The 119812-nt window shown below is 41.5% G+C and overlaps 3 protein-coding genes and 2 long non-coding RNA genes across 6 annotated transcripts; 3 read left to right on the top strand and 2 right to left on the bottom strand.

Annotated features, from left to right (window-relative positions):
• The first annotated feature begins 4170 nt into the window (after positions 1-4170).
• On the top strand, positions 4171-33147 carry LOC5574530 (DDB1- and CUL4-associated factor 7). The gene is made up of 4 exons (XM_001655133.2): positions 4171-4517; positions 10025-10097; positions 10248-10568; positions 32097-33147. Exons 3-4 carry the CDS (start codon positions 10378-10380, stop codon positions 32938-32940), a joined length of 1035 nt encoding a protein of 344 aa, XP_001655183.2. The 5' UTR covers positions 4171-4517; positions 10025-10097; positions 10248-10377; the 3' UTR covers positions 32941-33147.
• Positions 33148-49200: 16053 nt separating this feature from the next.
• LOC5574529 (aminoacylase-1B) lies at positions 49201-89764 on the top strand. 2 transcript variants are annotated; one of them, XM_001655132.2, is made up of 4 exons: positions 49201-49495; positions 50048-50536; positions 50599-50786; positions 89287-89764. In XM_001655132.2, the coding sequence occupies exons 1-4, from the start codon at positions 49378-49380 to the stop codon at positions 89719-89721; spliced, it is 1230 nt and encodes a 409-aa protein (XP_001655182.1). In that variant the 5' UTR covers positions 49201-49377; the 3' UTR covers positions 89722-89764. The 2 variants fall into 2 exon arrangements, with proteins under 2 accessions (XP_001655182.1, XP_001655181.1); XM_001655131.2 differs by lacking the exon at positions 89287-89764 and adding an exon at positions 61816-62290 and having other exon boundaries at positions 49242-49495.
• LOC110674722 lies at positions 70879-71945 on the bottom strand. The gene is made up of 2 exons (XR_002499127.1): positions 71401-71945; positions 70879-71024 (listed from the first exon to the last, which is right to left on the bottom strand). It is a non-coding gene; the product is annotated as an uncharacterized LOC110674722 (long non-coding RNA).
• LOC5574528 lies at positions 89751-93782 on the bottom strand. The gene is made up of 2 exons (XM_001655130.2): positions 93388-93782; positions 89751-90125 (listed from the first exon to the last, which is right to left on the bottom strand). Exons 1-2 carry the CDS (start codon positions 93586-93588, stop codon positions 89772-89774), a joined length of 555 nt encoding a protein of 184 aa, XP_001655180.1. The 5' UTR covers positions 93589-93782; the 3' UTR covers positions 89751-89771.
• A 135-nt stretch (positions 93783-93917) lies between these two features.
• Positions 93918-94494, top strand: LOC110674723. Its single transcript, XR_002499128.1, has 2 exons — positions 93918-94171; positions 94235-94494. It is a non-coding gene; the product is annotated as an uncharacterized LOC110674723 (long non-coding RNA).
• The last annotated feature ends 25318 nt before the right edge of the window (positions 94495-119812 follow it).

Genomic DNA, 119812 nt, shown 5'->3' on the forward strand with positions numbered 1-119812 from the left:
AAATCATGGGGATGCAGTATGTGTGGATTACTGTAATCCTCTGAACACTCGACGACGATTATGTCTCCGAAGATCCTTATACGTTTTACCCATTTCTCCGTCTTTGGAAGTGAACCCGAAGCCAACGCGAAAGTTTTATGAATTTCTTGTTTGACAAATAACAAAGAACTCAGAAATTTCAATGGTTGCTGGGACGAAAATTTCAGTTCACTGTGATTTTTATAGCAACCCACTTTGATCAGGTGTTCCAGTCATTGCGCCGAAATGTGCCACAGCTGCGCGAGGCACAGTGCGTAGAGTGACCACCCCCTTGCGACAGCGCCACGTAACAGGAGCATAACGACATACTTTGAAATGACCAGTACAAGCTTTACACACGCTGACGAGAAAAGATGAACGTCTGTTCTCTGTGGTAATATCATCAGTGTTGTCGTTTCGTATAATGGACTATGGACCTGTTCACAAATTTTATCTCGCTGAAGGGGGTGGGTGGGTGTCCTTAAAACGTGACAGCGCATACAAGATTCGTAGAACATTCATTAAAAAAGCCTTACAAGGGGGTGCGTGGGTGTTAAAAATGGCCTATAACGGCGTTATGAAATTTGGGAATGAAGCCTAGAGTTCATTTGCATATTTTATAACGCCAAAAATGGTCATTTTTGGCACCCACCCATCCAGGCCATAATACAATAAATTATCTGAATACCTACATGAAGGCGCTCTCATTCTTTCCAAAAACGTTTCAAAATATTTCGAGCACATGGTGGTTCTGTGTCTTCGGTTTTGACAGATGCACTTTGCCGAAATTCAGTAAAAATATTTGTTTGCTGATTGTTTTGGTAAAATGAATTACCGAGTCTCAGTCATTTATGAAAACTACCGATTTTCGTCAATTTGTATCTGTCAATATCGCCCTGATATCGCTCATCTGTCAAAATTGAACGAGATTTCAGTAAAAATATGTTTTACCGGCTGAATTCGTCATTTAAGTTTACCGAAATTAAATTCTACGATTAAGTGTGTTTAGCGTTGTGAAATTTGTGAATGGGCCCTGATTGAATAAAAACAAAAATTCACCAAACTTTCTATGACCCAAATGGATCACTGCATAAAAATCTTCTTTTCTCTTTCATTCTTACATAAAACTTGTAAACAACAAGGCCAGTAAACGTCAAAATCTCATACAAAATCAAAACAGTGCGGAGCCTTAATGGGTGATATGAATAAAAAACTTTGAACTACTACTAGCATCTACTGAAAAACAAAATCCACAAAGTTTACTACACTTTTGGTATGAATAAAAAACTTTTCGAACATGTAGTACCGTGCACCCCCGCTAATTTAAACGGTACCTCATGCAAACCATCGGGGTTCATTTTTAATTTGAACATCTGGTCACCCTAGAAACGTGTTTCTGGTTATCTTTTTCACTGTTTTGTTTTGATTCTGCTTTCCGTTCCACAGCGTTCCATCTCACTTCATTCCGTTCCATGAGCTAAATGACGATTGAACCATTTTTAATTTGAACGATGTGCAAATTAGCGGGGTACAGATTAAAAAGTGTTCAGATTAAATGTGGTCGAACCAACGGGGGTACCCGGTACTTACTACTTTCGAACATGAGCAGTGACTGAAGCTGCACGTTAAGAAATTTCCATTCAGAGTGCAGAGTGATTCTGCACGTAAAGAACAATCTATTCAGAGTGACGCCTAAAATCAATACAATCATGCATATGAAGAAAATGCATGGAATATAATCGATTACGCGACTATTTGCACAAATCATGAAGGTGCTGTTATTTGACAAAATTTGTAGTGTAATTTTGCGATTAGTCTGGTATTCTCTTTATGTCTATGATTTTATGATGATGGTACATCAAAGAATTTTCTGGGTGGTTTTCGGCCTTCGCCAACGCCAGTGATTGATGATGTTTTAAATACTAGCTTAACATCTGTGAAGAGATCTTGAGATTACAGCTATCAAATTTGGAACCACATATTTTCTAGCACCAGTACTGAGATTCTGGTGAAATTGAGGTAGAATTTTGATGCTCCCCGTGTGTTTTCTTAACAGCATGTTGAATAGGGTCCTAAAGCCCTGTCCAAATTTTAGTGCCAAACGCTTAAGTTTAGGCCAATAACACATGTTTACTCAATTTTCTAATGTTTTCCGTTGGTTTGAGTCCAAAAAACATTTTTTTAGATTTTGTCACACTCCTTGGCTTAAACTCAAATTTTGGGTGTATTTTGTTTTCCGTGTCCCTTCCGAAATGTCAGATAGGAACAACCCCAGTGGTAAAACTAAAACCCCTGTGGTGTTTTTGTCAACTAAGCGAACGTCAAACATGATCTTAAGTGTCAAGGTTCATTTATGGACCCAATTTTTAAATTAAAGTTTAAACAAGATATAGCCGTTATTTGAGCGGGAAATATTGCTAAAGTAGTTGCAGTAAAATGCTCTTTCGTGTTATTGAATAAAAACAAGATTTCATTAAAAATTTTAGGACCCAATTCCGGAAGTTCTAAGTGTTTCTGCGATATTCTCGTTATTTTGGTGGGGTTTCTGATAGTATCCTTGGAATGTCTAGAACTTAGAATGTCGAGATTTTTATGGGAATTGTAGTGATTCCATTGGTAGTCGTTAGAATTCAATGAGGATCTCCCCTAAAACACCAGGGTTCCCTTTGAAATTATCAAAATTCTTGTCGATTTTACAAAAAATCCCATTGAAATCTATAAAATATTTACCGACATTCAAAAGGTTTATATTAAAGCTTTGCTTTGAAATTCCAACGGAACTGGAGATCAACGGAATCTTAAAGGTTTTTACAATAATTACGAAGATTGATTTTCAGAATTACAAATATTCACACAATAATTCGCAGGAATCCCACCGCAATCTCATATATTCTTACAGAAATACCGTCTCAAAGATACCCACAAAATTCCAAGAGATTAATATTCGGAATCCCATTCCCACCCCAATTCTAGAGTTTTCACCAGATTCCTAATATTTTCGCAATATTCCTAGAATGGTATTTAAACTTCCAGAATTATCATAAAAAATCCGACATCCCTATCGGAATCCCAAATTTCCTACAGGAATTCTGAGATGTCAGAGTTTACAAGTAAAATTCCAAATTACATTATAATTATCTGAATTCCTACCGACATCCTAAAATTCCTAGAAAATAACATAATTATTGTAATGCCAGAATTCACACGGATATTACAAATTGCTACTGCCGGTAATCTTACCGGAATCTCAGCATTGGCGGGGCGAATGTTTTCGTAATCTCAGAATTCCTAAGCAAAACTCAAAATACCTTCCGAAATATCAAAACTCATATCGTTTTCCCATGATTTTTACTCAAAAGTAAATTATTCCATTCAATTCCGCAATCTCAAAGCATGTATAGCAACCTCTGAAGCTAACTACCAGTAGCTTTGTAGTAAATGCTACCTTTATTCATAGCAATGCGTTGTTTGTAGTATGTTCGAAATGTGTAGAAAGGAAAATGACACAAACATGTTCCACTCGTGTTCCACATATAGCGTTTACTACCGAGAATGTAGTAAACTCAACTTTACTCCTGACTTTACTACATTTTATTCATACGGCCCAATGGGCGTTGGCGAAGACCGAAAACCACTCAGAAAATTCTTTGATGTACCATCATCATAAAATCATAGACATAAAGAGAATACCAGACTAATCGCAAAATTACACTACAAATCTTGTCAAATTACAGCACCTTCATGATTTTGTGCAAATTGTCGCGTAATCGATTAGATTCCATACATTTCCGCCATATGCATGATTGTATTAATTTTAAGCGTCACTCTGAATAGATTGTTCTTTACGTGCAGAATCACTCTGCACCCTGAATGGAAATTTCTTAACGTGCAGCTTCAGTCACTGCTCATGTTCGAATGTAGTAAGTACTACATGTTCGAAAAGTTTTTTATTCATACCAAAAGTGTAGTAAACTTTGTGGATTTTGTTTTTCAGTAGATGCTACATGTAGTAAAGTTCAACGTTTTTTATTCATACCACCCAATATCTAGTGGTTCAGCCCCCTACACAAGTAACAAATTCACCTACCTACTTTGTAAAACGACTTTGATCTAATTTTTCGCCCGCCCTGTTCGAATTCGCCCTCCTCATTTCTTCTCGTGTCCTTTGTTTTCTTTTCGCGAGTGTGTTTGACTGACGGTCGTGTCGTCGCGTCGCTGAAAAGGATTTTCTAGTTTCCGAATGTGATATTTTTTTCTCGCCGCAAGAAAATCCTTGAACAAAACAACGGGAATGTTTTGCGTGTATTCTTGGAAGAACTAATGCGGTGGACGTGATACCAGACAATATTGAATATCGGAAAGAATAATGCGTACGGGCCTATCGAAAATTTGTGACCCCAGACGAACTGAAGAAGTACTCTAGGCAGGAAGAAAAAAATCTGCGTGGAAAATTTGACTTACCCGAAAATTGGACCAGCTTTGGAGGCAACAAACCGGAGGTAAGTTGCACTGATACGTCTAGCGCTCGATCGAGACGGTTTTCAGTATGTGCGTCACTGCACGCCGTGAATTCGTGACACAATAAAGAAGCTGCTGACAACGAGCCGGGAAAACTGCACGATTGGAAGACGAAACGCAGAAGATTTCCGTCACTGACCAATGAGACGTCGTGACACTTTTTCTACGCTTTTTCTTTCTTCGTGCAGCGGTCAGATCACACTTACAGGGCTGGTAGCAGGTCTCTTTTTAGGGACTTGATCTCTATTTAGATGCTAGTCTCTAAGAAGTCTGTTTAAATGGAAGATATCTTAAAGTGCCTTTATTATTAACAAAAATGGTATCTATAGTCTTTGTTTTCCTCTTGCTTCTTCCTCTCCTTATTCTTGGCATTACGTCCTACCTGGGACAAAGCCTGCTTCTCAGCGAGTGTTCAATGAGCACTTCCACAGTTATTAACTGAGAGCTTTCTTTGCCAAAGTTGCCATTTTTGCATTCGTATATCGTGTGACAGATACGACGATACTCTATGTCCATGGAACTCAAGAAAAATTCCATTGCGAAAAGATCCTGGACCGATCGGGAATCGAATCCAGACACCGCTAGCACGGCTTTGCTTAGTAGTCGCGGACTCTAACCACTCGGCTTGGGAAGCCCCTCTTGCTCTTTTCAGTGAATAATGGTGTATAGTAAGGGCTCCGGCGAAATCTTCAGAGACTCTTATTAGGATCATTCTCCCGGAATTTCTTTATAGACTATTCAAGGAAAAGCAAACTCTGCTAGTAATTTCTCTAAAGATTTCTATTTTAATTCCTTCATGAGCTCCTTCAGGTATAATCTCCAGGAAATCATCAGTTCTCACAAAAAAAATCTTCAATGATTCGTGCCAGGGTGTCGATTCCTAATCGATTTCTAAAAGGGATCTTGAAGATAAAGCACTCGTTCTGATTTCCCTGTGTTCAATTTGTCCGTCTGTTCCATCGCCAAGATCCTTTCCAGTTGCTGTTAGTCGTCTGAAGTCCGATCAATTCTGTTGTTGTGGTGATTTATTAGTGTTGTGAAACTGGCAACACTGAACTGAGAGCACCTGAGAGCGTATATATGAGTTTTGTATGAAAAGAAGAAAATCAGTTCTCGCGGAACATTACTAAAGGACCTATGTACAAATGAGAGATTCTCTCCTCTCTCGTTCTATTTCGATTATAACAGTGGAATACTAAAGATTAATATGACTCAGTTATTAATGAAAGAGAAAGTAAACAAAGAGAGCCTCTCAATGTTAGATAGGTCCTTTAGTAATGTTCCGCGAGAGTTGGAAGTTGGAGAGTTTGAAAATCATTCTTTCCGAATTATTGAGGGTCCGCAAGTTCGACATCGTAGCGCTGCAGGAGGTTTGCTGGAAAGGGTCGACGGTACATACGTATAGGGATGGTTATACCATCTACCAGAGCTGCGACAACAGACATGAGCTGGGCACAGCTTGTATCGTGATGGACGAAATGCAGAGGCGCGTGATTGGGTGGTGGCCAATCGACAACAGAAAGTGCAAGTTGAGGATCAAAGGCCGTTTGTTCAATATCAGCACAATCAACGTGCACAGCCCTCACCTAGCAAGTGACGATGACGATAAGGACGCTTTCTACGCGCAGCTGGAACGTGAATACGACGGCTGCCCAAGCCATGATGTCAAAATCGTTATCGGAGATCTCAACGCCCAGGTTGGCCAGGAGGAGGAATTTAGACCGACTATAGGGAAGTTCAGCGCTCACCAGCTTACGAACGAAAACGGCCTTAGACTGATTGATTTCGCCGCCTCCAGAAACATGGCCATACGTAGTACCTACTTCCAGCACAACCTCCCGTATCGGTACACCTGGAGATCACCCCAACAAACTGAATCGCAAATCGACCACGTTTTGATTGATGAAAGACACTTCTCGGCCATTATCGACGTCAGAACCAAGGGTGGAATTGGCGGCTCTTTATTGCTACCCCAACGTGTAGCTGGTTCTAAAATGTAAACAACCATACAAAATTACGACCAAACAATGGTGGAGGCGTAATCAATTTTGTCGAAAACATCTATTTTGTAAATTCAGCGGAATTTTCTGATTTAATTGCTAACAGTGCACTGTAGTAGCACGTAGCAAATAATTGCTTGCAAACAATATTCTTCAAGCGCATTTATTACCTGAAATCTTGTGAATAATATTTTTTACTATTCCGCGTTAAGCCTTAAAACTGGTTCTGGACTTAGGTTAGCGGCTTTTCAATTTTACTCCCATTTGACAGCCGCCCTCCACCCTTGGTCAGAACTTATCGCGGCGCAAACATCGATTCGGACCACAACCTAGTGACGGTTAAAGTGCGCCAACGACTCTCCGTTGTGAACAACATTCGGTACCGACGCCCGCCACGGTACAATCTGGAACGACTCAAGCTACCCGAAGTCGCAACTGATTACGCGCAAAGCCTTGAAGCAGCGTTGCCTGAAGAGGGAGAGCTCACCGAAGCCCCTCTTGAGGACTGCTGGAGTAGTCGCAAAGCAGCCATAAACAACGCAGCGGAAGGTACCATTGGGTTCGTGGAAGCATATCGACGGAACGGTTGGTTCGACGAGGAGTGTCAGACGGTTTTGGACGAGAAGAATGCAGCGCGGGTGATGATGCTGCAGCAAGGCACCCGTCAAAACGTGGAACGATACAAACAGAAGCGAAGACAGTAAACCCATCTATTCCGGGATAAAAAGCGCCGCCTGGAAGAGTTGGAGTGCGAAGAGATGGAGCAGCTGTATCGTTCTCAAGAAACACGAAAGTTCTACAAGAAGCTAAATGCATCCCGCAAAGGCTTTGTGCCGCGAGCCGAAATGTGCCGGGATAAGGATGGAGGTATCTTGACGGACGAACGTGAGGTGATTGAAAGGTGGAAGCAGCACTACGATGAACACCTAAATGGCGCAGAGGAGGAAGATCAAGACAGCAGGAGGAATGGCTTCATAAGTACGGCAGATGAGGGAGACGTGCTAACTCCCACAATAGGTGAAGTTAAGGATGCTATCAAACAGCTCAAGAACAACAAAACAGCTGGAAAGGATGGTATTGGAGCGGAACTTATTAAAATGGGCCCGGACAGGTTGGCCACTTGTCTGCACCGATTGATAGCCAGGATCTGGGATACAGAACAGCTACCGGAGGAGTGGAAGGAAGGAATAATATACCCAATATATAAAAAGGGTGATAAGTTAGAATATGAGAACTATCGAGCGATCACCATTCTTAATGCAGCCTATAAAGTGCTTTCCCAGATCATCTTCCGTCGTCTATCGCCACTGGCAAGCAGATTTGTGGGAAGTTATCAATCCGGTTTTGTGGATGGGCGATCGACGACAGACCAAATCTTTATGTTGCGGCAGATCCTCCAAAAGTGTCGCGAATATCAAGTCCCTACGCACCACCTATTCATCGATTTCAAAGCGGCCTATGATACCATCGACCGCGAAGAGCTATGGAAGATTATGGACGAGAATGGTTTTCCCGGGAAACTGACTAGACTGATCAAAGCAACGATGGATAGTGTACAGTGTTGTGTGAAGATATGGGGTGCATTATCGGACCCGTTTGAAACACGCAAAGGACTTCGACAAGGCGATGGTCTTTCCTGCCTCCTGTTCAATATTGTGCTAGAAGGTGTTATGAAACGGGCGGGCTTCAACATGCGGGGCACGATCTTCAATAAATCCAGCCAGTTCATTTGTTTCGCTGACGACGTGGACATTGTCGGAAGAACGTTCCAGGTGGTTGCTGAACAGTATACCAAGCTGAAACGTGAAGCAGATCGGGTTTGGATTGAAGGTAAATACGTCGAAGACGAAATATCTGCTGGCTGGAGGAACCGAGCGCGATAGAGCTCGCATAGGCAGACGCGTGACGATCGACGGGGATGAGTTCGAGGTGGTGGACGAATTTGTCTACCTCGGATCATTGATAACGTTGGATAACAACTGCAGCAGAGAAGTTCAAAGACGTATCATTGCCGGAAGTCGTGCTTACTATGGACTCCACAAGACCTTGCGGTCTGGTAAACTTCACTTCCGTAGTATGTGTACCATGTACAAGACGCTAATAAGACCGGTAGTCCTCTACGGGCATGAGACGTGGACAATGCTCGAAGAGGACCTGCAAGCGCTAGGAGTTTTTGAACGACGTGTGCTTAGGACGATCTTTGGCGGAGTATGTGAGAACGGCGTATGGAGGAGAAGAATGAACCACGAGCTACGGTGAACCCAGTATCACGAAAGTCGCCAAAGCTGGAAGGGTACGATGGGCGGGACATGTTGTGAGAATGCCGGACAACAATCCCGCAAAAAATGGTGTTCAACTCAAATCCGGCCGGTACAAGACGAAGGGGAGCGCAACGAGCTAGGTGGTTTGACCAAGTGGAGCAGGATCTTGGAAGTGTGGGGCGATCGAGGAATTGGAGGTTAGCAGCCATGGACCGAGTTAGTTGGCGTAACATTGTGGCGCAGGTGATGTCTTGAAGGACGTAGAGCCAGCAAAAGTAAGTAAGTCTAAGTTATCAACCTAAAACAAACTGTTGGTGTTTAAATATGTACTTCGACCTATAATGACAAACTGTTTCCCAGTATGGGGAAAGTTTGCCAAATCGCATCGGAACGCCTACAAGTGAAGCAGAATAAGTTATTTAAAATGGTTCTTATTTTGGACCCCTTCTTCTCGACACAAGAACTGCATCGTCTATCCAAAAGGAAATCCATCGACGAAATTCATCGAACGAGCAACAAGGGCCTCCATGATCTCATGTCAGATGTCAGCGAACCCACTCAAAGAAGCTCTAGCAACTTAACCACTGTGATGATTAAACTCAAATTAATTTCATGGTTTTCAAGAATTGCTCAAAAACTTTTGAACAGATATTAACTTTTATTATCGGCTTTACATGAAAGCATATATCGTGTAGTATGGTACAAGTTACTTGCATTTAAACGATAGTTTTTGAAAATTTTCCATGCATTCCTCAACATTTTCCTTAGGTGGCTCATTTTGTCCCGAGCACCCCTAGTCGAGTCAAATACATAGGTAGATAACGATAGGTGTGCGATCTTTTGAAACTATCTAGGTAAATTTATCTATAGGTACTTAGCTCATGTTAGTATTTAAAGTAGTCAATTTCTTCGGTGGATGCGAGTGAATGCAGGCTCAAGTAAGAATTCAATTGAATTCGATTCAAATTTAAAATTGCACACACATTGTAGATTGGTTCATATCTATAATTATTGGGAACGTATTTTCAAATCTTTATTTTTGGACTAATTGATATACTATTTTGAGAAGTCAATATTATTTTGCCGTCAGTCCGCTACCAGCCCTGCGTCACTGTGTCGTGACACTTTTTCTACGTTTCCTTTCTTCGTGAGGCGGTCAGCTCATCACACTATCGGACGACCAGAAGAAAACATCTTTCAATTTCGTTTCGTTGTTTTGTTTTCTAGGCTGCACACATTTCTCGGCGAGGCGCACCGCGAGAAAGCAGGACAGGAACTCCCGGATATAAATAGTTCGTGGGTGAGTATGATTTAATTGGCTTCGATGCGAGTTTCCGAATCGATTTCAGTCATTCGTTCGGTAGACAACAGTTCGAACAGCATCCAAATCACATAATCTGGTCAGAAATCGAACGATGGATAATTTGAGAAAAATCATTCACCTTTCCAGGAGTCAGCCGGATATCCCGGCGAGTCAGCAGACATCGAGTGCCGTCCGTCACATCGACGATAACAGCACCAGACTCAGGCGCCATCGGTCTCCGGGTGGTGGTATCGTTGGCTTCAGGGACACACGCAGGATGTCCGGAACGACGGGAAAGCGCAAGGAGATCTACAAGTACCTGGCGCCATGGCCACTGTACTCGATGAACTGGTCGGTCCGGCCGGACAAGCGCTTCCGATTGGCTCTGGGCAGCTTCGTCGAGGAGTACAACAACAAAGTGCAGATCATCAGTCTCGATGAGGATACGAGCGAGTTCAGCGCGAAAAGGTTAGTGCATTTTCTTTTAGAGTACGGCGCATCTAGATGCGAACAGTGAAATGATGTCGCATTACATGATTCTATCATTGTTTGATGTAGGCATCGGTAGTCGGTAATCTAATTGATTCTAGGCCCAATTCGCTAATAGTTTCAATCCATGCCTATCGGTTTTTGGGATGTAGCCAAATGTGGACATTTCCTCACGTATGCTTTTTGCAATAGCTCCTCAAGCATAGTGTCGATAATCGCATGTCGGTTCGATCTCTGCTGGACTTACTATTCGCGTGGGATGATTTAAGACTATTGCCTAATATTTTTATAGAACATCTTCTTTGATGAGCAAACATTTAATATGAATAGAAGATCTTGTTTAACATTCAACTGACATTGTACATTTATTAGGAATCACCCAAGTTCATGTTTTGTTTCACATAAACTGAAATAGTTGTTGGATAGATAGGTAATTATCAAGGCGGCTACAGCTCCTCCTAAGGTGATACATTATGCTCACTTCGTCTTCGAAAATAGCCCCTATTCGTTTTGCTGGTCTGCTCGATAGGTAGACGGTTTGACAGTTCGATAGGTAGATTTCTAGCGTAACATTTGAAAAGGGCCTATCTGCAAAACGTAAACATTGAGAAATTCTCAATTGAAGATTCCGTACCATATTTATAATTCCTATTTTAAACACATTCGCATTTTTACTAGTTTCATACCTGTGTTCGACACCCATTAAAGTCTGTTGCGTAGCCCATTATGTTTCTAATCTCAAATAACACAACAACTCGTAAAAATTGTTGAATTCAAACATCATCGGCAGATAGGCCCTTTTATGAATCTTCAAACCAGTTAGGCCCTTTCAGTTAGGCCCTTTGATTGAACATGGTTTCAGTTAGGCCCTTTTATAATTTGCTAATTTTATTGATTTTTGAATTGGTTTGCATAAATCTTGAACAAAATTTAGCGATTATGTGAAAAAAACACTATAAAATAGCTAAATATTGGAAATTTTCGGTTGAAGATTCAGTACCATATTGATTATTCCTATTTCAAACCCATTCGCTTTTTACTAGTTTCATACTTGGGGAAGATCCAAAAATCGTTTTTCGGGATTTCTAGAACCCTTCTACCCCCTCTGTCACGCTTTTTCCAATACCCAATCCATGCACTGTCACATTTTAGTACATCCCCCCATTGGAGGAGGCCCCAATTGATGGACGTCATTTTCGGATAACCCCTTGTGTTCGACACTTATAATGGTCTATTACGTGGCTCACAACGATTTGAATTTCAAATAGCACAATAACTTGTAAAAATAGTTCAATTCAAACATCATCCGCAGATAGGCCCTTTTACGAATTTTCAAACCAGTTAGGCCCTTTTTGAATTTGCTAATTTTATTGATTATTGAAGTGATTTGCATAATTCTTCGACAACATTTAATGATTATGTGAGAAAACAACACAATATCATACAAGCTATATATTGGAAACTATTCTATACAAAATCAGCAACATTGATTATTGATATTTCAAACCCATTAACTTTTTTTTACTAGTTTTATACTTGTGTTAGACACTCATTATGGTTTATTACGTGGCCCAGAACGTTAGTAATCTCAAATAGCATAACGACTCGTGAAAATGGTGGCATTCAAATATCATCAGCAGTTAGGCCCTTTAATGAATCTTCAAACCAGTTAGGCCCTTTCAGTTAGGCCCTTCGATTCGACATGGTTTCAGTTAGGCCCTTTTATTAAACATAGTTCCAGTTAGGCCCTTTTGAAATTTGTTGATTTTATTGCGTATTGAAGTGAATTTCATAGTTCTTAAATAAAATAAAGCGAGAGAAAAACAATGTAATAGCTAAATGTTGGATATTCTCGGTTGAAGGTTCAGTACCTTATTGATTATATCTATTTCAAACCCATTCACTTTTTTACTTGTTTTATACTTGAGAGCCTTCCTTAGCCGAGCAGTTTAGGTCCGCGGCTACAAAGCAAAGCCATTCTGAAGGTATCTGAGTTCCATTCCCGGTCGGTCCAGGTTTTTTCGTAATGGAAATTTCTTTTACTTTCCTGAATATAGAGTACCTTCGTACTTGTCACACGATATACGAATGCGAAAATGGCAATTTGTCAAAGAAAGCTCTCAGTTTATAACTGTGGAAGTACTCATTGAACACAAAGCTTAGAAGCAGGCTCTGTCCCAGTGAGGACGTAATGCTAAGAAGAAGCATAAGAAGAATTCTTGCAGGGCTGTTAAAAGAAACAAACGAATTTGTTTTTGTGAAAATCGCGACTTTTGGAACTCGATCCACAACTAGAGGCAACAAATAAAAACTATTCAAAATTTGTAATGTATAATTGATTTTTTTTTCAGGATAAAAAAACAGTTTTTCAACTAACTTCGCATTAAGATTATGATAAAACTAGTAAAAAAGAGAATGGTTGAAATAGGAAATAGGAATCAATATAGTACTGAATCTTCAATAAAGAATTTTTATCAATCAATGTTGATTTTCTCACATATCTAATCGATTGATTTTGTTCTAAAACTTTGAAAATCACTTCGATAATCAATAAAATTAACAAATTTTAAAAGGGCCTAACTGGAACTAAGTTTAATAAAAGGGCCTAACTGGAGGGGCCTAACTGAAACCATGTTCAATTAAAGGGCCTAACTGGTTTGCAGACTCGTAAAAGGGCCTATCTGCCGATGATGTTTGAATTAAACCATTTTCACGAATTGTTCTGTTATTTAAGATTTAAGACGTTATGGGCCACCTAGTAGACTATTATGAGTGTCGAACACAAGTATAAAACTAGTAAATAGGAGAAAGGGTTTGAATTATGAATAATCAATATAGTACTGAATCTTCAATAAAGGATTTTCAATATTCAATGTTGATTTTCTCACATAATCGATTGATTTTGTTCCAAAACCTCGAAAATCTATTCAATAATCAATAAAATTAACAAATTTTAAAAGGGCCTAACTGGAACTATGATAAATAAAAGGGCCTAACTGGAGGGGCCTAATTGAAACCTTGTTCAATTAAAGGGCCTAATTGAAAGGGCCTAACTGGTTTGAAGACTCGTAAAAGGGCCTATCTGCCGATGATGTTTGAAATAAACATTTTTTACTTTTTTTATGTTATGTTAGATTTAAAACGTTACGTGGCCCAGTAATAGACTATGAGTGTCGAACAAAAGTTTAAAACTATTAGATAGCAATGAGTTTAAAATAGTAACAATCAATATGTTACAGAATCTTCAATCGAGCATTTCTGAATTTTTACGTTATGCTGATAGACCCTTTTCAAATATTTCACTAGGTTCCATTATGTGAGAAAAACACTATACAATGGCTAAATATTGAAAAATATGGAGGAAAATTAAAAATGCACGGAAGGGCCAATCTGATTTTGATGGAAATTTTCAGTTAGGCCCTTTTATGACCAGTTAGGCCCTCTTAGTTTTATCATTTTCAGATAGGCCCTTTTAAATTTGAATAAAATTACCATTAATAATGCATTTTGCATGCCCGTAAGAGTATGTAGGAGTAATTTACGTAAAAAATGATGCGAATAATGAATAATCAAGTTTGTTTACATTTTGCAGTTAGGCCCTTTTCAAATGTTACGCTAGTATTTCGTTCGCACTATTGGCAGCACGGTTAGTTTCAGTTTGAGCGTTATCCAGGCCAGGCAGTAATGTTTGTAAACTGTAAGTAAAATCCACACATCTTGGTAATTACCGTGAAGGCCCCATACTCTGCGCACTTAAGGATTTTTAAATTTCAAACAGCTGTAATTAATTGAAAACAAAACACAATCCTCTGAAATTTTAGGAGCAAATACTTATTGATTTCATGTATAAGGAAAAAATATAAAAGCTTCACTAAGTAATGATTTTTATTGCAAATTTTTAATTTTTCTCAAGGGTGTCCGTGTTCCTAACTCTGCGCACTCATTTTTGCAATGCTCCTTATTCTGCGCATTCAGGTTCCTAACTCTGCGCACTCGATACATTATTTATAACAGTTGAAGTATTTTGCTAAAAGCATTACTAGCATTCAAATTCTGAATTAATCTTAATTTTCTTGCTTTATACGGCTTTACGTCCCCAGTGGAGCGTGGAATGTCTCTAACATAGAAGTTTATTAAGTGAAGTGAATTTTATCTTTAATTCAATCCATGATAATTACTGTTACTGAATGCCATTAAGTGGAACTCTCAAAATAATCGAAATCATCATATGATTTCCAAAACATGTAATTAACTTAGTTTTCTAAAATCCAAAGCAACATACAAAAAGGGTACAAACTACATCTTTTTTGCATTCTTTCTTGGCGTGTAAAGGAAAATTAGCTTTGACTGTTTATGAATTTTCACTAGAAAATATAAAAACCAAATTTTCTTTTATTCGGTTCGGGTCCGAGTTTGAATAAAATTAATAAGAACCTGGTTCTGATTTGTTATATGTGAAACCCGAACATTCCTACTAAATACGAAGAATAGTTTAAGCGAAAGGGTATATCCATGCTTAATGTATTTTTCATCACTCAATCGACAAGTATCGCCGCCCTGTATAAGCATGACGTTATTAATGAACGATTCATATTTCAGATCAATAACAGTACTTTATTGGCGTTTCTATATAGCAAATACGATTAAACCTCGATGTTCCATTACACGATATTGACTCATGAAACTATACAAAAAATCAAAATTATTCTATTGCATGGTTAGGGAGCATTCAAAAATTACGTCCATCGTTCAGGGAAGGAGGAGTCTACGAAAATGTGACAATGCATCCATTAGGTACTGTTAAAATCGCGACAGGGAATTGAGGGGACGGAGTGTAGAAATCCTTAAAATATGTTGGACGTCATTTTTTAATCTTCCCTTACTATGATGATCCCCTTAAACAATTTACCAAAACATTTCCATTCCATATCTCGATGGTGTCGACAAGTCGATGGTTCCCTTCAATATCGACCTCTGGAGGGTTGATTGTATGTTGAAAATAACGTTTTATAGCTGCTGCGCATAGTAAGGGACATAGTTGAAAAATGGTTCCTTACTATGCGCACTTAAGAAGAATAAGAAAATGAAGAGAAAATAAGGTGCACTTTACCAGTGATAATTGCTCGATAAATAAACCAGTGCCTACATACTAAAAATCTGAAATATATTCTCTTTAACTTGATTCAAATGACTTAAGTGATGAGGTACTCCCTTAGCATTTTTGCTAACGGGCAGTCAATTTGGACGTTTTTCAATATTTTTAAAGCTATTTTATTTTTTATTAAAGTAATAAACGAAAATTTGTCAAGAAAATTCTTCACGTACTTTTTTATTACTATTGTATCAATATATGGATAACAAATTTTAAACAAAAATTTAAATGATTTACCAGATTTTGGTGGATTTTGGTAAAAGTGCGCAGAGTTAGGAGCTGCGCAGAGTTAGGGGCCCTCACGGTATGTTTGCAATTATTAGCGGATTTCCTATAAGATCATTGTCAGATTCTGGATCAGATCTTCGAAGTAGGATTGCTTGGAGATGCTTGTCCACATCATTGACAAATTATTTGCGAGGTCATAGACAAATCGCTTAGGAGAGGCCATTGACTCTCTCTTGCTCATTCGTTATAAACAAAAAAGGCCGAGCCTTGGGCCAATGCCTGGATGAAAATCGAAATTGGACCATTTAACATCATTTAACCCTCTCTTTCCCATGGTAACTTCAGAGCTCCATTGGTTTTCGACATTTTTGGCAGTTTTCTTTATTCTGTGTTTATTATTATTATAGTAAATTGTCACTCAACGAGCAAGGAATCACACACGCAGAGGAAAATATTGTAAAGGCTAAACGATTCCCTATAGAGTCTTCAAATTTTAACGGCTTACCAGCAACTTTTGTCAATGCAATAAATTTGCTTATTTATTTTAGTAGTAGTTGTTTTGAAACAAAAATAAAACAAAACAAAATAATTCTGTAACATTCTAAAGAATGAATCATTTTCCTTTTTTCTCATTGTCAAATTAACATAATATAGCTTATTAGTTCAGAGACGTATAAAGTATCTTGATCCGTTTTCAGAGACCAAGTGGTATTATGACAAACGACTTTATGCTATTTGGGGTAACCTCGGTTATTCGGCAACACAAAAACGATATTCATCACTACTCTGTGCAACTTTTTTTTCTGAACTTTTCAATCAACGTCTTCCTTTCAATCGGCTTCCGAAGTAGACACATTAATATTGTAATATTTGGTAACCTTTGGAAGTTCCATGATTTCTATAAGCTTTAAACGTTTTAAGTAAAGTGTTTCCTGAGTTATCAGCACGTTCTGTTTCACTATGCTAATTGCGAACCTAGTTTACTAATAGCTACACGGTGCCCCGACAGACCGTTATTATGAAATAAACAATTGTCTATCCAATCCGAGCACAGGGTTCGATTCCTGAGGTCAATCTGTACTTCTGGACCAATTTATAAAAAAAAACCCCAGGGATTAATTTCAAGAAATTTCGATTTGAAGTTTTTAACTACAAATTTGAATATAATCCGTATTAAAATTTTGCAATAACACTGAAAAAAACCTACAAAAACGCTCAAAAAGTTGGCCAAACTGTTATCGTTGTTATAATAAGACATATTTATAACTGACTTGACTTACCAGAGTGGCTTAAGTGTGTTTTTACATGGCTTAATCTGCTTAATGGCTTACATCTAAGAAATATATTTAATATACAATCGATATTACGTTCGATAAACGTGAAACATTCAATGCTGGATATTATTAATTAACAGCTTATTTTTAGATTTTCACACTAAGTGGCCAGCCCACCAAAGACTGCCGTATTTATTTTGCTTAACAAAATCTGCTTCTCTGTACATCTGGTACTACCCTTGATGTTTAGGTCTAGTTTTGCACCGAGTAATGCCCTCAGCACTTCACGTGAAAAATATCCTTAATTCTACATTCTACATCCCACATTCTTAGCCACAACAGGATTATAACTAGACGGGAAACATGATTGTCATATGTCACAGGTGTTCGAAGATTAACAAAGTCTTCAACAACTTCAAACAAATCCCCAATAAGTACTACTTAAGTATCAACAATACTAGGACTTCCACTCTATATACCTGCAACTATTTACTTCTTTTTTTTATTTTTTTTCGGGATTCATTGTCAATCTGTTTATGGATTTCTAGGTCGCGTTCGACTTAGTAACGAAAATCTAGCTGTTGCAGGTAATATCAAAGACTCTAAGATAAGACTTAAAGCTGATTAAGTTAACAAATATAATCACTTTCCCATGGTAAAACCACGTGTTGTGGCTGCGAATATCTTCTTTTACGGATTACTTAACCAGCTTGGGGACCTGCAACTTGCATAGGAAAACGACATTTCTACACGGTTGCTTGATATAGGCTTATCCGATTTCATACATCCTGAAGAAGCTCAACTTAGTAGCAGTTGATCTACATTAAGAAAGCTTACATCGTAGTAGCAGTTGATTTGTTCTGACAACCTATATAAGCTTAGTTCAATTGTAAAATGCTCATTCCTCAATAAACCTTCCTAGAAGCTAGACATAACTTTAGGTTATGGGCCCAGTCTCACTTTAACCCCTGAAGACCGAAGATAGGAAAATTGTTAGAATCTGAAGCCCTCTTGGAAATCGGAATCGTTATTTAGAAGCAGCCGTTTACTTTGTGAAGAATCTGGGAACGATGGCAAGCAGCGCGAAGAAAGCTGGCATTGTGCAGTTCGCTGGTGATGGGTTCGATACTTGGAAGTTCCGGGTCGAGACCCAGCTTTCGGCCCATGGAGTACGGGATGTACTCGATGAAGATGCCCCGGCAGAAACGGCTACTGAAGCGATCAAGAAGGCGTTCAAAGAGAAGGACGAAAAAGCAAAGGCCTTATTGGTGGCATTCATAGCGGACAGCCACCTGGAATACGTACGGGACAAAGCCACGGCCAAAGCCATGTGGATGTCTTTAGAGTCGACGTTTGCGAAGAAGGTATTTGCGGCCCAAACATACATCCGGAGGTCGCTTGCCATGCTGCGGATGGAAGAAGGATGTGCCCTGAAGGACCACTTCCGGGACTTCGACGAATTGGTGAGGCAGTTGGAAGATGCCGGCGCAAATCTGACGGAGTTGGACCAGGTGAGCCAACTGTTTATCTCGTTGCCAGCCTCGTACGACGTCGTCACCACGGCAATTGAAAATTTGGAAGAAAAACAGCTCACCCTGGCAACAGTGAAAAGTCGTTTGTTGGCTGAAGAACAGAAGGGAAACGGTCGTGATACATGCAGCGGGCTATCAAATCGATCCGACGGAACGGTACTGGCAGCAAGGACCGAGAAGCAAAAGAAAGGCATCCGTGAAGGTAAACCGAAATTTGCTGGAAAGTGCTACGGTTGCGGAGCCTTTGGCCACAAGCGGTCAACGTGTCCGAAATCTAGAGACCAACGGGTACGAGCGCAAGCTGCAGAAATTCCCAGGGATCGTGAAGTCGCGTTGATTGGTTCCGTACCGACTGTAAGTTCAAGTGCAAAGAGCAAGATAGTGTGGATTCTTGATTCGGGTGCCAGCCGGCACATGGCCAAAGATCCTGGAGTGTTCTATGGAATGGAGACACTTGCTGAACCTGTCACGATTGAGAGTGCGATGGACAATGGCAGTATGAAGGGCGCACAGCAAGGAACCATCAAAGGTATCGTATCGACACGAAGCGGCCAGGTTCGTTTGGCCATAAGCAAGGTTTTGTTCGTTCCAAATTTGAAATTCAACCTGATCTCGTTGGGAGCGCTGATGAACGTTGGAGTTGATGTCGAATTTATGAAGGATCGTGCCATCCTGACCAAAGACGGGGAGATCATCGGTGAGGCCACCAAGCAAGGTAATCTCTTTTATTTGACCATGGATGTGGAAATCGTTGGCACTGCCTTGACAACCGATGATGGAGTCAGCAAGCAGGATTTGTGGCACAAGCGCTACGGACATTTAAGCTATCGAAATCTATTGGAGCTCCAAAAAGCGGAAATGGTGACTGGAATGGGTAAGTTGAAAACGGAGGAAGCCTTCTGTGAAACTTGCGCCGAAGCAAAACTGATGCGGCTACCATTCAATGGATCAAGACCTCCTACCAGCAGGCCGCTGGAGAGAGTTCACACGGACGTTTGTGGAAAAATTACACCGGCTACATTTGATGGTTACCAATACTTCGTGACGTTCCTGGACGATTACACTCATTTTGCAGTGGTATACCTTATGAAGCGAAAGGACCAGGTGTTTGAATATTTCAAGATCTATCAAGCAATGGCAACCGCTAAATTCGGTACCCAGATAGCAGCCTTGAGATGTGACCTAGGACGTGAATACTTTAGCAGCTCCTAGTTGGCTTATTATGAGCAACATGGCATCCAGGTGGAGTCAACGGTAGGTTATACACCACAGCACAATGGGGTCGCTGAACGTTTCAATCGGACCATTTCTGAGAAGATGCGAACGTTGCTGCTTGAGTCTGGGGCTCCAAAGTACCTTTGGGGTGAAGCACTGTATGACGCAGTATACGTCACGAACCGAAGCCCAACGGAAGCACTGGAAGTTGAGAAAACACCAGCTGAGATGTGGCATGGCGAAAAACCGAACGTTGAGAAGTTGCGAGTCTTTGGTAGCTTGGCGTTTTCGTGGATACCAAAGCAAAAGCGAAGCAAGCTCGATCCAACCGGTAAGCGATGCGTGTTTCTTGGATATGCACCATGCGGCTATCGATTGTGGGATCCGAAGGCCAGAAAGCAATTTGTGGCACGTGATATAAGATGTAACGAAGTCGAGTTTCCGTTCAAGATTACACCAGCGGCGCAAATGAGTGGGTGTTTGACAGAACAGTCGATCCCACTTGTAGTTCCGGAATTCACTGAGTCAGAGGGGGACGGTGTGGAGGTACCGGAAATCGATCCTGCCAACGAAGTCGAAGTTGCTCCGGACAATATTACGATTGCTGACCCGCAAGATGACGAGTCGGAGCAAGAGGGGGAAGAAGCCGAAGGCGTGGTGTTAGAACCGTTGGCACTTCCACCACAAGCGGTAGGTAAGAGTTCCTCCCAGGACGGGACAACTCCGAGGACCAGTGGTCGGGAGTGCAAGAGACCAGGTTGGTTCCGAGATTTTATGTCTTCTTATAGTGCAAATACTGCTGTAAATATTTCCACTCAGATTCCTATGTGCTACGACGACATCGAAGGCCATCCAGAAGCAACACGGTGGTATGTATCAGGCTGTAAATGACGAGCTTCGTGCGTTGAACCACAACCAAACCTGGACATTGGTGAAGCGACCGGCGACTGTCGTTCTAGTTCCATGCAAGTGGGTGTTCGCTGTGAAGACCGACGCTGATGGCAAACCTGTTCGCTACAAGGCTCGCTTGGTAGCCAAAGGGTTTATGCAAAGGAAGCACATCGACTACGAAGAAACATTCGCACCCGTCGCCAAGTTAACTACAATCCGGACCATTCTGGCGGTGGCAAACACTCGGGACCTCGAAATACATCAGATGGATGTTCGTACAGCGTTCTTAAATGGGAAGGTAATCGAAACGGTATACATGGAGGTACCTGAAGGCGTAAAATCTAAACCGGACGAGATATGCTTGCTAGAACGTTCACTCTATGGCTTGAAGCAATCGCCAAGGTGTTGGAACAACCGTTTCAACAATTTTCTCCAGGATCAAGGCTTCGTTCGGTCAAATCATGATTATTGCCTCTAAGTGCGTCAACAGTATCATAGTATATGTAGATGACTTGTTGATCGTGGCGAAGACCAGAGCGACGGTGGAAGAAATCAAACGAATACTCAAGAGCGAATTCGAGATGGCTGACATGGGTCCACTTCATCACTTTTTAGGGATCAAGGTGGAGAGAGACCGCGCAAGAGGCGTCATGAAGCTTTCCCAAACCGGACTTATTGACAAGATGCTGCAACGATTCGAGATGCAAGATTGCAAAGCGTGAAAAACACCTGCTGAAGTGCGACTACAGCTGACACGAGCAAATGGAGATTGCCAATACCCGTACAGAGAGCTGATTGGAAGCTTGATGTACATTATGATGGGGAAACGACCAGACCTGTGCTATTTCGTTGGCTATTTATCAAGATTCCAAGATGAAGCTGGACCTGATCATTGGCAACAAGCGAAGCGAGTACTTCGGTACTTACAAGGGACAAAGCATCATCAACTGGTTTACAAGAGAAATCCACATAAATCACCGACAGAGGGATTCGTTGATGCTGACTATGCAGGAGATGAATCAGATAGAAAGTGCGTCTCTGGTTATCTACTAAAAGTATTTGGCTGTACCGTGGCTTGGTCTTCAAAGAAACAAGGAACCGTTGCGATGTCATCAACAGAGGCCGAATACGTAGCGATGAGTAGCTGCATCAGCGAGGTAATTTGGATGACCGGTCTAATGACTGATCTGTCTGAAGCCTAGAATCTGGGGCCTGTTCCGGTATTTGAAGACAACCAGGGTGCCATTGCCATGGCCAAAAAAGGAGGAAACCAAACGGGTGAAACACGTCGACGTTAAATTCCACTTCATTCGGGATGCTGTGGCTGACGGACGAATTCAACTGGTATACATCCAATCCAAACATCAAGAGGCGGATATTTTAACAAAATCGCTAGCTGCACCACTATTTCAAGAGCTGCGGCAGAAGATTGGACTATACGTAATCAACTGAGAGGGGGTGAAGAAGCTCAACTTAGCAGCAGTTGATCTACATTAAGAAAGCTTACATCGTAGTAGCAGTTGATTTGTTCTGACAACCTATATAAGCTTAGTTCAATTGTAAAATGTTCATTCCTCAATAAACCTTCCTAGAAGCTAGACATAACTTTATATTCATTCTTTCGATAACAACTTCGCCAAAACACCTCGCGATCGTTTATCGTACAACACTGAAAAGTGTTTCGAATACTAAATCAGTTTTCAATAATAATGAAAAGAACAACGATGAATGCAAGCATGAATAAATGAAACATCATTGTCAATTTGCTCTGTATAGAACGCTCATGATTTCGTTACGCTAAAAATTGTTATACAAAATGATTGAAGTTCAATGAGCTCAGCATACACAAAACTTCAGGTTATTTTTAGTTCGTCATCCAAATTTCAACCAATTCGGCCTACCAGAAGCTGAGATACAGATCTCCAAGTTTGGGAATTTTGTATGGAAAATAGCATTTGATTACTAACTTTTGTCACCGACTGTAAATTGTAAAAAGTTGTTACTGTTGATGATATTGCCAATGAGCAACTGTTATTTTGGCTACACTATACTTTTATATATATAGAGGAAGCTGGTCCAATTCGGACCATGTTCTAATTAGGACCATCAAGCATTTCTCAATACTGGAGCTACTGTAAAGATCGTGTTTACCGTTTTTCTACCCACCGTCTGGCTAGGATCTAACACAATACATTTGACGTTTTTCAGTTAATTCGTTTGGTTTTTATATTAGTTTGTTGTATTGAAGTGCTGTAGTTTGCTATCCGTTAGCATAATTTCCAAGCTTCTGTTATTGACAATAAATCTCCAATCTTTCTGTGTTATTTTATAATCGAATCCCCTAGCCTAAGCTTTCATCTGACCATATGGTTTTGATATGTTTATGCACTGTTTGTGCTCAACTAGTTTGAAAATCTCAAAATATGTATTGGTCCAATCCGGACCTTTTGATGTGGTTCAATACGGACCTCTTGATTTTCAACGAGCAGTCAGTCTATTTCATAAGTTCCAACCCATGAAAGTCTTTTCTATTTGCAAGAAAATCACAGAAGTTGTAATATGATGGTGCCTTTGTTTCTGTTGCGGTCAAGAAACAGTCATCGAAAAAAATTTAAGAAATTCGGTAGACCTATAAAAAAATGTATCAATAAACTAGGTACTTGACAAGCATCTATATTAATACCACAGCCTATTTTAGATACAGCTTTCCAAATTTGTTTGACAATACGATACTAAAAAAAGTTTATGAGTGCTTAGAACAAAACAATCAACTTTCCCTTACCCGATATAATGTGTTTTGAACATGAAAATATGAAGTTTGGCTTCATTTTTTAATCTTTTTAATATAGCGTACTTTGACCCAAAAATGTATGTCGATATATCTCCAACTTGATTTCCCGAAACTCGATGCTTTTTTTCCAGTTTCCCGAACAAGTTCACCTTTTTAACCCCATATTTTCGTGCCAAGATTCAATATTTTGAAATTTTACTAATTCCAATGTTTGTCAAAATAACAAAGGCTCCAAAATTTAAAAAAAATATTTGTTCTTTATCTCGATATTTCCCATACACGATGGTTAGTTTAATATCGAGTTAGGGAATGTTCACTGTACTAAATATTGAACCAGGCTTCACACATGTTATTTTTTTTATTAAAATTCAAATTTTACTTGAGCTAGTTCTGACTCGAACTTAATTGAAATTTTTCACGCATTGAGTTATTTTGTTATGATTGCGTTTATTGAAGAAGTTCAACACGAACTTTGGTATCAAACAAATCGGAGTTATATTTATAACTATCATAGCAAAAAGTGCTCGCGCTAAATCAGGCTTTCAAGAAATAATAAAACTTTTCATGCCGCCCATTGTGCTGAAAAGATATGGTTAAAAAACTGTTACTAGGTCCGAATTGGACCATGTTCCACTACTATATTTCGAAAAATTTTATGATTTTTTTCCTCACTTACCTCCTTACCTTAATTCATTTGCTTTTGCAAACGTTTGCAGAAAAAAAAACGAAGATTAGGAATTGGAATATTTTCAATTGGGATTGTTAATTGCACAAAAGAGGCATATTGTTGGTAGATATTAGCTTGGTAGTTTTTACAACAATCCCCTGTCGAAGTGAATCAAAAGTGCCAAGAATAAAAAACCGTCCACTTAGCACAATTGAGGGGGTTAGAAGCAAAGGTAAGTGACAAAATCTTATACCGCTGCAAAGCTTGAAAACAGTAAATATGTTTAGTATATTCAACTCAAAAATTGACCAAAATGTCAGTCCTTTACGTTTGGATCCCTCAATTTAAAACCGGGAGACCTTTGAAAATTATACTGGGAAAAAAGCTGAGTCAGGGGATTCTTCACGTTAGATCACTTTTTAAAAAGCACAAACTTTAAATACAAAAGTGTCTATTGATATAAGTAACCTTACTTGTACACCTAACTAGCAAGAACAAGAGACCGAGCCACGCTGCTGGCTCGCTTTTATTAATAATTAGTGCACACCTTGCACATTCCTATGCCTAACACCTGATTGGTGCACCGCGTGGCGTGATACCGCCGCGTTGCGCGCCAATCGTTCCTATTGGCTAATCCACCTACCAGAGTTTCCTGACTACTCCCCGTCTACTTGAAAGCCGCCCTCGGCTTTCGCGATCTTCGGCAGCTACGGTCCTCCGTTGCTCCGGGCGTTCGTCGTTGTGCAGGGTCTTCATTGTTGCGGGATTAACCTCGGTTTTCTAGGCTCAGGAATGGTACTAAGTTCCTCTCTCGATTCTTATGGCACCATCTCTTTCTTGTTGACGTCACTAATGCGTAGGATAATACCTCGGAATAGCCAAATGAAAAAGACTCCAATGCATATGATCATCGTAGTAGAGATTGACCCGAAAGAAAGCCATTTGAAGATGTTGAGCCTTAACTGAATGCTTTCCGTGGTAAGGTTCAACTTCCTAAGGGTTTCTCGATGCTCCAGGTGAAATGTCTGTAAATACTCTAGGGGTATACGGTCTATAATTTTGGTAGCATTTACCTTTAGTCCGGTCGTTGGTAAGAATGATTTGGTTGGTATGATGGTGTCCAGGTTGACGTACTCCTCTCCGTCTATGTATACTGAGCAATTTGACATTTGGATTAGAAAGGATCCAACTAAACTTCTCGGTTCATCCAAACAGTTTGATGATATGGTGGTGTTTCCGTTGTTGATGATGACATTGACTTCATCAATTCTCTTGATGTGGTTTTTGCTGTATGCCTTTTCTATGGGACAATCGGCTGAGCTTCCACTAGTTAATTTCGTAAGGCATTCATCTGTCGGTTTGAGGTCGGAGTTGGAACAAATGTAAAGGTTTTTCAACTTTGGACATGGTGATTGAACTGTGTATGATTTGATGCCTTTAAGGAGATAATTTGACTGGATGTGGATTTTCGAACCATTATTGATGATGGGCTCTATGTAGTATAACTCGTAGTTGATGGCTTTTATCTTGGGAATCTTAAGAACGTAGATGATTTGTAGAGCATTGTGTAGGATATAAGCGCCTGCGATGTCGAGAATATCATTGGGTGAGTCTAAGCCAAGGTCCGAGATAAAATTCCTGGCTAGCTGCAGCTCCTGTGCGGTGATGAGACGGCTGCTGGGGATATTTGCCCTAGCCAATGCAATGGCCTCTTCTATTGTTTCTAAGTGTTTTGTTAATTCATCTATGTTGAAAAGCAAGTTGACTGAACTCATCCGATCAATAATTTCGTTAGAGACATTTGAAATGAACATTGATAAAGATGTAGACATATTTTGAAATCTATTCTCAAAGTACCGGTTAATTTTTGACTTGTTCGTTATTCTGGTCTATCAATAAATTTGTGGTTCTATTAATGATTCTCAAGTCTTCCGCGTCAGGGCTACCGGAGATGTATTTCCAAGCTGAACCTAAGGTTTCCCATCTCTTTCTACGTCTCGACGTAACTGGCCTTAGTTTGGTGTAAGTTTCGGTTAGTTTATTTAATTTTAGATTAATCAATGGCCCTAATATATCATCTTTCCAAACCCTATTTTCGACTACTAGTTTAATCTGCTCGATCGCTTCCTCTATGCCCTCTAGGTTTATTCTGTGTAGAATCCTAAGGCTACTGCTGCTGATTCTAGCGTCACCCATCATTACTACTGCAAGGGGGTTCTGCCCAAGGTCGTGGACATGTAAGAATTTTGAAGCCACCGTCGCCAAAAAACATAGTCTGAAAGTAAAATAGTTGGGTGTTAGAGAAGTTTGATGTCAGTCTTGTGTGTCTTTATGTTATGTCCGTCGGTGACAGTCTTGTCCGTCTGTTTTGTTACGTCTATCAGTCTGTATCGGTTGCCAGAAGGGTGTGGCTTAGCCTTTCCTTTGACCAATACTTGTTTTTCACTTAAAATTTTGTATTTGTTTTCATCTGCTTTTGTTTTGTCGTTCTCTTTTGTGGCCATTGCCTTGATATTGTCCCGAGCGGTTTGAATATTCCTTTGCCTCGCGAGATTAATTTCTGCAGGGATCAAGGATGAACTAAATCCTGTTGCCTGGTCACAAGTAATCATTTTCGGCAATCCGAAGATTTTGAAATACTCGATAAGTGCTTCTGTTAGCTCTTCAGTGCTTTCGCTGGAGATTTGATATAATTGCGCAAATTTGGAGAAGGAATCTACGACGGTTAGAAATTTCTGAGTCTCTTTAACGTATACGTCAATAAAGACGTTTCCAAAAGGCTCGTCGTATATTCTTCTCGAAATTGGAATTTTGAATGGTCTTCTTTCGTACTTTGCGAATTTGCACTCTTCGCAATTTTTTACGAAGGTTTTGACTTTACCTAACATACCAGGAAAGTAAGCAGATTTTCTCACTTCCTCGTACGTTAGTTTGTAATTCCTATGGTTGAAATTATGCGATTTGCGTATAAAATCCTGTTGGTCCGTGGCTGAAATGAGATCAGGTAATAGAATGTTAGAATAATGTATCTTTAAATTTTTATTAAAATCTGTTTCGATGATTTCCTTACAAATCTTAATTATCTCTAACGGTCCAAAAATGCCGTTACTTGCGGCTGGATCTAAATATTTTTTGATTATAGCCGCCAATTCATCTCTTGAATAATTTGACTTGTGAAAGATATGCCTTCTTTGGCCGGGGAAGACCTTCCACATCACATGCGGGCTTTTCCGGTCATTGCTATCTAATCGAATAATCAATTGGTTTTGAAACTTATTGATTATTTCAGGACCATAGATAGCGTCATTTGGGTAGCATTCGCTGAAGAGTTCCTGTAAGTTTAACTCGACTGGTGGGATTCGCGATAATCCATCAGCTACCACATTTTGCTTACCCTTCTTGTAAACGATTTTGAAATCATACTGCTTCAAGTAAAGCCTCTGTCGAGTGACTCGTCCAGTGGCATCGGTAAGCTTGAGCTCTTTGGTCAGAGGCTCATGATCAGTGTAAATCGTAAAAGGTTTGCCATAGAGGTATGGTCGAAATCTTTTAGCAGCAAAATAGATAGCTAGCAGTTCTTTGGCTGTTGCGGAGTAATTCTCCTCTGCCTTGGACAGCGTGCGTGAAAGGTATGCTATCGGCCTCTCCTTTCCGTATTCTAATTGCGACAGTACTGCTCCAATGGCAATGTTGGAGGCGTCTGTCGTAAGAATGAATGGCTTATTGAAGTCCGGATAAGCTAGCAACAAATCTGTAGACATGATTTGCTTTAGCTTTTTGAAGGAATGTTCAAAGTCTTTGGTGTCATAGTTTATGACTTTGCTTTTACCTCTCAACTGGCTGGTGAGTGGTTTGGCAATGTTAGCATATCCCGGTATGAAGCGGCGATAATAGCTAACGGTTCCAAGGAAAGACTTAAGTTGTTTTGGGGTTTTTGGTAGTGGCCAATTTAGAATAGCCTCTATCTTATTGGGGTTTGGTTTCACCCCTTCTGTGGTAACAACGTGACCGAGGAACTCGACCTCCTTGCGGAGAAATTCCGACTTGTCGCATTGCACCTTGAGGTTTGCATCGCGTAATGTCTCTAGGACTTTCGCGATGTCCTTAACATGCTCCTTCAGAGAGGATGAGAATATTATGATGTCGTCCATATAGACAAAACATCTTATTCCCAGGTGTTTCCGAAGGACAGAGTCCATAAGCCTCTGGAATGTTGCAGGGGCATTCTTTAGGCCAAATGGCATTCGAACGAATTCGAATTTGCCGTGGTCTATATTAAATGCAGTTTTTGGGATGTCTTTAGGATCTATTTCGATCTGGTGAAATCCACTGGCCAGATCTAATACTGTGAAATATTGGGCCTTTCCGAGCCGGTCTAGTATTTCACTGATTTCTGGGATAGGGTATCGATCTGCAGGAGTTTTCTCATTTAACTTCCTGTAGTCTACTACTATCCGGTATTTCTTTTTTCCGGAGTTATCCATCTTTTTGGGTACCACCCAGATGGGTGATGTCCAAGGAGACGACGACTCTCTAATTATACCCGAATCAAGCATCTTTCGAACTTGATCGGATACTTCATCCCTTAGATGATAAGGGTATTTATAGGTTTTTTGGTGCACTGGCTTATCATCGCTAGTTTCAATTCGATGCTTAACCTCGTGCGTGAACGTCAGTTTTTGGCCTTCACTAAAGAAAACGTCCTTGAAAGGTTTGAGCGTTTTTACTAGCTCACGTTTTTCTTCCTCGTTCATGTGACTTGCCTTGAAGTTAATTTTGCAACAAGTTTCATTCTGATTCAAAAGAAACTTTTCGTTTGCAAATGGTTTCATATTGGCTTTCACACCTGGTTTAACAGTGGATAAGTGGACAGAAGCTTGGTGTCCCTTGGCGGAATATAAGCCAGGTTTCAGCGAAATGCTTGGGGTGAGGTTTATTTCGTCCTCGATTAGAAATGTGCCATCTGCCGTAGTGCAAATGGTTACCATCTGATCGGTCTGTTCATGAAAGTTCATCGAAGAGGGATAGTATCGTGCGAGTTGATACTTTTTATCACCTACTACAAGCTGGTGGTTTTTGGAGTCAATCAAGGCTTTCATCGATGCTATGTTTTCATACCCGATTAGGCCGTCGAAAAAATGATGAAATTTGAAGACATGATAGGGGAGCTTTGTGCTGAATGCCTCCGAAAAGAGGTTAGCGTGAACTACCTTGTCAATAAGGAATTTCCCATTTTTATTTGAAACAATTGAAGGAGACTTCGCTTTGGAAGATTTTTTAACTTGTTCGGGGTTAATATATGATTTATTAGCCCCAGTGTCGATTAAAAAGTTGAGGTACCCTTTTGTGGTAGGAAACCTCAGGTATGGTATAAAGTTTAAATCGGTCGTTCCTTGTTCTTGACCTTCTGAAAATTTAGCTCATCGCATTCTGCGTCACTGTCCAATGTATCGTATTCTTCCTTCTGTTCCTCTTCTTCAGGTTCACTTATGATATCATTCTCCTCCGTGTGATTAGTTTCGGCCCTCGGCTTACTGTAGAACGGTTTTTTATGTTTATGAAAGGTGTTGGGTTGCGAAGCGCTAGCTTGTGGGGGACGAGAATCGTTTGCCTGTGCATTCTGTGATTTGTATGGAGTAAATTTGCTTGAATACGTTTGCTTCTGAATGGGTTTCCTAGTTTCGGCGTTTTGATTGATAACGACGGATTGATAAGCGTCGTCAAGGGATTTTGGTTTAGAATTGCGGATAATTGAAGCTAATGGTTCACTGATCCCATCTAAAAATTTGGTCACTGTAAGGATCTCCAGCAGTTCGGTTGTGCTTAATGGGTGGAGCTGTAGGTTTGACTTCAGCTTCGTATTTAATTCTTTTATCTCATTAAAATACTTGCTGTTGCTTCTATCACCCTTGCGTATATGAAACAATTGGTTAAGATTTGTTACGAAATCTCTTTGATCGCCAAAATTGTCCCGAAGAATTTGTTTCAACTCTTGTTTTGTGTCTGGATTGCCGTTTGCACAAACAACTGTACGGGCTTCCCCTCTTAATTTATTTTTTATAGCCCTTAAGTAGTGGGTGTTTATAGAATCTGGAGCACCGTTCTCTCCTTTAATTTTGAACTCTTCGAAAAGTTCATCTACTTCCTGGAGCCAGGCATTTAATTCCTTTTTATTGCCTGTGTAGTCGGACAATTGTTTAATTGGGTCGGGAATATGGTAAGCATTTCCCGTCCCTTGAACGAGGGCTTGAAGCTGTGCGATCTGATCCCTCAACTGCTCAAGTTCACTGCTGTTGTCACGATCGCGTGGCATTTTTACGGATAGAAAGTAAGGCTGGTATAGGCGGGAATTATTACTTACGATAAAATCCGTAGCATCTATTCCGGTTCTGTGAGCGGCTTAAATGTTGTCGTCCATCCGGTCGATGTCGCTGCGGTGCTCGAAGGATGGTTCCTCGTGCTGATGCGGAGCGTGATGCGATTCCTCTGGAGCTGTTACACTAAGCACTTTAACAACACTCACTTTATAAATATCCCACTTCTGACACCAGTCAGGGGATTCTTCACGTTAGATCACTTTTTAAAAAGCACAAACTTTAAATACAAAAGTGTCTATTGATATAAGTAACCTTACTTGTACACCTAACTAGCAAGAACAAGAGACCGAGCCACGCTGCTGGCTCGCTTTTATTAATAATTAGTGCACACCTTGCACATTCCTATGCCTAACACCTGATTGGTGCACCGCGTGGCGTGATACCGCCGCGTTGCGCGCCAATCGTTCCTATTGGCTAATCCACCTACCAGAGTTTCCTGACTCTGGAATTTCAAAAGTGATATTTGGTGACCACCCTGATTATCCTAATGCTTATGATGTCAAAAGTAACTCTTTTGAAATCTTCGAAATTGTCTTCAGTGATTTGACAGACAAAACAAATTCAAATGCATTTTTACAAATTTCGCCAAACCAAAACTATTTTTTTAAACTTGTTAACAGCGTTATATGATAACCTGAATTAAAAACCTAATAATATGGATGATGTCTCCTATTTTTGCTCAATGAACTAACTCAAGTCCACAGCGGTACAACTTCAAATACCTACGAGGATACTCCCTGGGAAGTCAATAAAAGTTTTCAAACCGAAAAGATTCTCGACCGGCGGGAAGAGTCCTTGCAGATTTCTCGAGGAAAGGTTCATTTTTTTTTCGATGCTTCTTCCATAGATTTCTCCAGTGACGGGGTTGGTAGTAACTAATCGTTATCGTTTCTGCATCCCAACAGAAGGTCGTGGGTTCAATCCCAGACCCGTCCCTTTCTCATATTGTCAACATTCCTTTTAATAGCTATCGTTCTATATATTTCTCTGCGTCCTGCTTAATAATGACATCAAACATCGTCAATTCTATCTATCGCTCGAATTGAATGAAAATCGACTCAACCGCTTACCACAGTGGGATCCTTACGGTCGAATCATCCATCACTAACAAAGCAACTCCTACTTCCAAGGTAGCTGTGGAAAATGCAGGAGTTTCTCCGGTGTTCCTGATGTTCCATCAGTTGATCGTTTGATCGCTTCTTCCAGAAATTCCTTTAATGATATTACCAATACTAGTTAGAATTCTGGTGTATAAGACGGGAGGGGGTAAGTCCAGGTTATTCAATGAACCACATAATGAATGTTTAGTATCAACATGTAACGCTACAATGACCCAGCATGAACTGATAATAATCCTTGTTCCTTTTGTTTCTTCCACAGCACATTCGATCACCCATATCCCACAACGAAAATCATGTGGATTCCGGACTCGAAAGGAGTCTTCCCGGACCTGTTGGCCACCAGTGGGGACTACCTGCGCGTTTGGCGTGCCGGAGAGCCGGACACTCGGTTGGAGTGTGTCCTGAACAACAACAAAAACAGCGACTTTTGCGCTCCGTTGACATCGTTCGACTGGAACGAGGTCGATCCCAATTTGGTAGGAACGTCTTCCATCGATACTACATGCACAATTTGGGGTTTGGAAACGGGTCAACCGCTGGGTCGAATCAACCTGGTATCGGGACACGTAAAAACTCAGCTGATCGCTCACGACAAGGAGGTATACGACATAGCATTTTCGAGGGCTGGCGGCGGTCGGGACATGTTCGCCTCGGTCGGTGCCGATGGAAGTGTGCGAATGTTCGACCTGCGTCACCTGGAACACTCGACAATCATCTACGAAGATCCGGCCCACACGCCACTGTTGCGGTTGGCTTGGAACAAACAGGATCCGAACTATCTGGCCACGGTGGCGATGGATTCGTGCGAAGTGATCATCCTGGATGTCCGGGTACCGTGCACTCCGGTGGCCAGGCTGAGTAATCACCGGGCGTGTGTGAATGGCATCGCTTGGGCTCCGCACAGCTCGTGTCACATTTGCACGGCTGGCGATGATCACCAGGCGCTGATCTGGGACATCCAGCAGATGCCGCGACCGATCGAGGATCCCATCCTCGCGTACACGGCAGCCGAGGGCGAGGTCAATCAGATTCAGTGGGGGGCAACGCAACCGGATTGGATTGCCATTTGCTACAAAACGGCTTGCGAGATTTTGAGGGTTTAAGAAAGTGTGGGGGAATGGGTTGGTACTGTTTATCGCTCTTTGGGTTTTATGTTAGCATTCTTTTCTTTTTCTATGCAGTTTGGCCTAATCGTTGGACGTTGGGGCTGTTCCATTTAAATCTATGATGATTTGTTTTAGATTGATAGGTTTGAAAGTACCGAAAAATTACATGATTAAAGTTCTGCTAGATGCTGATCTTAATTTTGATGTTACTTTGAATTAAGTTTTCATTTGGTTGAGATACTACAATATTTTTTTTTTGTTCATGAAGGGTAGAAGCAACGGTTTTGGTCAGCCTAAGAGAAAATACTTGAAAAGCCCTATACTGCCCATATTCTGTTAGACAACCCCATATCATTTCCGTGACAACTGTGGAAATGCAGAGGTGTATTCGGTCTCTAGTAGCAATGGTTGTCTAATTAACATTCCTTCCCTTCCCCGATGACTGGATGGACGTGGCCGGCGCCTTAATTGACTTAACACTCTCTTTTCCATGGTAGCTCAAGAGCTCAATTGATTTGCGACAATTGGGATTAAAATCTTCTTCTACTTCTCTTTTTCAGGCGTTACGTTCCCAATCAACCTGCTTCTCAGCTTAGTGTTCTTACGAGCACTTCCACAGTTATTCAATGAGAGCTTTCGTTGTAATTTATTTTTGGAAAGTCTGACAGGTACGAAGATACTCTACCCCCTGAGAAGTCGGACCCGAAAAGGTCCTTTACCGAATACGAATTCACGACCCTCAGCTTTGTCTTGCTGAATAGACGGATTTCACGCCAACTCGACAAAGGGATTGGCAGCACCTTTTCAGAATTCAATGAAACTTTCTGGGTGTGAAGACTATGTGAAACTAAGATACTTTGCATACTTTGTTTTTTCAAAATCGATCTAGTCTAACATTTGGAAAGGGTCAAAGTTTTTTTTTACTTTTTTTATAAACCCGTATAACTCGAAAGCGGTAAGACCTACAAAAAAGTGTTGTATGGGGGACTGTCGCGAAATTTCCTGAAATTTCAGAAAAAAATATTGAAAAAATAAAAACACATTTTCTACACTGAAAAAAATAATATTCAAAACATTAAAGTCGAATTAAAAAAAACGGCCATTTCAGATTTTGATCATCCTTAAGCAAAAAGTTTCGTAATTAAATTTACTAAAAGTCGTCCATACATTGCAAATTGGGCATATTTTAGAGAAAAAAGTTTTTCTAACATCGAAATTTTTAAGTCCCAAAGTTTTTTTTTTACTTTTTTTATAAACCCGTATAACTCGAAAACGGCAAGACTTACAAAAAAGTGTTGTATGGGGGACTGTCGTGAAATTTTCTGACGTTTTAGAAAAAAATAAAAAAAAAAAAATAAAAACACATTTTCTACACTGAAAAAAAAAAATATTCAAAACTTTAAAGTCGATTTAAAAAAAACGACCATTTCAGATTTTGATCATCCTTCAGCAAAAAGTTTCGTAATTAAATTTACTAAAAGTCGTCCATACATTGCAAATTGGGCATATTTCAAAGAAAAAAGTTTTTCTAACATCGAATATATTATGTCCAAAATGAATTTTTTATTTAATTTTTATTTCGCTTTAAATAGTCTAGTATGATCATATTTACAAGTGATAAATGAGTTTTAATCACAAAATAGATTATATTTGTTTTATTGGGAGAAGTTAAAAGAAATAAAACGGAATTATACAGTTTTTTTTTATAATGTTAAAATGTCAGAGGAATTGGTAGAAATGTTTGATAAGGTTAAAACTGTCCCTGGTACCCAAAAATATCATTGTTTTATGCCTATTAGTGATACACAAATTGCAGCCAAACGGTATACAAATTCAGAGGATGAACCAAAAATATTCAATTTATTCAGTAAAGCCCAAAAATAATGTAAATATTCATGTGCAGATACTACGTTTCAGGATATATAGCAATAATAAAAATAAAAACAAACCACGACTTTCTTCATAAGCATAATATTGACCCTTTCCAGACACCTGTTAAGATTGGCTTTGACCAAATGAGAAATTAAATATTATTGTGATATCTTTCCAACCATAAAAAAACCCATCGGATTGTCAGAAGGAGTTGATTTTCTCATAAGCGGTATGGTGCGAGATCAATTGAATTTAATTAAAAAAAACTGTTTTAATTCCGTTTTATTTCTTTTAACTACTTCCAATAAAACAAATATAATCTATTTTGTGATTAAAACTCATTTATCACTTGAAAATATGATCATACTAGACTATTTAAAACGAAATAAAAATTAAATTAAAAAATCAGTTTTGGACTTTAAAAATTCGAAGTTAGAAAAACTATTTTCCCTAAAATATGCCCAATTTGCCATGTATGGACTACTTTTAGTAAATTCAATTACGAAACTTTTTGCTTAAGGATGATCAAAATCTGAAGCGGCCGTTTTTTTTAAATCGACTTTAAAGTTTTGAATATTTTTTTTTTCAGTGTAGAAAATGTGTTTTTATTTTTTCAATATTTTTCTCTAAAACGTCAGGAAATTTCACGACAGTCCCCCATACAACACTTTTTTGTAGGTCTTACCGTTTTTGAGTTATATGGGTTTATAAAAAAAAGTAAAAATAACTTTGACCCTTTCCAAATGTTAGTCTAGATCGATTTTGAAAAAACAAAGTATGCAAAGTATCTTAGTTTCACATACTTTTGACATCCAGAAAGTTTCATTGAGTTCTGAAGGGGTGCTGGCAATCGCGTGTCGAGTTGGCGTGAAATCCGTCAATAGCTGTGCGTGATTTGGCTATCTGGGCCCCAGATTGTAACAATATGGCCAAAATCGGTATTTGTACCCTCGTATCAGTTAACTTGATTGGCGTAGTAAACCTTCTGTGAATATTGAGCTAGCCCCATGTTCCATCGATTAGTAGTTGCTGCTAGAATTGTATATACGAAGACTGACTTGGTTTCTTTTTCATTGTACTCATGCTTTACCTTTTATTTTTGCGCTATCATCGCTATCATTCTGGTAAACTGTTTATTGCTATCTATAAATTCTCGAATTGTTATGGTGAGTTTGAAGGTATGCACTTAATTTGTAAATTGTGCTTGGTGTGAGATGAGTTTCGTTTGTTTCAACGACTTGATAGTGAGGTTCAACGGGAAAGGTATGTAATTTGACAAAAATTTACCCATTAGGTTCCGAACTTCATACATTCTATGCAGGGGCTATTGATTGATGCATCTCTCATCTCAATCTTCAATCTCACAATCCCCTTCGCGTACTGTAAAAGGTTTATTTTCATTTGTACATACCATACACACATCTTCCCCATTCATTTGCATCATTGCAACCGCGATAAAAATTGCAAACAAACTGTATGCCACAAATCACGATAACGAGAGTAGCTCGACAAACCGCAATCTCTGTCCGGCTGAACTCGGTCGTCGTAACAAGTATCCATCCCGTGCGTATGGATCTTGAACGGTGGTTCTCAACCGCAATCAGCGAGAGACGACAGAGCACACCATGGCTGAAGCATTTCGACAAGCGGCCTAGCCCCATAGTCACAAAGATAAGTCCCTCTCAGAAAATGATTTCCTATCGCGTCCATCGAGAAACGGTCTAACGACAGAGATGGTGATTAGAAACATAGAGAAGTGAGTTCTCGCCGGCTCGGATCGGCTTCATCCAAAAACTCGCTTCTGATCAACCGTGGAATTACATTTAGTAGGCACGAAACCATCATTAATAAATACAATTTAGTTTGATTGAGTGGATAATGAGTAACATTCTAGCGAGTAAGGAACATGCAAACAGTGGTAATCTTAAAAGCAAATAGCGAGTAGTAGATGTAATAACATGTGGAATCTAAAAAAAAGTAATCATTAACATTAGAAGAATAGTGCAAAACTTGGGAAACCTAATTTATCTATACATTCGACTAAATGAAGGACACAATTCAAATAATATTGTGATTCTAGAACACATTTACTGACTATATAATGTAACATTTGTAAGGATAATGCGGAACAAAATAAAAGAAGGTTTAACCGAGTTCAGAGTGGTCGATGTTTGTCCGAACAATCCTGAAAGCGCGCACGATTAGCGAACAGGAAGTCGTGGGTACTAACTTCCGCCAGTATCGAATGATGACTGAGACTTATTAGTTTCTCTTTGAAAACATATTTTGAAAGTAAATGATCACTGCTGAAGTATTTAAATTCCAATAACTAATTACTGATAGATCTTTGAAGAAGTTGATAAACTGATATTTACATAATAAAATACTAATAATCAAGAGCACAGCACATGGGCAAAACCCATGACCGATTAAATGAAGATCTTGTGAAGTCTCTCAGTTTTCATCATTTGACCACAAATTTTGAGAGGAAACTTAAACAAATTTGACATAGGATTGGCTGATTGGCATGGTGTTTAATGCACCCCACAGACGCTCAGACGGTTTGACCAACATTGACTCCTCCCCCAAGTTAGTCAAACCGATTTATGTTGCTGCAACCGTTTGACCAACTGTCAAAGTTTGTTGCAGCAACACCATATTTCTTCGCATGTTTTGAATGCTCTCGGCAAGCCTAGTGAATATGTGATTGTTATTTTCTTCGATTCCTGTGGCTGTGGGGGTGAATATTTCTATGGCAATAATCGTTGTGAGAAAGAGCAGAACTTTCAGAATTTAAATACCGGAAGAAATGGATATTGAGGAGGAATTACAATTACAATTCGCACGAAGTATTCCGGCAGAACTCTAAAATTATGAGGGATCTCTATCGGGGATTATTCTGAGCAGTCATCGATATGAGAATGGCTAGAGTAATTTCTTTAAAGTTTGTATACGGAGTCTTTAGCGGTTTCCTCTAGTTATTCTACTTTGAAGTCTTTCCAGAACCATTGATTATACTAGGGATTCCACCAGAAAGTCTTCCTGGGATTCTACCAGGAATTTCATCAACAATTCTAGAAATTTATCCACAGATTTACCCAGAAAATCCTTCGAGGAAAATTCTTTGGGCTGGCTTTCTTCCAGAGGTTCCTTCAAAGATTCCTCTGTTAATTATTCAGGGTTTCCTCTACTGATTCCTTCAAAGATCAAAAAATCCTCAAGTGATTTCTTCAGTAATTTTTCAGAGTTTACTTCAAGGCTGACTTCAAGAATTCTTCCGGAGATTGCTATCACAATTTTTCAAAGATTCCTTTATTTCCTCTAAAAGTTATATCATTATTCAGGAATCACATAACGAATTATTTCAAATGCTTCTCAATAAATTTATCACCAGAACTTTTTTCAGGGCTTCTCCTAGGACTCCTCCTTAAATTCAACCAAAAGGAATTTCTTTAGTGATTCTTTCTTGTAATTTTCTCTACTGAGTCCTCCAGAGATTTACACAAAAACATCCGAGGGATTTATTCATTCAATGCTTCCTTCAAGAATTCCTCCAAAATATCTTCCACAGATGTATTTAGGAATTCCTCCATCGAAACTTCAAGAAATTCTATACAGATTATATAATTCCTCTAGAAATTTTTATAGAGATTGCTCAAGAAATTATTACAGGAACTCCATCAATAATTCCACCAGGAATTTCTCCTATGCATTAAAAACCTTTCCCTAGGAATACCTCCAAAAAATCCTTCAGTGATTAACCCAAAAATTCTCCAGAGATTCCTAAGCGATTTTTGCTAGAAATTCTTCAAAAACTCCTACAGAAATACATGTAGAGATTCACTTCAGGAACTCTTACAGTGATTCCACCCACAATTTCTCCAAGGATTCATTAAGGAATTCATCTTGAGATTCCACCAGGAAGCTTTGGGAATTCAGCAAGAAATACTGCAAAAGAATTCAAAACAAATTTCACACACGGGATTTCACCAGGAATTCCGCTTGCAATTTTTCGAGAGGTTCCCCCAGGTTACTTTCAGGGGATTCTTCTAGGGATACCGGATATTTCTCCGAGGATTCCTAAAGGAATTTATCCATCAATTCCTTCCAGTATATCTTGGAGGATTTTTTCCAAGGAATCCACCAGGAATTGCCTTAGAGAATCCTGTAGAAACTCCTTCAGGGATTGCTTTAAAAGTTCTTACGGAGATATATTAAGGAATTTCTCCAGTGTTTTCTTTGGTGATTCCTCCAACGATTTCAGTATAAATTATTCCGTGATTTTTTCCAGAAATTTTCCAAAAAATCCTTCAAGGAATTCAACTTGAAGTTCAACCCTTCGTGGAATTGCTGGTCGATTCTCTCGCGGTTTTCTAGAAAAAAAAGTCATTTGAACTTGTGTTTTTTTATTGATACCCTGGAGGAATTTCTGATAATCCTGAAAAATTCGAAGAAGGAAAATCCTAGTCAAATCATTGAAGTATTTTCTGGTAGAACTTCTGGCGAAGCTGTATTAGATTTTTCTGGTAAAGAATTTCTAGCGAAACTCTATTGATATTCTCAACCCTGGAAGAACTCATGGCGAAATTTCTTAAAAAAACACCATTCTGGAAGAAATAGTTAGATAAAATACTGGGAAAATATCTGATGGAACCGAAGGATTTTTTCCAGAATGTTTTGGCAGAACTTTCAGAAGATTTTCTAGAATTTCCGGTGAAATCAACGGAAAAATATTGGTGATGCTTCTAAAAGAATTTCTAGTGGAACCTCTATGGGAATTTCAGCTCATTCCTTGAAGATTTTCCTGATGGAAATCATGGAGAATTATCTGGGCGAATTTCTGATCCAATCCATAGATGAACCTCTGGTGGAATCCTTAGAGAAATTCCTGGAGGGCTTTTAGTTGGAATGCCTAGAGGAAATCCTAGCGAAATTTTCGAAGCAATTCCTGTTGGATTCAATGAACGAATTCTCAGAGGAATCGCTGAAGGAATTCCTTTTTAGAATCCTAGGAGGAACTCCTCACAGAGTCACTTGAGGATATACTGATGGATTCCCTAATTACTTGTGAAATCTTTATTAGAAATCTTTGGTAAAGTTGCTGAATTAATTTCTGAAAATCCCCAAGAATCTCTGAAGATATTTTGTGAGAAATTCCTTGAGAAATTTCCGATGGAATCTGTAGAGTTATTCCGGTGATAAAATCCTGAAACATTTCCGGAAAAATCTTAGGAGGAATTCCTGATAACCTTTGAGTATTCTTGGAGATATTTATTCCTTGAAGAATTTTTGGAGGCATCCCATTCGAGTGATTAGAGTCCGCGGCTACAAAGCAATGCCATGCTGAAGGTGTCTGGGTTCGATTCCCGGATCCAGGATCTTTTCATAGAGAAAATTTCCTTGACTTCTTTGGGCATAGAGTATAATCATAATCGTACCTGCCACACGATATACGAATGCGAAAATGGCAACTTTGGCAAAGAAAGCTCTTAGTTAATAACTGTGGAAGTGCTCATAAGAACACTAAGCTGAAAAGCCGGCTATGTCCCAGTGGGGACGTTAATGCCAAGAAGACTCAGTCACTGGCACCTGAGCCCGAGCAGTCGTCAGTTGTTTTCCCTCTCGGGTCGCGCGCCTATTTTCTCTGAGTGCTTTTATATAGCCGAGCAAAAGAGTGAAGCTGAAAGTGGATTGTTGCTGCTCAGTCAAGGATGACGGATCAATTGGTGAGCTCGTTTCATGCTACTATTTATAATCTATAACATATGTATGTATGACTACACATTTAATCGTTACAACGGTGGGACGCTTACAAGCTGAGAAGCCGGCTCTGTCCCAGTGGGAACGTAACGCCAGAAAGAAGAAGAACGGTGGGACGTAAATATGATTTTTCAACAAACTATGAATGGTTCATCACTGTGAGTGTCGACATAAACTCTGATTCATAAACTATTTATGTTTAACATTTTTTTTTCAAAACATTCCTTTTTTTTACCTTTATTTTTGTATTTAAATAAAAAAAAAACTTTGAATGAATCGACACTACAAGTGTAGACTTGCGAAAGGTTCATTTTATTCAACAAACTTTGGATGGTCCGCCACTGTAAGTGTCGGCATAAGAATAAGAGTGTTCAATGAATGTTCCAGCCAATCGAGTTTTTTGTTTCTTTTCAAATAAGTAAAATATAATAACACATGCTTTCGTCCTGACAGCTGAAGGAATGTTACATTTAGGTATTTGTTCAACAAACTTTGAATGGTTCGCCACCTGAAGTGTCGGCATAATTTTCCTGTACATAAAAATTGTTCACATCAAATGAAAATATTATATTTATATTTAAGCATGTTCATATCTCACACATGATTATTTATCATGGTCTAATCACTTCATTTTCATTTATTTAGTTAACATCTACACAGATAACACTGAATCAACAATTTCACGCCACAATACTCGGTTCGTGGCCGCATCTCTCCATCCTCGGTTCAGCCCCACGCTCGTCAAATCGATACGCACTTGATCCGCCCACCTAGCTCGCTGCGCTCCACGCCTTCTTGTACCAACCGGATCCGAAGCAAATACCATCTTTGCAGGGTTGCTGTCCGGCATTCTTGCAACATGCCCTGCCCATCGTATCATTCCAGCTTTGGCCACCTTCTGGATACTGGGTTCGCCGTAGAGTTGAGCGAGCTCGTGGTTCATCCTTCGCCGCCACACACCGTTCTCCTGCACACCGCCGAAGATCGTCCTAAGCACCCGACGTTCGAAGACTCCAAGTGCTTGCAAGTCCTCCTCGAGCATCGTCCACGTTTCATGCCCGTAGAGGACTACCGGCCTTATGAGCGTTTTGTACATGGTACATTTGGTGCGGGTGTGAATCTTTTTTGACCGCAGCTTCTTCTGGAGGCCATAGTAGGCCCGACTTCCACTGATGATGCGCCTCCGTATTTCACGGCTAACGTTATTGTCAGCCGTCAGCAAGGATCCAAGGTAGACGAACTCGTCGACCACCTCGAACGTATCCCCGTCTATCGTAACACTGCTACCTAGGCGAGCCCTGTCGCGCTCGGCCCCACCAGCTAGCATGTACTTTGTCTTGGCCGCATTCACCACCAGTCCAACTTTTGCTGCCTCGCGTTTCAGGCGGGTGTACAGGTCTGCCACCTTTTCAAATGTTCGGCCGACGATGTCCATATCATCCGCGAAACAAACAAATTGACTGGATCTCGTAAAAATCGTACCCCAGCTGTTAAGCCCGGCTCTCCGCATAACACCTTCTAGCGCAATATTGAACAACAGGCACGAAATTCCATCACCTTGTCGTAGTCCCCGGTGGGATCCAAACGAGCTGGAGTGTTCGCCTGAAACCTTCACACAATTTTGCACACCTTCCATCGTCGCTCTTATCAGTCTCGTGAGCTTCCCGGGAAAGCTGTTCTCGTCCATGATTTTCCATAGCTCTACGCGGTCGATACTGTCGTATGCCGCCTTGAAATCGATGAAAAGGTGATGCATTGGTACCTGGTATTCACGACATTTTTGGAGGATTTGCCGTACAGTAAAGATCTGGTCCGTTGTCGATCGGCCGTCAACGAAGCCGGCTTGATAACTTCCCACGAACTCGTTTACTACAGGTGACAGACGACGGAAGATGATCTGGGATAATACTTTGTAGGCCGCATTTAGAATGGTGATCGCTCGAAAGTTCTCACAATCTAACTTGTCGCCTTTCTTGTAGATAGGGCAGATTACCCCTTCCTTCCACTCCTCTGGTTGCTGTTCTGTTTCCGAGATTGTGCCTATCAGCCGGTGCAGACAAATGGCCAGCCTTTCCGGACCCATCTTTATGAGTTCAGCTCCGATACCATCCTTACCAGCAGCTTTATTGTTCTTGAGCTGGTGAATGGCATCCTTAACCTCCCTCAAAGTGGGGGCTGGTTGGTTTCCATCTTCCGCAGTACTGACGAAGGCATTTCCTCCGTTGTCCCGTCCTTCATTGCCTGTGCTCTCAGCACCATTCAGGTGCTCATCTAAGTGCTGCTTCCACCTTTCGATCACCTCACGCTCGTCCGTCAGAATGGTCCCATCCTTATCCCAGCACATCTCGGCTCGCGGCACGAAGCCGTTGCGGGATGCGTTGAGCTTCTGATAGAACCTACGCGTTTCCTGAGACCGGCACAGCTGTTCCATCTCCTCGCACTCCGTCTCCTCCAGGCGGCGTTTTTTCTCCCGAAAAAGGCGGGTCTGCTGTTTCCGTTTATAGCGTTCCACGTTCTGCCGGGTCCCTTGCTGCAGCATGACCGCCCGTGCTGCATTCTTCTCCTTCAAAACCTCCTGGCACTCCTCGTCGAACCAATCGTTCCGTCGACTCCGTCCTACGCTGAGTTGTTAACGACGGAGAGTTTTGGGCGCAGTTTGACCATCACCAGATAGTGGTCAGAGTCGATGTTAGCGCCACGATAGGTCCTGACGTCGATAATGTCGGAGAAGTGCCGACCGTCAATCAGAATGTGGTCGATTTGCGATTCTGTCTGCTGTGGTGATCTCCAGGTGTATCGGTACGGAAGGCTGTGCTGGAAGTAGGTGCTACGAATGGCCATATTTTTGGAGGCGGCAAAATCAATTAGTCGTAGGCCGTTTTCGTTCGTCAGCCGGTGGGCGCTGAACTTTCCAATCGTCGGTCTGAATTCCTCCTCCTGGCCAACCTGAGCGTTTAGATCTCCTATGATGATTTTAACGTCGTGGCTTGGGCAGCTGTCGTACTCGCGTTCGAGCTGCGCGTAAAAAGCGTCTTTATCATCATCAGTGCTTCCGGAGTGAGGGCTGTGCACGTTTATTATGCTGAAGTTGAAGAACCGGCCTTTGATCCTCAACTTGCACATTCTCTCATTGATCGGCCACCACCCGATCACGCGCCTTTGCATATCACCCATCACTATAAAAGCTGTTCCCAGCTCATGTGTATTGCCGCAGCTCTGGTAGATGGTATGGTTACCTCTAAACGTTCGCACCATTGATCCCTTCCAACACACTTCCTGCAACGCTACGATGCCGAATCCACGGTCCTTCAGCACGTCGGCGAGTATGCGTGTGCTCCCGATGAAGTTGAGAGACTTACAGTTCCACGTACCGAGCTTCCAATCGCTAGTCCCTTTACGTCGCTGTGGTCTTCGTCGATTGTCCCGGTTCGTATTCTCTCGTTGATTTTTCGTTGCTTGATTTTTTTACGGCTGGCTTGCAGGGCCTGACACCAACCCCCTAGATTTCCGGAGGACCATTCCCCCTAAATGTTCGGAGGACCATAGTGCGCAGTTTAGCTTAGAGTCCTTCTCTGGCACTCGGACGATGATCAGCCGCCCCTGACATGGGGAACAGACGCTGTTATGAGCCGCTCCTAACATGGAGTACAGACGCTCAAGGTTTTCAGAAGCAAAAGCAAAAGCAAACCCCCCCTTCCCTGTCAGCATACGACCAAAGTTCCTCGTACCCCGGCCAGTACCGCGAGGAGGTAGGGATAGGAGTTGCTGGGCAAGAGGCTAAGGACCGCACAAAGGGGTTTATTTTATTCCTTCAGGTACGCGAGGTACCAATGGTACGCCATGCCCAGCCATTTACCTACCAGGTCTAATCGCTTATCAAAGTGAATCCTGTGACCCAACAAACCTTTGACCCAAATCCTCCCCAATAACAAACATTCCTCCCAGTAACCTTTGTGGAGATGCAGAGGCAAACACGGTCTCCAAATAGCAAAGGTTACACACTAACATTCCTTCCCCCAATCCCACCTGACTGCAAGGACGTGGCCGGCACCGTTATTGACCCTGTATAAATAGAAGCACAGAATTATGCACACTGAAGAAGATTATGGCCAATCCCAGCCGAACTTCTATTTGATTCTTTGTGCATTTTCACTGACTTCGGTCAATCGCGGAATAGCAACCATTGATATGTGTAGTCAGTCTAAGCTAAGCTAGCTAGCTAGAATCCCTTTAGCATTCTCATTATCTCACATCTTTGATACTCCGAAATGAGAATGTGGAACTTTGTTACTAAACATGAGTTCCGGTTTAATGTTTGAGCGTATCCTAAATACTCTTATTTATCTTCCGATAGATTTACATTCACGGAACAGTTGTATTTCATGTTTCTCATAATGCGAATATCCTTCAAATTTGCATGTTTGTGCTACAATTGGGTTTATTCTACGACTGGCGTGAGGTGACAATTGTCGGTCTCGTATAGCGAAGTGACAATTCTCGACTCGAGTGAAGTGACTCTCCATTTGATTTGCACGGCGAGTCACTTCACTCGGGTCGAGAATCGTCACCTCGCTATACGACACCGACAATTCTCACCTCACGCCAGTCGTAGAATAAACCCGAATATAATTCTTTAAGTTCAGAATGTTCCAACTTTATAAGTTCCGATTTTCTGAAACAGTGTTATTTTGTTTCGCATGGTGGGTATTTTTAATGATACAAATCTGTCTTTTGGAACTAAAAACGTGGTTTTGAAACTGGACTAATATGGGTCCCCTAAGACTTTCAGTATCCTATATCTGAACATATCAAATGGCCAAATGATTAATGTAATTCAAAAATGTTCCACATGAGCTCGCAAGAATTGATACATACTGTATCCATATCTTTCCACCTAAATACATTCGGAACGTATTGAATTATTAAGAATCACTGGTATCGAAATATTTGTGAATGCATTTGGTGTTGCAACTAATTCCCTACAAAAAATGTTGAAATTTTAAGAATTGAACAATCGAGTCAAAAAATATGAGCAAAAGAGTGCAAATTAGTGGTTCACACTTTTCAAGGATTAAACACGTTAACGAATAGACACCCTGATTGAATGGACACTGTGAAACAATAGTAGTTTACGGAACAAGTTGCAGACTGATGATTTTTACAGCACGAGTTGTAAATTTATCCTACGAGGCTTGCCGAGTAGGATAATTACTACGAGTGCTGTAAAAATCGAGTTCTGCAACGAGTTACGTACAACATTTTTTGCAATTTCGTAGAAGACCACTTAAGGATATCAGAAATTATGTCGGAATGCATTCACCATTATTTTTAAATTTCTGAAAAATTGTTGTGTTATGATTTATTACGCAACTCAAAATAGTTGCGTAATGAGAAAGCGTTGCGTAATGAATCATTACAGCACTCTTTTCAATTGCGTAATGACTATTCCCGCACTGCATGCTTCAGTGTAGGACAGTATGCCTTTTCATGACAGATTGGCGTGATGAAAAACAGCCTATGGGGCTCTGCACAAAAATCTTTCTCTCTCTTTCACCCCTTCACAAAATTTGTAAACAACAAGGCCAGTAAACGTCAAAATCCTATGCAAAATCAAAACAGTGCAGAGCCCCATTACGATGAGAAATTGCAAAAACGTTTTTTCACCACCTTACTATTCACCTATTCATTGCATTATAGGTATTAACGAAAGTCTTCTACAGACTCCGTTTACCTTTGAGTCGCACGTCCGATATAGCCATAACAAGAAGCAATGTGTTGATAAGCACAAAACGTTTGTTTCCAGATGATTAAATCAGAAAAACAGAAATTTTCTGTTCTTATTTTCCATGAATGTCACCTATACTTACATATGAAATAAATGCACAAATGGTTGACGCCACAGACTACAAGTACAAACTATTAGAAATTGAGAGCAAATCATTTCATGATCAAGATCGTAATTTCCCAGGTCACAGTGATCATTTTTGCGAACGATTATTGATGAACCAAAAGATGAACGATATCTCAGAGCCATTGTTGAGTATGACTTCGACCAAATTGCAGTCCTTGCGCCTAAGCTCCACAGCTGCAACTATAAGATCACTGTAGACCAGTGCACTGCAATCAGTGTGCAGCGTTTTATCCGTATTCGCCTAATAGTCCCATATTCTATAGGATTTCCTATATATATTAGACCTGTTCACTTTTTCTAAGGTACCCTTGCCACATCAAATTCTGAACTTATTTATCAAAACAAGTTTTGTGTCCAAAAATGAGCTAATTTGGTAAGGTTTTAGAGGTGTATCAAATCAAATTTGTGGTTTTTTGGACTTTTTCCTCGAAATGCGTTCCTTAAACCCAGAAATATCATTGAAAATGATTCGAAAATACCACTAGCCTTTGGCTAACAAAATAATCTATCACTTTGCCTAAGACACTAGGGTGTTTTGACCGCTTCTTCATTGTGCTTTTAACTTAATTAGTTAAAAAATCTCTAAAAAAAGCAATATTTTTCCAGTTTGCCATATAAATTTCGATAAAAATCTTGTTATATTTTTTATCCAATTCAACTAACTATTTGATCTGAGTGTTACGAACATATCGTTCATACATAATTTTCATGTGAGAATTGAATTTCACTTCGAAATAATTGAAAGTGTATCACTCTACACCCTAAAATCTCATAGGGTTGCCAACACCAATACACTCTATGAAAACCACAGTTACCCATGATTTAGATGTCATGTCTTTGAACCCTACTGTCCATCAACATCGGCTCGAAATGATTCGAGTTGATGGTAAGGTTTGGGTCTAAGGATCAGAAGATCCACGGTTCAAGTGCAAGGAATAATCTTTTTTTTTATAATCAACAGTAATTGTAGCTCATCATCACAATTTTCGGTTAACAACAGCCCCCATCGTAAAGATTTTTGTATGAATATTCTACAAGTTTTGTATGAGCCGTAATATCATGAAGTCACCCACGACCCCTTTTCAGTGTCATGGAATTTGTGATGCGATGCTTGATAGATTATAACTATTAGCCTAATTTAGGTTTTCAGTACGATGTTGGTTTAGTCTTCAAAGACTGGAAGACTCATTAGAGCTCTAGTTCTCGAGGCTGTTGATACGCTGATTTAACTTGAGTCATCACTTGTAGTTGCCTTTATATATTGAAAGGTAGATCTTCCTGTAACGTGCTTTTTAAGAATGGTGCCGTATTAAGGAACAAAAGATTTCATCCCGTGTGAGTTATCATGAAAATGTTTCCGTGTGATTAGATCATGAAAATGTTCCAAATTAGGTCAAATAGTTACGAATCTTAGCTTGGTGTAAAAAAGTGAAAAAAAAGATTATCTCTTGTACTTGAACCTTGAACCTTCTGATCCTCAGGCCCAAACTTTACCATCGACTCTATTTTGAGCCGATGGTGATGGACTGTAGAGTTCAAAGACATGACATCTAAATCATGTAACTGTGGTTTTCATAGAGTGTATTTGTGTTGGCAACCCTATGAGATTTTAGGGTATAGAGTGATACACTTTCAATTATTTCGTAGTGAAAATCAATTCTCACATGAAAATGATGTATGAACGATATGTTCGTACCACTCAGATCAAATAGATAGTTGAATTGTATACAAAATATAATAAGACTTTTATCGGAATTTATAAGGCAAACTGGAAAAAAATATTGCTTTTTTCGAGATTTTTTGACTAACTACGTTAAAAGCATAATGAAGAAGCGGTCAAAACACCCTAGTGTCTTCGGCAAAGTGATAGAATATTGCGTTAGCAAAAGGCTAGTGGTATTTTCGAATCATTTCCAATGATATTTCTGGGTTTCAGGAACGCATTTTGGGGAAAAAGTCCAAAAAACCACAAAATTGATTTGATACACCTCTAAAACTTTACCAAATTAGCTCATTTTTGGACAGACAACTTGTTTTGATAAATTAGTTCAGAATTTGATGTGGCACAGAGAGTCGGATAAATTTTTTCAAAAAGTGAACAGGTTCAATATATATGGGAATGTTATGCGAGTATGGGCAACGTAGCAATCATTCGACGGAATGGTAAACTTGTGAGACGACAGTCTAAAAGGCATAACTCAAACTCTGCCACTGAAACGTCCAGAAGAAACGATTAGCTGACTGTCATTGATTATCATCTAACTTTGTTTTCCAATTCACAGACTGGTTCATCTCATTTTTGCTGATTTTATAGGGCCACATGTTTCGACATTGCACTATTCCTGAATGGCGACATAGAGCAGCATGCAGCATGCTTCCATGCATATACCACTTGTGTGGGAGTAGTGACTTGCAAGACGATCCAAGTAGACACAGTGTGAACGTTATACATCGCTCTTCAATATATTTACATGGAATTAGTATATTAAGCTATGCACTCCGTCGTAGAAAGATCCCACTGTCGATAGCTACCGGTTTTTCGTGTGTGTTTGGGCGACTTTCTCACGCTGCGCGCACGATCAGTGCGGTTTGGGAAGTGTATTGCTCCTCCAAAAGCTGAGCAGAAGCATGCTTGCTCTCGTTGCGCTGCGCATAACAGCCTACTATGCCACTAGGAGTGTATCCCAACCAGTCGGTGCAAGCAAACAAAACCCTGAAAGAGAAAGAGAGCATCACGCGCCTACTCAGAGTTGATATAAAGACCACTGATAGTGGCCAGAGTTATCATAGTCTAGTACTGATTGTCGAAGGTGACCGACCCAGTCCAATTTCTGTGAACAGACCAACAATTGTGGCAATTAATCTTGCAGCTTTAGGGAAATACCGGCAATATGTGCGAACGCGGATCCGAGTGCTACAAAAAGTATCAAGAGTGGGAGAACAATGAGGAGATCAAAATTTTTCGTGAATATCTGCGTATTCCGACGGTGCATCCCGATGTGAACTACGGTAGGTTTTGTTGGTGCGCAAATCACTGCAGTCGCAGTCTTTATTGGTTTAAGCGTGGGATGCTGGCCAGTGTAAATTGCAATCTCTTGATCAATTACCGCTAATCCGCGCTGATTGAGGTGCAAAACGACTACATCCGGTGGGGCTTGACCGCTTGAAGGTCACAAACAAGTGCAACGGTGTCGTTATTGAAATTTTCAATTTCGTTATACAGTCAACTCTCCTTTATTCGATATTCCGTATCTCGATATCGAGTTAGATAACCATACTAAAAGTTGGTTTTCATGGCTACCTCGCTACCTTTATTATTCGATGGTCGTTTCAATGGAATTGTAAAGGGTTGACTGTAATTTCAATTATAGTAATCTAACTTGCACATTTATCCCAGAGGAAAAATAATGTACGTGCTTGTTCATTTCTTCGGGCTCTTAAGCCTCTGTCTAACAAATAGATAAGACATCATTGCTAAGAATATTCAAACTTCAGAGATAGATAAGACAGTCTAACCGTCTGCAAGTCATTATCGTTTCTTTGCTTGTTCAAATCAAACAGATGATTGTGTGGAGTTCCTGCGGCGTCAGGCAGAGGCCCTGGAGCTCCCGGTAGAGGTGATCGAGGTGAACCCGCGGAAGCCGATCGTGATCATTACCTGGGAGGGCACGGATCCCACCGAAAAGTCCATCATCCTAAACTCTCACATGGACGTAGTGCCGGTGTACCCGGAACTGTGGAGCCATCCGCCGTTCGCGGCCGACATGGACTACGAGGGAAAGATCTTCGCCCGCGGATCCCAGGACATGAAGTGCGTGGGAATGCAATTTCTGGGCGCGATCAGGGCATTGAAGCGGGATGGAATCAAACTGAAGAGAACGATCCACGCCACTTTTGTACCCGACGAGGAAATTGGCGGCAAACTGGGGATGAAGGAGTTTGTTCATAAGGAGGGCTTTCGCAAGTTGAACTGCGGGTTCGCGATTGACGAGGGAATCGCTGGTCCTGGCGAGGAGTATCCGCTATTCTATGGCGAACGAAGCGTGTGGCGTAGGTTTAACTTTAGAATGCATATTCAATAAAGGTGAATTTCACGAAATTGTTATTCGCAGATGTTATGTTCCACATTTCCGGTACGCCTGGACACGGATCGTTACTGCTGAAGAACACGGCCGGCCAGAAGGCACGCTACATTATCGATAAGCTGATGGATATGCGCGAACAGGAAGTTATGAAGCTGGAGAACAACCCGGAATTCACGATCGGAGACGTCACGACCGTCAACGTTACTATGATGACGGTAAGTGGGTGATATTGAAATCGTATATGATTCCTATGCGAAAGATTACCTATACTAGTTCAACCAAAGCTCCTACAACGCTACCGGTGAATTGGAGCAAATTGTATTCCCAACAATTGAAGATTGTTTTCTAAGGAAAAATACAAGAAATTGTAAGACCACTTTTACAATTGCTTGTAACTTTCATTAGAGAACATTATCCCGCAAGTTAACTTCTGGAATGCAAAGCAGGTACTAGTGTATAATCTCGTGAGCGAAGGATGTATCAGTTTTACTCAATTGATAGACACTGTACCGTTTCTTAGGAATACACTGGAATTATTTTTTTTCAGAAAATACTGATTCCATAGTTAAACTAAAAACTGCACCAACGATTTTCAACCGACTACAATAATCTGTTAACTCTACCAACACATAGGCAACATCATTACACATGAATATAAAATCGGTTTATTTAACCAGAGGTGACTCTGAAATATCTCGCTAGGTATCTGTAGGATGTCACATAGAATTATCATTTCTCCTAGGAATTGATATCTGCCCAAGAGCTCCCTGTGGATATTACTTGAAACCTAAAATTCCGCTAAGATATTAGGTACTCCAAATTCTCCGTAAATTTTCAAAAGTCTATTAGCACTTTCCAAAATACTCAAAATATCGCTAAAAATCCACAAATTAACATCTCAAACAAATCTTAATCATCAAAATCTTAAATTTATATTATTGCGAAAAGAGAATAGTTTGAACTTTGCTCGCATTTGTTGCACAAGCCACCTTCGGACTATCGCGCTATTGTACTTTATACAACAGTTGTGATTAATATGCTATCATTTTACAACAATGATGTCTATCGACATCAAACCAAAATGTATTCCCCAAGAATCTTCTTAAGAACAATACCCAACATTTTTGTTTACAGTATGGCCCTTTATAATGCGGTTAAAAATCAACAAATGTGCATAGAAGTCGCATAATAATGAACACACTATGTAAGGTTCGAGTAACCTACAATTTGAAATCGATATATCTCAAAATCCAAATAACTTCGAAACATGGGGTCTTCAGTAAAGATGTTCTTGAGATGGAGAGGAACCCAATTGTGCCTCATTTTATTCAGAATTTGTCCGCTAGGTGGCACAATTGTGGATGACAGGAATGTGTTTCCGAAAGCCCAAGCAAGGGAGTTCAATTTGTGCGTCGCTGGAATGATTTTTTTTTTATCGGGCAGTGAATTGGAAAGCCCAAGAAAGACGGATCGTTTTCGGACGCCGATAAGTTTTGCTGTTTGCGCTGTGTCAGTGCGAAAATATATTCGTGTTCAGTCGAGGACGGATTACCAACTGATGAGCCCGTTTCATGCTTATGATAACACATTTTTTTAAGAAAGCATTACTTTTATGTAATATTCTAACAAACTTTGTATGGTTCGTCATTACAAGTGTCGGCATCAAGATACATATATTTTTCTCTTTGACATTATGAATGTTGAAGTATTTAAAAAAAAACTTCTACCTTCTACCAAACACTTTTCATCTCAAGACAAAAATGCACAGTAATACTCATGTGTAATTTTCAAACAAAATGTGTATGGTTCGTCACTACAAGTGTCGGCATAATTCCTTTTTCAAATAATTTAAAAAATATACATATATTTTTCTGATTTCGCCATTAATAAAAAAATTTTTTGAATGGTTGGACACTGCAGATGTTGACGTATTTTTTAAATCTTCTACCAAAAACTTCTCGAGACAAAAATACAAAACTAGCTTTAAGTATAAGTCGTATTTTTCCTCCTTGTCCGTGGATCGCATCACCGACCAAAGGTGACTCCCAGATCTTTTCCCCCCTCACTAATAAACACCTTTCCCGTTGTGATTGTGGAGATGCAGAGGTATTCTCGGTCTCTAGAAGCAACAATCATTACACCCTAACATTCCTTCCCCATTCCAACTGACTGTAAGGACTTGGCCGGCGCCGTTATTGATCAATAATATTAGATCTGCTAAAATTGCACTTCGAGAGTAAGGGGAAACACCCATCCCTTATTCATTTGGATCCTAGTGCAATTCTTACCAGTTCCGATCAATCACGGAGTAGCAACCATTGACATGTACAGTCAGTCTATGCTATGCTATGCTATGCTTGCTTGTTGATGAACAAAGAAGCTCTCAGTTAATCACTCTGGAAGTATTCAAAATAACACTAACCTCTGAAGCAGCTTTGTTCCAGTTGGTACGTAACGCCAGAAACAATAGAATAGAAAGATAAGAATAGAAAGTATCCATATCTAGCTCTGAACTTCTCAGATTCCTAACAAGAATAAAGATCTTTGGTAGACTCCTAACATAATCCGTATAATCTCCATAAGGAGTTATTCTCAAGATGAATATATTTATTTCGTCAATTAAAAGTATACTTTTGACTAGAGTCTACATGTTAACACTTAAATCAATATAATATTATATCTTACTGAGTTAAAGTATATTCTTAGATTATACGCGTCAATTAGAAGAGAAAATGTTACATAATTAGTTCGACGATGATCAATAGAAAATAATTTACGTTTCCTCAATTGCTATGAAGGAGTGGAACTATATAATAGGTTAGGAGAATTAATACGATGCGAAACAATAACGTCCATGAATGAAACCATAGCAAATTCTCGTCGGAAGGAAGTCCTAACCAATTTACGAAGAGCATATATGCTTTTGAACTGATTCAAGACATTCTTCATGCATCTTCATAAGAGGAGCCCATAATACTACAATACTCTAATGTAGACCTCACGAAAGCAACGTAACCTAATTGCTGTTCAAATACTGGTTCAATGATTGATGAAAAACGGAAGTCACCTTTATATTCGTTGGGTAGCGAAGTTGACGTGAAGAATTTGGAGACTTCGTTCCGATATAATCTTTAAATTTGTGTGTTTTTCATCGCTAACAGGAATCGTTTAATTTTAAGTTATTTCTCTTTTTCTTTGCATATTCGGAGAGTCTTTATCTCTTTCCAGAGAGCGAGGAATGGCACTTAAGCCAAGGCTCTTGAGCCGGGGGACAATGAAGAAATACCGGTTGGTATGGTTGTCCCCGTTTATTCCATTAAAAATTCAAATATTTGCGTTTTCACACGTGGATAAACTGATTGCCGTATTTTTTTTTTTTTTTTTGATTATCTTCAAACCCAAGGCTACACGTGGGCCTGCCTATTTTTATGTTTGTGTTATATCATTTAAAATACTGGATTGAAGTTCCGGTATTTCCAGGATGTCTTTCAATATTGGCTGTGTAAGCAATAGAATATATGGATCGTTGAAGTTAAAACCTAAGTGTTGGATCGTTGAACAGGGTTTCGGATCCGCCTCGTAAAAGACGTTTTTTGGCCTTTTCAAGCTGTGGAAGAGCATCTTTTTATTTGAAGGTTTTCATTTTACAATCAATTAAAGTTACTTACGTTAAGGTATCCAACTAATTCAATTTTCCCTCGAATCCAACAAATAGTTTTTTTTTATATTAGAGAAATCGTATTACAAACGTGGTTATTGAAATATGAATGTTCTTAATGAAGCCCTCTCGATGACAGTCTTGTCATCGTTCCGGCCTTTTTCGTTGTTCGTTCGTAGCTGTCAAACATCGGCGTTAGAAAAGGGCGAATGAGGGGTGTCCGTGGCAGTGCTGCTAGTTCCCGCAACACTCCCCGACCCGTAACGCTGCAGGTTTGTCTCCGGCGCAGCTTTACTAGTTGGTTGTACGTCCAGCACTGCGATCTTACTCATTGGACGACGAAGGATTCCGTTGGCTGTCTGTACGACGGCTTGTCGCACACGACCATCACGCCCTGCTATCATCGAAACTATGCGGCCCCTTGTCCAGCCGTTGCGTACGTTCTTCTCGATCAACACCACCAAGTCACCTACTTCCGGTGTCTTCACCTCTTCGAACCATTTCGTTCGCCTTGAGATACTGGGCAAATACTCGCGTGTCCATCTCTTCCAAAAATGTTCAACCATTTGCCTTGCCATGTCCCAATTCGTCCGACCCACGTCCTCCGACTCCATCAACGGTTTTTTGGATCGGACAACGCCATCAGAACTGAGATGGATAAAATGGTTTGGCGTTAATGCCTCTTGTTCCATGGACTGGAGAGGGATAAAAGTCAATGGACGAGAATTGACAATAGCGCTTGCTTCAGCAATGACCGTGAGCAACGTTTCATCATCCGGGTTGTTCAAGCTGGTTAAAGATGCTAGGGCGACCTTTACCGTTCGTACAAGCCGTTCCCATACTCCTCCAAAGTGTGGGGCGGCCGGCGGGTTGAAGAACCATTTCGTATTGGCATCAGTGAAGGTATCTGCTAATCCGTTGTTGATTTCGTGGAGCTCCTGATGCAGCTCACGGCTAGCACCCTGAAAGTTAGTTCCATTGTCCGTATAAATCTCGCTGGGTGCCCCACGCATTGCACAAAGCGACGGATTGCCATCTTGCATGACTCCGTCGATAGCGAATGTACAACCTCGAGATGTATGGCTCTTACCGATAAGCAAGTGAACAAGGCTATCCACCTCTTCACCAGCGAACGACCACGCTTCACAGGTATTGGTCCAAAATAATCGAGGCCAATGTATGTAAACGGTCGACCGCATTGTTCCAAACGCGACGGTGGTAACGGGGCCATTTTTGGTGTGACAGGTGAAGCGATGCGGTGATACCAATCAACCAAGAGTTCAGTGAGTCGGTGGTACCGTGGGAGTATGATGGGAAATTTGCAGTCATAAGGTAAATCTGGGGCAGCTCCAATTCGGCTGTCTACCCGCAGGACGTTCAGCTCATCCGCAAATGGCGAAAGTTTATAGATGGCGCTTGATTTGTCAATTTGGTTCACCGTTGAATCCTTGTTGAGTAGCACAGCGACTTCCGTAGCCTACCCTACGGCTTGCACCATGCGCCATAGAGCTACTTCAGATTTGTGGATTTCTTCCTGCAACAGGCGACCCGTCGTCCTCGGCTGTTCCAATCTGCACCGTTGGCTATTATGCAAAAAACGAATCACGTACGCAAAGGTCCGTACTAAACGTTCCCATTTTGAGTATCGGCTGAAGTCTACCAACTGTTCCATCACGACTTCTCGATGCACCAAACAAGCACGCAGCTCTTCGGCAGTTTCCAAGTCCTGTTCTGTAACCTTCTGCGGCCATTCTGCTTCTGAACGTCGTAAAAAGTCTGGTCCTTCAATCCATCTGGAGTCGGAACTCAAACAGGGTCCCTTTCCCCACTTGGTCGCCTCGTCAGCCACATTTAGTTTCGACGGAATCCAACGCCAATCTTCTGCATTTGTCTTGGACAATATCTCACCTACTCGGCAGGCTACAAACTGGCGGTAGCGTCTGTGATCGGATCGTATTCAGGCAAGTACTGTTTCCGAATCTGTCCACAGCACTTGACGAACTATAGGGAGTGTATGCGAATCCACAATAGTCCGCAGCATCCTAGTGCCCAGGAGGGCTCCTTGTAGCTCCAGTCTCGGGATAGAGAGAGCCTTAAGCGGTTCTACCTTCGCCTTGGCCATCACGAGAGCACAGTAAACTTCGTTGTCAATCTCCGCTCGAAGATAAGCAACACAGGCATACGCGTCCTCACTTGCATCGGTAAATATGTGGAGTTGAAATTCCCTAATCTCCGTTGACAAAAACCCAGGGAAATACGAACGGCTGATTCGCACTCTTGAGAGCTCCGCAAATCCCGCTGTCCTACGTCGCCATTTTTCCTGGATTTCTGCAGAAACCACTTCGTCCCAGCCAGTATGCGTCCTCCAAACATCCTGAATAATGACTCGACCGTGTATCAGAAAGTGGGACATCAGTCCCAGAGGGTCGAAGATGCTCATGACGCATCGTAGCAAGTTGCGCTTCGTTGGTACCACTATTCCTACATCCGTATCTACTTCGAAGGTGAATTGATCGTCACTTGGAATCCATGACATTCCCAGAACTCGCTCCGTTGTCTTCTCTTTGTTTGCTTCGATCTGCTTCGATTCCTGGTTCCCAGAGTCCCCGACCCGTCGAAGAACGGTCGTAGAATTAGAAAGCCAGTTCCTGATGGTAAAACCTCCATTAGCGTGAACTTGCTTTACCTCCAGCGCCACGTCGATTGCTTCCTCCTCGGTGTCGAAACTGTCCAAGTAGTCATCAACGTAATGCTTGAACACTATTGCTGAGGCTGCTCTCGGGAAGGTATCCTTGTGCTCTTCGGCGTTTAGGTTTTTTATATATTGGGCCTGACATGGTGAGCATGTCGACCCAAAGGTCCCCACATCCATTGTGTATACCTGAATGGGCTGAGTTGGGTCTTTACGGTAAAGAAATCTCTGCGACTGTGTATCATTGGCCAAGATGCGAAACTGATGAAACATTTGTTTCAAATCCCCACAGATCGCTACCTTCCGCTCACGGAATCCGAAAAGGACTGTTAACAATGGAGTTAGAAGATCAGGCCCCTTTAAGATCATACTGTTGAAAGAGATTCCTTTGACCTTCGCTGCAGCGTCCCACACAAGGCGTATTTTTCCCGGCTTTCTGGCATTTCGCACTGCTCCCAAAGGTAGGTACCAAATCCTTTCCGGGTCCGCTGACTCCAGCTCCTCTGGAGTAGCTTGGTGTATGTAGCCGCACTCGAGATACTCGCTGATTTGTCGATGTACACTGTCATGAAGTCTGGGTCTGCTTTCATCCGCCATTCGAAACACTCTAGTCGCCTCTTGGCCATACCGAAACTGTCTGGAAACTTGAAGTGATCATAACGCCACAGAAGTCCCGTTTCGAACCCCGTTGTGATGCGGCGGGTCGTCTGCGCCAGTATTGATCGGGCACGCTTGTCATCATCACTCTCAAGACGTGTGAAATCGGCTACTCCCAAGCTTTCAACGGTAAAGAATTCCTTTACCATATCGTGCAAGTCAAGATCTTTCGTACATTCGCAGATGTGGAAGCTGTGGGATTACTTTCTGCCGCCATTCCCGATATTGTCCAACCCAACCGAGTTCTGCTCGCGATGGGGTCGCCTAGTTGACCCTCTCGTATCTTCAACGCTGCTATCAGACTGGCGTTATTGGAGCCGATGAGGATTCCAGCTGTCACTGATTCAAAACTCGTGATGGGGAGTCCTTGCAGGTGAGTGTACTGCCGTGCCAACTTCTCGTAGTTCAAAGATTGCTGCGGCAGACTGAGGTTCTTCACTGTGCGCGTATCGTTCAGTGTGTATCTTGCAGACTGCTTGGCGTCGCTGATCTCGATCAGAATCTGCTGAGATTTTGGTTCGTGTCGTGTTACATTGCTCGTCCATGTTAGACAAAGCGGAAGATCTTCTCCGTCGTCAATTCCGAGCTCTTTCGCCACCGTATTTTCTACCAGAGTCATGGATGATCCGTCGTCTAAATACGCAAATGTTTCCACCGATCTACCTTTCCAGTACAAGCGTACAGGTAGATATTTGAAAAGAACAGAGTGCTTCTGAGTGTGATGTGCGTTTACCCGTTCACTTGTTTCTCCTGTTACCGCTGAGTCCTTCGTTTCATCTTTCGCCGGCTTGTTTGGCTTGTGGAGAGCAGAATGTAGAAGTTGATGATGACGCATTGAACATCCCTCTATGCCACAGGTGGATTGTATCTTACAGGGTCGACGACCGTGCTTACCCAAGCACGTCCGGCACAGATGGTGATCTTGGACGACCTTCCAACGACTTTCTGGATCCATTTTCTTGAAAATTGCACAACAATTGCACACTTTGTGCTGCGGATCTTCACACGCTAGACACCGTACTAATGGAGAGGACTCGGGCTTCGATGACGGGGATCTCTTCGCTGATTCCTCAACCCCATGAGCGTTAAGGAAGTTTCTTTCTTTCCCCTTCTCGTTCCTAGTCGGCTTTGAGGGCTTGCTATCCGAAATGATCGTAACGTCCGAAGCCGCTACGACAAGTGTAGACAAATAAGCCGAGAACGTACGAAGATCAACTGCTGGAAACTGCCGCTTGTACAACGCCCAATCTAGGCGCAACTGCCCCGGAACTTTCTCGACTAACTCTTGGAGTAACACTGGGTTGCACAAATGTGCCACTTGACCCGCAGCCTCAAGATGGTCGCAGAGATTCTGCACAGCCATCCCAAATGAGATTAATGTCTCTAACCTATCTGGCTATTCGGCTGCCCAGCGTATAACGGCTGACCTGAGAGAGGTTGCTGACCCGACACAGATGGCTGATTAAAGAGAGGCAGTTGTCCAGGCGGCAGACTCTGAATCGGTGGATGCCCGGTTACCGGTGGTTGATATATCGATGAAAGGAAAGGCGCCGCAGCGCCGGTTGACACCTCACCAATCGTTGCTCCGGAATAAATTCGTGGATATGTCGCGACTGGGACCGTACTGCATACTGGAGTTGCTGTTGCCGGTATACACATTGCTGGCAGTGGAAGTGAAGCCATTACACGACTCCTCGGAATAGCTCCTTGGTTCATGTATTGCTCAAACCGTGGTGCCTGGAACGGGAGTGATGGCAAGGTACTGTACGGCACGGCTGCTGGCAAAAACGTTGATGATCCGGAAGGCATTGTTGACATCGGTGCCGAGGTCATATTGGGTTGCACGGAAACCGAGATGGGAGCATACGATGAACTGGCCAGGTTATCTTTCATCGTTCCAGATATTGGCGTGGACGTTGAATTAAACGGAGCTACCACTGATGCAGGAACTTCTGTCACAACTGGATGTATGAGTGACAGGTTCGTCAGCTGATTTTCCACCCTTTTCATCCATTCTTCCACTCGTCCTACTCCGGATTCCTCGACTATCGTAGTCATCGTCGGTAATTCCAGTTCTCCACTTTGCAGAATCTGACCTCTGACCTTCGAAATCGCTGACTCTAAATGTTGCTTCTTCCTTGCCAGCTCCAGCATGTGCTGAGATTCCATCTCCTGTTCTAGAAGCGCTTGTTGCTCCTGTAGTTGGCGAAGAGTAGCCTTTGTCTTTTCAGAGAACTGGGAGGAACAGCTCCCGATTGGGCTGATAACACTATCGCCTACAACTACAGCCGCAGCACCAGACGACATCGGAGTATTTGACACGTTCTCTAGCCCAGCAGTCACAATTGACAGTGTCGACGTTGAAGGGATCACCAGGGTTGTCGTTAGAGGTAGGTTTGACGGTGGAGGGCGATAGGCAATCGATGACCTGCATGTCTCGCATCGCCAATTTCTGACCTTCCGGACGCTGCCATCCACTCCCGCACATCCGTAATGGATCCACTCCTCACATGCCGAACATTGGACCATGTTGTCCAGACTGTTGGACTGCCTACAGACTTTGCAGTCATTACGCTCCGTCTCTGGCATCGCGGATGGTTAATCCGATCGTGGACTTAACCTTGAATTTTGTTGGATCGTTGAACAGGGTTTCGGATCCGCCTCGTAAAAGACGTTTTTTGGCCTTTTCAAGCTGTGGAAGAGCATCTTTTTATTTGAAGGTTTTCATTTTACAATCAATTAAAGTTACTTACGTTAAGGTATCCAACTAATTCAATTTTCCCTCGAATCCAACAAAAAGTTTTTTTTTATATTAGAGAAATCGTATTACAAACGTGGTTATTGAAATATGAATGTTCTTAATGAAGCCCTCTCGATGACAGTCTTGTCATCGTTCCGGCCTTTTTTCGTTGTTCGTTCGTCGCTGTCAAACATCGGCATTAGAAAAGGGCGAATGAGGGGTGTCCGTGGCAGTGCTGCTAGTTCCCGCAACACCTAAGCGTTTGATAAAACCGAGCATATTTAGTGTTATGGTGTTCTAATGATCGATACAAGTGAGTTTCGTCGATGTATTCATGAATTCCTCCCAATATCCTGGATTAATTTCTCCTGAGGCTGAGACAGAAAGTCTAGGCATATTTACCCTTAAAACATTATTGTGCGATCTTAATTCCTGGTGGGATCTACAAGGAACTTTCTACTCCTTGCAATCTTTTTACCTGTTGTGTTTTCAATAATTCAAACACTACTTTAATAGTAACAATAATGATTTTTAACAGAACCTTTATTTTACTTTCTCGGTGTACAGCAGGCCTGCCCAACCTTTTTGAACCGCGGGCCAAATCTAAGAAACAATATTGTACGGCAGGCCAAACTTTTTTCAATGCAGCAATTTCAAAAATTTTGGTAGGATGAAAAAAAAATATAAAAAATTTTTTTTGGAGAAATTTGAATTGATATTTGCTTATGTGAGAATCTCGATGATTCTGTGGGAATTGTGATATTCTGCTTTAAAAATGGGCTCTAAAGTTTTAATATCAGCCTTGGAATGTTCAAACATCTAGTTCTAGAGTTTCTAGAGGAGTGAAGGGGCCAGATATAAGAAGAATCTGGAAGCTCTTCGCGGGCCGAACAAAATGAAGCGGCGGGTCGTACTTTGGGCAGGCCTGGTGTACAGTCATTCAACTCAAGACAAAAATACTACCTTACCTCTCAACGGGGTTCTAGTTCGATTTATGATGAACTTCTGCTAAGATCTTAACAGCTTACTACTTTTTTTTTCTCATAAATTGTTATTGTCATTATAGCTTTTCGCCCTTGACAAATTCGCCACTATTTTTTCATAAATTTACATAGGTAGCAATAGCCATATATCTAGGAATCCGCTATGATACTTGCTAAGAAAGCGTCGATGATTATGTGTAGATTCGTGTTCAAATCGTCCAGAATCTATAAAGAAATCTATCGATAATTTATTCGGAAGTTTGGAGGATCGTTACAAACGTTTCCGATAAGGACTTAGGCAGGAGTTCGCTATCGATTCAGAATTGTATCAGATTCTAAGATATGTTTTCGTTTGATTTTTTTGTATAAATAAAACAAGACTTTACACAACATCTGTAGTGACACTACCCGCAAACAGTATGTAATCGCTTCACTGAGTATTACAACACCAGTTTTGAATTACAATTCAACAGCATGTTACCTCATTCAATCCTCATATTACATTCTCCAACAGGGAGGCGTCCAAAGCAACGTGGTTCCACCGGAATTGATGGTGTGCTTCGACATCCGTCTGGCCGTCGACGTGAAGCATTTGGAGTTCGAGAACCAGCTGCTGGACTGGTGCCGCGAAGCTGGCGGCGGCATTGAGCTCGAGTACGACCAAAAGTGTCCCTTCGTCAAGCCCACCACCCTGGATGGATCGAACCGGTACTGGGTGGCTTTTAAGGATGCTCTGGATGAGCTGGGCCTGAAGGTAAAACCTCAGATCTTCCCCGGGGGTACCGATAGCCGGTATATCCGTGGCATCGGAATTCCGGCGATCGGCTTTTCGCCGATGAATAACACCCCTGTGCTGCTGCACGATCACGATGAGTTCCTTCAGGCCGACACCTACCTCAAGGGAATTGACATCTACAAGAAAATTATTGCCAACGTTGCGAACGCCTAGGACGGGTGACATGAATAAATTTCAACGGATTACCAAATCAGAAGTTTATTTATTTATTTATTTATTTATTTATTTATTTATTTATTTATTTTATTTCCTTCATCTGACTTTTGTCTTAATGAATATTGAGGTGGTGGGGAAAAGTCCCTTGGAGTTGACACTAGGAGAAATTGTGGCCAGTCTCCAAAAGACGTAAAAACCCCGCATCTTTTCAAATATCTTTCTACATAAAATAACATGACTTATAAAAATACACTAAACACATTAAGTAAGCAGGACATACAATTTAAAAATGAGTCAAGTATTGCAAATATACAGAAGTATTCTCCATCAGCATCTGAAAAAAAAAACAAAAAGAGACATGTAGCTAAATTTTTCTAACGTTAAGTTATTGGACATATTCTCGCCTGAAAGTCTGTTTGTTGAATCTAATGCTGCATTCATGCTCAATGGGTACCCCTTTGCAGTACTCTTCTTTGGAATGTAGCTGCAGTCATGTTGAAGTCGAACAATTCATATGCTTCATTGAATACCGTCTGTACGGCATTGATCGGGTTGTGTTGCCCATAAACCGTATTACTGCCTCCAGCCATGAAAAAGTTTCGCTGTCGCAGGATTCGTTCCGGTGCATAAAAATTTAACTGAGACAGGATTTCTGGTGCGTCTATTTCTCCAAGTATCACCTTCGCTGCAAATCCAGCCTGCTGTGCGGATCTTCTGCTGACCAGTGTATCAAGTCCAAGGAGACGGCATCGATGCTCGTACGGAGGCAAGTTCACCGGATCACGCCAGGGCAGAAAGCGAAGTGCACGTCTTATAAATTTCTTTTGGACAGCTTCAATTCTGTTTATCCAAGTCAACTGATATGGGCACCAGGCAACAACATTGGATTCCAACAGTGATCGTACAAGTGCGCAGTATAGTGAACGGAGACACAGAGGATCTTTAAATTCGTCACAGATTTTAAAAATAAATCCTAACTGTCGATTAGCTCTGGAAATAATGTCTTCAAAATGGATGCGAAAAGTGAGAGCAGTATCCAAAATAACGCCCAAGTCCCGTACGTGGTCAATACGCTCCAAGTTACGATTGCCGATGGTATAATTGTAGATCATGGGCTTAAGTTTGCGATGAAATGATATAACACTGCACTTGTGTAAACTCAAGGTAAGCTTGTTGATTGAGCTCCACTCAACAAAGATATTTAACAATTTTTGTAATCTAATGCAATCGTCGAAACTTTTGATTGTTAAGTATATTTTAACGTCATCGGCAAAAAATAATTTGCATCCTGTAGGTAGTAGACGAGACAAATCGTTGATGAAGAGCGAGAATAGTAAGGGTCCGAGATTGCTTCCTTGTGGTACGCCAGATAAATTGTTGAATGCAACTGATTTTTTAGAGCCAATCATTACACGTAGTTTCCGATTTGTTAAATACGATTTAAGCCAGCAAATAGTATTGAAAGATACGCCAAGCAGCTCGAGTCGCTTCAACAAGATGTTGTGATCTACACGATCGAATGCAGATTTGAAATCAGTATATACCACATCTGTTTGTAGCCCATCGTCCATGTTCCGTATACAATGTGAAGCGAAAATCACCAGGTTTGTAGAAACAGATCTCTTTGGGTAGAATCCATGTTGACTGGTACAAATATAATCTTTACTGGCAGCGAATAACATATCATAAACGACGATTTCGAAGACTTTTGAGCTGGCACATAGGGATGTAATTCCACGGTAATTCTCAACGTCTCTCTTGTCACCTTTCTTGTATACGGGGAACATGATAGAGAGTTTCCAACTGGACGGAAAACGACATTGCTGTAGCGACATATTGAACAGAGAAGCTAACACTGGGCTTAAGGCATTGCAGCTTCTTTTCAATACACAGGACGGGATTCCATCAGGACTTGAAGCAGTGGAGTACTTCATTTTGCTTATTGCAGCAGTGACCTGTTGACTTGTGATACTACTAATCGAAAGCTCACATACATTTATAGGAGTGTTTCTACAGGCAATGTCAATCTGCGAATCGTCGGCTTTAGTTTCATTAAATGCGCCTTGGAAGTGCCTAGCAAAAAGATTGCATTTTTCCGGAGTAGAGGAGGCATGCGACGAGCCCAAGAAAATTTCTGATGGCAGACCAGTCTCATTGCGCTTCGATTTTACAAAATTCCAAAATTGTTTAGGATTTCTGCGTAAATTATTTTGCGTTCGTATAGCATAACGTTTGTAAAGAAGCCGATTATACAGTCGATATTTATTACTTGCTCTGGTTAAGGCCTGCTTGGCAACAATACAACGAGTTCTACAGTATTTCCGAAGCGCTTTGGATCTCTTCCGTTTCAAGTTTTTAAGACGAAAGTTACTCCACGGAGGTATTGCGGGTGGCCTGCGTAACGGAACATGATCGGGTAAGATAGTTTGCATCATTCTTGTATAGCTGTCAACAGCAGCATCTATATTACCCGCAGCATTTAAAAATCGCCAATCGCATCGAAGTAGTGCTTCGCTTAAGCCGTGAAAATCAGCTTTGCGAAAGTCAAAACCAGATTCATACGAAACATTGTCAAACTTTATAGGTCTAGGCAGATAACAATCCAACTCTAAAGCAGGATGATCATTATCAAGAGCGCAGAGTGGCTCAATGGCCTCGGAAAGTGCACAGTTTCCAAAGGCTGCTTCGTTAACAAGAACCAAATCCAAAAGACGTTCATTCTGATTGAGTACGTGGTTGATTTGAATCAGACCGTGAAGAGAGAAACCATCAAGGAGGCTACTGCACGCTGTAGACATAGAAGACCGCATAACATCTATGGTTGGACTTGTCCTAGGCGTTGTGTTCCAGCGTAAATTTGATTGGTTGTAGTCACCGAAGAGATAAGCAAGATCGATTGGTCGTAAGTTGGAAAAAACAGATTCCACGGAATCGATATGGTTGTTTATGCTTGTTAAATCTGCCTTTCTATCGGGAGGGAGGTATAATACACCAACGCTAATACTGAGTCCGGGTATATTCAGCTTTACCCAGATTTGTTCCAATGAGTCATGCATGGGAGAAGGATCTAAGCTGCAGCTTATTCTTGTTGAAATTGCGATAAGAACACCTCCACCGCGTGATTTTCTGCTATTGCGTCGACTTCGATCGTTTCTGAAGACGGTGTAGGAGTTTCCGAAGAGTTGAGGTGACATGATTTGATCGTCGAGCCATGTCTCCGTAAGAACAATAACATCGTAGCAGCAAGTTGATACAGCAAGAAAGAAATCATCTATCTTTGTGCGTAGTCCACGTACATTTTGGTAGAAAAAGGTTAACTTATTCCGTGCATCTTCTTCGTCCACACTGAAACAACAGCGAGAATTTGATTCAGGTGGTGCAGTATCATTCTCCGCTTCGGCAGGACATATACTGCCACCATTACCTGGGACACCTGGACCATCAGCATCGTTCCATCCATTGCGGTGAATAGAAGTGACGGGAGACTGTAAAACCAAATGGCTATTAAAACGAGCAGCATCCGTCCTGACTTCGGCACGACATATACGTTCATTAAATTTACCTGAGCAAGCAGGATTGTCTACTAGACAATCTTGGTGACATGAAGAACCACATATTGTCCTGGAGTTGTAGGTGGCGTCAGTTCCAATAGCCATCTGGTATGAAATATCCAATTGAATTGGTGCAGCATCAAGGAGTGCCTCGGCAGGACATATACCAGTGTTTAAATTACCTGAACAGTCAGGATTGCCCACAAGAGAATCGTTAAAATTAGGTGATTGATAACACGTCGTTCTAGATTTTCCGAAGTCAGTCAAACAAGTGTCGGTTGTGGCAATCGGCTGTGGTGAAATATCCATTTGAATTGGTGCAGTATCTATAAGTGCTCCGGCAGGACATATACCGGTGTTTAATTTACCCATAGAAACAGTAATACCCCTATCAGCAACTGATTGCTAGGCTGAATAATCCACCATGAGCCTAACATTCTTCAGACGCTTCTGATAGACTGGACACGCTGAACTCCAGGCTGAGTGATTGACATCCAGTTGTTCATCATACGGAGACTTCCTCAGCTTATTTCGCAGTTCGCAATTAATACATTTTTCAAAGGCAGCATCACAATCGGTAGCTTCATGATCACCAGTGCATATTGGACAGCATAACGGGTTGTTACATGAGGAAGCTTTGTGTCCATATTTGGAGCACTTAAAGCAGCGGAGAACATTTACATCTTCAGCAACCCGGCAACGATCCCAACGAACATGGACACGTTCACGTTGTATGAGTGTTTCGAAGGTTTGACAATCGGTCTCAATAATAGCAATGAATGGAAATTGTTTCCACTTCTCTATTTTTCGCATTCGGATCAATGTTATTTCCGCCGAGGTAGGTAGTTCGTTTTGTTTCTTCAAAACCGATACAAATTCAGAAGCATCAAGATCCTCGGACAAACCAATGATTTTTATTCTGGGCTTAAGAGGCTTTTGTACAGAAATTTCATAGCAATCGGAAAGAACGTCAACCGCAGCATCAACTAGCTTTTGAGCTTGCTCGCTTGTTTCACATCGTACAACAACATCACCGTTCTCTCTGGTTCGTATGCCTTTTACAGAGAAATTAACTGGATCAATTTTGTCTCGGACCTGTTTCAGAGTAACATCAGCCTGTAGAACTGACTTTGGTTTGATGATGACAGTCTGCTCAATTTTTTTCACAGCAGTAGATTGTACGTTACTTGATCGTTTTCTCCTATTCTGACTGTTATCGGAATTTTTGTTCTCTGCAGAAGTTTTCGTACTTGTAACCGATTTAGTGACACCACGACGTTTGCCCGATCGTAGTATCCATCCTTTGTCCAAGCTCTCACGACCATCAGAACCATTAGGTACCGGACTCACTGTGACGGCAGATGCGCAGACTGCAGTAGTTGTTGCATCACGTGTGACAGTTGCATAAGAGAGCCGATTGTCGTTTACTTTCCGAGTAGAAATCATGCTTTCGATCTTGCTAACAAGCGCCGGCATTAGAACAGACTCAATCCTGGTCAGAAGCCTGTTTTCCAGCTGGCTGAAGCTAGTTTCATGTTTAGTGACAGTCGCACCAATTTCATTTATTCTTTCCAATAACTCGGTACATTTAGCTTGCAGATCGTTTAAACATACCTGTTTCTTACGGCACGCAAAGCACATATATTTGAGAGCGACATTGTTTCGCAAAGCATTGGAATCAGATTGACGAAGCTCAGAGCACCGAATATGCAGAATTTGTTCGCACCCGCCAAAACAATAGACTCTATCGCTTTCGGTGGTGATTATCTGAGTACATGCGCTACACGTAACCGACGTCATGGGAGCGACGCAGGGCACGCATGCCCCTCTTCAATGGAACAGAAGAACGCTTTGTGATTCTGTCGATTCTGTTGTTGTTGCTGCACCGATGTAATTTTTGATAGTTAAAAAAGACACTACACGTTAATGCTTCCAGTGGGCTATTTGCCCTTTGAAGGAAGCACCACACTAGACAACGGACTAGCATGCAACGCCCAGTGGCACAGTCAGAAAACATTCCTCTCGAAAAGTTTTCGGCCTGAGGCGGGAATCGAACCCACACTCCTTAGCACGATGCGGCTAAATGCCTCGGTGACACTAACCGCACGGCTACGAAGCCCACTAGTTATTTATCTTTAAATTTTGTTAACACACTTGCACTGCACAATAATCATCCACTATGCGTGGCAAAGTTCAGCAATCTGATGCAATTTAGATCACATGTATTGCAGTTTTTGCAAGGATAAACAGAAATTAAACGTAAGCACAATACACAATGCACACTTGCTGCACAGTTAGTTTTATTTCAACAATTTATCCATATAAGCTCCCTGGATCAGATCCTTTTCTTCAATTTCGAACTGCTTCATCATCTCGTTGGCAATCGTGGTGCCCTCGTCTATGCTTTGCTCCGGCCTCAGTACGACTTCGAATTTCAAAAGTGCCCCAGCCCTTCCACATTGTGGTATATTTTATACGTTTCTTGGCGTATGAGATCATCCAACCAGCCGCTTCCATACTTAAGAAGCTCGTCCGTTCTAGCAGCCTTACAGTTCTTCAGCTCGCTGACAGCTTTTTTGGGTCCACAGCTAGATCGCCATCATCAATGTTCACTACTGAGAACAGCGTTGCGGTTGAAAATACTAGGGGGAGATCCCCCAGTACCGGACACTTAAGCCACTAAATTCATAATTCGAAAAATATTGATTTGATGGGCTCGTGTTACCCATTTATGATAAATATTATCATTTTTATAGTTAGCTTAGCTTAGCTTAGACTGACTACACATATCAATGGTTGCTATTCTGTGATTGACCGAAGTCAGTGAAGATGCACAAAGCATCAACTAGAAGTTCTGCTGGGATTGGCCATAATCTTCTTCAATGTGCATAATTCAGTGCCTCTATTTATACAGGGTCAATAACGGCGCCGGCCACGTCCTTGCAGTCAGGTGGGATTGGGGGAAGGAATGTTAGTGTGTAACCTTTGCTATTTGGAGACCGTGTTTGCCTCTGCATCTCCACAAAGGTTACTGGGAGGGATGTTTGTTGATGGGAAGGATCGTTGGGTCACAGGATTCACTTTGATAAGCGATTAGACCATGATAAATAATGATTTGTGAGATATATACATGCTTCTATGTAAATATAATATTTTCATTTGATATGAATAATTTATATGTAGAGGAAAATTATGCCGACACTTGAGTTTGTTGAACAAATACCTAAATGTAACATTCCTACAGCTGTCAGGACGAAAGCATGTGTTATTATATTTTACTTATTTGAAAAGAAACAAAAAACTGGATTGGTTGGAACATCATAGAACACTCTTATTCTTATGCCAACCATCCAAAGTTTGTTGAATAAAGTGGCGAACCATCCAAAGTTTGTTGAATAAAGTGAACCTTTCGCAAGTCTACACTTGTAGTGTCGAACCATTCAAAGTTGTTTTTTAATTACAAAAATAAAGGTAAAAAGGGGTGTTCTGGAAATAAAAAAAAAAATAAACATAAATAATTCATGAACCAGAGTTTGTGTCGACATTCACAGTGACGAACCATTCATAGTTTGTTGAAAATTCATATTTACGTCCCACCATTGTAACGATTAAATGTGCAGTCATACATATTTTATAGATTAGAAATAGTAGCATGAAACGGGCTCACCAATTGATCCTTGACTGAGCAGCCACAGTCCACTCTCAGCTTCACTCGTTTGCTCGGCTATATAAAAGCACTCAGAAAAAAAAATAGGCGCGCGACCGATCGCGGCACTTTTTACTTACTCTAACCCAGTGATTCCCAAAGTAGGCGAATTCGCCCCCCTGGGGGCGATTTTCAGGCTCAAGGGGGCGAAAATTTGTAAAACAGAATTTGGGGGGCGAAAAATCCAGAAAGGGGGCGAAAAAGCTAACACGAGACTATTTGAAAATAATTACTGATAACCTTTGGATGACACATATCTAATGGTTAATCAGTTCCAAACTTATCTATTTCCAGCTTTATTTACCTTAAACCGTTATATCTCTAATCATGGTTAATTTCTAAATCATTTGATTTGTGTCAAACACAAAATGTTTGTTTTATGCATTCAGGTTTTCAAATATCATGTGAGTTTTTAGAATGCAGCATTTGAGATTTTCACAAAATTTTGCAGATGCCAGCTTTTCAAAAAAAATCGTTGTACCCGTTTTGATGTTCCAGTTGCTCTCTTTCTCATTAATTATTATGGTACAAATAATTTAAGAAACAAAATTTGAAAAATTTAGCAGACAAAAATCGGGTTGTGACAATGCCAAAAACATAATTTCTTCAAATGTATTTTTAAATATACATTTCAAAATACAGGGTGGCCACCGAACCGGGAAAAACGGGAAAAAGACGGGAATTTGAATCCACCGGGAAAAAGACGGGAAAAACCGGGAATTTGAGACGATCACCGGGAAAATCGTTTTGAACGAACATCTTCAAGCTGTAATCTACAAACCAACCTCAAAAATAAGTTATATAAAGTAGTTATGTTTTTTATATCCTGAAAATAAAGAATAAAATTATATATTAATCAGTCCACAGTCCGGGAAGTCTCCCTTCTGCACTTACGGCAGCCAGTATTTATACCTCAGAAATCCCGTAGGTACGAACAATTAAAAGGTACCAGAGTCATAAGGAATATCGCTTGAGATAGGTAGACATGACAGTCCTTTCCCCTTTAGAAACTTTCCAATAACTCGTTAAAAAGCCACGTTATAAAAACTCATACAATGAACAATCGAAAATTGTAATTGTAATTTATTGGCAAAACGAGAACATGTGAGTATTTACAACTTTAAGCCATGTCAAGGAACAAATTATTTCAACAACAACAACAAATTATTTCAAATATACCTAAACAATTCCACAAGTGTATGTTCATAATACTTATTTCATGACTACAACAAAATATTCAAATCATTGGATTTATATTGCTGAACATTACATTTGACAACTTCGTCAACACTAAAGAACAATTTCGTTCATCTCAATATAATATATCACTTCACAAAAGAACAACTTTGTTCACAATATACGACAATTTCGTCAGCTCTAAAGAACAATTTAGTTCAACTCAAATTGGCAATTTCACCATACTCAAATAAATAAAATTGGCAAACTCGCCACCTCAAAGAAAAACGATAATCTCCAACACACGTTTCTATGATCCTCGTCGCCACTTTTATATCCTGAAAATAAAGAATAAAATTATATATTAATCAGTCCACAGTCCGGGAAGTCTCCCTTCTGCACTTACGGCAGCCAGTATTTATACCTCAGAAATCCCGTAGGTACGAACAATTAAAAGGTACCAGAGTCATAAGGAATATCGCTTGAGATAGGTAGACATGACAATGTTTAATGATATTTCCATGTAGCATCCGCAATTTTAAATCAATTTGCTTCAAACATAAATGATTTAATTTCTACTATGCTACACCATATTCCTTAAAAATGTTTCACTCTTTTCTATCTTAGCAATGTTTCGAAACTTTTTTTTTATGTTTGTCCTGGCACTGTCAGACGTAATATTCTTTGAACTTTTCTCTAACTTTGTTTACTCACGTTATGAATCGAAGTTTAATTACTTATTGCAGATTGGTTTAGCATTCTTCTGTAATTGCTCAATACCACAACTTATCTGGAAAACAAACCTATTTATAAATGCTTTTAATATGTCACTAGTGATCTAATCGACAAAGTTATGAAGAAGGGCTCATTTACGATTTTAATAACGATCAAGCTGTTACAGCTTGTATAAAATGTGTAGAATATTCATACAAAAAGCATTACGAGAGAGTGTGGATGTCAAAAATGACAATTTTCGGTGTTATTACGGTGTTATTAAAATTGTGAGTGAGCCCTAAGTAAGTGCTTCTACATGTGTGGCCTTGTTGTTTCATCCATACTGTACGAAAACGACACTTTCCGCACGCGAAGAAAGCACTAGGCAAGTTATACTGATTCAAAACACTTCACTTTATTGCACTACTTTAAACTTACACTTTACACTTTTCACTTTACTTATCACTTGCACTTCACTTTTCGAATTTGAAAATATAATTGATTTTCAGCCGCGCACATCACGCGTATTTATATCCCGCACCACATGTTCTAGAAACGCGTAGAACATTTCCGCTGTTTCCAGGCGCAAATGATGACGACGATGACGGCGATGATGATTGATGATGCATGTGTATGCTGGACTGGCGACGGTCACTCACTGCGATGCGCTCGGTCACTCACTGGAAGGCGCTCAGTGAGTGTAGAGCTTGACAGATGTGCGATGCTGCTGCTGTTGTTGTTATTGCTTCCAACCGTGTGTGAGGGGGACTTTATACCCTTTGCGCAGTCTATCCGTGTGTTATGTGGGGTGATGGTGATTTCTAGGGGAATGCCGTTCAAACTGCTTCTTCTTTCTAAACATACCGCCGGCCTTGAAGGCTCGCCTTCAACAATCTGAGTCTGGATCGGGCAAGGGGCATATCTTCGAAACTGATCGTGTATATTCTCCAGTTGATGTTTTAACTGTGACAACTCTTATGCGTTGATCAGCTCCTGGGTGTACCTTGATGATGCGCGCTAAAGCCCATCCTTCCGGTGGTAAATTGTCCTCCTTTAAGAGCACAAGCATTCCAGTGCTTAAATCTGCCGATGAAGATTTCCATTTTGTTCGTTGCTGAAGATGATGAAGGTATTCATTTGACCACCGCTTCCAAAATTTTTGCTTGAGCTGCTGAATTCTCGCGTAACAATTCAAAAGGGCCAATCCTCAGATCGTTGACTCTGAGAAAATTCGATTTGAATATTATTCACCACATTTTCAATTCCTATTTTTCAGTATTCAATTCAATCAATGTGATTTCTTGCTAGTTGAGTGACGAATTACTATTACTACACGCTAATAATTGATTTTATTCTGAAAACTGACAAAAATGTGGAAAAAATGATAAGTTTAAATGCTTGGCCCATTTTCGATTTTCATCAAGGCATGAGCCTTTTTTATTGGCCAAAATAGAATTTTATTAGCGTGCTTGGCCCAAGGCTAGGCCTTTTCGGTTGTCAATGAATGAGCAAGAGAGAGTCATTGGCCTCTCACCATGCTAAGGCCAATGACAGTTTGCGAAATTTTCCGATTGTAGGCCCTCTTGATGGAGCGAGAACCAATCATTGGCCTTTTCGAGTGGGGGCCAATGAATGATTTGGAAAAAAGCGGTTATTGGCCGTTTTGAAAACCGAGTTTATAACGGTAAGTTTTATGATTATGTTGACAATGTTTGCATAGTTTGTGGGTGTTGGGAGATGCTATCGAATGGTATCAAAACCCGATTTGTTTACAATTTGATCATTGGCCCTTTAGAACTGTTACGCGAGAATTGTTTGCCATCGTGTCAAACGGTTCATTGATAATGAAGTCAAATTGGGTTCTACATTGGATGTAAGCCGGTCTCCGATCAAAAAATGCGCTGGGGTTAGTGGCATTAAGTCCTCAATGTCGTCAGAGACAGGAGCTAATGGTCTTGAATTTAGGATTGATTCAATTTGTACTAGAAGTGTGTTGAGTTCCTCATAGGTAAACACCATTGCTCCACATGTCTTCTTGAGCAAATTTTTGACCGATTTGACTCCTGCTTCCCAAAGACCCCCAAAATTTGGTGACCGAGGGGGTATGAAGTGCCAAATAATTCCTGCTTCGGCTAGTTTCTTGGAAAAATGTTCACCGTTCGACTCGAACATTCGTTTCAACTCTCTCAGCTCAGAATTTGCTCCGACGAAATTTGTAGCATTATCACTGAAGAATTCTGCCACCATTCCACGGCGTCCCACAAATCGACGAAGTGCTGCCAGAAACGATTGCGTAGTCAAGTCACCAACAAGTTCAAGATGAATGGCCTTCGTGGACATACATACAAACACAGCTATGTACGCCTTAAGTTTCGGTGCCTTGCGCAACAAACTGGAACGGATCGTGATGGGTCCAGCGAAATCAACTCCGGTTTTGATGAATGGTCTTGCTGGCTGCACTCGGCTGGCTGGTAAATCTCCCATGATTTGTTTCGCTGTCCTGGCCTTAAAGCGAGCACACACAGTACAGCTTGAACATACCTTTTTGACGAGATTTCTAGCTTGTATAGGCCAGTACTGCGATCGTATTTCGTTCAGTAAAGCAGATGGTCCTATATGGCAATTTTCCCGATGTAACTGCAATGCTATGCGTTTTGCCAAAAAGTTATGTGCAGGGAGTATAACTGGGTGCTGCGAACTGTATGGCAATTCAGCATTCTTCAGTCTTCCACCAACTCGAAGAAGTCCGTCAGAATCGATGAATGGATTTAAAGCGATTAACTTGCTTTTATCCTTTACGCTGTTGTTCCTTTGAAGTTCAGTATACTCATTCTCAAAGGAGGTCTGTTGTACACAACGAATTATTCTTTTCAAAGCGTTGTTCAACTCAGAAGCAGAAAGCGTTCCAGTTCGTCGTGTCTCCTTGTTCGATGGTTTCGAGTTATGAATGAAACGCAATACATACCCGACGACGCCCTTCATTTTCGTCAAGGACGAGTACTTCTCGAAGAATATCGGTTCGGTTATAACAACAGCACAAACCTTACGCGCCTCTGGAATATCCTCATTTCGAAGCTCGGGCTGTTCAGGCCAAAGTGATCGGTTCACAAGCCATGCTGGGCCATTCCACCAGAGCGTTGAATCCATAAGTTCTTCTGCTGCAAGTCCGCGTGATACTATGTCGGCTGGGTTGTCTTTTCCACTGATGTATCTCCAGTGACATCCAATAGTGGAGTTCTGAATCCTCTCGACTCTATTTGCCACAAACTCTTTCCAGCGGTTTGAAGGTGCGGTGATCCATTGAAGCGTTATCATGGAGTCCGTCCACAAAAAACAGCTGTCGACGCTCAATTCCACTGAATCTAGAACCTTTGTTAAGAGTTCAGACAATAAAACTGCTGCGCATAATTCCAACCGTGGCAGTGTAACCTTCTTCAATGGTGCTACGCGTGATTTGGCACACAGCAGACGAACGTATGCATTTCCAGAAACGTCGACGGTTTTGACATAAATGCAGGCTCCATATGCGACCATGGAAGCGTCTGAGAACCCATGTATTTCTACGGCGATTGGCTGTAGACATCCAAACGTCCATCGGTCGATTCGCAGGTTTTGAAGATGCCGCAGACTATCGTAGAATTATTGCCACTTCTGCACGATATGTTCTGGGAGTGGGTCATCCCAGGAGACATTTAAGAGCCAAAGCTGCTGCATCAAAGTTTTAGCTGCTACGATGATCGGTGCTATCAATCCCACGGGGTCATACAGAGATGCAATCGCAGAAAGGATGGTACGTCGAGAGTAAACCTGGAACTGTTTTAGATGGATACGGTATGTCAACTGATCATTCCTGGTGTCCCAGCTCAATCCCAGAGACTTGACGATTTCGCCGTCGTCAATCTCACACATTGTGCCTTTTTCCATTAAGCTTTCCGGTAAATCCTTCAGCAATTCTGGATCATTACTACTCCACTTCCTCAGCTCAAAACCGCCCTTATGCAGCACTGCGAGCAACTCATCTCTCGTTTTCAGTAAAGCCTGTTTGCTGTTTGATCCATCTAACAAGTCGTCCACGTAGAATCGTTTGCAAAGAGAACGACAGGCATTCGGATAGGTGTCTTTCTCGTCTGCGGCTAGCTGGTGCAGCGTACGAACAGCAAGAAATGGAGCAGCGCGTGTACCGTATGTCACTGTGTTCAGCTGATACACCTTCAGTGGTTGTGATGGTGTTTCTCTCCACAGTATTCGCTGTAAATTCGATGATTGCTGGTCTACTCGAATCTGCCGATACATCTTGGCAATGTCAGCTGTGACAACATATCTCCAACATCTGAATCCCAACAAAAGCGAGAACTGATCTGCTTGGATGTTCGGCCCAGTCATCATAATATCGTTGAGTGAAAAACCTGATGATGTTTTGCTGGATGCGTCGAAAACAGTCCTTAGCTTAGTTGTAGTACTCGTTGGCTTAAGGACTGCATGATGAGGGAGGTAATTTACTAACAAACCCACCTCTTCCAAGCCGTCAGGAACAACACTCATGTGCCCAGAAGATTCGTACTCTCTCATGAAATCTGTATACATTTCTCGAAGTTGGTCGTTTCCATGTAGCCTGCGCTCTAAAGCATGGAATCTTCGTAGGGCTTGTTCCTTAGAATCACCGAGCATTGAAGGAGGCTGAGACAATGGGATCTTCACCTCGTACCTTCCGTCTGATAAGCGTCTGACGTGTTCGAGATAGTGTTTTTCTGCTGGATCCAATTTGGCCTCACCATTTACTCCAACTTGCAGCTCCTCTACTTTCCAGAACTTTTCCAATTGTTGCAGCAGATCAGCATCAGTCATCGAAGTAACCACATTCGATTGCACGTGATCCCGCGAATACTGCTTGCAGCTTCCGGAAACTACCCAGCCTAGCTCAGTGTTCCACAGAATGAAGTCACCAACTTCAATCTTTTCCGGAAGTAAAAGCTTGAAGAAAAGCTTGGCTCCCAGTAGAACATCGATTCTTCCTGGTCTGCTGAATGTCGGATCTGCCAACTCTTCTCTTCTAGTGGAAAAACTATCGCATTGAATGTTGTCAGATGGTAACACATTCGTGATCTTGTTCATCACCAGCAGTGGAACGTTAAACTGCTTTCCGTTCACACGAGACTCGATAGTAGCCGTCACCTGCCTTCCAACTTGAGCTTCTACTCCACTTACTCCGTGGACGGTGATCGATGTATTGCATTCCTTCAACCGAAGTTTCCGAGCAAAAGCTTGCGTTATGAAATTCGGTTGTGATCCGGAATCCAACAGCACGCGACACGGTAATTTGCTCCCAGCTCGATCGTAGATGCAGACCATAGCAGTAGCCAAAATATCACTCGATGCTTGCATGGTGTGATTTGCCTGACTCGCCATACTCGCATTAACGATGCGCTGATCCTGAGGAACAGATTCTGACAACGATGACACGTGGCTAGATGGCCGTTGTTCCTGCTGATGATGTTGCTGTCCATGTAGTAAGGTGTTGTGCTTTTCGCTGCAGGACTTACAACCTCTGGATTCACATTTACTTACTACATGCTTGGACGAGAAACAGTTGTAGCACAGCTTCCACTTTCTCACCTCGTCGAATCTAGCTTCTGGACTCATGGCTATGAACTTCTTGCAATTCCACAGTGGATGGTTTTGACCATTCTCACAGATTTTACAGCCAGTAGAACTCGTAGAAGCATGAGATAGCTGTGGCTTGAAACGACTGGATTTGCGAAGCTCTTCTTTGTCCGTTGCCAACGCCTCTAGTGTGTGACATCTACCGTTGATGAATTTGACGATGTCTTCGTATTTTGGTGACTCCTCTTGTTGGGTTTGGGTTTCCCAATCACGACGTGATGTGCTATCGAGTTTGCTGGAGATCAGGTACACCAAAATCGTGCTCCATTGATCGGTTGGCTCACCAAGTTGCTTCAGTGCATTGATGTTTCGCTGGCACTCAGTCAACAAGCGACGCAACTCCTTCGGCGAATCTTGTGACACTTGCTTCGTGGTGAACAATGCCTTCAGATGTTTCTGCTTGATTACCCGGCGATTCTCGAACCTCTCAATCAGCAAATCCCAGGCCACTCGGTAATTGGCATCGGTGATGTCCATCGCATCCAACATGCACGCTGCTTCCTCTTTGAGGCTCGACTTTAAGTATAACAACTTCTGAACGTCAGACAGTTGCGTGTTTCTGTCGATAAGCGCCTCAAAAGCATCGCGAAACGCTGGCCAACCGAGATAATCACCGCTGAACGTTGGCAATTCCAATGTAGGCAATCGTACAGCTACTGGTTGTTGCACCATGGGGAATTGCTGGTGGTGAATAGGCATCAAGGCCTGGCCTCTGTGCACGTTTGCAGCCGCGATTGCTGGACCCTGCATCCTCTCGATGATGGAACGCAATGCAGCTCTTGCGTTCATGCACCTTTCCTCAAAGGTGGCACGCTTTTCTTCTTCCTCTTCAACGTTTACTCCTTCCTCCGCGTCGATGGCAGTTTGTACGGTGTCGTACTCATCCCAGCACTGATTGACGACATCCAGTCGTGCCTGAACCAACTCTGCTGTGATTCCGGGCTTGGATTCGATGTCTCGGATGAACACTTCGATCCGTGTCAGGCGTCCGAGAATGACTCCACGCTGTCGTTTAAGCTCCGTCATGCCGAAAGCTGTTGCGATACGTCGTTCCAAACTGTTCCTAAATGCAAATGTACCGCCGGCCGGTGACGCCGTTGAAATCCTCAGCTGCTTGTGTCTGACTGGATTAACAACCGACGACTGACGCGCGCCGAAGCACTAAAATCGGGCACTGTAGCTGTCTTGCTACCAAGTAAACCGACGAACGACGAACTAGTCGACTGGTCGAGACCCACAGTTCCGCTGACTGCGACGGACACTGTCACGACGGTCCCGCGACTATCACACTTTCGCGCACACTAAGGGCGCTGCCATAGTAAACGCGTCGAGCGACGCGTCCGCGTGTGCGAGCCCGCAAAGCAGAATATCAACAACAGGAAATCCTTTGATCGCATCGCGTTCGCGGACGCAGACGCGTTACTATGGCCGCACCGTAAAACGACTCGCGACGCGACTACTTACACTACGACCGAACGCGACTGACGCGAAACTTGCCTTGCCTTCTGACTTACTAGATCCGCGCGATCCGGTTCGAAGGACCAAATGTACGAAAACGACACTTTCCGCACGCGAAGAAAGCACTAGGCAAGTTATACTGATTCAAAACACTTCACTTTATTGCACTACTTTAAACTTACACTTTACACTTTTCACTTTACTTATCACTTGCACTTCACTTTTCGAATTTGAAAATATAATTGATTTTCAGCCGCGCACATCACGCGTATTTATATCCCGCACCACATGTTCTAGAAACGCGTAGAACATTTCCGCTGTTTCCAGGCGCAAATGATGACGACGATGACGGCGATGATGATTGATGATGCATGTGTATGCTGGACTGGCGACGGTCACTCACTGCGATGCGCTCGGTCACTCACTGGAAGGCGCTCAGTGAGTGTAGAGCTTGACAGATGTGCGATGCTGCTGCTGTTGTTGTTATTGCTTCCAACCGTGTGTGAGGGGGACTTTATACCCTTTGCGCAGTCTATCCGTGTGTTATGTGGGGTGATGGTGATTTCTAGGGGAATGCCGTTCAAACTGCTTCTTCTTTCTAAACACATACCTTAAACTTATTTGCTTTAGAGAGCTCTTTATTTTTATGAAGAAAATTCAGAAGATTAAGAATTGAAATAGGCCTCTTTCAGAACTAATTGGACATCTTGATGATTTACTTAGGCACCTGGGGCTTTTGTCGGCCAAATATCTGAAATTCAGCATTAAGATGCACTTAGGATGATTGTAAGCCAAAGCCAAACCTCGAAATTTCAAGAGCACGAGTCTTTAAAACCAAACAGAGCTCCGAGCTGAAATTGTGATCGTTTTATCATAACCAGAATGCAACCAATCCACCAAATCTTCACCGAGAACGGTTGTTTGATTATGATCTTAATACATGATCTTGTCAATTCGAAGTTTGGCTTAAAGGGCATATTGTTGGTAAATATGGTTCAAATAGCATTCAAATTAAATCCCTGTCATGTCAAGAGTAGGATCTGTTTTATTAGCACAATTAACCATCTCTTTCCCATGATAGATAGCTCCAGAGCTCCATCGATTTTCGATGATTGCAAGACAAATCGATTCACATGAATACTATAGCCATAGTTTTCAAAATAAGATTCCATATTGGTTAGAACAATCTAATAGTCAATTTATTGTTCCAATAGTGAAACTATTGATAAATAATCAAATTACTGTGAAAAATAAACAAGTGGAAAATCTTGAACCAATTTAAAAAAATGCTGCAGTACTTATCATAGAAACGATTTTTGATGTAGAAAAAGTCAATACCCAACCCAGCCTTTAGACGGGATACACTTTGGAATTTTCTGTATTTTTTCGTAGCTCGGAATGATTCTATTTTTGGCTTAAACCTTGACTCATAACACGCATATAAGAAAAGTTTTTATGACTTTTGAAACTTTTTTGTATTTTTGAAAATTGTTTGAAAAAATGTATTTCTTATATAACCTACAAATGCCCGGGGTTAATTTAACGTGTAGAATAAAAAATCGTTCCTTTTATATTTTTCTATGACAAAAGAAGAGCTTGGTGGTATTAAAAAAAATTCAAACCTGTTTTTCCGTGAATTGCACGGAAAATAAAAATATTTCCAGAAAAATATTAAAAATTTATTATTTTTAAAAGTTTTGTAAAAATTTGAATTTTTATTATAGCCAAAAATGAGTAACTAGAAGAGGCTTCGAGAAAAAATAAAAAAGGTTAGAGATGCTCAAAAAAAAAAAAATAAAAAAAAAATAAAACAAAATTTATAGATTTGCAAAAATGAGTAACTAGAAGAGGCTTCAAGAAAAAATGAAAAAGGGTAGGGATGTTCAAAAATAAAAATTAAAAAAAAAACAAAATTCATAGATTTGCGATTAAAAATAAATCATTGCCCAAAACGTGTTCAGAACGATTTTAGATAACTAAAAATGCTATAATGATCGAAAATAAAAATTTGGGTATTAGAGGGTTAAAGTCGTTGGAAAGAATGAATTAAAACCGGGAAAATTATGTAAAATATATCGGGTAAAAAGCGGGAATTTCAAAATCGAAATTCGGTGGCCACCCTGAAATACATTGGAAGAAATTTCAGAGATGCGTCAGATTTGTACTTTCAGAATGTCCGAAAAAATCGAGGTTTTCTTGGTGTTAGAAAAAATACCTTCTAATAAATTTCATTGAAAAATGAGTTGAAAAACATTCTAGATTTTCATATATGTTTCGGGGTTTTTGGATTGGATAAAAATGCCTTCCGAGAAACATCAAACATTTATAACAATTTCTGAAAATTATTGCAGAAATTTTGGAAATGACAGATAAATTAGTATGAAATCAAAATTCACGGACGTTTGCTCGGAAAATACTGCATTTGGTTTAGTTTTGGGGAACTTCGCCCCCAACTACGTCATAAGGCCTCTATGCTCACTAGAGTGATGCAAATTTTGAAATTTTAGCTCCCCTATGCTTAAACGATTTTTATTATGGTAAGTAGCATCCTTCCAAAGTTTGAAGTGATTCGGAAGAAATTTGACTGTACACACGCCATTTGAAGTTTATATGGAGATAACATTTTATGGAAAAGTGAATACACTCACCTCATGTGAAAACTTCCCAGCTACAACTTTGCCGAAGGCCACTTTTTGATTGGACGTCAGGATAAATTGTTATTCATCATCATAAACTTGGTTTGCATGTAGCATGCTTCACCAACTGTTCGGCAGGCAACAGTGGTACTCCTGGCGGGAAGAATAGATCAAAGTAATCCAGGCTACTATGTTCTACAGCAAAAAAGCAGTGTTGCTCTGAAAGTAGTTGAATGATCATCTCAGCATGATATAGACTTTGTTATCAATAATAACAAATTATCCTTACGTCCCATCAAAATGTGATCTTCGGCAAAGTTGTAGCTGGGAAGTTTTCACATGAGGTGAGTGTATTCACTTTTCTATAAAATGTTATGACGAAGAGATAGAGGGCTGAACCCAAAAGATTGGCGTTTTCCATAGTAATCTCCATATAAACTTCAAATGGCGTGTGCACAGTCAAATATCTTCCAAATCACTTCAAATTTTGGGAGGATCATTTTCATCATAATTGACATCGTTTAAGCACAGACAAACAGACGTAACACTGACGAAATTTCCATCGACCACTCATTTAACGATCATTTCAAATTCGTTATGTTACAAATCTCACAACTAGCGGCGCGCGCATCGTTTTTCTTCGTGTTTGACGTTTCACACTACCGCCATCTGCCGGTCTTGTTGCACGAAACACCTTTTTGTGCAACATGCTCACCAGATGATGACGGTGTAAACTGGGCGATGGATTTTGAAGAAATTTGTTCTAAGTGTTACGTCTGTTTGTCTGTGGTTTAAGCATAGGGGAGCAAAAACTTCAAAATTTGCATCAGTCTAATGCTCACATTACATTTGATAAGTTCAAATAGGAATGAATTTTTATCGACTATTTCAATAGCCTGTAATGCACGCAAGATATTGTTAAAATTGATATAATAAATTACAGTGCAATAAATCATTCATAACACTTACTATAATGGGTTATCGATATTTAAAAAAATATTTTCAAATGTACATAAAAGTTATTGTATTATGATTCTATGGATATGCGAGTCGAGGACATTTTTTTTGGCGTACAGCGCTTAATTAAAATATTTGAATCACATATCAGGGGGGCGATTCCAAATAAATATTGGCATCAAGGGGGCGAAAGTTGAAAAAGTTTGGGAAGCACTGCTCTAACCGAACTAACCGATAAATATTATCATTTTTATAGTGTACAAAAATAAATTTGAAAATATAAATATGAATTTTGACATTGAGTTTTGATGATGTATTTTAGTATCAAATTGATCGATCTTGAAAGGTGGCACCCAATACCGGACACGGTCTGGAAATGCCTCGAATTCTGTAAATCTGAACATCATTGAATGTGTACACCATAGAAATAGTTTATAATTACCAATTCAATGCAATTGCAACATTTACAAAAATAATTTGAGTTTTTCTTAGTTTGCAAGATGATGATACTATCAAATTAGGATTATGTTCGATCATGCTTGCGGGATCCAAAGTATTTTTTCATTTTCAAAATAATTACTAAATAGGCTCCAAATTAAGAAGATACGTCAATTTTTTAAAGATTTCCAAACTTTTCTACTTTTTTAAAAAGGGATGCATGTTTCAAGGATGTGTTATTCTACGCAAACATTAGTCTTCATTATAGCTTTCTTTTCTACTAATACACCATCTTGATTGGACCATGATTTCTCAATGTTTCGACTTTGTCCGGTATTGGGTGCTGTCCGGCACTGGGGGATCTCCCCCTATATCAGAGGGTTAACTAAAATACACAGCACCACATACAAACTAAATTCGCATTAATTTCAAATATTTTGTGCTCTCAATTTTACCATGGCACCATTTTGACAGTAAACGTTACTACATCTCGATATCTCTCCTTATGTCGATGATTTCTTCGGTCCCTTCATTCAGCATATAAATTTTCTCTCCATATCTCGATATCCTCCTTATCTCGATGTGGTGTTGTTGATTTTTCGTTCCCGTTTTTCTCTCCGTATGTCGATAAGCACTTTATCAAAGGATACCTATGTTATATTCGGACAAATAGCCAAGACCATCTCAGAGAGAAAGGAATGTAAACGATTATTGAGAGATGAGAGATAAAACGATAAAATACGATGTACCGGTTATTACAATAAACGCAGGCCTCTGTCGGTCTCTTGTACTTTGAACGTTAAACCTAGTGGTTGTGTTTTATAAATTAGTGCTACGAGAAAACCCCAAAATTTGAACATTATAAGTGGACGACGAGTAGAAAACTTTTTTGATTTTTGTTTCAAAGTTTCATTACAGAAAGCATTGAAGCTTTTTTTTTTCCGTATCGGTCAGTGAAAGCAGGAAGCGTGCATTAGTGGAACGTGCAGCGAAGATAATTGTCGTTTACAACCATAGTATCAGGCAGTATGGAAAGTCAGTGAGCTGGGTGGAATTGTAGTTAAAGCAGCTGGCATAAGGAAAAGTTAAAAAAAACTGTTGCGAAAAAAAAAGTGTAAAGAAAAATTGGACGGAAGCTGTGCCACATGGTCTATATTCAGCAAAATAGCCATTGCAATTTTTCATTGTCCCGCTTGGTCCGCCATTTCAAGGTGTAGAAGTGGAGTTGAGCTTTAATTGAATTGCTTTAAGAGAGAGTGAGCGAAGGAACTCAAAGGTACTGTATAAGAAACATAAGTGATATTGAGTGGTTGAAATCAGACGGCGGTTTTAGCTGAGTGTAGCGACTGTCGAAACAACACAGATTTGTTCTGGCAGTTGTGAGCATAGTCAATCGAGAGATCATCAGTGATATAGTGTGGTTGAGAGATCTACAGCAAAGTGATAGAAGAGAGTGAGAACACCAAAATAACATAAAGAGCTTGCAGGCAGCTGAATTAGTGAGAAAAAAGAGCGAATTGGGAAGTCAACGGCTGAGAGGACTGCCGGCGAGACCAACATTGGTTAGGACGAGCATCGGTGAGACGAGAGTCATTTGAATAACATTGGTGAGACGAGCTTCGTGAGACGATTCGATTGTGGTGAGCAGAAAAGAGTATTAAGCTGTGTATCAAGTAAGTCATTTTAGACCATTTCATCTCATTCAGGTGTGTTTATCGAAGTCGTCAGCATGTCTGCGTTAATCGGAAGCATTGATCACTATGTGCGGGGCTCAAGCTTTGCTAGTTATATGAAACGAATGAATATCCTTTACCAGTTGAACAATGTTACAGATAATAACAAGAAAAACCTATTCTTGGCGCTAAGTGGGTCAGTTATTTTCGATGAAATAGAACTTATTTACCCGGGAATAGACATTGCGGATATTGATTATGGTGACATGATCAGTAAACTGAAAGAAAGATTGGACAAAGTTCAGCCTAATATGATGCACAGGCACAAATTCCATGCACGTGTGCAGGGTGTTGATGAGCCTGCTGAAAACTATGTATTAGCTTTGAAATTACTCGCTAGTCATTGTGGTTTTGGTGCACACAGAGAAGAAGCAATCAAGGACAAAATTGTTTTTGGTTTAAGGGATCAGGATCTGAAGCACAAGCTTTTAATGAAAGATGATATGACTTTAGAAGAGGTAGAGCAGATGGTAATTCGAACTGAATTAGCTAAGTGCCGTGCAAAAGAACTAGAAGAAAAGAATGAGGATCCAAGAGAGGTGAACTCAGTGAAGTACCGTTTAGGAAGTCAGTCGAATTTCAATGACATGAATAGAGATGGAAGGCAAGGTTCAAGTAACTACAGTAGGCGTTTTAGCAATAGAAGTAGAAGTACTAGCAGGGATCGTGAGCGTACGAGATTCAATCATAATCGCTATGATTACTACAAACGGCAACGCGAAGAATACCAACCAAGAAACAGCTATTCAGATTATCGTGGTCAAGGAGACGGAAATCCACATCAAAATGTAATTTGCAATTTTTGTAAAATGAGAGGTCATATAAAACGTAATTGTTATAAATTGAAAAATCGCAAAAATGTAAATTTTGTGGAAGCTGATCCGGTTGAGATCAATAGCTACGATTTCAAGCGGTTACAGATAAGAGATTCAGAAAATGAAGATGATGATTATCCTTGTATGATGATAGCAAGCAATCGTTTTAGCGAGCCGTGTCTTGTGAAGGTTATAGTAGAAGGGATTGAGCTAAGCATGGAAATAGATTGCGGTGCGGCAGTCACAGTTGTTAGTCTATCAGTATATAGAATGTATTTCAGCCACATTAAGGTTTCTAAATGCAGTAGTCGTTTGGTCGTAGTAGACGGGCAGCAGTTATCAATTTTTGGCGAAATTTCGGTTAAGGTGATGGTTAATGAGATTCAGCATCAGATGACTTTAATAATACTTGATTGCACAAGACGTTTTGTCCCGTTATTCGGCAGAAATTGGATGGACGTTTTTTATCCTAGCTGGAGGAAAACTTTTGGAAATACCATGAGAATCAATGCTATGAACAAGGATGCTGACAATAGTTTGAAGCTAGACATGGGTAATATTGAATCGGACATAAAATCTCGCTTTCCAAAAGTTTTTGACGGTGATTTTTCAAACCCTATCACAGGATATGAAGCTGACCTTGTTCTGAGAGAGGATAGACCCATATTTAGAAAAGCTTACGACGTGCCGTTCAAATTGAGAGAAAAGGTTGTTGGTCATCTGGATTCGTTAGAAAAGCAGAACGTAATCACACCATTGCAGGTTAGTGAGTGGGCGTCTCCTGTTGTTATTGTTCCAAAAAAGATAATGACATAAGAATGGTAATTGATTGTAAAGTGTCCAAAAACAAACAGATCATTCCCAATACATACCCGCTACCTTTAGCACAAGACATATTTGCGTCATTAGCAGGGTGCAAATGGTTTTGCTGCCTTGATTTAGCAGGCGCGTACACTCAACTCAAGCTATCGGAAAGATCAAAGCAATTTGTTGTTATAAACACAATTAAGGGATTATACACTTATAACCGGTTGCCACAGGGTGCATCTTCTAGTGCTGCCATATTTCAAAGGGTTATGGACCAAATTTTAATAGGATTGAAACATGTTCGCTGTTACTTAGATGATGTACTGATTGCGGGAGAAACTAAAGAAGAATGTTTATCAAATTTGTATTTGGTACTTGAGAGATTACAAAAAGCTAATCTAAAGGTGAATTTTAAGAAATGTAATTTTTTTTTGAATTCTCTAACGTATCTCGGACATTTGGTTACTGAAAAAGGGCTTCTTCCATCGCCAGAAAAATTATTGACAATTGAAAAAGCTAAAGTTCCTGCAGATACCACTGAGCTCAAAGCATTTTTAGGGTTAATAAATTTTTACGGAAAATTTGTTCCTCACTTATCTGCCAAATTGAATTGTTTATATGCTTTATTACGAAAAGATACTAAGTTTGTTTGGAACGAGAAGTGTCAGCAAACTTTTGAAGATAGTAAGAAAGCTCTATTAACTGCAAATTTTCTCGAATTTTACGACCCGGCAAAACCAATTATTGTTGTATCTGATGCATGTAGCTATGGATTAGGAGGAGTGATAGCTCATATGGTTGATGGTAAAGAAAAACCTATAAGTTTTGCATCATTCTCTTTAAACCCTGCTCAAAAAACATACCCAATCTTGCATTTAGAGGCATTAGCTCTAGTATGCACTGTTAAAAAATTCCACAAATTTCTTTTTGGACAAAAGTTAACAATTTATACAGACCACAAGCCGCTTTTGGGAATTTTTGGCAAAAATGGCAAACATTCGCTTTGTGTTACAAGATTGCAAAGATATGTCATGGAAATGTCTATTTGTGAGTTCGACATTTGTTACAGGCCTTCTGCCAATATGGGAAATGCAGATTTCTGCTCAAGATTTCCTCTAGAGCAAGGTGTTCCCAAGAAACTGGATAGTGGTTGCATCAAGAGTATAAACTATTTTGGAGATTTTCCTTTGGATTATTCTTTGATTGCAAAAGAAACTAAAACAGATAATTTTCTTTCAAGAGTGGCAATTTGTATTGAAAATGGGTGGCCTAATAAAACAGACAATGATTTGCGAGCAATAAATATTTTCTTTGCGATTCGATCTAGAGGTAGTGGAAGGTTGTGTCATATACCAGGATCGAGTTTTCATACCCGTTCCTCTTAGGAATGATATTTTGAAGCTGCTTCATTCCAATCACAATGGGATTGTTAAAATGAAACAAACAGCTCGCCGATCTTTGTTTTGGTTCGATTTGAATAAACACATAGAATTATTTGTAAAACACTGCGAACCATGTATAAAAATGTCAGTGGTACCTAAACCGGTTTGTAGCACTTCATGGACTCCAACAAATCGGCCATTCAGTCGTATTCATGCTGATTTCTTTTTCTTTGAATCAAAAACATATTTTTTAGTTGTGGATAGTTATACAAAATGGCTTGAAGTGGATATAATGAGATATGGAACAGATGCAAACAAAGTTATTAAGAAGTTCACAGCTATTTTTGCTAGATTTGGACTACCAGACGTTCTAGTGACAGATGGAGGGCCACCATTCAATTCTAGTCATTTTGTTAAATTTATGGAACGTCAGGGTATACGGGTCATGAAAAGTCCTCCGTATAATCCTAGTAGCAACGGACAAGCAGAGAGAATGGTTAGATTAGTTAAAGATGTATTAAAGAAATTCCTTCTGGATCCTTTGATAAAATCACTTGATGATGATGATAGATTAACTTATTTTTTAGCGAACTATAGAAACACTTGTTCTTCGTCAGATGAAAGATTTCCAACGGAGAAACTTTTGAGCTACAGACCTAAGACTTTAGTTGACATTTTGAACCCCAGACATAGTTATAAAGATTTTCTGGTACGAAAAGATTTGTCCCCATCAAGTAAATAAAAAAATAAAGACATTTTAGCTTCAAATAAAGAGACAAAATATGACATCCCGTTGTCCGAAGATCCATTTCTCAATTTAGTGCTAGGGGATAGGGTTTGGTATAAAAATAATGACAAACATGCAATTGAGAAATGGGTCGAGGCAAAATACGTCAAAAGAGTATCACCTAATGTGTTTGAAATCTCTTTCGGCAGGCACAATTGCAATGCACATCGGAATCAACTAAAGATTGTGAGTCCGCGACAATCTAGGTCGACAATACGACTACCAATACAGCGACAGAAACGACGTAGGGAGTCTATTGACTCTGAGGATGACTTCTTAGGGTTTTCGGACGAGACGAACGCAGCTAGGAAGGATCTTGACAATACGAAACAAAAGCATGCAAGGACAAGCCCCATTAGAACGCGAAGTTTTTCGCGATCGAAAAGAAAGAAGGATGAAGAAGAAAATCGAAATAATTGAAAGCCCCAGTAGCAATGAATTGATATTGAGTCCTGGGATTTGTATTCAGAAATTACAACTTCTAGCATGCCAACAAGAAAAAAAAAAGATGTATTTCATTGTCAGACATTTGGCGCTCAAAGTTATAGGATATTAAGTTAAGAGCATGTTTGTTATGAATTCGAATAAGATTGGTTGTCATCAATTTATTATAAAGTAATTATGAATTAAGGTCAGTTCTTAAGGGGAAAGAATTGTTATATTCGGACAAATAGCCAAGACCATCTCAGAGAGAAAGGAATGTAAACGATTATTGAGAGATGAGAGATAAAACGATAAAATACGATGTACCGGTTATTACAATAAACGCAGGCCTCTGTCGGTCTCTTGTACTTTGAACGTTAAACCTAGTGGTTGTGTTTTATAAATTAGTGCTACGAGAAAACCCCAAAATTTGAACATTATAACCTACTAGATCAGATTTTCGTAATTTAAAAAAATCGAGGAGCATGAAATGACGTCTGCTTATTTATTATTATTCCTGTTTTCCTAACAACGGATCGGGTATCAATCTAGTATGCATTAAAAACATGTTCTATGTCTCGATCTCTCCCTATCTCAATGGTCCCTTCGATATCGAGATGTGGAGAGGCGACTTTATATCATGGTTAAAAAGTTGCAGCAAGCCAGAATCGAACCGAGGATCTGGTGATTGTCAAGCGCGAACGTATATAATGCGGATAATAACCATATTCCATTTGGAATTCCACAATATGTAACTTCATTTAAACCTCAATCCACACTCACTTACAGGGCGGCGTCCAAAGCAACGTGGTTCCACCGGAATTGATGGTGTGCTTCGACATCCGTCTGGCCGTCGACGTGAAGCATTTGGAGTTCGAGAACCAGCTGCTGGACTGGTGCCGCGAAGCTGGCGGCGGCATTGAGCTCGAGTACGACCAAAAGTGTCCCTTCGTCAAGCCCACCACCCTGGATGGATCGAACCGGTACTGGGTGGCTTTTAAGGATGCTCTGGATGAGCTGGGCCTGAAGGTAAAACCTCAGATCTTCCCCGGGGGTACCGATAGCCGGTATATCCGTGGCATCGGAATTCCGGCGATCGGCTTTTCGCCGATGAATAACACCCCTGTGCTGCTGCACGATCACGATGAGTTCCTTCAGGCCGATACCTATCTCAAGGGAATTGAGATCTACAAGAAAATCATTGCCAACGTTGCGAACGCCTAGGACTGGTGACATAAATGAATTTGTACGGATTACCTAATCATAAGATGGTTTTATTTCAACAATTTATCCATATAAGCTCCCTGGATCAGAGCCTTCTCTTCAATTTCGAACAGTTTCATCATATCGTTGGCAATCTTGGTTCCCTCGTCTATGCTCTGTTCCGGCCTCAGTACGACTTCGAATTCCAAAAAGTGCCCCAGCCCTTCCACATCGTCCAAGTGGACGCGAGTTTGTCCGTGCAGGAACAAGTGCCGATGCTTCTTGACCTCACCCTTGATGCCGATACTTTCGGCCAGAATGGTTTCCATCAGTTTCGGCTCGTCTAGGTCCATCTTGTGGTAGGTGGACAGTTTGGGTCCGCCCACATCCGGCCGGAAGTACTGAATGAGCTCGGACTTTTTGGTCTGAAAAGGGGAACATAAATACAGGGACTTAAATTTATATTCGTTTTCATATTGGTAAAAATCTATATCACCTATCGGGTTTAAAACACTTTTTCAATCCTTGCATCGCATTATTCGACAATCATAAACTCAGGGTGTTCACCGAAATAAGGTCTACCCAAGAAACATTTGCCTATTTTATAATCATTTATTAGGCAATTTTTCACAACTACATACTGAATAGTTGCTTTATTATATTACTTTGCAGCTGCTACGCACACATTGTTCAAGCAAATCTGGCGAAATTATTAAGCTTCTTATCATTTGGTGACTGTAATCATATATTGTAATGATGTTTATTCAGGTTTCACTTTGCTTAATAAGGATTGATGATTTAACAACGCTAGTTTAACAAACTACATTATTGCAGTTTAATTCAGCATCACGTTTAACAACATTTTAATTATTTCCAAGTGAAGCCTTTGTTCAGGCGTTGTTCACACACATTTGGAGAAGTTATAAAGCGTATCGTTGTATATTGACTTTATTCTACAACTTCAAATTCGCTTTATAAGCATTCATCTCAGCTTTTATTCAACAGCCACAAAATTGATTGAAAACAAATAAATGATTAAAAATAGCTAACCTGCATACATCAGATGCAGTGTATACCTTTACCATGAATTAATAACCACACTTTTAATAATTACCTGAATACTGGATTCAAACTCGAGACCTTCCCATCGTCAGCGGTATTACCTTGCCATCTGCGCCATCCTTGAATTCACATATCAGCCTTCCAGTGCACAATATAAACCTCTTGTAGCTGATTATTGATCATGCTTGAGCTTCTATTCAACAATAACTAATCAACACGTGCTATGCTGATCAACAACTGAATAAGCGCATTACATCTGCTGCTGTTCAGTACTGATGCGAGCTGAACTCAGTCGGCTATTTATAGCGCACAGTGAGAAAATTTATTTCAATGCCGGTCAAAAATAAAGTTTATTCACAAAGTAAAAACAGTCTGAAATGATTAATCGAATTTCATAATAAGTTTTAACTTGTTAAAACTTTAATTGAATTGTTCATGTAACTATACTAAATTCATTTATTAAATGTATAATATTTCTATTAGGTTAATATTTTAATTATGTGTCGTCCTTTTTCCATCTATTAAACATTATACAAATATAAAATATATTTCAATCAATAATCCTATGTCAGAAGACTGATTCAAAATATTTTCTAAACATAATTGAATATTGTATTGAGAAAGCATCAGTTATTATTGTATCCAACATGTTTTTATATATTAGTTAGTTAGTGGCGAATTCGCCAAGGGCGAAAAGCCACTCAAATAAAAATAAATAATAATAATATTAGTAAGTTGAACATTGCAATATATTAGGAAAACAACGCAATTTTTAGATATTTTGTCCATTTTTCACCATTATTCAACAATAATTAACTATGTATGTTTATTTGCGACACTTGACTGTAAGTTAGGTAATCACTTTCATGAAACTATTGTTGAATTATTATTTATACTTCGATTATCATTAAAAATGTTATGATTAGTAACTTTTTCCGATATCAATAACGTCGTAGATGATGATCACTATACATTTGGAAAATTTAAATTTTGATATTTTTAATCCAATGTGATTCGAACTTTACCCTCGTTGATCCATTACGTCGCTATTACGTCCATTACGTTAATCCATCCATCGCATACACGTCTTGGATTTGATTTGAAAAAACATTTGAAACATTTGAAAATAACATAAAAATACATAGTATGTTTAGCTTGAATAAGAGCATACTCATATACTGTTATTCACATTGTTTATAAGTTTTACTAATCATGCTGGTCAACATTTTAAGTATTAGACACTGAAACTTTTGTACGATTTGTTGTTAATCAAATGTTCAATATGCTACTAAAATGATATAGAAGCTATAGAAGCTTTTAATCAGTCAATTGTTAAACTTCTTATGTGTTGTAGAACAAAAGCTACTATATTTGCATTTTCGGAGGTTTATTCCGCTCTTATTCAAAACACAAACTGCAAGTGGAATAACAGCTTTTTTATAAGCGGAAATTAATTTTATTCAATTAATGATTCAGCTGAAAATTTGTTCAGCAATGGTTGCTGCTATGCAGCTTGTATTAAACACGTAAGTATCTTAAAAGCTACCAATTGTTTCTTGGGTATGGAGTCGTTATTTTTGATTATATTGATATTAAATATCTATGGCTTTGATCATTAAATGATATTATTATCTTATAGTTTTTTTTTACCGCAAGTCGGAAACAGTGCCCTGTACGAACATGAAATTGAGTCACTGTACATGCACCGATTCAGTAGTTTAAAGCCGGAAGTGTCCCGCGGCAGATTCCCGACTGGCAAAGACATGTAACCGCGCCAGTGGCTTGGTTCGGAGAATCCCCGCCCCCGTAGTCAAAGAATAGTTCCTCTCCGGGTGAGATATCGCGCCGGGCGAAAAGTCCAATTCTAGGCGGTGGTCCACCGATGTGAACGGAAACCGACAGGCAGTTCGGATCACAGCTGTGGTTCATGTAGCGTCCAACGTTTCCCTTGCTTTGCGGGTCGATAAACGTCTGCGTTCGGTTGGTTTGATCTGTGGACATTTCGTTCAGGCAGAGGACGTAGTTCTTCCTGCCTTGGGAGTCGTTTGAATGGTTTCGTCTTTCTGCTTCCTGTCTGGTGAGGATTTCTCCGGCGTATTCACAAACGAATGCTCCCTTGGGGATTTTGGCATTGGTAAACAGCCCCAGCTGTCCAGGAACTTTGCCACTGGTTCTAACGTCAAGCTGTTTTCGGGGACCGAATTGAACCAATCTATTGAGACATGTTCCTTGGCACCCACAAGCATCGAAGCATTCGAAGATTATATCTGAGTCGTGGAAAAGGACAAGTTCATTCCCTCTGGCGACATAGTTCCCTCCCAAGGCGCATCCATCTCTTTCGGAACAGGACGATTCCGGGGAACATTGGCAATGCGCGCCATAGCCGTATTCTAGGTCCCTCATGAGATCCTTGAAGGCATCGCTTGAGTCGTCTTCTTGAGGTTGATTTTCGATCAGATATTCTACATCGGAATCGATGTGCTGGTAATTATCTTCCGGCTCGATTGTCCTCCTTCCATCAACGATCTCCACCATCCCAGTCCCCCGATTGTACGGGTCTCTCACCCTCTTAACCCTAGACATGGATATGGCACGATTCCCGAGATTGACATACAATTCGCTTACCTCGAGATATCTCAACTTGAGCCGGCCCTTCTCTGCGTTGAAGAACACGTCGTGCTGCTTGATGATCTCGCCCTCGGAACCGGTCAGCTGTTTGGCAATGGCCACCTTTCGCTGGAATGCTTCCGGGCCGGCGATTTGGGCTTTGATTTCGATGTTGCGCGATGGAATGGTTGCTTCCAGTGGGTTTCCCTCGGAAAACATGGTAATAAAAGGTTTTATATTCCGGAACCACACCGGATTGGCGTGTAACTTTTACGCACTACAACGGACAACGGCCAACCGAACTGGGAAGGATTATCCTCAACTTAATCAGGGGGAACTTGGGGGTTTTCTTCACACTATGCGTAAACACGACAAGTCTTGTTCGTTTGAGTTGTTAAAATATAAGTTCGACAGCAGTGTTGCCAGTTTCTGCTGAATAATTTATGGGGTGCTGAATACACTCATAAATCTTTTCATACGAAGTAAATATATAATTTCGATATACATCAGGTAAGTGGGGGAATTTGCAGGGGGTGGAAAACTCGGCTCACTATGCCCGGCACATTATTCGGCACAGCACCGCACATCTGGGCACCCTTCCAATTATTTCTTTTTTTCTTCTTTTTCTGCACACGATTAGATTTGACAGCTGAAATTTTGTTGTTGGTTGTTCGGTTCAAGTTTGTTTGTTTTGAAGAAATTAATACTGCCGTCGAGAAAAAGATATTCAACGCAACTGGCTTCCTGTTTCCAAACATCTTCTATGTGCACAAACGGTTCAGATTTATTAGCACTTTATCAAGTAGGTTCCCTCCCCCTCAGAAGTATATGACGATGTATTATATAATTTCCATTCAATTCACAGACTATGAAACATCATCGAATTCCTATCGAAGATTCCGAACGAGCTTCCCGAATTGGTCAATCCCCTGCTCTACCATCTGTATATCGATAAATTGAAGAGACCGCCAAGGGGACCATGATTGACAAACAACGATCGCGTTCCTCCGCAAGCATGCCACTTCTCTGAAAAAGATTGGCCCTAGTAGGTCTCCGCTGATGATGAACCAAAAGATTGAAAGAGACAGACAGAGGGACAACAGGCATGCGGTATATCCATCGGAAGAGATGCTAAATATGGATCCGTGGTTGTATGTTGCGGCAGTATAGGCAAAGGAGCTGAGGAAGCTACGAAGGAGTCGTATAAAAACATCAAGCTGCTACTGTACAAAACCGTGTTTCGGCCCACGTTTACGTACGGTTTTCCTGCGTAGTCCAACTGTGCCCGAAGTCACCGGAAGAAAATTAAGGTGAAACAAAATCGCCTACTGAAGATAATGCTGAATCTACACTCGTCTCATCCCATCGATGAAGTTCATCAACTTGCCAAAATTGAGCTGGTAGACGATTGGTTCCTAAAGCTAAGTATGCTGTTTTGCTCAAGAAAAGTAAAGAAATTCCTTGACTGAAAGGGTCAAGAAATTTCCTACAGAGAGCCCCCTTTGAAGTGACATTTCTTCTCAACTGCGTACTGCGATCAGAAAAAAGTGATTTTCTTGACCATTTCTTGGAAGAAATTTTCCACGCATCGAGATAGGCGATTCCTTTTCTTGTCAGTAGCAAACCGGCCTTAAGACTGATGCCGAAATTTCGCCTTAGTTGCTTCGCCTCTGACAATCCCCTAATACAAGAAATTGGTCATCTAGAACTGTGATACTATATTATTAGGCTTTTTCTCTCTCTGTCCATTTCCTTCATGTAATTTTTAAGGTTTTTTTTTCTGTATATTTTTGCTTATTCGTCAATTTTTGTTGCTTGGCCTAATTGTTAATGTTTAAACATGTTCAATATCACTGCTGTAAGGTAATCCACATCTCAGTAATAGCCCTTAATACCATAAAATTGTATAAGTTAAGGATAAATATGAAATAAAAATAATAATAATAATAAAATATTCGATATATCATAGCTTTTTACCTACTTGATGTGAAATCAATGCCCTGTACGAATTTGGATTTAGGCCACTGTACCATCTTGTAAACTATCCCGCCCAGGATCTCGCATTTCTCGATCACTCCGTGTCTGGTAATATCCCGTATCCTTGCCAGGTCATCGATGCCGGTGGCATTGTAGATTAAGACGGCATTGAAGAGTTTGATCGAAGTTCATAAAACAGGGGCAGATTGGTTCTCAATATAATAGACCATTTCCGTGAAATTTTTTTATTGGCTTATGAGCTTCCTCTCAATTAGTTGAACATACTTTCCTAAGAAACCCATATGATCTAAAGCCTCTAACAATTGAAAAACAATGAAAAACTGGCGGCACGCTATTCGACCCCATGTTCTCCCAGATTTTTTGTGCAAGAGGATGTTCGCTTGACCCCTTCTTCCCCACGATCTTAACGTTGACGCTGTGGTGAATTTAGATCAGCTGACTGTCAGTTATGGTAGAAGACTTTTTTGTTTTTATTTTTTAGTTTATTTATCTTCGCCAAAATGTTTTGGCCCGTAGATTGCGTTTCTGGTGTGGAGTGGTGACGATTTCTGGACCCGGATGAGAAGGAATATCAGGATTACTACGGACTTCCAGAAGAACATCGCAACCAGCATCCAGAAAGTTTTTCAAACTAAGGTTGCAACGAAAGGTTAAACTGGTTTTGAGCGGCCCAAGATTCACCCGAGTTCAAGCAGCAGCTTGGCCAGATCTGGAAGTACACTCAGCTCCTTTTCACCGACACGAGTAACATGCCAAACGACCTGGTCAACTGCAAGAAAAGGTACCTGGAAATCCAACGGAATAGGCTGGTGGAATAGGGCCGCCTTCAAAGTATTCCAGAAGGTGCAGCAGAAGACGGTCCATCTGGAGAAGAATGCCGTGCGAGAGGCGGGAGCATACTTGCCTAACGAACAGCCCGAGACTGACATGGGATCCTCCAACAACTTATAACGCCAATGAGAATATATACTAAGGTGTGGAAGAAGAAGCAATGGCTATGTATTAGTACAGAGAAAAAATCGTAAACAAAAATAACTACGTCACTAATTTACACGGCTTCTTATGGGAACTCGCTCGCTTGTAGTAGTGAAACATTTTGCACCGTACACAGATGTCACGCACACTAAATGTCTTCTTCCTCACCTCGGTATATATTCTCATTGTTATAACGCGTCTATGTACGAAGATAACTTTGTGAGTAGACGCAGAAGCAGCTGTAAGAAAACCGTACCATATTCAACGGGACAGTCCTGTTTGTTGACCTTGACGGACTGTCCAATGTGAATAATCAAGTTGTCTGGTTTAAAAGCTCGTGAAATATTATGTATCCTTTATACCTATAGCAAACGGATTTTGGATAGTAATGTGATTAGGCCCATATGCTGAAATTTTTTGATGACCGATACTTTTTGATTCTATAGATATGTATATGTTTTTGAAAATGTAATTTATGACAAAATTGTCTCCTCTTGTCCATGTTGGATATTACTGAGATGTTATGGCGAATACAATATATTTATTTACTCAGCAGAACCTTGAGGTTTGTATGAGCCCGTATACTGCCCCTATTTACATAACATGTATATAGAAAATCCCATACAACATGGAACAATAATGTGAAACTGTCCTTTTTTAGTTTCCAACCAAGGGCATCACCATGTATTCAAATTCCAAAAACAAATTATTGTAAATTGCATTTGAAACTGGACTCCATGAGTACGGAATCTGTTGCGGTATGATGAAACGAAGTAAGTTTCCATTTACTCTCAAGTAAAAATGCGGGAATACTTCGGAACGGATTGGTGTCTACGCCGCACTTTTTCGCCATCTCAAACCGAATAAGTGCGGCGTAGTCACTAGATTGATCCGACATAATCCCGTACTTTTATTCGCAATCTAGCACTTCTAACCGCAATGAGCTATTTAATTTCGCGAAAAAACCTCTAGCTGTTTTATTATTATTTTTTAAGATTGATGGTCTGAATATTAAAAAGGTTTTCTTAGTATTGTTGGAGAGTATGGAAACCTAAGTAAGTTCTTTAAGGCATAGTTTATGCGATTAAAAAGAATCTTAAATTTTCATTAGGAAGGATTTTGCAACCTGATTGGGGGCTGTATATACATATTATTTTATTCAGCGGCCCACACCACCATCTGGACATAATCTGTTAGACTGAGGAACATTGCTTTAGCAGTTTTCATATGACATTAGAAAAAAAAAAACATATCAGTAGATAAATTAAAAACACATTAGCAACATCCATTTCCCCGTAATGCATATTAGAGTATTTTTTTACATGAGATATGGAATATCAAGTAATGGACAGTTGCCTGTATTTGAAATTCTCTCATAAACGTACCTATCCTATTGATTATGTTCCCTTACACCCTATCCATACCCGTCTCTAGAAGTGCTTGTACTGCTATCAAATACTAATTTCATATGTTATTTTTTTTTCGAAAGCCGTACCGATTTTCAAACTTAGTAGATTTTTATGGTTCACTTTGCTTTCAAGAATAAAAAAAAAACTTATAAACTTTTTCAAAATATTACAGTTTAATTGTTAATATAGAACTCTTTTAAAAAATGCTGTTATATATTTTTTTTAATAAATATCATTTAGTGTATATGTATCTAGTTGTTTTAAGAACACATTCAGGAGAATGATTTTTAGGTTCTATCAAATTTATTAAGATGAATGATTGATGTGGAATGCAGTGGCATTATAGTTTGATTTTAGGAGGACAATTATTAAGATGGTTCTTAATTTATTGAAAACATAAAAAGATCAAAAAAGTTTCAAATGATTCGTTTTTATTTCATTATAATCATTTTGTTCCTAAATCATATTATTTTAAATCTTGTGATGATTGGAAAACCCACTCTGTGACTGTGCCCTATTTATTACATTTGTTTTTTGTTATTTTGTAAAATTTTATGGATAATGTGTTTTGATACACGGCGTAGTCCACTTTCCTTGTGTAATGGCTTCCTAAGGTACCAAGTGGAGTAAGTGGGTTGGGGGAATTGTAGATTTGAAATCACAAAGATTTGTTAAAATTAATAAGGTCGTGCATGGTAAGGAGCTACATGCTACTTTTATAATTCACTTTGGCATGGAGACTATTTCTTGGTCGAATTTTCTGAAACTGTACAATCACAAGCGCTCTAATCATGTGTCCAACTATGAGCTCAGTAGCATGATTGGTAGCGACTGAGTAATTGTAATTGCTCAATCCACACCCTGGCAGACAATTATCCGCCCATCTAGACACGGGCTGGGTGAGGACCTACCAAGCCTCCCCCGTTAACATGTCCTATACCGTTTAGCACACCGGGATCTTCCACAAGCAGGCGCCGGAATTAAAGCGGTCCCACAAGCTTCAGATACATTAAATAGATATAGTCCCTCTGGCACTAAACCGAATGGCGCCCTCCGCTTCACCACTAGTACTGCTTCCCCACACGCCAAGCACAATATCGAAAGTAGCGCGTTGTATAGCAAATACAGTACACCACCTCCGACACTATGCCAAATGTACAGGAAAAACAACACCAGTAAGAAAGCGGAAGGCGCACCACTCGGTTCAGTGCCAGAAGGACTATAAGTATAACGAAGAAGAAATGAAAAGATAGTAGAGTTGGTTCGGTTATTTGATTGCTGAAACGAAAAAACAGAAAAAACAGAAACAAAGTGTTAACATTAAAACGGGGTTTTATAATTGATAAATGTATCGATAGTTTCTCATCTGTTACGTTTCCTTATCGTAGCGCTGTCGATTTTTTCCATCTCCAGGGTGTTCGTCTCCGCTCGAGCAATGAGGACCATGATGAAATGAGAATATAAAAATGTGAGCATTAGTGTTGATCTAGTAATAGATTAATTTAAACTGCTTTTCATGTGCTAAGTAACTTGTAAACTCCTACTCAATTATGTTTTGTTGGCCTACACGTTTTATTTAGACACAATTTTTATTTAGAAAACTATTTGGATCCGAGATTTTAGGTGCAGATTGAGCATGTTTGATAAAACAAGCATCCTGTTTTCAGTTAAAGAATGTTCAAGAAGTTGATGATTCTGTTATTTATACTGGCTACATACAAGAATTTGTTGGGCAGAGGTGGACAAACCACAACGCAGAACAGGGTCACCGAAGCGGAACGCGGAACCAGGATTTCGGTAGGAAAGAAACAACTACAACTTGACTACTGTACGCAACGAGAAAGCTTTAATAAACATGTCTGAACGGATCGAACATCACATTACGGATGAATGGCAAACTTTCCATTCTCCCTTTCTTCCTTGCTATTTGGCGCGCTCGCCGCCTGCCCTACTGGCGCATGCGTCGCAGCCTCACTCATACAGCTACATGTCCAGTGCTGCCGCTTTGCATACGAGGCACAATCATTGCATACTCCAACACTCCTCCTCAATGTTGTCCTCGTACTCGTCCGCATCCTGTCTGCCTTCCTTGCCGGGTTGATCTCCTCCTGCTTCAAGCAACGTAATCAAACAACCGGCCAGGTCGTACTCCACGATTACTCCTCCTGGATCGCCGAACTTCCCTCCAGTTATCAGCATCCGAATCCGAGCTTCCACTGTTGGTCTCCGCCACATGCAGCGGCTCCACTTCCTCGCTTGAAGTGTCCGCATCGAAGTATTCTTCTTCATCATCATCGGCTCTATTTGGCTTCATCTCCGAATACCAGCTCACCACACCGACTGGTGAACTTCTTCCCTTCGTTGTCTTCTTCTCGCCAATTATCGGCCACTGGCCCTCCACTTTCTTCTCAACTTTCGCCAACTTCAGCCGATACAACGATCCTGACTTTTCTCCTATAACAACTTTCTTACCGGATGCGTCACAAATATCGCAACCATCCTTCTTGAATTTCACCGAAAAATATTTTGCCGTCAATCTGTCCACTGACACGAGTCCACTCGCCAACGACGGAACATATAACACGTCGGTAAGCTTTATTTCCACCTGGCTTCCGTTTCCGTCTACACCGTGCACAACACCTTCGCCACAACCAGCGGCGGTAACCACTTTACCGTTCGCTAACACTACACTCGGGCCTTTTCTTTCTTTCAGCGATTTGAAAAAGTTTCTGTCGCTCGTCATGTGCCGACTCGCTCTACTGTCAATGTACCAGCACTTTTGCTGATCTACTCCCGCCATGAAGCACACACTGGCACCACCATTTTCGTCTTTCGCTTGCTTCGCATTTTGCTTCACACGCACTCTGTCGTTCGGCGTCTTCTTCTCTTCGCACTCACTTTCTAGCTCCTGCTTCGCTAGCAAAAACGAACGACAGTTGCGACGCAAATGACCGGGCTTGTCGCAAAAGAAGCATCTTCTCACCGGTGCTCTATTGCCGAGTCCACCCACGCTTTGCACTACCGCACTTTTCAACGCTTTCGTTTCACATTGCATTTCACTTATTTCGCCGGATCGCTCTCTCCGACGCTCGAACTCATCGATCAGCTTCGACTTCACAAGCTGCATCGTGATGTCCACATCCGCACGACTCTCCAACGCCGTGACCAAACCACCGTATGAATCCGGCAAGCTGCGTAGGATCATCGCAATCCGCAGTGACTCCTCCAGCTGTTGGCCTGCATTCGTCAAACGATCGAACAAATCGTCAAGCACAACCAGATGACTCTCAAGGTCACCTTCTTCTGCGAGATTCAACGAGCACAATCTCTTCAACAAAGACACACGCGACGTTACCGTGTTCTTCTCGTGATAACTACGCAACTGATCCCAATAAGCTTTTGCACTGTTTGCTTCCTTCACCAGTGCAAACTGGTTATCATCAATACACAATCCGATAGTGGCACGAGCTTTCCGGTCGTCCTTCGTCCACTGATCGGTCACTACAGCCGGCCTCGCATCACCGATCACATACCACAGCTCCTCCCTGGTCAGGAGCATCTCCATCCGGAACTTCCATATTTGCCAGTTCTGATTATTCAGTCTAGCAAACGCAAACTTGTTCACATCCGCCATTTTATCCACGCAAAATCACCACCACGGAGAAACAACGCACACACACTCACACACGGCGTGATCACTTTCGCTCTCCCGGAACCTTTTTCCTACGCAATCCGGAACCTTCCCTTCGGCACTGCTGGGCCCAATAACCTGTTGGGCAGAGGTGGACAAACCACAACGCAGAACAGGGTCACCGAAGCGGAACGCGGAACCAGGATTTCGGTAGGAAAGAAACAACTACAACTTGACTACTGTACGCAACGAGAAAGCTTTAATAAACATGTCTGAACGGATCGAACATCACATTACGGATGAATGGCAAACTTTCCATTCTCCCTTTCTTCCTTGCTATTTGGCGCGCTCGCCGCCTGCCCTACTGGCGCATGCGTCGCAGCCTCACTCATACAGCTACATGTCCAGTGCTGCCGCTTTGCATACGAGGCACAATCATTGCATACTCCAACAGAATTCACTATTGATGTAATATATGGATATTGGAAGTTCCAACGCGCGATTATAATACTTCAGTTTTCGTGCTGTTGTATTGGTGTAAGTAGTGGGAAACCAATCAGTTTGGTGATTCTTAAAAGACCGGCGCAACACAAAACGAAACCAAGAAGGACAACTTTACCGAGGGCTCCGGACGAGAGAAAGGAAAACACGTTTGTACTCGTAGGTAGTCAAACTCGAAGTGAAGTATTTATTGTCAAAAGCGGAAATACAGAAACGCATAGAAATGAAGTGTTGCCAGAAGGGCTGTATAAAGTAAGTTTCGGATGGACCAGGAGAAATTAAACGGATTAAACGCGATTAACTTGTAGATAAACTGATACACATATTTATTCATTCGAGTTTTGTTTTGATAATAATAAAAACATGGCGGATAGTCAAATAAAGTCCAGGGTAGTATTCAGGCGATAAATAGTGAGGTGGTTGCCATTTCAACACCCCTGCTCAACCACAACATCTTCCGAGTCCTATCATTGATCGCAACTGTTTAAAGGTTGCTGGAGGAAGACCTTTCGTCATGATATCTGCCTGTTGTTCTGCCGATCTCACAAACTTAATCTGCAGCACTCCTTGTTGAATCAAATCTTTCAGGAAATGATGTTTAGTGTCGACGTGTTTCAGTCGACCATGATCACGACAGTCCTCCGCAATTTTAATCGTCGATTGATTGTCCTCATTAATAACTATCGGCTCTGTAGTTTTATGCCCCAAATCTTGAAGCACACGTAACATCCATAAAACATGACACGCCGCCGTACACAATGCCGACAGCTCTGCTTCGGTTGACGATAGTGACACCGTCTGCTGTTTCCGCGTTATCCAGCTTACAGTGCAGCCATACACTTTGAAAATACAGCCAGTTACAGACCGACGATCAATCACATCATTGGCCCAATCAGCATCTGAATAAACCTCCAACATTACAGATCGATCATCGTCCTTGAACATGAGCCCAACATCCAGTGTGTCCTTGACGTAGCGAAGCATTCGCTTAAGGTGCACCCAATGCTCCTCGTTTGGGCATACCTGATGCTGACTAAAATAATTGACCGCTGCGGATAAATCTGGCCTTGTCGTCAGTGAAGCATACATTAAACAGCCAACAAGCTCGCGGTATGGCTTCGATGTTCTCTGGTTCTCCAATCCCTTCAATAATCGCAGACGATTTTCCATTGGAGTGGAAATTGGCTTGCTTTCAGTCATTTCGAAACGTTGCAGCATACTTTCGAAATAACTTCGTTGATGAATTCGCATGAGTTTCCTGGACGAATCTCGTTCAATGGTCATTCCAAGGAACTGTTTCACCTCTCCAATGTCTTTCATTTCAAATTCCTCGCAGAAACTACGCTTTACGATTTCCAAAGCCTTGAAAGATGAACTGGCCAGCAAGATGTCATCAACGTACAGCACGACGATGAGCTTATTTCTTCCCTCGCCTCGCACGTACAGACATTGGTCGTTCTCACTGCGCACGAATCCTAATTTCACGATGAAACGATGGAATCGTTCGTTCCACGCTCGAGACGCTTGCTTCAAGCCATACAACGACCGATTCAGGCGACAAACCAGGCCGTTCCCCTGCTCAAATCCTGCTGGTTGAGCCATGTAAATTTCCTCGTTGAGCTGGCCATTTAAAAACGCAGTTTTAACGTCCATTTGATGTAAATGCATACGTTCTCGATTTGCCACAGCCAGAACAGTTCGAAGGGTGTCCAGTTTCGCCACTGGAGAATACGTTTCTGTGTAGTCGAACCCCTTCTTCTGGCTGAAGCCCCTGGCTACCAGTCTGGCTTTGTACCTGTTCTCTGCTTCGCAACTACCACGCTTTACTCGAAACACCCATTTACAGGTAATCGCAGTCCGACCCTTTGGAAGAGGGGTCAGTGTCCAGGTATCGTTGCGCTTCAACGAGTCCATCTCTTCTTCAATCGCCTTCTTCCAGAAACTCCAGTCCTCACGCTGTTTCAGCTCATCGATTGTGTTTGGAATATTATCGATGTAATTCAGAGCGCTCAAAGCATATCCGGCATACTCGGTTTCAAAATCCTTATGCCAATCCGGGGGTCTCCGATCGCGCCTAGGACGACCACTTTCTGGTTCCGTTTCTGCTGAACTTCTACCGCTAGCTTTTTCTTCGTTGAAAACTTCTCGTGCTTCATAATTTTCCGATGGTTCGCCTTCCAGATCTGCATGCAACTCTTCGACTCTCCGAGGCACGTACAACAATCCATCAAAACGATTTGCCTTATCGACAACATTCGATGACACTTCAGTCTCAACAAAATCCACATCACGAGCGACGATAATCTTCCTGCTCCTCGAATCCCAGACACGATAACCATTTGGAGAATACCCTAGGAATACTCCTTGCCACGACTTGGCATCTAATTTCTTTCGAAGCTCCTTCGGAACGTGCACATACACGCGACATCCGAAAGCTCTCAATTTCGAAACATCTGGTTTTCGTGACTCCCACATTTCGAACGGAGTTTTGTGTGAACTCAGTGCATTGGTCGGGCTCCTATTGACCAAATATGCAGCCGTCTGAATGGCTTGCTCCCAGAAAATCTTATCGACCCCTGAATCCTGCAGCATAGCCCTTGCTCTTTCAACTAGCGTCCTGTTCATGCGCTCGCTCACCCCATTTTGCTCAGGAGTATATGGCACAGTGAACTCTTGCACGATCCCTTTCGAATTACAGAACTGCTTGAAACGTTTCCCACGGTACTCACCGCCGTTATCGCATCTCAATCTGGATATTCTCCTTTCGAATTTAGCCGTAACGAACGCCTCATATTGCTCGAAACAACTCAGCACTTCGTCTTTGGAGTCCATCAAGTACACCGCCGTAAAATGGCTCCAATCGTCGATGAACGTTGCAAAGTATTTCGATCCATACAGGCCGACCGGCGTGATGGGACCACACACGTCGGAGTGAATAAGCTCCAACACACGTGACGAACGTTTTTCACCACTAGACAAAAACGGTTTCTTCGTCTGTTTCGCTTCGACACATGGTCCACACACAATCATTTCTTCTTTCTTCTTCGGATTCAGCTTCAAACCTATTACCGATCCGCTTCGAGCCAGTGCTTCCAGATTCGTTTCACTTATGTGGCCAAAACGACGGTGCCACAACTCGTAGTCCTTCCGAATACGACCACATGACATCAACGATGATCCGTGATCGTCGTTCTCCAACGAGTGAAAGTCCAATTCATAAAGTTTGTTCCGGCGCGTACCAGTGGCTACTAGTTCGGAACCACTGTAAATCATCGCTTTACCGGCCTCGAACACAACCCGCATGCCAGCCTTTTCAACCTTCACGACCGAAAACAGATTGCATCGGAGCTGCGGCACATATAACACATTGTTCACAGTGCAATCGATTGATTTTCCGTTTACCAACGACGTCACTTTCACCGTACCGCACTGTTTTGCTTCAATCGATTCACCGTCCTTGGCTACTGCGATTTCGATTGGATTTTTCAACGGATGAAGTTCGGTAAACAAATCCCGATCACGCACAAGGTGGTCAGATGCGCCAGAGTCAATGAACCACTTCGCTTTCCCTGGCTTTAGATCGCCACTGACCCCAACAAAACTAACACCATTTCGATCATCAGATGCAGCTACATTTGCTTTAAAATTCTGCTGGCTTTAAAAGCCCCTGGCTACCAGTCTGGCTTTGTACCTGTTCTCTGCTTCGCAACTACCACGCTTTACTCGAAACACCCATTTACAGGTAATCGCAGTCCGACCCTTTGGAAGAGGGGTCAGTGTCCAGGTATCGTTGCGCTTCAACGAGTCCATCTCTTCTTCAATCGCCTTCTTCCAGAAACTCCAGTCCTCACGCTGTTTCAGCTCATCGATTGTGTTTGGAATATTATCGATGTAATTCAGAGCGCTCAAAGCATATCCGGCATACTCGGTTTCAAAATCCTTATGCCAATCCGGGGGTCTCCGATCGCGCCTAGGACGACCACTTTCTGGTTCCGTTTCTGCTGAACTTCTACCGCTAGCTTTTTCTTCGTTGAAAACTTCTCGTGCTTCATAATTTTCCGATGGTTCGCCTTCCAGATCTGCATGCAACTCTTCGACTCTCCGAGGCACGTACAACAATCCATCAAAACGATTTGCCTTATCGACAACATTCGATGACACTTCAGTCTCAACAAAATCCACATCACGAGCGACGATAATCTTCCTGCTCCTCGAATCCCAGACACGATAACCATTTGGAGAATACCCTAGGAATACTCCTTGCCACGACTTGGCATCTAATTTCTTTCGAAGCTCCTTCGGAACGTGCACATACACGCGACATCCGAAAGCTCTCAATTTCGAAACATCTGGTTTTCGTGACTCCCACATTTCGAACGGAGTTTTGTGTGAACTCAGTGCATTGGTCGGGCTCCTATTGACCAAATATGCAGCCGTCTGAATGGCTTGCTCCCAGAAAATCTTATCGACCCCTGAATCCTGCAGCATAGCCCTTGCTCTTTCAACTAGCGTCCTGTTCATGCGCTCGCTCACCCCATTTTGCTCAGGAGTATATGGCACAGTGAACTCTTGCACGATCCCTTTCGAATTACAGAACTGCTTGAAACGTTTCCCACGGTACTCACCGCCGTTATCGCATCTCAATCTGGATATTCTCCTTTCGAATTTAGCCGTAACGAACGCCTCATATTGCTCGAAACAACTCAGCACTTCGTCTTTGGAGTCCATCAAGTACACCGCCGTAAAATGGCTCCAATCGTCGATGAACGTTGCAAAGTATTTCGATCCATACAGGCCGACCGGCGTGATGGGACCACACACGTCGGAGTGAATAAGCTCCAACACACGTGACGAACGTTTTTCACCACTAGACAAAAACGGTTTCTTCGTCTGTTTCGCTTCGACACATGGTCCACACACAATCATTTCTTCTTTCTTCTTCGGATTCAGCTTCAAACCTATTACCGATCCGCTTCGAGCCAGTGCTTCCAGATTCGTTTCACTTATGTGGCCAAAACGACGGTGCCACAACTCGTAGTCCTTCCGAATACGACCACATGACATCAACGATGATCCGTGATCGTCGTTCTCCAACGAGTGAAAGTCCAATTCATAAAGTTTGTTCCGGCGCGTACCAGTGGCTACTAGTTCGGAACCACTGTAAATCATCGCTTTACCGGCCTCGAACACAACCCGCATGCCAGCCTTTTCAACCTTCACGACCGAAAACAGATTGCATCGGAGCTGCGGCACATATAACACATTGTTCACAGTGCAATCGATTGATTTTCCGTTTACCAACGACGTCACTTTCACCGTACCGCACTGTTTTGCTTCAATCGATTCACCGTCCTTGGCTACTGCGATTTCGATTGGATTTTTCAACGGATGAAGTTCGGTAAACAAATCCCGATCACGCACAAGGTGGTCAGATGCGCCAGAGTCAATGAACCACTTCGCTTTCCCTGGCTTTAGATCGCCACTGACCCCAACAAAACTAACACCATTTCGATCATCAGATGCAGCTACATTTGCTTTAAAATTCTGCTGGCTTTTCTGACCCAAACTTTTCTTCTTCTTCTTTTCCGGACAATCGATCATTTTATGGCCCTCTTTCTTGCAATAAAAACACCGTAATTTCCTCGATTGAAACGATCCGGATTTCGTTCCACTGAACGCTGCTGTATCGTTTTTATCAGTGCATAAATCGATACCAGCTCCCTTCTGCTTTATCTCCTCGTCTAGCAGCCGACATTTGACGAATTCCATCGTCAGGTTCTGCTCCGGCATAGTTTCGAGGGCGGTAACTACGGTGGAAAAATTCGGTCCCAGCGTCAATAGCAAGTGGCAGACCACGTCCAAATCGTCCATTTCTGCACCGGTGCCACGATATTCCCGCACCAGTTTGTCGAATCGCAAAAAATGTTCTTGGAGTTGATTCCCATCGAACCGCATACTCAGCATTTGCCGCTTTATATGCATCCGGCTGGCGATGCTTTTCCTCTCGAACACTCTCTTCAGGGCATCCCAAACTTGTTTAGGCGAACGTTTGTCCTGAACGTATTCCAACTGCGTATCATGGATTCTGGAGATTAACAGCGATTTGCATCTTCGTTCCTGTTTCTCCCGCAGTACACGCTTGTTCACTTTCTGCCTTTTCACATCAGCACTATCCGTTTGTAGTTCTTGGATCTCCTCGATATCCGCCAGTTCCCGTTCGATGCAGTCAAGCAAATCGTGCTCTTCCAACAACACCGTCATACGGAACTTCCAGGCGGAATAATTGCACCCGTCGAACAACGCGATATGATACCGATCATTTTGACTTTCCTCGGCCATCGCGACACTTTTCTCGGATCCCGGCACTTTCAAAGCGACCTGGGCCCATAACCTAAAGTAAGTTTCGGATGGACCAGGAGAAATTAAACGGATTAAACGCGATTAACTTGTAGATAAACTGATACACATATTTATTCATTCGAGTTTTGTTTTGATAATAATAAAAACATGGCGGATAGTCAAATAAAGTCCAGGGTAGTATTCAGGCGATAAATAGTGAGGTGGTTGCCATTTCAACACTGTATGCATGGTGTAGTCGGTTGCGTTATTGAACACGGTTAACACCCCCCTTCAAGCCGATACACCTAGCAATTCACGTAATTTTTCAAATTGTACTCTAGTAAGACCTTTGGTCATAATGTCCGCCATTTGTTCTTCTGATGCTACATATTTCAAACGAACTGTTCTTCTCTGCACTTCATCTTGTACGAAACGGTAGCGCACGTCGATGTGCTTCAAGCGTTTCGTCATCTTGTCGTCTTCCGCCACGGTGATACAAGCTTGATTATCTTCGTGGATAACCGTAGGACCATCAACGTCTTGCTGGAAGTCCTTTAGCAGCATCCTCAACCAGATCGCCTCCTTTACCGCGCCGCTCAAAGAGATGAATTCGGCCTCAGCAGACGAAAGGGCCACTGTCTTCTGCTTTTGCGCTGTCCAAGATACGGTCGACTTGTAAACCTGGAACACGAATCCGGATTGGGATTTACGATCCCCTGTGTCGCCGGCCCAGTCCGAGTCGGCATATCCTTCTACCAATGCACTGCCTTCGATGCGTCTGAAGACCAGTTTGTAATCGAGGGTTCCTTTTATGTACCGCAGTATACGCTTTGCATGGTTCCAATGCTCGTCACTGGCGCAGCTTTGAAAGGCACTGTAGTAGTTGACAGCTGCTGAGATATCGGGGCGTGACGTAACTGCTACATAACTCAGGCAGCCGATGAGTTCACGGTAGGGCTTGGTAGTGCACTTGCTTTGGTTGGTACATTTCTCCAGCTTCAAGTTAGCCTCCAATGGTGTCTGTTTCGGTTTACAATCGGCCATACCAAATCGGTCCAAAAGTCGCTGCAGGTATCGCCTCTGATCGATCTCCATGATGCCTTCATCCTGTCGCCGCACGATTGTCAATCCCAGAAACGTACGCACCTCCCCAATATCGGTCATTTCGAATTCGGCCTTCAACTTTCCCTTTAGCTTGGCGATTACGTTCAGTGAATGACAAGCGATAAGTATGTCGTCCACATAAATAATTAGGAATACCGATTGGCCAGCGATTGTTGCAATATACAGACAGTTGTCGATCTCGCTGCGCCGGAATCCAAAGGTCGTAATGAATTCATGGAATCGGGAATTCCAGGCTCGAGAGGCCTGTTTAAGCCCGTATAAAGACTTCTGTAACTTCGCTACCAGGCCGCCAGAATCGAATTCTTTCGGTAAGCGCATGTAGAGTTCTTGATCCAAGTGGCCATTTAAGAACGCAGTCTTTACATCAAGTTGATGCAGATGCATTCGCTCTTGATTTGCAATGGCCAGTAACACCCGCAGAGTTGTCAACCCAGCCACAGGGGAATAGGTGCTGTCATAATCAAATCCCTTGCGCTGGGAAAACCCTCGCGCAACTAATCGCGCTTTATAGCGATCGATTCCTCCTACATCGTTATGCTTGATCTTAAAGATCCATTTACTATCGATAAGATTCTTACCTGGTGGTAGCGAAGTCAGAATCCACGTCTTATTTTTGATTAGGGAGGCCATCTCGTCCGCGATGGCAGCTTGCCATTCCGGCCAATCGATCCGCTTGCGGAGCTCTTCCACAGAACTGGGGATATCCTCGACGAAGTTTTCGGCACACAACGCGGTTTCGGCTAATTCATAGCAGTCGAACCACGCCGGCTGTCGCCGAACTCGATCACTCCTCCTCACATCCGCTGGTTGTTGGTTTTCCTGTTCCGAATCCGAATCTTCTTCCAAACCAGCCGCATCCACTGGTTCCACCGTATTCCGGTTCACCAAATCGTCACAAACAAGTTCAACCACTTTAGGAACACTTTTCTTCTCTTCCAATTTCTTGTCACAGTACAGGGAGTCCTCATCAAACACTATGTCCCTTCCGACCACGATCTTCTTCTTCTCGGCATCCCAAAGGCGATAGCCATTCACAGTATATCCCACATGGTATAACTTTTTGCACTTCGGATCTAACTTTGCTCTTCGCTCTTTCGGAATGTGGAGATACGCTGTGCTTCCGAAAATCCTCAGCTTTGATACGTCCGGCTTGCGACCATTCCAGAGCTCGAACGGCGTTTTGTTTTCGACCACAGCTGACGTTGGGCAGCGGTTCGTTATGTACGTGGCGGTGTAGGTTGCTTCACCCCACATTTCTTTCCCAAAACCACTCTCCACCAGAAGCGCCCTGGCCCGTTCCATCAGCGTACGATTTAGGCGCTCCGCCACGCCATTCTGTTGCGGCGTGTACGGCACTGTCAGTTGCATTTCGATTCCTTTTTCCCGGCAAAACGCACGCATCTCTTCGTTAACGTATTCGCCGCCATTGTCCGTTCGGAGCTTCGCGATCTGCGTACCGAAATGCGACGTCACTAGCGCTTCGTATTCGCGAAAACGATCGATCACTTCATCTTTTGTTGCCATTAAGTAAATAACGGAAAAATGCGAGAAATCGTCTGTAAATGAGACAAAGAACCGTTTTCCGTTCCACGTATGAGGCGTAATCGGTCCACAAACGTCACTGTGGATCAGTTCTAAAACCCGCGACGAACGCCGTTCATCCACCGATCCAAACGGTAGCCTCTCGATTTTTCCGGACAAGCACGGTTCACACACCACCGCGTCCGCGTCGAATTTTGTCAGCGTCAATCCATTCACCATGTCGAAGCGCACTAGTTCGCGAAGGCTGTCGCAGCCTACGTGGCCGTATCGTTGATGCCATAACACAGCATTTCGCGACACTTTTCCCGTCACTAGAGCCGATCCCATTTCACTACGCTTACAGAAGATGTTTAACTCATACAGCTTGCCTTGCAACTGTCCATCAGCCACCACAGTGTCGTTTCGCAGAATCTCAGCCTTTTCACCATCAAAACACACTCGCAGTCCCGACTTTGCAATTCGTTTCACTGAAAATAAGTTGCAGCTCAGGCGGGGCAAGTACAAAACGTTCTTTGCCTCGCACTTTTTCACCATCTCGCCCACCACCGCGTACATCGTGACGTCACCACAATACTCGGCAGACACTTTCTGTCCATTCGCGACGACGATTTCGACCGGCGGGTCGAGCTTTCGCATCGATGAAAAGTATTTCGCATCACACAGCATGTGTTCGGTCGCGCCGGAGTCAAGAAACCAACCAACACGCACAAACTCATCGTTTTCGGCTGTCAGAAAAGCAATTTCGGGTTTGTCCTCTTCTTTTCCCACGTTCGCTTTTTGACTGTTCACATCTCTCTTCGCGTTCGGGTTGTTTTGGTGATTCGCTTTCGGCTGTACGTTCGCGCGATCGAGCTGACGACACTCGGCCTTTCGGTGGCCCACTTTCCCGCACTGGTAGCATTTCATTCTTTTCTTCTGTCCATGTTTGCTCGCCATCGCCACGCCGCTCTCACTACCACAAGCATCGTCCACTGCACACACATTTCTTCGCTTCATGTCGACATCTAACAGGCGCTTTTTCACAAAATCCATGGTGATGTCTCCCGGGAGCGTCTCGATGGCTGTGACGACGGAGTCAAATGACGCTGGCAGCGTTACCAGCAAATGGCATACCGCGTCCGCCTCCTCCACCGTAGCCCCGCTTCCCTTTAGTTCGCGAATTAACTTATCGAAGCGCAGCAAATGGTCCGCCATGCTCGTGCCTGCTCCCTCGACATATTTCAATGTCAGGAGCTGTTTGCGTAGAAATAATTGTCCGGCGACCCCGCGTCGTTCGAAGACGCTTCTCAACTTGTCCCAAATCAGTTTCGGCGTAGGGCAATCTTTTATTAGTTCTAACTGATTGTCACTGATTGCCTGAACAATTATTGACTTGCACTTCTTCTCTTTCACTCTCCACTCGGCGATCTTCCTTTCTTTTTCGGCACGCACCACCGCCGTATCGCTTGCCTCAACGCGAAACTCGTCGATTTCCGCCACTTCCCGCTGGAGACATTCGAGCAAATCGTGCATGTCCAAAACCGTCTCCAAGCGGAATTTCCAATTGTGGAAACCACTTCCGTCGAACGCGATAATCTTCGTCTTGTCATCCATTGCTGGGCCCGTAACCTAAAAGACCGGCGCAACACAAAACGAAACCAAGAAGGACAACTTTACCGAGGGCTCCGGACGAGAGAAAGGAAAACACGTTTGTACTCGTAGGTAGTCAAACTCGAAGTGAAGTATTTATTGTCAAAAGCGGAAATACAGAAACGCATAGAAATGAAGTGTTGCCAGAAGGGCTGTATGCATGGTGTAGTCGGTTGCGTTATTGAACACGGTTAACAATTCTAACGGTAACAAATAGCAAGACGAAAGGAAAGTTGATAATCTATCATCATTATGATTTCAGTCCTAATTTCATGATCCGTTTAATAAATTCCGCGTATGATTCGGCAATTTTAACAATTTATACATGTGTATTCGAAGAAAACAGACTAAGAGCATTTATTACCTGTTGCAAGGTTCCTAAGTGATCAGATATTTATCATTTTCTACAGCCTAATTTAATAATACCTACATTGGGTTGTAACAAAAATTTGATCTTGGGATGTTGATTTGCCTCCTAATCATAGTTTCGACAATAGTCACATGCTTACTATCCCTTATGGCAGTGTTGTTGATTCTATTGTCTATCGCTCATCAGTTTCGCGCCACCCGGCAGGGACTTGGTCCTATGTACCCAATACTCTGCTGTGTCTTAACTTCACGCAATACATTCTGTAGATGTGTGATACAGTTTGCGGAATATTATGATTTATCACTTCGTTCAGATGGAAAATTCTGTTATGGTACCATATTCACATATCAGATAACTCCCACCTGGAACGATGTAATACATCGGAGACATGTAGATTCAGATGTATGTATACGATCTATGCCTAGTTCGGCTCTGATCGACAGGCAATCAGTGTATTCAGTTTTTCAACTAGCTTGAAGCGATGAACGTTTCAAGACAAGCTCTCCACTATATCTGCTAGCAATCACCGGTCGTCGATAGACATTTCGGTTCTTTTCTGCTAAAGATAGATCCGATTGTATGCCAAAGACTATGGCTCATGCTTTTCAATACAGCTGGAAAAACAAGAACTACACCCAGCACCAAATAGTACGTAACTATGAGGCGGACCGGAAGGTTTGATGAGCAATCCCCACCAGCATGATTGGTAGCGACTGAGTGCCTCGAAAATAGGAACTTTAGAAACTTTATGCTTGAAAAATGAGACCAAAAAGAAACCGGACAGCAACAAAAAAGGAGGCCAAAAAAAAACCAAACGGAAACCAAGAAAAGACCATGAAGGAACCAAGAAAACAAAAATAATCCAAGCAGTAATCAGGAAATTTTAATTTTATTAAGAATATTCAGAAAATCCGGCCGGAATATTTTTAGTTTCTTGGGAATTGTGCCAAGTATCTACTGCTGGCATTACTGAAAAAAAATTCAAGATTTTTTTTCCAGAAATGTTATTAGTTTAATATACATTCAAGGATTGAACTTAAATTATTTTTTAGATATTATTAGAAATTACCAAGAGATTATACCATTAATTGAATTTGTTCAAGAATTATTCCAAATATTCCTTCAATAATATTTCAAGAAAAACCTGAAGTTCATTCAGTGATTCTTCATTTGATTTTGCTAGAATTTTGTTCAAGATTCCCGATTAGGATATTTTTAAGAGCTCAATCAATAAAGTTCTCCCAAAAATGTTGCACAGGGTTTATTTAAGATTTCATGAATGTCCCTTCAGAAATTTCTTAAGAGATTACTCCGAAGTTTCCATCAAAAAGTTCTCCAAAAGTACTCCTAAAATTCTATGCACTATCCAAGAAATTTTTTAAAAATTATTGAAGAAGTTCCAAGACAATCCGGCTTTATTTCCACAACAAATCCTATAGTAATCCCTGTAGAAACTTACGTAGAAATTAATGATGAACTCTTACAAGGATCTTTGAAAAACATCCCAACTCATGAGGAAGTCTTCGCTAATTTTATAGATAAATCGTTCCCTGGTTAGTATCCTGAAGCATTTTCTGAAGGAATTAAAAACAAAAACATCGAACCTTGAAAAAATGTACAATAATTATCGAAATAATTCTTGTAGTATTTGTTGCAGTGTAATTTTAAATGATATTTTAAGTTTTGAAGAATTCATGAAGATTTTAATTGAAAAAGTACACGACAAATGTAGAAAAAAAACTTAAATACTAAAATGAGGAATTTCTGGGATAGTTCTCAATAGATGTTGTGAAATAACCCATGTAGACCAATCAAAAAAGATTTCATAAATGAATCCATATAAAAACGCCTAGAGAATGACTGGAAAAATCGCACAGTAATCTTTGAGAAATTCTTGTAGGGGTTCCAGAAAAAAAAACTAACGAATTTCTTCGAAATCTCTGAAATAAGCTTTTGGAGATTTTCTTGGAAAACTGCTGTATGAATCTTTGGAGGATATACTAGGGTTACAAATGATAAAAATTAGTGAAAAAGTGGAGTTGGTGAACGAATCTCTAAAGGAAATTGTGGAATAGCATTTTTTGAATTGTTCAGGAAGTTTCTGGTTAGGATTCACTGCGAGGAGAAAGAAAATAGTGGCTTTAGAGACAATTTTGGTTAAAAAAGATACTTTCGAGACCTTTCATTAATAATAAACTTGACTCTAAAAAGAGACCTGCTACCAGCCCTGCAGTATGTAGCTAAAAAAGCTACATTCAGCGTCAAAGGTAAAAAAAAGCTAAAATTTGGCGTGACATAATTTGTGTACTATCCCATAATTGTTAAGAGTGTATTTGGGTTCATTCCAATTATTAATTACCCAGTGCGAAATAACAGTGTATAACGAAACGTCAGAATAAATCTTTCTCTTTTTGTATCGAACGTACATCGAACCAGACGTGTTCTGAATTCGCTCTCCGAAACGCCTGAATTAAAAGGTTATGTGCTCAGTTTACCGCGTGTGAAAATTTTTCGATTCGGAACCGCAAAAAGAAATCGGTCGGTAGTGCGCGATGGAGGACGAGGCAAAAATCCTCCGGTTCAGGCCCTTTGACGGAACGGGGTTCAATAATTGGAGCTTCCGGATGCGAGTATATCTCCAGCAGCTGGAGGTGCTGCATTGTGTTGAAAAGGCAGCTGAAGAAGAAGATTTTTGGGAGAGTCCCACCAGTGCGTCGGCTGAGGTTAGGGCGGAGGCCGAAGTGAAAAAGGCTGCGCGGATAAAGCAGGATAATAAGTGTCGATCTGTGTTGATTCAAGCAGTGGCGGACAGCCATCTTGAATATGTGAAAGACAAAGTGAGTCCCAAAGAGATTTGGGATGGACTGCATGACGTGTTTGAGCGAAAAAGCATTACGAATCGTTTTTTGCTAAAACGTCAGTTGTTGTCGATGCGATTCAGTGAGGGTGAAAAGCTGCAGGAGCACTTTTTGCGCTTTGACCAGCTTGTGCGTGAAATCAAGGGCGCTGGTGCGAAAATGGAAGAAGAAGACGTTATCTGCCATCTCATGTTGACGATGCCGCAATCGTACGACGCCGTTACCACTGCTATGGAAGCGGTGTCAGAGAGGCTTACTATGGATTTAGTGCGACGTAAGTATTTGGATGTGGAAGCTAAGCGCAAGGGTCAGCGGCTGGAAGCGGAAACAGAAGAGGCTGCGTTCGCGGGAAAATCCAAAGGGAAGTGGAAGTGTTTTGGTTGTGGCGAATTTGGCCATAAGAAAGCTCAGTGTCCGAGATTCGGAGAAAACAAGAGCGGTGGCTCGAGTGGTGGTGGTCAGCAAAAGCACGGAAAGAAAACTGCAGTGCAGAAGGCAAATCTTGGTGCCAAAACGGTTTCGTTCGTGGCTGCCATGGAAACAGCTATTACTGGCAGTGTAGTTGAGGCGAAATGGTTTTTAGACAGTGGTGCCTCCGAACATATGGCAAATGATAAGTCGCTGTTCGAAAATTTGGAGAGATTGAATCAGCCGGTGATCATTCAAACGGCGAAAAGTGGTGTCAATTTGCTCGCGCATTTCAAGGGTCGTGTTGTTGCTAGTGCTCTGGTGGGCGATGAGAAGATCCGGGTAAATATGGAAGATGTTCTGTTTATTCCGGAGCTATCGTTAAATCTCCTGTCGCTGCGGCGGTTGGAAAATACCGGCAAACGTGTAACATTTTTCAATGGCTCTGTGACCGTTGAAGATGGTGATGATGTAGTGGCCACCGGCAGGCAGCTGGGTCGGCTGTACTGCATGAATCTAGTTTGTGTGAAGCGAGGAGGAAACGGAAAAGCACTAGTGACGGGAAAAGTGAGTAAGAAGACGGAGCTGTGGCATCATCGGTTCGGCCATCTTGGAAATGATAATTTGATGAAGCTTGTGAAGAAAAATATGGTAGATGGAATGTCGTTGGACAGCACTTGTGAAAAATCGGACGAGATTTTGTGTGAACCGTGTATCAGTGGAAAGCAAACGCGAGAACCGTTCCACTCTCGAACGGAAAAGCGTGCTACTCGCCCGCTGGAAATCGTCCATAGTGACGTTTGTGGCCCGGTGACCCCAGTATCGTGGGACGGGAGTGAGTATTTTGTAACGTTCACGGACGATTTCACACACGTGTCAGTAGTGTTCTTGCTGAAGTCCAAGGACGAAGTGCTTGATCGATTAGTGGAATACGAGGCGATGGCCACATCGCATTTTGGCACGAAAATCGCACGTCTTCGAAGCGATAACGGTGGTGAATACACCGGCAGTGCAGTGAAGCGATTTTGCAAGCGAAAAGGTATTCGTTTGGAGTACACAGTGCCGTATACTCCCGAACAGAACGGAGTGAGTGAGAGACTAAATCGTACGATCGTCGAAAAAGTGCGCGCGATGTTGGAAACAAGTGGTTTGCCGAAGAATATGTGGGGTGAAGCGGTATATACCGCAGTTTACCTTCTGAATCGGAGCCCAAGTGTTGCGGTCGATGGTGACATCACGCCGTACGAAGCGTGGAACGGTCGAAAACCAGATGTCTCAAAACTGCGTGTCTTCGGGAGTGAATGTTTCGTGCACGTGCCGAAACCATTGCGTAAGAAACTTGACGCTAAAAGTCAAAAGGTTGTTTTCGTCGGATATGCGCCGAATGGCTACCGTTGCTGGACCGGGAAGAAAGTGTTTGTATCACGTGACGTTATTTTTCATGAGTGTGAGTTCGGCGGATTGCGAAAAGTGGAGAATGTGGATGATACCGATATGGTGGTGATCAAAGATCGACCATCAAAGCCCTGTGCACCGGCTGATAGGCCAGGTGATCTTGAGGAGAACGGTAGTGAGCCAGATGGTGCAGTGGCTGAAGCATCGGATTCCGATGAAATGCATTCCCTTTCGGAAGATGAAGAAGAACCAGGACTGATTAGTGGCGCTAGAAGAAGCCATCGGGTAATAAACCCGCCGGCTTGGCATAACGACTATGAAGTGGACATTACAGCGTTTGCACTCAGTGCGGAAGAGTTTGTCGAGGACATACCGTCTAGCGTAGAAGAGTTGAAGAAGCGTAACGATTGGCCAGTGTGGGAAAAGGCCATTGAAGACGAACTGCAGTCGTTGGAGAAAAACGGAACGTGGAGCCTGGTGGAGTTACCCAAAGGAAGAAGATTGGTTGACAACAAATGGGTATTTAAAATTAAAAGAAACAGTGATGGTTCGATTGATCGGTACAAGGCAAGGCTTGTTGCCCGTGGTTTTTCTCAGCGACACGGATTCGATTACTCGGATACGTACTCTCCGGTTGTGAAAATGTCTACGTTGCGTGTTCTCTTGTCACTTGCCAATCAAGAGTGTTGGCTGGTACACCAGATGGACGTTAAGTGTGCGTTTCTTAACGGTGTGTTGGACGAGGAAGTGTTCATGCGCCAACCGTCTGGCTTTGAGCGGGGAGGATCACTAGTGTGTAAACTAAACAAAGCCATATACGGTCTCAAGCAAGCCTCGCGAAAGTGGAACGAACGTTTTCATGAGTTTATGAGCCGTATGCAGTTTAGAAGAAGTGAACAGGACTATTGCTTGTATTTTTGGTCTGTGAATGGCATAGTGTTGTACGTAGTGATATACGTCGATGACATTCTTATCATCGGGAATTCCGAGAAGGCTATTTGTGAGCTAAAGCGGAAGCTATCGTCTGAGTTTGATATGCGGGACCTACAGGAAGTCCGAAGCTTCCTTGGTCTAAACATTCAACGTGATCGGAAGAAAGGTGTGATGGTCATCGAACAGAAGGCGTATGTGAAAAGTGTTCTTGAGCGGTTCGGGATGATAAATTGCAAACCATCTATGATTCCGATGGAGCCGCACTTGAAGCTCGAGAAGGGGAAAGACGCCAAGCAGTTCACCGACAAGCCATATAGGGAACTGATTGGTTGCCTCATGTACCTGATGGTGACGTCTAGACCAGACATCTGCGCGGCGGTGAACTATTTTGCCGGGTTCCAATGCTGCGCGACTGATGAACACTGGGTGCACCTGAAGCGGGTGCTACGATACCTAAGGGGTACTATGGATTACCAACTCGTTTATCGCCGGCAAGATTCGCCAGAAGGACTTCTGGCATTTGCGGATGCGGATTGGGGTAACGACCCCAATGACCGGCGTTCTGTGTCGGGATTCATCATCAAGCTTTTTGGATCAACTATTGCATGGGCAACGAAAAAGCAATCTTCGGTAGCTCTCTCTACTACCGAGGCGGAATTGATGGCACTTTGTTTAGCAAGCTGCGAGCTGATCTGGGTATCTAACCTGCTTCGGTCGATTGGTTGTGAAATTGAAGAGCCGTTGACGGTCTACGAGGACAACCAGCCGTGTTTTGCGTTGACTACAGAACCTCGAAAACAAAAGCGGATGAAACACGTGGAAATCCAACATTTCTTCGTAAGGGAACTCATCGAAAAGGGTAAGTTGCGTCTTGAGTACGTGCCAACCGAGCACCAACTGGCTGACGTGATGACCAAAGGATTGGCTTCACCAAGATTCCGCACACTTCGAGATCAACTGGGATTATTAAATTGAGGGGGGATGTTAAGAGTGTATTTGGGTTCATTCCAATTATTAATTACCCAGTGCGAAATAACAGTGTATAACGAAACGTCAGAATAAATCTTTCTCTTTTTGTATCGAACGTACATCGAACCAGACGTGTTCTGAATTCGCTCTCCGAAACGCCTGAATTAAAAATAATAGCTTACGCATACATAACTGGAAGACAAATCATAAACATTCGTAGACCTTTTTTGATCCCGGTCAGGTAGCAGAACTTGTCCGGGTTGTAGGACGGTTCAAACGCATGCCGGAATTAAGTTTCCCCACCATATGGAATGTCTCACGGTTAACTGTTTACTGTTTTTTTTTTGTCTATAGCAAAGAA

Source organism: Aedes aegypti, chromosome 1, assembly GCF_002204515.2.
Source record: "Aedes aegypti strain LVP_AGWG chromosome 1, AaegL5.0 Primary Assembly, whole genome shotgun sequence".
NCBI lineage: Eukaryota > Metazoa > Arthropoda > Insecta > Diptera > Culicidae > Aedes > Aedes aegypti.

What these genes read in the sequence shown, in the direction of transcription:
- LOC5574530 (XM_001655133.2), top strand. Translation starts at nt 10,378, where the DNA reads ATGTCCGGAACGACGGGAAAGCGCAAGGAGATCTACAAGTACCTGGCG. An exon ending in AGCGAGTTCAGCGCGAAAAG is followed by an intron (nt 10,569 to 32,096) that starts GTTAGTGCATTT and finishes TTTCTTCCACAG; the next exon opens with CACATTCGATCACCCATATC.
- LOC5574528 (XM_001655130.2), bottom strand. Translation starts at nt 93,588, where the DNA reads ATGTTTTCCGAGGGAAACCCACTGGAAGCAACCATTCCATCGCGCAAC. An exon ending in TCAAGTTGAGATATCTCGAG is followed by an intron (nt 90,126 to 93,387) that starts GTAAGCGAATTG and finishes TCCCCTTTTCAG; the next exon opens with ACCAAAAAGTCCGAGCTCAT.
- LOC5574529 (XM_001655132.2), top strand. Translation starts at nt 49,378, where the DNA reads ATGTGCGAACGCGGATCCGAGTGCTACAAAAAGTATCAAGAGTGGGAG. An exon ending in TGGCGAACGAAGCGTGTGGC is followed by an intron (nt 50,537 to 50,598) that starts GTAGGTTTAACT and finishes TGTTATTCGCAG; the next exon opens with ATGTTATGTTCCACATTTCC. An exon ending in TCAACGTTACTATGATGACG is followed by an intron (nt 50,787 to 89,286) that starts GTAAGTGGGTGA and finishes ACTCACTTACAG; the next exon opens with GGCGGCGTCCAAAGCAACGT.